The sequence below is a fragment of the Bos indicus x Bos taurus genome, chromosome 4, assembly GCF_003369695.1.
Source record: "Bos indicus x Bos taurus breed Angus x Brahman F1 hybrid chromosome 4, Bos_hybrid_MaternalHap_v2.0, whole genome shotgun sequence".
In the NCBI taxonomy this organism is placed as follows: domain Eukaryota; kingdom Metazoa; phylum Chordata; class Mammalia; order Artiodactyla; family Bovidae; genus Bos; species Bos indicus x Bos taurus.
In genome coordinates this window covers 40,430,249-40,574,427 of record NC_040079.1, presented here as the reverse complement: position 1 = coordinate 40,574,427, position 144,179 = coordinate 40,430,249, and the positions used below count along the sequence as shown (strand labels likewise).

The following is a 144,179-nucleotide window of genomic DNA, read 5'->3' as shown; positions in this document are numbered from 1 at the left end:
TCTCACACACTAGTAAAGTAATGCTCAAAATTCTCCAAGCCAGGCTTCAGCAATACATGAACCATGAACTTCCAGATATTCAAGCTAGTTTTAGAAAAGGCAGAGGAGCCAGGGATCAAATTGCCAACATTCGCTGGATCATGGAAAAAGCAAAAGAGTTCCAGAAAAACATCTACTTCTGCTTTATTGACCATGCCAAAGCCTTTGACTGTGTGGATCACAATAAACTGTGGAAAATTCTGAAAGAGATGGGAATACCAGACCACCTGACCTGCCTCTTGAGAAATCTGTATGCAGGTCAGGAAGCAACAGTTAGAACTGGACATGGACCAACAGACTGTTTCCAAATAGGAAAAGGAGTACGTCAAGGCTGTATATTGTCACCCTGCTTATTTAACTTCTATGCAGAGTACATAATGAGAAACGCTGGGCTGGAAGAAGCACACACTGGAATCAAGATTGCCGGGAGAAATATCAATAACCTCAGATATGCAAATGATACCACCCTTATGGCAGAAAGTGAAGAACTAAAGAGCCTCTTGATGAAAGTGAAAGAGGAGAGTGAGAAAGTTGGCTTAAAGCTCAACATTCAGAAAACTAAGATCATGGCATCTGGTCCCATCACTTCATGGCAAATAGATGAGGTAACAGTGAAAATAGTGGCAGACTTGATTTTCGGGGACTCTAGAATTACTGCAGATGGTGACTGCAGTCATAAAATTAAAAGATACTTACTCTTTGGAAGGAAAGTTATGACTAACTTAGACAGCATATTCAAAAGCAGAGACGTTACTTTGTCAACAAAGGTCAGTCTAGTCAAGGCTATGGTTTTTCCAGTAGTCATGTATGGATTTGAGAGTTGGACTACAAAGAAAGCTGAGTGTCAATGAATTGATGCTTTTGAACTGTGGTGTTGGAGAAGACTCTTGAGAGTCCCTTGGACTGCAAGGAGATCCCAGCAGTCCATCCTAAAGGAGATCAATCCTGGTTTTTCATCGGAAGGACTGATGTTCAAGCTGAAACTCCAATACTTTGGCCACCTGATGCGAAGAGCTGACTTATTTGAAAAGACCCTGATGCTGGGAAAGATTTAGGGCAGGTGGAGAAGGGAACAACAGAGGGTGAGATGGTTGGGTGGCATCACCAACTCAGTGGACATGGGTTTGGGTAAACTCCGGGAGTTGGTGATGGACAGGGAGGCCTGGTGTGCTGTGGTTCATGGGTTTGCAAAGAGTTGGACACGACTGAGTGACTGAACTGAAAAAAAAAAAGAATCCCTACACCAAAAACAACCAGGAATATATCCCTTTGATGTGAATACAGGTTTACACAAAAGACCACGATGAATTTATAGTCATAATACTAACAAACTTGAAACCCAGACACTTAAAGAGGAAGAGTTTATGAAATAATGGTGGTAAAATTAAAACTTGATTTCTATATAGAATTTTTGTGCTATTTGTGATTTCTATAGACTTATCTATGTCAGAGAGTAAATATCAGACATGATTTGTTGCTTTCAAAAAAACTGTAGATGTTTTGGTGAAAAAGAGAAAATGTTTAGGTTCGTTCTCAGGACCTGCCAGAGCACTGATGTTATAACCCTGGTTTGGATGGTTGCTCTATCTACTCACAGCAAATGGAGTGGCAGCAATTATCTTACTAATTAGTCAGTATCTTCTTCATTCTTTTCTTCTCACCAACCTAGATAACTGAACTAGATGAGCAGAAGTAATAAGTTGAAACTATATTCAACCTAATTCGCTAGAAGAGGATATACCCAAATAAAGTGTTAAAACAGACCCTATGAAACTTGTGCTGTACAATTTACAAACATGTGACTGGTAGTATTGTGTACTATTTATTATTTGATTTCTTTTTTTTTTTCATTGTCTTAATTTTATTTTATTTTTAAACTTTACAATATTGTATTAGTTTTGCCAAACATCGAAATGAATCCACCACAGGTATACATGTGTTCCAAATCCTGAACCCTCTTCCCTCCTCCCTCCCCATACCATCCCTTTGGGTCGTCCCAGTGCACCAGCCCCAAGCATCCAGTATCATGCATCAAACCTGGACTGGTAACTCATTTCATACATGGTATTATACATGTTTCAATGCCATTCTCCCAAATCTTCCCACCCTCTCCCTCTCCAACAGAGTCCATAAAATTGTTCTATTTCAGATTTAGGAGAATTGAATTAAAAAAAAAGATGAATTGCTCCAATTTTCCCCTATATCCTTCCTCTACTGTAATAGGAATTTAGAAGTTAAATTGCTAAGTATTTACCATTTCAGGGAAAAAAATGTATAAATGTTAATTATATTTGTCATTAAGGTAAAAACAGACCAGGACCTTATCTTCTGAATTTCTGAAAAGTGAAATCTTTTTCTTTGTAAGATATATTATAAACATCATATTGAAGACTATATTTTAATAAAATGAAATGCAACTCACAAATTAAAAACAAGAAAAGCATGCAAGTAAAATTAAATGGGATGTAAGATCACATTGTTTTCTAGACTAGTGCTTCTTAGACTTTAGTGCACACACATATCACCTGAGGATCTTATTAAAATGAAGATTCTGATTCAGGGGGTAGTTGCTGATATTCTGCATTTCAACAAGGTGCCAGGTCAGGTCAATGCTGTCCCCTCCAAGAACCACGCTTTGAGTAGCCTGAAACTAAGAGATGTTTGGCCTTTCCTTTAGCTCAAACAGTAACAAATCTGCCTGCAATGCAGGAGACCTGGGTTCAATCCCTGGGTTGGGAAGATCCCCTGGAGGAGGAAATGGCAATCCACTCCAGTATTCTTGCCTGGAGAATCCCATGGACAGAGGAGTCTGGTGGGCTACAGTCCACCGGGTCACAAAGAGTCAGACATGACTGAGCGACTAGCACTACCACTAAGTGATGTTTAAATTTTCTTCCTCTCTTTTGTCAACCATTAGGACCCTTGAGATGAAGAGATGAGACACAAAAGTAATGGCAGCTCACCTCTAGTTATTAACCATTCTGGTAAAGACTTAGAGAGTATCAGTCTGATTTGGCTTCTATAACAACATACCACAGATTAGGTACTTTATAAAAAACAGACACTTATTGTTCACAGCTCTGGAGCCTGGAAATACCAAGATCAAGGCCCCAGATGGATCTTTCTGGTGAAGATCCTTTTCCTGTTCACGGCTGGCACCTTACTGCAATGTCCTCACATAGTCGAAGGGCAAAGTATCTTGCTGGAGCCTCTTTTGTAAAGGCACAGATCCGGTTCAGGAAGGCTCCACCCTCATGATCTAAGCACCATCAAAGGCCCAATTCATAATACTCTTATATTTGGGGGGATTAGGATTTCAACATATTAATTTTAAGGGGACATAAACCCTCAGACTCTCAGACTGTAGCATATTGGGAAGAAGCTACTAGAACAGTGCTTCTCAAATATTAGAGTGCACAGGATTTACCTGGGGATGTTGCTAAAATACAAACTTCTTTTAGTTTGCCTTTTGAAATTTTCTGGAGAAAATTGAGGAAAAGGCATGAGGCAGGAGTCTTCAGTTTATTTAAGTGGACTACTTGCTAAGATTCTGGAGAAGGGAATCAGAGAAGGAGGAGGTGGGATGCAGAAAGTCACTGTCAGGAGGTAGCAAGCTGGGTTCTCTTTGATTTAAGCTCCTTCCCACATGGGTTCTTGTGCCAGTTATTTCATGACATTTGTGACTGTCCTGTGGCCCCAAAGCCCAGAGGTGTCCAGACTGGTCTCAGTCTGCTACATACCTCAGACTACTTAGAAGGCTGAAGACAAATAATTTTAGCCCAGGGAATTCCCTTTATGACCGGAACTGCCTCTTCTTCCTCCCACTTGAAATAAATAGAAGTCAGCAGGACTTTCGTCACCTCTCACTTCTGTCCAGTTCAAGTTTCTGTCTGTACATGTGTGCACACGTCATTTGGAGGCAAACAGAAAGGCTAGAGTAGATCAGTTATCCCACCAGAGTGTCTCTTCATTTCCTCGACTGGCAGTGGCAACCAAGTACAGTTTTCCATTTGGACCGAAGCTTTATTCCCTTCAAATTCATCTGCATTCATCCTTATCCCACACCTTGTCCCTGTGCAGCTACTGTCTTCAGTCTGGGGTCTAATTTGGATGTGGGAGGAAGACAAACACTATAGAAACAGCCCAGGGTCATGTTCATGAGAGTTCTGACAATGGTTCCTCCATTTGCTTACTTGCTTATTACACACCCATCTACTTCCAGATGATCTTTTGTTTCTGTGAACACAGATGCACACTCGTGCGCACACACACACACACATCAGCTTTCTCTGTTTATTTCTTCCAAAATCATATTGCACAAGCATGAAAGCTGAAAAACCTCCCACTTCCTTGCTGGCCTGTTGAAACTTTCCTGATGACAGTCCCAAGTAAACCACAATAGGCCATGAGTTAACGTTTCAGATTGGAAGGATCTCCCCACCCGCCTCTCCTGTCAGTGAGGCATAACGTTCCCAGCTGATTTCCGCATTTGACCCTACCATTGCTGGAAACCTGTTTCCGAAGAAGTCAGTGGGAAGACGTGAAAGAGGGGTTTGCCTGAGTACGGGAGATGGAGACTGGGGTCTGATATGGTTGAGTGGCTCTCTTCTGGGCCCAGGAACGGAAGTCTGCTGGCTGTTTTTGAACTTTGCCACTAGTTTAACATAAGGACACCAGCCCCGAGTTCTCACAACAACAACAACAAATTATAAACAAAATAAATAGAGAAGAGTTACAGTTCCTCTTTTGGAATATTTTGAGCATGAACATTTCAAGAATTGGCCTCATACATAAAGATCCCAACTGACTTGAGATAAAAATATAAGCCATGATTTCAATAGGAAGAGCATTTCTAAACATATTCATGTGCTATGCTGTGCCTAGTTGCTCAGTCGTGTCTGACTCTTTTCGACCCCGTGGACTGTCGCCCACCAGGCTCCTGTCAAGGGGATTCTCCAGGCAAGAATACTGGAGTGTGTTGCCATGCCCTCCTCCAGGGGATCTTCCCAACCCAGGGATTGAACCCAGGTCTCCTGCATTGCAGGCAGATTCTTTACCAGCTGAGCCACCAGGGAAGCCCTAAACATACTCATATACATACACAATAAAGCAAACAGCCAGAGTAAGACCTAATCTCTTAAGTGTTGAAGGGCAGACATCTCTCCCTGCTCCCTACTCTTTCTCAGCATTGATTCAAGAGAGTAGGCTGCATGTCAGGAGTTAGATACTGATTTAGTTTTTCCAAACTGGGTGAGAAAATTCTGAGAATGATAATTTCTTGTGAGTCAGGTTGTTATGTTACCATGCCACATGTAATAGTATTGTGCAAAGCCATCTGCCTCCATAAGCGGCAGGCAGTTAAGATTGTAATGGTGATGTGGTATGGAGGTAGAAAATGGTCAAGGCTTCCCTCATGGTCTTTTAAGGTGCAGAAACTATTCACTACGGCACAGAAGCTCGGGAATTCAAGGGAATGGAGATGCTCAGATCGCATACCACGAACACAAACCTTGAACCAGGATGGACGCCCTCTTTGAACTATTACACTGAGCACATCGCATTGCTTAAGCAACGTCCATTACAAAAGGATAATTATTTCCCTTACTTTGTAGCATTGTTAACCACAGAAATTCAGCCCCACTCCCTTGGGCTCAAGAGGAAATACTGTTGTTATGGTTGTTTCAAGTCAGGCTGAGAGGGATCATCCCTTTCTGGATGGTCAGCCAGTTGCAGCGCTGGGCCATTGACATTCTGGACTTTGTGGGACACAGTGGTGGTGGCAGTTTGTGTACTCAGTACTCATCAGGTACAAAGCTAAATCATTCACATGTTCTATCTCCTTTAGTCCTCATGACTTCTCTTTGTGGTAGTTATCATTTTCCAGAGTTTACAAATGAATAAACTGAAGATGACAAGCGGGCAGGTGTGGTTAAGTAACTTAACTGAAGCCAAGTAGCTATTAAATGAAAGAGCCCAAATTCAAATCAAATCCATCAGACACCAAAGCCAATGGCTACAGTAGACAAACTCCAGGACCACCTTAAGTCCAGGAACCGTAAGGGATAGAGCTCTTATGGGCCAAGTTTTCCACCTCAAAAAATATTTAAAAATTACAAAAGAAGACTTGTGCAAAAAATATCCATGGCTATGGTTCACTTCAAAGATGGGCTCGATAAAGGACAGAAATGATATGGACCTAACAGAAGCAGAAGATATTAGGAAGAGGTGGCAAGAATACACAGAAGAACTGTACAAAAAAGATCTTCACCACCCAGAGAATCACGATGGTGTGATCGTGTGATCACTCACCTAGAGCCAGACATCCTGAAATGTGATGTCAAGTGGGCCTTAGAGAGCATCACTATGAACAAAGCTAGTAGAGGTGATGGAATTCCAGTTGAGCTATTTCAAATCCTAAAAGATGATGCTGTGAAAGTGCTGCACTCAATAGGCCAGCAAATTTGAAAAACTCAGCAGTAGCCACAGGACTGGAAAAGGTCAGTTTTCACTCCAATCCCAAAGAAAGGCAATGCCAAAGAATGCTCAAACTACTGCACAATTGCACTCATCCGACAAGCTAGTAAAGTAATGCTCCAAATTCTCCAAGCCAGGCTTCAGCAATACATGAACTGTGAACTTCCAGATGTTCAAGCTGGTTTTAGAAAAGGCAGAGGAACCAGAGATCAAATTGCCAACATCTGCTGGATCATGGAAAAAGCAAGAGAATTCCAGAAAATCATCTATTTTTGCTTTATTGACTATGCCAAAGCCTTTGCCTGTGTGGATCACAATAAACTGTGGAAAATTCTGAAAGAGATGGGAATACCAGACCACCTGACCTGCCTCTTGAGAAACCTATATGTAGGTCACAAAGCAACAGTTAGAACTGGACATGGACCAACAGACTGGTTCCAAATAGGAAAAGGAGGTCGTCAAGGCTGTATATTGTCACCCTGCTTATTTAACTTGGAGAAGGCAATGGCGATCCACTCCAGTACTCTTGCCTGGAAAATCCCATGGAAAGAGGAGCCTGGTAGGCTGCAGTCCATGAGATCGCTAAGAGTCGGATATGCAGAGTACATCATGAGAAATGCTTGGCTGGAAGAACCACAAGCTGGAATCAAGATTGCTGGGAGAAATATCAATAACCTCAGATATGCAAATGATACCACCCTTATGGCAGAAAGTGAAGAGGAACTAAAAAGCTTCTTGATGAAAGTGAAAGAGGAGAGTTGAAAAAGTTGGCTTAAAGCTCAACATTCAGAAAACTAAGATCATGGCATCTTGTCCCATCACTTCATGGGAAATAGATGGGGAAACAGTGGAAATAGTGTCAGACTTTATTTTGGGGGGGCTCCAAAATCTCTGCAGATGGTGATTGCAGCCATGAAATTAAAAGACACTTACTCCTTGGAAAGAAAGTTATGACCAACCTAGATAGCATATTCAAAAGCAGAGATATTACTTTGCCAACAAGGGTCCATCTAGTCAAGGCTATGGTTTTTCCAGTAGTCATGTATGGATGTGAGAGTTGGACTGTGAAGAAAGCTGAGTGCCAAAGATTTGATGCTTTTGAACTGTGGTGTTGGAGAAGACTCTTGAGAGTCCCTTGGACTGCAAGGAGATCCAACCAGTCCATTCTGAAGGAGATCAGCCCTGGGATTTCTTTGGAAGGAATGATGCTAAAGCTGAAACTCCAGTACTTTGGCCACCTCATGCGAAGAGTTGACTCATTGGGAAAGACCCTGATGCTGGGAGGGATTGGGGGCAGGAGGAAAAGGAGAGGACAGAGGATGAGATGGCTGGATGGCATCACCCACTTGATGGACATGAGTGTGGGTAAACTCTGGGAGATGGTGATGGACAGGGAGGCCTGGCGTGCTGCGATTCATGGGGTCACAAAGAGTTGGACACGACTGAGCGACTGAACTGAAGGACACTCTAAGAAATGCAGAGGAAGGAGTAGATTGTCAGCAAGCACTGTTTATGGCCGTGTTCTTGCTGTGTTATATCATCCACAGAATTTTCTCTTATCACCAGGCATTAGTATTCACACAGTCAGGTTAACTTCCCAATTTTTGATGAATTACCCTTTTCAAGTTTTCTTCCTAGAAAGAGATTGTATATTTGTATCTTGCCAATGAATTGATGTAATGACTTGATCTTTAAAGAATAGCACTTGATCTTCTTAGTAAAGATTAGCTGCTCACATATCAAAGAAGGTAGACAGATGGCTTATAAGCAAATGAAAAAATGCTCCACATCTCATGTCATTATAGAAATGCAAATTAAAACAATAATGAAATATCAGTGCACGCTTATTAGAATGAGACTATCATCCAGAACTGACACTATCAATGTTGTGAGACTGTGGAGCAAAAGGAACTCTCATTGCCTGCTGGTAGGGATGCAAAATGGTACAGTCATTTTGAAGGACAGTCTGGCAGTTTCTTATAAAATTAAATATATCATTACCACATGATCTAGCAATTGTGTTCCTTCATATTTACCCAAAGGCTTTGAAAACTTAGTCTTTCAGAGAAACCTGCACAATGATGTTTATAGTAGCTTTATTCATATTTGCCAAAAGCTGGAAGCAACCAAGATGCCCTTAATAAATGAATGGATAAAGTGTGCATTTTATCCAGGTCATGGAATATTATTCATCATTGAAAAGAAATGAGTTATCAAGCCACAAGAATATGGATGAAATTTAGATGCATATTACCTAGTGAAATACCTATTACTAAATGCATTTTAATACATTGTATAACATAGTGATTTGATATTTTTATAGATTATACTCCCTTTAAAGTTCTAAAATATTGGCTATATTCCCTGTGTTGTAATATATCTTTGTAGTTTTTTTTATACTTAGTAGTTTGTATCCCTTAATCTCTTACCCCATCTTGCCCCTCCCCTTTTTCCCTGTCCCCACCGTTAACTACTTCTCTGTAAGTCTATTTTTGTTTTGTTATATTCATTTACATGTTTTATTTCTTAGATTCCACATATAAGGGATAACATATACTATTTGTTGTTCTCTGTCTGACACATTTCCTTAAGCATAATCACCTCCAGGTCCATCCATGTCTTGGCTATTGTAAATAATACTGCGATGAATGTTGTGAAAGTGAAAGAAGAGAGTGAAATAGCTGATTTAAAAACCCACCATTCAGAAAGCTAAGATCATGGCATCCGGTCCATTACTTCATGGCGAATAGATGAGGAAACAATGGAAACAGTGACAGACTTTATTTTTTTGGGCTCCAAAATCACTGCAGATGGTGACTTAGCCATGAAATTAAAAGACACTTGTTCTTTGGAAGAAAAGCTATGACAATCTAGACAGTGTGTTAAAAAGTACAGACATTACTTTACCAACAATTATCTGTATAGTCAAAGCTATGGTTTTCCCAGTAGTCATGCATGGATGTGAGAGCTGGATCATAAAGCTGAGAGCTGAAGAATTGATACTTCTGAACTGTGGTTTTGGAGAAGACTCTTGAGAGTCCCTTGGACTGCAAGGAGATCAAACCAGGCAATCCTAAAGGAATCAGTCCTGAATATTCATTGGAAGGACTGATGTTGCAGCTGCAATACATTGACCACCTGATGCAAAGAACTGACTCATTGGAAAAGACCCTGATGCTGGGAAAGATGGAAGGCAGGAGGAGAAGGGGACGACAGAGGATAAGACGGTTGGATGGCATCACTGACTCAATGGACATGAGTTTGAGCAAGCTCTGGGAGTTGGTGATGGACATGGAAGCCTGGCGTGCTGCAGTCCATGGGGTTGCAAAGAGTCAGACACAACTGAGTGACTGAACTGAACTGATGAATGTTGCAGCCCATGTATCTTTTCAAGCTAGTGCTTTCATTTTCTTCAGATATATACTCAGGAGTGGAATTGCTGGATCATATAGTAATTCTCGGAGAAGGCAATGGCACCCCACTCCAGTACTCTTGCCTGGAAGATCCCATGGACAGAGGAGCCTGGTAGGCTACAGTCCATGGGGTCGCTAAGAGTCGGGCACAACTGAGCGACTTCCCTTTCACTTTTCACTTTCATGCATTGGAGAAGGAAATGGCAACCCACTCTAGTGTTCTTGCCTGGAGAATCCCAAGGACAGAGGAGCCTAGTGGGCTGCCGTCAGTGGGGTCGCACAGAGTCAGACACGACTGAAGTGACTTAGCAGCATAGTAATTCTATTTTCAGTATTTTGAGGAACCTCCATACTGCTTTTTTCTATTGGTTGAATCAATTTACATTTCCATCAATAGTGTACTAGGATTCCCTTTTTTCCATATCCTCACCAACATTTATTTGTGGTCTTTTTGATATAACCATTGTAACAGATGTGAGATGATAGCTCATTGTGGTTTGATTTGTATTTTCCTGATAATTAATGATGAGCATCTTCTCATGTACCTGTTGGTCATTTGTGTGTCTTCTTTGGAAAAATGTCTGTATATATTTAGGTCTTCTGCCATTTTTAATTGGATTGTTTGTTTTTTGATACTGAGTTGTTTGAGCTGCAGCTACATTTTGAATATTAACCTCTTATCATCATACCATTTACAAATATTTTCTCTTATTGAGTACTTTGTCTTTTCTTTTTGTTGAATTAGTATTGCTAAAATGTCTATACTACTCAAAGCGATCTAAAGTTAATCCAGTCTCTAACAAAATAACCATGACATTTTCCACAGATGACAACAAATGCTGCTAAAATTTATATGGAACCAGAAAAAACCCTAAAAAATCAAAGCAATCATGAGGAAAATAAAGTTGGAGGGATCACACTCCCTGACCCTGTGGAGGGGTCACATCAGGCTGTGCTACAAAGCCAAATAATCAGAAGAGCGTGGTACAAGCACAAACACCGACATATGGATCAATGGAACAGAATGAAGAACCCAGAAATAAATCCATGCACTTACGGTCAATTAATCTACAACAAAGGATTCAAGAATACACAATGGAGAAAACAGAGTTTCCTCAATAAATGATTCTGGGAAAACTGGACAGCTACGTGTAAAAGAATGAAATTAGAACATGTTCTTACACTATGTACAATAACAAATCTAAAATGGATTAAAGACCTAAATATAAGACTGGAAACTGTAAAATTCCTAGAAGAAAACAGGCAGAACTCTGACATAAATCCTACCAACATTTTTTGAATCTGTCTCCTTGGGCAAAGGAAACAAAAGAAAAAATAAACAAATGGAAACTAATTAAACTCGAAAGCAAAGGAAACCATTCACTTAAGTTCAAAAATTATGTGCTTGAAAAAAAAAATTGAAACAATCCACACTTTATAATACAATATGTAACTAACACTCAGGACAAGAAATGGGACAAACCCAGAGGCATAGAAACCTGTATGTTCCCAGACACAATTTCTCCTTCCCAAGGAAAAATAACCAAGATTCTGACTTCTGTGATAATCATTTTCTCTTTTTTCCATAATAGTTTTACTACCTGTACATGCATTTCTAAACAAGTTTACTTTTGAATTATGTATAAACTGAATCATATGTATGATTTCTTTTTTCTGGCTTCTTTTTTTCAAATTATGCTTATGAAACTCATTCACATCACTGCATACCCTGAATGCAGTCCTTTTCTCTGCTATATAACATTCCACTGTCTACAAAGGTCACAGTTTGGTCACTCATTCTCCTTTTGATGAACATATAGATTTTTATCCAGGTTTTAGATATTATTAGCAGTTTCTTGGTGTTCTTGGTCTTTATCTTGGTGCACATAGGCATACGTTTCCTTTGAATCCATACATGTGAGTGTATACACACTCACACACATGTACACACGTAGACAATTTTTGCTTTGCACAAAACCAAGTTAATGATAACTTGTACATATCAAGACTGTGTCCTCACTTTGCAGGGTCTGTGGTCACTGTTGCCCATGTTACCTCAGTTGCCATGAAACAATGCAAAATAAGATACAGTTTTAAAGTGCATCAGTTCAGTTCAGTTGCTCAGTCATGTCCAACTCTTTGCGACCCCATGAATCTCAGCACGCCAGGCCTCCCTGTCCATCACCAACTCCCAGAGCTCACCCAAACTCCTCTCCATCGAGTTGGTGATGCCATCCAGCCGTCTCATCCTCTGTTGTCCCCTTCTCCTCCTGCCCCCAATCCCTCCCAGCATCAGAGTCTTTTCCAATGAGTCAACTCTTCGCATGAGGTAGCCAAAGTATTGGAGTTTCAGCTTCAGCATCAGTCCTTCCAAAGAACACTGCTCTCCTTTAGAATGGACTGGTTGGATCTCCTTGCAGTCCAAGGGACTCTCAAGAGTCTTCTCCAACACCACAGTTCAAAAGCATCAATTCTTCAGCACTCAGCTTTCTTCACAGTCCAACTCTCACATCCATACATGACCACTGGAAAAACCATAGCCTTGACTAGACGGACGAGTAAATGTCCGTAATGTCGGCAAAGTAATGTCTCTGCTTTTTAATATGCTATCTAGGTTGGTCATAACTTTCCTCCCAAGGAGTAAAGTATTACTTAATACAGCATTATGCAAATTATAAATACACATATGTCCCTGGGAATGGAATTCTTGGATCATAGACATTCACATCTTCAATTTCATTAAATGGTACCAGCTGTTATCGAAAGTGGTTGTTCTAATTTACTGTTAGCATAACAGTACCCCTTTTTCCATATCCTTACACAATCTTGAGGTTTTCTCTGGTGGCTCAGACAGTAAAGAAGCTACCTATAATTCAGGAGACTCTGGTTCAATCCCTGGGTTAGGAAGATCCTCTGGAGAAGGGAATGGCTACCCACTCCAGTATTCTTGTCTGGATAATTCCACGGCCAGAGAAGCCTGGCAGGCTACAGTCCATGTGCTTGTAAACAGTTGGACATGACTGAGCAACTAATATTTTTCACATAGTCTTGACATTTCTCTGATTAGCTATAAAGGTGAGCACCTTGTTAGGTATTTTTTTTCCTGTCTGCATTTCTCTTACATGCAATGCTAGTTTGACTATTTTTATATCTTTCTGTTAGCTTGTTTTTCTTTCCCTTACTTACTTAGAGAATATCTTTCATATTCTGATATTTTCTTTACTAATGTGTTATAAATATCTTTTTCAAGTTTATAGTAGTATTTGATGAACAGAATCTCTCAAGTTTAAATGTAGTTATATTTAATAGCATCTTATTTTTTAGTTATGCTTTTGTGATTGCTTAAGAAAAGCTATCTTACCCTAAAGTCTAGAAGGTTTTTACCTTAATATCTTCCAAATAATTTTAAGACTTTACTTATGAGATTTAGGCACTTAATTCATGTGGAGTTGATTTTTGTTTGTAGCTGAGGTATAAATCGTGCAGACAACTTTTCCATATTCATTTGTAAAAAGTCCTTCTTTTCCTAGTAATCTACCATGCCACACTCTGTCATATATCTAGAGTCCTTAAACATCAAGTGCATCTGTTTTTGGATTTTTTATTCTCTTCCACTGGTTAATTTATTTTTTTTCTGGACAAACAATTGTCCAGGAATTAATTTATTTTTTTCCTGGACAAACAATTGTTTCCTGGACAAACAATTAAACAATTGTTAATTGCTATAACCTTATAATGAGTTGTTCATAATTATTCTCTTCAGAAGTGTTTTTGTCATTTTTTGTTCTTTGTTCTTTCATTGACACTTTCAAATCAAGGCATTGAGTTTCATGAGATTTTAAGCAAGGTGGTAAGAAATCTACAGTTCAATTAGGGTCAAATTGACCTTCCTGAGTACTAAATCTTCCTGACCATGAACACAGAATTCCTATCAATTTATTTGGATTTTCTTTAATATCCTTGAATAATGATTATTTTGTGTACAAGTCTTATGCATATTTTGCTACATTTTTTACCAGAAACCTAACAGGTTTTTCTACTGTAATTTTTATTCTAGGTTCAATCTTTTAAAATTTTTAAATACTTTAAAAATTTTGAAGTGTTTATTGCGGAACTGTTGGTAGGGAACCGCCTTTAAAATTAGCTAGTAGGTTAGGCTCCTCCTTATCACTTACATATAGTCAACATTATATTGGAGATCTTAGTTTGCACAATAATACAAGAAAAGATATTAAAGGCATTGTGTTTGGAGAAGACGGTCATGATTTAGAAGTAATATCACACATACTTTATGTATACATAAAACACAAATGTATCTCTAGGAGATATAGAGAAACATATATCCTAGTACAATAACGTTCTATGAAAACGCATTCTGTTCTATAGGTTTGGTTTACCATTTTAACCAATTCACTGTACAGAAGCCAGAATCCTTACGTTGTCATTTGAGATTCAAACAAGTTAGTCAATAACAGTATATAAAGGAGATTATTTAACACAGAACTTTATAAAGACAACAAAAAACTAATTGACTATGACAGAATCCACACTACGGAATGAGATTATACACAAATTACTCAATTATATTAAGAATAGTCTTTATATTAATATAGTATACTACAAGTAGCACATAGAGAAGGACACGGCAACCCACCCCAGTATTCTTGCCTGGAGAATCCCATGGGCAAAGGAGCCTGGGACAGCCACAAGTATCATAAGGTTTTGTTTTGACTATGATTTCTAATTCCTTCTAGTAGAATTGGTGAGACATGTAGGGATGTAGAGTTACAGGATCTTTGTCTAAATTCCATTTGCTTTGTTGTCATTGTCCTGATTCTGAATTTTCTGCTGATCCATTGCTGAGTGTCTGGTGTAATTTACAGTAGAATAGTTACCTGTCAACAACTCTTTAATATCAAGCTAGATATTGGGAGTTTTTTGTTTTGTTTTTAATTGTTTTTGAAATTGCTTAGTGCTATTTTAATAAAGAGAATATATCATGCTCTATCCCAGACCCATGCACCTGTGGACTTTAAAAAGAATTTCTCTCCTTCATTTCTTCCTGGAAAGTGTCAACAGCTACTGCTTATTATAAAGCAAATAGTCTATCTATTTTATAGGACCTCATCTTTTTGTTCTAGCTCATTGTTTTCTTCTCTTCCTCCTTCAGGTGGGATAAAGGCAATTTCCAAATTCCTAATAGTTCTGATTCTACATTGAAAACTGCCAGATTCATAATGACCAGGGGAGTCCACAGCATCTCTGTATCCCATTTGCAAACCTCTCTGTATAGTAGGCCCTCTGTATCCATGGGTTCAAAATTTGTGAAATTTTGTACAAGGGACTTGAACATCCAAGGATTTTGGAGTCTCTGGGTATCCTGGAACCTATGCCTGAAGGATGCCAAGGGATGACTGTAATGGCTTTATCTCACTGTTTCACAGTTCAACCTTTCCATGCCTACTTTTGGGTGGGTTGCAACCGCCTCTATACTTCTATTTTAAAAGTTACTGAGCTCTGTTTAAATTACTTTGATTAATGTTATCTCACATTTAAAAAATACAGCAGAGGAAAAAAGATGCAGTGGCAATGAAAAAGATAAAATACCTAGGAATGAAATCCAAATTGTGCAGAATCTATGTGAAGAAAATTTTAAATCACTGAAAGACAGGGATGGCATATCCTCTTCTTGGGTAGGAAGATTCAATATCCTATCGAGGTCAATTCTCCCTCGATCAACGTATAAATTTCTTGTGGGCCCAACAGAAATACTACTGGGATATTTTTAGAATTAGATAAACTGATTTGCAGATTCATAGGTTAAGTACTGTGAAAGGATAGATCAGAAAAATCTGAAGAGAAACATTAATTGGAGGGTATTAGGTATATATATAATGTAGTGTGTTAGTCGTTCAGTTGTGTCTAACTCTTTGGAATTCCATGGACTGTAGTCCACCAGGCTCCTCTATCCATGGAATTCTCCATACAAGAATACTGAAGTGGGTTGCTATTTCCTTCTCCAGGGGATCTTCCCAGCCCAGGGATTGGACCTGGGTCTCCCGCATTGCAGGGAAGAATCAGACTGCAGATTCTTTATCATCTGAGTCACAAGGAAAGCCCTACATATAATGTAAATCTATAATAGTAATCAAAATATCATGGAATCAGAGTATAAATAAGCAAGCAGATCAATATAATTGCACTGAGACCCTCAAAACTTATCCAAAGACATGTAGGGACTTAGCATGTGAAAAAGACATCACTGAATATTAGTGAGAAAATATGGGCCATTAAATTATTGATGTTGAACATTTGACTATTTAGTAGGGAAAAACATCATATTGAATTCTTATCTCTCTCCATCTATTAAAATAAATACAAAGCAGATTCAAGAGTAATCTAACTCTGGGCCTCAGAGTTTGTGCCTTTAGTCATTTTTTGGAGAACTGGCAGTTTAACGTGATCAACCAGCTTATGTTATTGTTTACGCACTCGTATGAACATTGTCTTAAATTCTGGACTTGGTAATAATTTTATGAGTTGCTAAAGAAATTTTTTCTATTTACTGCTTATTGTGATGACAACAATAACGTATATGTTTAGAGTGACAAACTTAATCTAATCTATTATTGAATTCATCTCTCCATCTATTTTTGTGGTGATAAGAATAGATGAGGAAAAGAAAATGGTTATTCCCATTCATGTTGGGATTCTAGGTATTTTTTTTAGCATCATACGTAAGTTGGTTTGAGTTTCATTTTCACTATGAGTTGGTTGCTATTTGATGAAAGTATTTATTTTCACTATGAGTTGGTTGCTATTTGATGAAAGTATTTATTAAAGTTACTTAGTGAAATATCCTTAAACTTACATAACCATATGTGCCTGAGTTTTCTTCTTTATTGTTCGTTTTTTGGTTGTTAATACATATCCGACTAACTTTGCGAAGACCATTCAAAGGCCTTTCCTAGTTCCTTGAAATCAATTTGCCTTCTCAGCATCTCCTCCCTCTTGGAGCCCTAAATTACCCTAATAAATAGTTCAAAGGTCACTTTGGTACTGGGTAGAATTTTTCGAGTAGAATGCTAGCCTGGTGATGTGTCCTGGTTTCCATACAGAAAAAATCCACACAATCATAAAACTCAACCTGTAATAACAATCACTAATATTTAGTAAATTGCCAACTGGTTTGAAAACCTGTTCAAATATTTGGTAGTATCCACAAAAACAGTTGTAATAAACTGTTTGGTTATAAAAATCACATAACACATAATTATTGGCATTATCATATTCATTTGTTTTCTTATTCTCTTTTTGGAAACAAAATTCTTGGTTTGAAAAACAATTTTCAGTGGCGTTTCCTATTCTGAGTTGTGATATGAATTTTAAGTAAGAAATAAATTGGGGAGAGTGACAAAAATGAAATTGGACCTATTTTAAAAATCAGAGATCACACACTATAATTTTAAATGAGTCACTGCTGATTGACATAATAATAATTTCATAGGGAATTTATTTCAATGTGTACCAAAAGCCACTATGGAAACTCATAAAAGTGTTGTGGTTTATCAAAGTTTTAATTTTTTGTAAGAGAAATGACTTGGAAACTATTAGCATGGGCTTGAGTTTAGCAAGGGGAATTTTGGATTATAAAAGAAGTAGCCAAGGTCCTGACTTATTTATACTGGCCAGGACTTTAGTTTCTAATGTTCTAAGAAATATTGGGTTTCTGCGCCTCGAATAATGTTGGAAATGGATATTCCAGCACCTGCCAGAACTCTTGCCATCGTGTCTGTCCATATAATGGACATTAAATTCGAAGCCTTGAATTTAATATGGAATCTTCTCTGGCCCACATGCCAGGGTCAAAAATTTTGTCAGTCCAGCCAAGTATTAGAAATATGTAGGAAAAATAACCTCCCAATTTTAAAGCAGCTTTACCCAAAGTTCGTTGGTTATGGGAATTCTGGTGTATAATAGGAGGCTTTGCCCTTGTGATAGCCCCTGGCCACAGGGAGCCGACCACCAGTGACAAGTGACTGCCAAGATCCTAATGGAACTTGGCATTCAGAGCACCTCTGCTCAATATCTCAACATCTGGGAATGATAGGTAAATTCTTTTGTGGACTAGAATCTCAGGCTGTTTCCGGATAGGATGAAGGTTAGGATTATGTCAGTGATAACAGAGTGCTCCTGATGAAGTGGGAAATCTTCATGAAGGCAAGGCAAGACATTGCCTTGCAATGTCTATGTAAAACTCATCAATCAAGGACCAGGAGGAGATTTCACTAATGGGACCCCACACCTACCAGGTGCAGGGAAAAGTGTGAAAAACAGCTAGCACTTCTTAAAAGGCCTTCAAATTAATTTCAGCTGTTGAAGCCTCTGAGCCCACAGTTTGTATTTTCTCCTGCTGGGGCTGCAACCTTCATATATCTTAATTATGTACAAGGAAGTTAAACCACAAAGGCAACCCCAGACATGATCAGAGAGACAGTTTTCCTCATTGCAACTGGGAAACAGCCTTAGAATAAAGCTGATTTTGTTGAGACAACTAGAGAGGAGAAAGGCAAACACTTAGATCTCTTTGATGATGACCAAGAACTAATAAATCAACCCACGTAGAAGTCTTCTGGTCTTCCTATAATATGAGTTAAAGTGTTTTCTTATTGTATAAATCAGTTTGAGTTGTGTTTCTATACTTGTAATAGAAACCCTAATCAATATATCCTAATATTTATTCATTTTCTTCACATCACACTTTTTTTTTTTTTTTTTGGATTCTAGGTGCTGGCCAGTCACCTTCCTTGCACACCCTAATCTCTTGTCTGCCCTTCTCTGTAGCCTGGAAGTTGACCACTTAGGGCCGACTCCCTGGGTTCTGATGCTCTCTGGTTTCCAGTTGGGTTCAGTGAGTGGGAGACACCAGCAGGATATGAGAGGACAGAAGAAGACATTGGGTTGTGTCTTCAACATTCCGACCAGCTTAAAAGCTGCCTTTCTGTTGTCAGCTGTGCCCTCCATGACCGTAGGTCCCAGCGGGGGACCCTCCTCCTCGGCCCCTTTCCTGCCTTTTTTCTTCAGCCCCTGGGGGAAAACTTTCCCTCTGTTGCCTGCTTCTGGCTGCCAGAGCATCTCTTGCCCATTCCTTTCAATTTGTCCATTGCTCTACAAGTGACCTTTCTTGAAGTTTCTCAATTTGAACTGTTTGTAGGAATTCCATTTTCTTCCAGGACTTTGACTAATGTAGTATGCCTTCTGCTTGACTTTTTGGTTTTCATTCATTAAGAGTTATAAAGCCCTGCAATGTAGAACTATAAACTGCCGTTATTTAGGGAAGAGAGTGGGGTTTGGTGGGGAATTTGAAGACTTTCTCCTTCTGCTTACTGATTGGCTTTGGATGAGAAAAGGAGTGGCATTTTTTTATGCAATTATTTGAGGTTTGTGGGTCATGCAGTTCCTGTTGTAACTACAAACTCTGCCAATCTTTAAATGAATGTAGATGTGTTTCAATAAAACTTTATTTACACAGATAGGTGATGGGTTAGATTTGGTCCCTGGGTTACAATTTGCCAATCTCTGAGTTAATTTGTTTATGACCCTGAAGTATGAGAATGAGATGCTAGTCTCTTTGACAGTTTTTTTAAAAAAAGGTTTTGGGAGGCACATTTTTTATTAAAAAGTGACATTTATATGATATCATTCTAGTGAGATAAGGCTATGTCAAATACAGTAGAGAAGAAAACTTTCCTTTCTCTGTCAGCCAAGAGCCACTTCATGGATGCCATGTTGTCATCATCATGGGAGCTCTTATCATTGGCTGGTCCTTCCCAACATCCCTCTGGAGCCTGAGCTAAGTTGTGAGGTCGAGGGAAAGGCAGGGATTTTGGAAGCCACTTTCTACTGCTTATGATCTTATGTCAAGCAAGGACAAGGATGAGGTATGCTCCCGATGGTTGCTCCTGAGGCCAGAAGAAAGTTTAGATTGGTTAAGTTCCTGAAATTTCAGGTCTTCCTAGAAGCCTTCTTGGACTTTTCAAGGTCAAGACTGCCTCTCCCTCTTTGGTGCTTTCTCCCTCTACACAGTTTGGTGTGCGGTAAGTAAGCAGTCAGAGAAGGCAATGGCACCCCACTCCAGTACTCTTGCCTGGAAAATCCCATGGACGGAGGAGCCTGGTGGGCTGCAGTTCATGGGATCGTGAAGAGTCGGACATGACTGAGCGACTTCACTTTCACTTTTCACTCTCATGCATTGGAGAAGGAAATGGCAACCCACTCCAGTGTTCTCACCTGGAGAATCCCAGGGATAGGGGAGCCTGGTGGGCTGCCATCTATGGGGTCGCATAGAGTCGGACACGACTGAAGCGACTTAGCAGCAGCAGCAGCAGCAAGTAAGCAGTACACATATCAGTTCTCATCTCCTAGGTGGTACAGGTATTGAGGACAGAGCTACACTCACTTCATCTTTCTGTGTGCCATATATATATATATGCACACATATATATATGACTATATATAAAATAGAAAACAAATAAGAACCTCCTGTATAGCACAAGGAACTCTACTCAGTACACTGAAATGGCCTACATAGGAAAAGAATCTAAAAAAAAAGAGTGGATATATGGATATGTACAACTGATTCACTTTGGTGTACAGCAGAAACTAATACAACATTGCAAATCAACTACACTCCAATGAAAAATTTTTTTTAATTTTCAGGCTATGTCAATGGCCTGGCTTGTCATTCTACCCCTGGCCCCACAGACGGCTTGTTGGGAATCACTTGTATTATATAGGGACAATGCTCTTTCCCCGGCCAACCCTGCGGTCCTCAGCCTGAAAAACTGCACAGACCTCCTAGGCCAGAGAAGGGGGGATCTGGGCCCAAACTCAAGATTTCTGGGTTGTCCTGGGGGGGACATAAGATGAGTGCTTCCCTACCTTCCTAGGGAGTCAGGATAGGCTGGGTCATTTACCTTAGGCCGCACTTGCCTGACTCAGAACTTACAGGTTGTTCCAAGGGGCTTCTAGAACCACACAATCTAAGAATAGGTTAGCAGAAGAAGAGATAGCTGGGGAATTAGTCTGCTAGACATCTACTTTGGGTGATGGAGGGCAGCCAACTCAAACAAAAGCACATTCTCTCTCTGCTCTCCTGGGGCAGTGGCTGTGATCATAACCCACCCTCCCCAACCCTACACTCTCCCTTCTTCCTCCCTCCCTCTCTTTCTCTGTTTTTTTTTCTCTGTCTCTCTCTCACACACAGGCATTTTCAACCCCTCTTCCTCTGGCCTTGGGGCTCATTTCAACTCACACTTTTTTCTCCCATAATCCAGATTTGTTCAAATAGGGACTGAACTTTCTAAAATCTCTAGGCACAGAAAAGGAAAATGAAGCAGTTTTTGTTGTAGACATTGTGATCTTTGGGGCATACCGAGCAGGGACCATCTTTACCAGGCCCAAGGGCAGCCCCAGAACCCAGGAAGTACCCTTGGAGAATATCACACGCATCTTCCCAGTGAATCCACTCACTCAACAAATCATTCTCATTAAAGCTTTGTGCTCTGGTAGGTGTACACCAGGGGTAAGATCCACCTGCAGGGCTTGCTAAAGTCCAGTCTGCTGGAGCCCACCTTCAGAGTTTCTCATCCAGTAGGTGCATCTTGGGTGAAACCTCTAAATTCACATGTCTGAAAAGTTCCCATGGGATGCTGCTTGTATGGGGCCCACACTTTGAGAACCATTGGTGTATATAACTGTATAGTCAGTCGAGACCTCAAAATAGCCATGATGCTCATCATTCCACAGACAGGCAATGGGCATGCTAGCTGGCACCAGCCCTAAGATATTGTTAGAAACTTGATCTTTAGTAGCTGGGAAAAGAAGGAAAGCATTTAAAGCTGCAAGCAATTTCCAGTCTCTAAGGGGAGGGACATGCCTTTACCTCAGAGGCAAACTGTTGCTTTTGGTCTGGGAAAACCACTTGAGTGTACCGTTTTATTTACAAAAATGTAAATCAAATAGTCACCCATCATTCTAGAGGGAAATGTGAAGTCAGGATTAACCCAAACACAGCTGCTTGAGACTGAGAAGTTAAGTGTTCTATTTGATAACATAAATTTGTGGGGGAGATTGAGCCAAACTCCTGTCTGGGAGACAGGATGGCTGTCTGGATCGGGGCGGGGTGGATGGGGAAGGGGTGAATGCTCCAGCATTTCTAGGACTGCCTTAGTCTAAGGGCATTTGGCTTCCTGTTGTGTATTCTTGCAGTTTTGTGTGTGTGGTGGTTATTTTCCAGAACTTGAGCTGAGATCCAAGGACTGAGGAAAGAGGCTCTACCAGTCATATGATGTGTTTCACTCAGGGTTATTTCTGTCTGAATAACCCACTGTGGAATGAACCTTGACTATGATTTTCTCTTGGAATTTTTTTTTTTTTTTTTGCTGGGGGTTTTCCTCTGGAAGAAATGAATTTTTCTTTCTTCTTCTTCTTCTTCTTTTTTTTTTTTTTAGTATTTATTTATTTGGCTGAGCCAGGTCTTAGTTGCAGCACGTGGGATTTTTAGTCGACGCATGCAAACTCTTAGTTGGGGAATGTGAGATCTAGTTCCCTGACTAGGGATCAAACCTGGACCCTCTGCACTGGGAGTGCAGAGTCTTAGTCATTGGACCACCAGGGAAGTCCCTGAATGAATGTTTCTAATGTCAGTCTGCCTGGGAATAGGTGGTTGAGCCTGGGAAAATAAAATTAAGAAGGAAGGAGATGTATGTCCTCTGAGTGAGGGAATGGATGCTTCTCTCAGGGTCTAAGGGCACCCAGGCCTAGATTCTGAGGCCAGCTAGTCCCCTAGGTGATGGTGGAAGAGGGAGGTGGGTAGACTGCTTTTAAGAGTTTCTGAAGACAATTCCAGTCCAGGGGTGCACTTTCCTTTTCTAATACCTGAATTTTTGGTGAGGTACTGTTCAAAGTTGGAGTTTAATTTTTTGGGGGATAGAAGGTGTTTACCCTGGAGCTGACTGTCTGAGAGGGCAGGGTTCTTGCCATTGACTACTTCTTAATAGGAGGGGCCCTCCCTGCAGTATGAGGGAATCTCCCAGAGATTGCCGCAGAGTGGAACAGCCAAAATATGGAGCTCAGAAAGGCACAAGATATCAAGATGAGAGGAGGCAAAGATCTTTCAGGTTCCAGCCATAACTTTGACGTTGTGGCATGATACAACTGAATATTTGAGTGATGAGTGTAATATAGTTGGTGGGTTTGGTTAATAATTAGAAATAATTTAGAAACATGCATTGTATGGGAACACCTATCCTAAAGATCAGAGACAAGGAGAAAGTGTTCCCTTTTTTTAATAGGATAAGGTAACTCAAGTCCTCCTGACAAGTGACCGTATCCAAGTAGCTGGCTCAGCAAGAAATGGAACTCTTTATTTGGAGATCTTAGATAGGAAATTAAGTTTCATTTGATAAGCTTCAAAAACTCCCTCTAATTAGGCAGTATGATTTCCATCAATTCTATTAATTTTTCATGGCACATAGACAAAAACCCTAAACATAGAAGGAAATAAAACCATATTAGAGCAACAGAAGGGGTTGACTAGGTGCAGAAGGTCATTAGAGAAAATCAGTTTTCCTGTAATTTACTTGAGAGCTCCAAAAATAACAAACAAATATCAATTTGGAACCAGATTCTTTCCTGCTTCATCATGGCTTCCAGGGACCAGAAGACCGGACAAGGCCATCCAGAAGGTGGGATGTCTTAAATGTAGCCAAAGTAAGCATACTTATACAGAAAGCCAAAACAATTTGTGAAGAAGAAGCCAACATGTAACACATGCTAATTAGTGAAAAAATGAATTTATATATAGTACATCAAAGAGTTGGATCAAGTACAGCACAGCCTGGGTGCAGGAGCCTCAGAGATGATCACCAATAACTCAGGCTGGGAAACAAGTATTTATGCAGAAGGCACTCATCTATTGCTCAAGAAGAGGGAGTCAATATTGAAGGAGTTTTACATGTCCATTGGTTTCTTGATCTTAAAAAGCACAAAAGAAATTTGTGTATTACATAACTGTTTTTAAGAAAGATGGAAGCTAGTCTTTCTTAAAAACTACTCTTACCTGCTGTGCACCCGGACTTCCCAGGTGGCACTAGTGGTAAAGAATCCACCTGCCAATGCAAGAGACATAGGAAACTCGGGCTCCATCCCTGGGTTGGGAAGATCCCCTGGAGGAGGGCATGGCAACCAACTCCAGTAATCTTGCCTGCAGAATTCCATGGACAGTGGAGCCTTGCAGGTTACAATCCATGGGGTTGAAAGAGCTGGACACAACTGAAGTGACTTAGCATGCATGCTGTACACCTGGCACTAATACAACAGTGTAAATCACTATACTCCAATAAAATTAAATAAAAAAATAAGTTCTACGAAAAGAGGAAAAATCATACTTTAAGCTAATAATCAGATAGTCTCTTTACATGGTAGATAAAGGGGGAAACCAGGATGACCATCAGTGATTGAGCAGGAAGTATGATTATGTCAGGGGAAGGGGTCATTGATACCTGTCCATGACCTACCATGATCTCCTCCTGCACCCCTGACTGCTGACAGTGTTTGTAATGTAACAGGTGACCATGCAATTAAGAGTAACAAATCCAGATCTATTTAAGTGAAAAAAATAATTACTCTTTCCTCTAAGAATTACAGAAACATCACGTGGGAAGTTTCATACCACTAAGTCCAGGCCTCATGTTACATAACAAGGTACAATCTTCATTGAGTTGCCTTTTAACCTATACTTTAGTGTCTCCATTCACAAACAATTTATATTGTGTTGAGACTAGGGACATTTTTAAATAATTTCTTTACCCCATTAGTGTGAAACTTAGAGGGGCATTGTTTTCCACGTAGACTATGTTATAGACCCCCAGACATTAGAAGGTGTTTCTTGCCTTTGCTGTTTTCTGCTGCTAACTCCATTTCCTTGGGAGAGTCTACTTGTGTGTTATTATCATTCTGTTTTTCTGCTAGAGATTTCAGGGCATCTTTCCAGTATTTTCCTATCTGTCTCCAGGGCCTCCATCTGAAGCAGTGAGGATTCCTCTTCTTTGAACAACAGAGACAGTGCAGGACACATGAGTGAAACTTTCCCAGGGTCATGTGGTGAGTCGATGTGGAATCAGACTCTGACTCTTGGGCTCCAGACTCTCAGCCTGGGCTCCTTGCCTCAGTGAGCAAGACTGTCCCACTTCTGATGGCCATTTGGGCCGTTGGTGGAGTTGACCATGTGTTACTATTTGTTATGGGAAAGATACTGTTTCTATAGCATCAAACAGTGGCTTATAATAGAAGCATTACAGGAATGCTCAAGAACTGAGGAGGCTGGAGGACATTGCACTTTGCTGGAATTTCTTGAACTAAGTTTTTGTCACACCCTATGCATACTGCAAATGTTTTTCTTAGTTTTAAGACCCTCATCTTTCAGAGGCTATCAGACACTTCTGATTAACCAATCCTTCACTCATCAGAATAGTTGTTTTGCAAGATCCATTTTGCTGCCAAAGTATTTGGGGTGACATTTAAAAGCGCATTTTGAAAGAATGCTCCTTTGAAGTTCTGAAATTGTCTTTCTGGCAAATATGGATGGAATTTACATTCTACATAGATAATTCATTAATTTATGTGGACTGTCATCTTGGAAACCTTATCATCCCTTTGGGAATATGATCTTTAATAATATTAACCAAAATATAAGCTGTCTAATCTACTGTCTGAAAAGAAAACAGTAAAAAAGTGTGCCCAGAACTCCCGAACCATGTGGGTCAGTATAATATGTTTGTACGTGAGCCTCTGAGTGCCAGCTTTTCAAGGCACCCTACCCCTTGTTTGGAAGAAGAGAAGGCATGATCTTCATTTCAAGCAGTTTAACTTTGAATGAAGAGAAAGACACTCACTAAAAGTTAATACAAGCTGTACTGAGAACAAAGTACCACAAAAGTAGAGAAGAGGAGAGATCATTTCATGGGAGACAAGAAACGCTTCGTGGCTAAGACAGACTTTGAACTACCAGTGATTGGGGAAGTCAAACCCGGGAAGAGGGCCAGGGCTCTCACTGCAAGGCTACCAAAGGAAATGCAGGATAATTCAGAAAACAGTTTGGTGAGACTGAAGCACAGCTTTTCAATCTCCATTGCACTGTCCAAAAATGCTCATAAAGCATTAAGGACAGTGAATCAGTCACAGAGTACGTAAAAACTATAGAGATCTGTGTGGTCTTTTTATAAGCCCCCATTTTACAGCTAATGAATTGAAGAACCTGCCACATGTTATGTGCAAAGGACAAAGTGGATGGTGTAATTTAAGACATGGTGACCTGATGGGCCCTGGGGATGGCGGTTGGCATGTAGGTTAGCAGCAGATGGGGGCACGGCCTTGATCTCCACACTATGCTCCTGAATCCAAGCCTCCATTATTTTCAATTCTAGAAATTTGCCTTTGCCTCCATATTTGGGAATAATTTGCTCTTTTATAAAGAGAGACCTAATTCTCATTTTGCCCAGGATTTGTAATCCACAATCAGCATGTTCTCTGCTGTTGTGGAATTATTAACTGACTATAGGGAAGCTATTATTATGGTGAATGTGATACTTAACATTTGTTATTAAAAGGATGCGCCTCCTGATAAGTATGCAAGAATACAACTGAGGGCTTGAAAGACAGGCCTGGAAATACGTTTCCATTTTTATGTGAAAATAATACATAAATAAACTTTGCTAACATAATGTTCACCTCTGGTTGTGCCCACCAAATCCTCATGTCACTCTCTCCAAGTGTGGATGCAAGGCTGTAGGGAGAGCAGGCAGGATCTCATTTTTTGCTCTCATTGAGCCTTGCATTTATAATCTATTATACTGAATTTACTTTATTATATTATCAAGTTTAAATAGCAAGTACTTTTTAAAAATTCTGCAAAATCATGAATGGAAGATATTTCTAATTTTAGTGCAAACCTGAGTGAAAATCCTAGAAATGCACAGGGCCATGACTTTTCCTCCAAGCCCTTCTGCCACATCAGTTCAGTTCAGTCGCTCAGTCGTGTCCAACTCTTTGCAACCCCATGAATCGCAGCACGACAGGCCTCCTTGTCCATCACCAACTCCCTGAGTTCACTAAAACTCACGTCTATCGAGTCGGTGATGCCATCCAGCCATCTCATCCTCTGTCCTCCCCTTCTCCTCCTGCCCCCAATCCCTCCCAGCATCAGAGTCTTTTCCAATGAGTCAACTCTTCGCGTGAGGGGGCCAAAGTACTGGAGTTTCAGCTTTAGCATTAGTCCTTCCAAAGAACACCCAGGGCTGATCTCCTTTAGAATGGACTGGTTGGATCTCCTTGCAGTCCCAGGGACTCTCAAGAGTCTTCTCCAACACCACAGTTGAAAAGCATCAATTCTTCGGCGCTCAGCCTTCTTCACAGTCCAACTCTCACATCCATACATGACCACAGGAAAAAACCATAGCCTTGGCTAGACGAACCTTTGTTGGCAATATAGTGAAGTTAAAAACATGACAGCATATTCTAATCTGATAAATTGAACAGAATAGTCACAATTACCAAGAAAACATTTTAGATGAAAATTTACAAGACTTGTTGGTGAGGATAATCTGAGTGTAAGAATATAGTGTCCCTGGAGATATTATTAACAGTAGTAAGTAAATGTGATTCATAAATATACACATATTAACAAAATGTTATAGATACTAAGAGCATTTTCTTGCCTGTGTTAGTTACTAAATATTAAAAGTATTCCACAGCGAGGACCTACTATTTAGCCCAGGGCACTATTGTCAATATTTTGTAATAACTTATAATGGAAAAGAATCCGAAAATAATGTGTATTATATATGAGTATATAATATACATGATAAATTTATATAATATAAATATGTAAAACACTTTATATAAATATATAAGAATATATGTTTATATTTTATGTATGTATTATATATTTATATCTAACTCACTTTACTGTATACCTGAAACATTATAAATCAACTATGCTTCAGTTAAAAAAAGATTAAAAGCTTCCCCATTAGCCCTGTTCATTGAGTGATCCCTGCTTTTTCTTCCCATTATGTTTTGATTTTGTTGAGCTTTAAGTGAGAGAAATCTCTGTCACATTATATGTCACGTGCAAAGGGCATCTTCACTTATGTTATACAAAAATACACCTTCGATCAGGATATTTTTTAATTTAATTTTTATTTCCTGTTAGAGTATAGTTGATTTACAATGTTCTATTACTTTTTGGTGTACAGCAAAGTGATTCAGTTATACATATACATCAGTTCAGTTCAATCGAGCAGTCGTGTCTGACTCTTTGAAACTCCGTGGTCTGCTGCATACCAGGCTTCCCTGTCCATCCCCATCTCTCAGAACTTACTCAAACTCATATCCATCGAGTCAGTGACGCCATCTAGCCATCTCATCCTCTGTCAACCTCTTCTCCTTCTACCTTCGATCTTTCCTAGCATCAGGGTCTTTTCTAATAAGATAGTTCTTCTTAGAACTGATATATAAAGTTAAATATATAAGTGATATCACATGTTATTTGTCTTTGATTTACTTCATCATTGTGATAATCTCTATGTCCATCCATGTTGCTGCCAATGGCATTATTTCATTTTTTCATGGCTGGTTTTAGAAAAGGCAGAGGAACCAGAGATCAAAATTGCAACATCCGCTGGATCATCAAAAAAGGAAGAGAGTTCCAGAAAAACATCTATTTCTGCTTTATTGACTATGCCAAAGCCTTTAACTGTTTGGATCACAGTAAACTGTGGAAAATTCTGAAAGAGATGGGCATACCAGACCACCTGACCTGCCTATTGAGAAACCTATATGCAGGTCAGGAAGCAACAGTTAGAACTGGACATGGAACAATAGACTGGTTCCAAATAGGAAAAGGAGTACGTCAAGGCTGTATATTGTCACCCTGCTTATTTAACTTCTATGCAGAGTACATCATGAGAAACGCTAGGCTGCATGAAGCACAAGCTGGAATCAAGATTGCTGGGAGAAATATCAATAACCTCAGATATGCAGATGACACCACCCCTATGGCAGAAAGTGAAGAGGATCTAAAAAGCCTCTTAATGAAAGTGAAAGAGGAGAGTGAAAAAGTTGGCTTAAAGGTCAGCATTCAGAAAACTAAGATCATGGCATCTGGTCCCATCACTTCATGGCAAATAGATGGGGAAACAGTGGAAATAGTGTCAGACTTTATTTTTTTGGGCTCCAAAGTCACTGCAGATGGTGATTGCAGCTATGAAATTAAAAGATGCTTACTCCTTGGAAGAAAAGTTATGACCAACCTAGATAGCATATTGAAAAGCAGAGACATTACTTTGCCAACAAAGGTCCATCTAGTCAAGGCTATGGTTTTTCCTGTGGTCATGTATGGATGTGAGAGTTGGACTGTGAAGAAGGCTGAGCACCGAAGAATTGATGCTTTTGAACTGTGGTGGTGGAGAAGATTCTTGAGAGTCCCTGGGACTGCAAGGAGATCCAACCAGTCCATTCTAAAGGAGATCAGTCCTGGGTGTTCTTTGGAAGGAATGATGCTAAAGCTGAAACTCCAATACTTTGGCCACCTCATGCGAAGAGTTGACTCATTGGAAAAGACTCTGATGCTGGGAGGGATTGGGGGCAGGAGGAGAAGGGGAGGACAGAGGATGAGATGGCTGGATGGCATCACCGACTCGCTGGACATGAGTTTGAGTGAACTTCGGGAGTTGGTGGTGGATAGGGAGGCCTGGCGTGCTGCAATTCATGGGGTTGCAAAGAGTCGGACACGATTGAGCAACTGAACTGAACTGAACTGAACACTGTTCTGCATAATGTTGTTATTGTTGTTCAGTCACTAAGTTGTATATGGCTCTTTGTGACTTCATGGACTGCATCATGCCAGGCTTCCCTGTCTACTGTCTCCCAGAGTTTGCCCAAACTCATGTCCATTGAGTTAGTGATGCCAGAGGCTGTCTCATCCTATGTTGCCCATTTCTCCTCCTGTCCTTAGTCTTTCCAGCATCAGGGTCTTTTGCAATGAGTTAGCTCTTCGCATCAGGTGGCCAAAGCACTGAAGCTTCAGCTTCAACATTAGTCCTTCCAATAATAATTCAAGGTTGATTTCCTTTAAGATTGACTGGTTTTATCTTGCAGTCCAACGGACTCTCAAGAGTCTTCTTCAGCACCACAGTTCAAAAGCATCAGTTCTTCAGCACTCAGCTTTTTTTCTGGTCCAACTCTCAAATCCATACATGACTACTGGAAAAACAATAGCTTTGACTATATGGACGTTTGTTGGCAAAGTGATGTCTCTGCTTTTTAATACACTGTTTGTGCCGTGCTGTGCTTAGTCAATCAGTCATGTCCGACCCTTTGCGGCCCCATGGACTGCAGCCTCCCAGGCTCCTCTGTCCATGGAATTCTCCAGGCAAGAATACTAGAGTGGGTTGCCACTACACTGTTTAGGCTTGTCATAACTTTTTTTCCAAGGAGCAAATGTCTTTTAATTTCATGGCTGCAGTCACTATCTGCAGTGATTTTGGAGCTCAAGAAAATAGAATCTGTCACTGTTTCCACTTTTTCTCCATCTATTTGCCCTGAAGTGATGGGACCAGATGCCATGGTCTTAGCTTTTTGAATGTTGTTTTCAGCCAGCTTTTTCACTCTCATCTTTCACGCTCATCAAGAGACTCTTTAACTCCTCTTTGCTTTCTGCCATTAGAGTGAAACCTGATGTTGTTGATATTTCTGAACATGTCTTGATATTTTTCTTGGCAATCTTGATTCCAACTTGTAACTCATCCAGCCCAGCATTTCCCATGATACACTCTGAATATAGGTTAAATAATCAGAGTGACAATATACAGCCTTGAAGTATTCCTTTCCCAATTTTGAACCAGTCCATTGTTCCATGTCTGGTTCTAGCTGTTGTTTCTTGATCTGCATACAGGTTTTGCAGCAGACGGGTAAGGTGGTCTGGTATTCCCATCTCTTTAAGAATTTTCCAGTTTGTTGTGATCCACATAGTCAAAGACTTTAGCATAATCAGTGAAGCAGATGTTTTTCCAGAATTCCCTTGCTTGGACTCTTTGTGACTCCTTGCACCGTAGACCTCCAGGCTCCTCTATCCATGGAGATTCTCCAGACAAGAACACTGGAGTGGGTTACTATGCCCCCCTTCAGGGGATCTTCACAACCCAGGGATCGAACCCAGGTCTCCCACATTTCAGGTGGATTCTCTACCATCTGAGCCACCAGGAAAGCTCTTATGCTTTGACAGATATTGGCAATTTGATCTCTGGTTTCTCTGCCTTTTCTAGCATGTATACCTGGAAGTTCTCAGCTATTGCTGAAGACTAGCTTGAAGGATTTCAATCGTTACCTTTCTAGCATGTGAAATAAGTGCAATTGTATAGTAATTTGAACATTCTTTGGCATTGTCCTTTTTTGGGATTGGAATGAAAACTGACCTCCATAATTTGTTGTTTGAATTTACATTCCCACCAACACTGTAGGAGGGTTCCTTTTTCTCCATACCCTCTTCAGAATTTATTGTTTGTCAGCTTTTTAATGATGGTCATTCTGACTTGTGTGAGGTGATACCTCGTAGTTTCAATTTGCATTTCTCTAATAAATAGTGAAGCTGCTCATTTTATCATGTACTTTTTGGCCATCTGTTGTCTTCCTTGGAGAAATATCTATTTAGATCTTCTGCCAATTTTTCATTGGGTTATTTTGTTTTTGATACTGAGGTACAAGAGCTTGATATTGACTAAATTAAAATGGAAAAACAGATTGCTTTCAAAATTTGACCTTCCTACGTACTATGGGATTCCACTCGTAAGAACCAGTGACATTAACATGAAACATAAACCCATGTAGTTTTACTATGAGATGACATATCTGTAAAGTAAGTAAAGACCTAGATGTGCTTTTGTTTTCCTAAATGGAGGTGTTGGAGAGGGTGGTTACAATTAAGCAACTTGTCTTAACTGAAACCAGCACTAGCTCCTAAGTTAGACTTTTGCAAAGACTTTTTCCCTCTAGAATCTTTGGAGTAGGTAAAAAATGCTTAGCACTGTAGACCCAAATATGTATTTTAGTTACTATAAATAGTTACAATCTTCTAATTTGTTTTTAATTTCTTCTCCCTTTTTAACCAAGGGCCCTTGGGACCAATATAACATTTCACCAACTCTTGGGGTTTAATAAAGTCTCCTGATAGTTTTTAGTGTTTGAAATATATTAGCTTTGTCATGGCTCCCTGCCTCACCAAGGGCAGTGACCATAAAATAATAAAATAGAGTATAAGAAGCAGCACACTGTTCCCAAGGTAGATGTAAAAGTCATAGTACAACATAACACTATCAAATAAGATGGCATTAGATATAGCATACTGGAAATGTGTCCCCATCCTGAGCTTTTCATCTTTGATTTGGAGCAGTGATTAAGCAAAATAAAAGAAAAGAAAGTATGGAAAGGGAATACTAGACCATTTCATAATGGTGAACCTGAGCGCTTCAGTCTGTGATGACAGAAGTTTTTCATCAGTTACTTTCCTTCAGTTGGTTACCCAGTACATCAATGCAAAGTGGACTTAATTCTTTCTTTCCCAGAGATTGCAAACACCTTATCTTGGTAAACCTTAGTTTACCAAACACCCTGCTTTATAGGGAGCAAGTAAGCCCCAGAGAAGGTGGCTCCCTGTCCCTCTGCCATTGTTGTCACCCTACACGAATTGTAACCTTCTTCCATTCCTTGGTTGTCTCTTTTATGGAACATTGCCTTTCCCTTTCCTCTGCCTTTGCCATTCAAGGTTGGCTAGGGGGATCTGTCTCTGTGCATCCTACTGAGGATTTTAATCTAACTCTTGGCTTCTCTGCAGGATGTAGCAGTCCCAATTGAAGCTGTGTTGTATTAGTTGCTCAGTGGTGCCCAAATCTTTGTAACCCCGTGGACTGCAGCCCACCAGGCTCCTCTGTCCATGGGATTTTCCAGGCAAGGATACTGGAGTGGGTTGCCTTTTCCTTCTCCAATTGAAGCTGAAGTGAAGTGGCTCAGTTGTGTCCGACTCTTTGCAACCCCATGGACTGTAGCCTGTCAGACTCCTCCGTCCATGGGATTTTCCAGGCAAGAATACTGGAGTGAGTTGCCATTTCCTTCTCCAGAGCAACTCAGAAATCAATTTAGAGGCCAGGGCCCTTACCTTACTTCTGGTAAGTCTGAAATGCCTAAGCCTCTTAGCATGATAAAGATAGCTCTTTATCATTCCTTAAGCATCAGAGGACAAGGTCCCTGCTGGCTCACCTGTTAGCTCTTCCTCACAGGGTGCTGGGATCAGGAAAGTGTCTCACAGTACGTGGGAGGACATTAATGCACATGGAAAAGTGGTAGAAAGAAGGTTGAACACAAAGACTAGACATTTTGGTGAGATTGAGGAATTGGCTTTTGAGGAGGTGGACTTTAATGGAATTAGGATTGGTTGCTACATTACTGCCATCCACAAGATCAGTGATGAAAGAATGAATGTAATAGCATAAAACTTAAAAGAATGACCCAGCATGTACCATTCCAAATAGAGATGCTGGCAGTTGAAGTCAAAGTCAGCACTAAGAAGCAGTTATTAATGGCCTCCAGCTGCTTTAAACTGTCTTAAAACATTTAAGAAAATTTCCCTTTTCTCTTTTCATAAGAGAATAGGGGATAGGAGTGTTGTGGGGTGTGTGTGTGTGTGTGTGTGTATGCATGTGCAAGTGTTCATGTTCTCATGAGTACACTCTTGTCTTGGCCCATGTGTGTTCGTCATAAAACTTGAAAGAAGTACAACTTTTAGCTAGAAGGAAAGCTTTTTATAGCAGAGTTATAAATCATTTCAAGGAGTGATTTTCAGTTAAGAGCTGACAGCTCCCTCATACAGTGACCATGCCAGGCCTGCCATTCAAAGAAGTTTGGAGACCAGTCTCATTTGTCATCTGAAATGAGAGTGATGTGTTCTTGGGGATGCCACGTGTGAAATGGCAAGATAGAATGTTCCTGCCATTTGCACTATCTTTGGATGAGACAAGAAGGAGGTGTTAGCATGATGTAATATATAATATTGAGCAGGAAGTGATGGAGCAGCTGTATACTGAGCTACTGTTTGGGGCCGGGCAGAAACATAAGTGCTGTGTATTGTTACACAAAGGATGATACTATGTTTCTGTTCAATAAAGAATCCCTTTGCAGCTGGGACTCCAAGCAGTAAATTGCTGCACCTCAGTGGTACACTATCTTTTCCCATCATATAGTGAAAACTCCAAACCTAGAGAGAGAAATATAGCCTTAGATCTCTCAAGCTAGGGGTGAAAATTCAGAGCAGAGAACTTGTTAAACTTGAAAAAGGACATGTAAGTCAACAAAGATAGTCATAGAAATCCATTGAGAAAGACTCATCTTTAAGCAAGAGATTAAGTCATCTGGACTTTGAAGCAGGAAGTGGACATCCCAAATACCAGGCCCCAAAATTATGAATAATGGAGGACACACAATGTCTAGACTAGATAAGAGCTCATCCTTAATCCCCCTTTCTGTAAAGAACTGGTGATATATCATAAACCACTGTAACCGCCTCTAGAGTTTATCAGATATAATTGTGGAAACTTGATTGCAGTGAAAACTAGAATGAAACTGAAAAGTGATTTAAAAAAAGCTTCCTTAAAAAACTGGAAATAGAACTGCCTTATGATCCAGCAATCCCACTGCTGGGCATACACACTGAGGAAACCAGAAGAGAAAGACACGTGTACCCCAGTGTTCATCGCAGCACTGTTTATAATAGCCAGGACATGGAAGCAACCTAGATGTCCATCAGCAGATGAATGGATAAGAAAGCTGTGGTACATATACACAATGGAGTATTACTCAGCCATTAAAAAGAATACATTTGAATCAGTTCTAATGAGATGGATGAAACTGGAACCTATTATACAGAGTGAAGTAAGCCAGAAAGAAAAACACCAATATAGTATACTAATGCATATATATGGAATTTAGAAAGATGGTAACAATAACCCTGTGTACGAGACAGCAAAAGAGACACTGATGCATAGATCAGTCTTATGGACTCTGTGGGAGAGGGAGAGGGTGGGGAGATTTGGGAGAATGGCATTGAAACATGTATAATATCATGTATGAAATGAGTCGCCAGTCCAGGTACGATGCATGATACTGGATGCTTGGGGCTGGTGCACTGGGACGATCCAGAGGGATGGTATGGGGAGGGAGGAGGGAGGAGGGTTCAGGATGGGGAACACAGGTATACCTGTGGCGGATTCATTTCGATATTTGGCAAAACTAATACAATATTGTAATGTTTAAAAATAAAATAAAATAAAAGCATTAAAATAATTTTAAAAATAAAAAATAAATGCTGATTGCCAAAAGATGTCTTTTTTCTTGCCACATTTGCTATTTTGCGGAGAGTCAAATATTAAAAAGAACTTATTAATAGAATAAACAAGTCATAAACAGTGTGGGTTAGAGGCAGAGTCACTTCTAGGAAAAAGGATTTGGATGCTGCTGTCCACCCATTATTAGAAATCCTTGCTGAAGAAACCTCTGTTACCTTCAGGGCTAGCAAAGATTTGCCTTTGATGTCACTCACATCACAGTCACATACTGCTGTTCCTGTGCCGTCTCTAAGCCAAGGCCAAGGTTGGGCATGTGTTCACCCTTTTCATTGTAGCTGAGAACCTTCATCCTAACTGGAACTGTGATGCTCTCCTTTTCATCTGCAATCCTCCCAACAATATCAACTGCCTCCTTGCTTGATTTCACTGTGAGATCTAAAAACAAAAACAGTGGGAAAATATATGCATTCAGAGAAAAAATATCAGAAACTACTGCATTTGATTTTTTTTTGAAAAATACTAATTGTTTCCTCACTTTATTCCTCTATACAGATGAATTTTAGTATATAATTTATATACGCCTAAGTTACACATGTGAGACACATATAGCTTTTATGGGTCTGTATAAATCTTGAGTAGATTGAGAAATTCTTATGACAGAGTGCAGGGTCTATTTTCTAAGTTTGGTCATCTATCTACACTACCTGAATCCATAGACTTGAGTTTTCCCAGCCAAGATCCTATTGTACATTGCAGATGAAGACCAAGGAACGCAGCATTGTTTGCACCCCTCTGCTTAGTGAAGCTTATTCCTGTCTGGGTATGCAGCGTGTTCAATGGCTCAACCAGACGGGATGCTGAATGCTGTCAGCACCTCTTTTACCCACATGCCTCCTTGTGGAAGAGGAAGCCATGCAGGAAACTGGGACAAAAGAGGACAGAGTCCTCTGCAAAGCAAGTGTGGCAACTTGAAGATGGGTGGATGGGGGTGCTGTGCCTCATTACACTTGGACACCTGGGGTTGTTTCCTTTATTCTGGACTAGACAGCAGCCCTGCAGACTTCCCCACTACCCCACTCCCTCGCCACCCCCTACTCTGTTAATTTCACTGACTTACTCTTTTGTAAAATGTAAAGTGAAATTAAGGCTTTTGTAATTAAAGTCTCACTCTTTACTGTTGGAGCCTGTAATGGAGATGCCCAGAACGGTCCCCACCATCTGGTGTCCTTAGTCTCCTTCCCACTCTCCCCTCTCTGACAAAAGGCATTTTAAGTCTGTTAATAAGTGAAGAGACACATTCCTTTGTCTCCAGCCTGGAGTCCTTTCTCTGTCTCCTGTCAGCATTTAGCAACATGGAGCTTAGAGTGCTTGTCGATGGCAAAGATGCACAAAAGGATGTCTCTCTTATCACTGTTATAGGTAACTTTCCACAACCTAGTGATTCTGTCTGGATACCTGGTCTCCCTTTCCTTTTTAAGATTGTGTTTACGCCCTTTTCCCACTTGATTCTCCGGGTCTGTGCTTTTTGTGGTGTCGCCATACAAACACCTAAGCGTTCTTCTTCCTTTGAGCAAAACTTCTCAGGAACTGGCCAAAACATGAGCTGGAGCTACCTGGGGGTGCCAGTCATATGTTCAACACATGCAGACACTGCAAAATGCATTTCCTTAGCACATTTCCTTTACTTGAAGGCACTTCAAAATCTAATAACATTTCATTTAGAGGGAAAATAAGTTGTTCTCTGTCAATGAGGCAGATCATTACTTTTCCATTCGCTGACATGTACATGCGTGCTGTCCTTTGTAACTCAGATGCCACAAACACACGAATCAGCACCATGTGATGTGAATTCTTTTCCTAGTAAACAGCACCCGATATTGTGCTGATCCAGGTACAGATTGTCATCCAGGCCCCTAGGGAACAATACACATTCTTGTAAAGTTCCTGGCTGGTTGAAGAATATGGTTTATAATATTTCCCCCTGTGAAGCTAAATTATTTATTTCAGTCAAACTCCCAGGCATTGTGTGTTTAGACTCTTTATGAAGGAGTGACAAAACATTGTGGTTAAGAGTTTAGGCTTTGGAGTCAGAAAGATCTAGATCAGAACCTAGGTTCTCTTATGGCCAGCTGAGTGGCATTCTGCAACTTGTATGCTCTTGGAGCCTCAGTGTTCTCTGAAAGTGAGCAATTGTCAAACTGGCCTGGTAGAGAAGCTGTTTGTCTTTTAGAATTTTGAATTAAGTAATGCAGATGATAACAGTTGTACAGTGCCTGGCATCTATAAAGATACTTTATTGATATATTCAGTTGATTTATTATTAGGGCGTGGTAGCAAGGCACCATCCCCAGAATATTCAGGAAGTAGTCACCTTCTTAATATCATCATAATCTCCGAGGAGAATATTTCATCTCTACCCTGGGCTTCTTTAGTTACCACACCCTGTGATTGCCCCCCTGTATCACTCACATCTCATTGCATATGTGAATGCACATCACTCATATCTGTCCTAGTCATTCAGTGTTATCTCTGACAACATCTCCCTCTTCCCTAAGCCAGTCCAGCAAGGAGCCTTATGGGTTTGTCCCCTGAAATTCACTCACTTCTTGCCATATCCACAACAACCAATGCCTCTCACCCAAGGTACTTTACGAGTTTCCCTACTTTTCTTCTTGTACTCACTCTCCCTTCTCAACTCCTTCTCCACAGAGCAGTGATCTATGAAAAACACGCTATTTGAATAAAATTTCCCCAGTCAAACCTTTGCTTAAATCTGTTCCTTAGCCTTGTCCTAAGATCAAGGCTGTTAAATTGATCATCCAGGCCCTGTGAGTCCAGCTCTGTCTATCTGCCTGGCTTCATCTCCAATCTCTCTCCCTCTGCATTCAGCCACATCAGCCTCCTACTCCCAACAACCGGAAGCCTTCACCAAGCAATAGTTTCTTTTCCCTTCCTACAGCTATTTTGTATTTATAATTGAGAGAGAAGAATTCTAGACCTTTCTTTTGTTTCCTAAAGGCATGGAGAGGTTTAGTGAATTTGTATTTTCCAAAGACCTTTGCAGAGTCTCAGATGAAAGGTTAAAAAGAAGTCCAATGTATTATGATTTGACCTGGGTCCAAACAACGTTGGTATTTCTAATAGGACTGAAATTATTATACCAACGGCCATTCCCTTAGCATGTGTGAACTTCAATCTCAAGGCCAAAGTCTAGCTAGAAAAGTGCTGACGTTTTGAAATGTTATATAGCAGAAAAGGGTAGTGGAATGTTTTGGTAACCTCAAAATATATTTAGTTTGGGATTCAGTCCCAGGTATCAAAGCAAGTTAGTCAGGTGTCAGTGACACATCCAAAGACGGACACTTAACTCGCCAGGAGTTTCACACCCACCTTAGAAGCAAGAATCCCAGGGTCTAGAACAGAAAGCTATCCTATAGTAATTTCTGCAGAGACCTCCTCCTCTATCCCTGCTGCCATTCAGATGCCTCCGTATTATCCTGCAGACAAGTGCCCAGAGGTAATGCCAGAGACAGCCAGGTAACTAAGCTTCAAAGGGTACTGACAACAGCAGCTGGAGGGCACCCAGTTATTCACAAAACTCCCTATACCTGAGAGCCACCTAGGATGCAAACTCCCATTTCTTCTGATGCTTACAGGTAATGTCTGGCATGTATGACTGCTATGCAGTTTCCATACACCATGCTATGGACTGCCACCCCATGAGTTGGTAGGGACATGGGGATGGTTGGCATGTGCAGTGTTAGGGGTTCACATCAATTCCTTCTCTGCTTCTGCTAAGTCACTTTAGTTGTGTCCAACTCTGTGCGACCCCAGAGATGGCAGCCCACCAGGCTCCCCCGTCCCTGGGATTCTCCAGGCAAGAACACTGGAGTGGGTTGCTGTTTCCTTCTCCAATGCATGAAAGTGAAAAATGAAAGTGAAGTCGCTCAGCGACCCCATGGACTGCAGCCTTCCAGGCTCCTCCATCCATGGGATTTTCCAGGCAAGAGTACTGGAGTGGGGTGCCATTGCCTTCTCTATCTATATCTAAATTTTACACTCAAGCATGTTGGAATTGTTACTGTCTTCAATTTGGGTCAATTTATTTCAACTATGGAAGACTTCAAGCTTTTCTAGTTTTGACCATATTCTTTGGTCATTTATTGTCAAGGGAATTTTATGACAACTTTTGAAGGGTAAAGGAAGTATTCCTGGACTTTTTGGATTAGGTTAGGGCTCTCTGTTATGCCCTGCATAATGCTTGCTATTTCTCTGTTCACCAGCATTAGCCCACCTGTGATAATTAGTTTAATATTCTTATTCCTTGCCAGACTGGATGCACCTTGTCTGCACATGAGCTTCACCCAACTTATCCTCTATTGTTTCCCCACATTGTACTAGCAGGCACTAGATCTGTGTGTGTGATAGATGATAGATAGATAGAGACCTATCTAAAATGTAAATGATGCTCACAGTATGCTAAAGTGATGTTCTACTTGTTGCTATTTAGTCGCTAAGTTATGTCTGACTCTTCTCTGACCCATGGACTGTAGCCTACCAAGTTCCTCTGTCCATGGGATTTCCCAGGCAAGAATACTGAAGTGGGTTGCCATTTCCTTCTCCAGGGGATATTCCTGGCCCAGAGATCCAACTTATGCCTTCTGCTTGGCAGGCAGATCCTTTGCCACTGAGCCACCTGGGAAGCCCAAAGCCAGATTCTATATACTATCAAATGAGATATCCTACACTATTAGTACGGGGTTAAAAATTATGAAATTCACTGTTGTTTTTTAACTATGGCATTTTAGAACCTCCTTATTTCAATGAAATATAATTTATAGCAATAAGAAGATGGCTAATGTGTAAATGATGCCCACAGTATGCTAGGGTAACATTCTAGTACTTTATCTAGATTCAACTGTATCTTTCTCATCACAGCTGTAGGAGGTAGGGATCATTATCCCCAATTTACAGATGAGGAAACTAAGGCTCAGAGAAGTTGGCGTGTTGCTGGGAAAGACTGAAGGCAAAAGGAAAAGGGGGTGATAGAGGATGAGATGGCTAGATAGCATCACCGACTCAATGGACATGAATTTGAACAAACTCCAGGAGGTAATGGAGGACAGAGGAGCCTGGTGTGCTAGAGTCCATGGGGTTGCAAAGAGTTGGACATGACTTAGTGAATGAACAAGGGGAAGAGTGGGGTTCCCATCCAGTTCTGTTTTCTCAATTCTATTGTTTTAGATAGGATAGGATTCCATCCTAATCCAGGAGTTACCAGCAGTTAAATATTAATAGTATTTGAAAAGTTAAATAAAAACACACAGCAATATCTCTGTGGAGACAGGGCACAGGTAACTTACATGAATTGTACTCATCCTAAATGCCACAGCACAGAGGAAAGGGAGCGAGAAAGCCACGGTCTGGAACAGACTGCGAAGGTTCCATGGAGAGCAGCTGACCCTGAACTTAACCTAGAAGGATGGGGGTAGAGTTTAGGAGAGCCACAAAAGATAGTGTGAGCAAATATGCCATGCTGAAAGCTTTTTTAAAAAATATGGATTTAGAATAATAAAGTACTGTCCCGAAGCCCAGATTTTTCTCCTCCTCTGAGAATCAGTAGTGATGTTTCCCCACATTTATTTTCTCCAGCTATAAAACAAAAATGTTACTTGCCACTTTCCTACCCTGTAGAGATGTGGAAAGGGTTAAAGGATTCCATAAAGCTTTGTGGGCCGCTTGAAAGTAGTTATGAAAAAAACAAGTTCTAATCATCTTTACTGTTTTCGCTGTTGATTTTTACTATTGTTGTAGTAAAATTGTCCCTGTGGAGATGTAACTTTTAGTACAGTCACAACCTGCTCGGATAATTAACTGTTTGCATTGTGACCCACCTGCTAAAAGAGGCTGGACAGAACCTAACCTTTGCAGATCCTTTCTGCAGCAATTCCTGCCACTCCATAAGGTGTCCTGGGACTAGAGACTGCTCTCCATCTCTCTTTGACCAGGACAGGCTCATCAATTATGTTTTTTTTTTTTCCCCAGGACATTAACTATTTAAAAAAATGAATTCCTTACTGATATTTAAATATCAGTACATTTCAGATATGAACCTAGAAGTCTAGCTTCCCTCTGCAGAAGAACTGGCAACAGTGGGTCCACATTTAGGACACCTGCCACAGCAAGAATCAGCTGGTCCGTTAAAGGTATATCCATGCCTTGCCAGGCTTCATGTGGTCTTTATTGTCATGAGGGCAATTGCTAGTCCGGCAGGCAGCTGGGTCTTTTGGCTACATCTGTCTGTTTTCCACTCAAAGCACTACCAGGTCTAGGGTGAGCTATCTGTGAGGCACACACTAGGTGAGGAAGGTGGCAGGGAGGGGCCCAGCTGAACAGAAGTGCCATTACTGATAGTTGATCCAAAGGACTGAGCCAAAGAGAGAAAGAAGGGTTCTGAATTCAGAGCCTGGAGCTAAGGATCAGAGTTAGGAAGTGGGGGTGCTAGGTACCACCCATGGTAGAATGGGTGCCCACAGCATCAGTTCTGGAGAACATTCCACGAGTCAGAGTGTCTGCCGGGTGTGCCCTTCTATAACACTGTTTATTTTTTATCTTTGCTATCTTTAAAGGACACATTTTATTTTTTATTTTATTTATTTATTTATTTGTAGTATAGTTGATTTACAATGTGTTAATTTCAGGTGTACAGTGAGGTATTGAATATACACTTTTTCATTTTCCAATTTAGGTTATTACAAGATATCGGATATGGTTCCCTGTGTTATACACTAGGTCCTTGTTGCTTATCTAACACCATTTCTTTTGATTAGATAGTTTATACTTTTACATTATAGACCTTTGGAAATTAAATACATTTGTGTTTTTGCCTATGTGCACACCTAATCTCACAATCAAAACCCCCCACCAGTGATTCTGACTTACTAGCTGGGGTGGGTGCAGGGTGACAGCCTTGTCTAAAAGCTCCCACTTTCAACATGCACTGAAAACCACTGCCCTAGGTGAGGTGATCTTCCTCCCAACACCCTGTTTTCATTCTGTGACCTGGATCTGACCCCAGAAGTTGAACATTCTCTAAATAACTCAGTTCCTTTTGCATAGAACTCTTCTTTTGAGGCCCCCTCACTTCCTCTTTCAGTTTCCTGAGATGGTATCTCGATGAAGGCAGCTTTCTGTGTCTCTGGGCTGGCTGGTTTCTCTCTGGCATCTCAAGGTAACATCCTTGACCTCCTGGTCCCTTGCAGCTTGAGCTGGTCCCCTGCAGAACATGACCTGGCCATGGTCTTACTGTCAGGGTCTGATAGTGGGGGAAGAAAGGAACAGGCTGAGCTGACTCCATTTTGAAAAAGAAGGAAACTCCATCTTGCACCTTCAGTGAGCTTTGGACCATGTGCCTGGTAGCCATGGGAATAACATACCTACAGCCAAACTGGTCCCCCGGACTGATAAACACCAGATTCCATACCAAGATTTCCTGTCACCAAAAAGAATGTAATAATCCCCAATGCAGTCAATCACCTTTGTAATCTTTATGGCACCCACTGGTGTAGGCTACAATGTATAACCAGCTGACCTTTCTGATTATGAATCATGGCTGTAACCTGACTGTATCTCCCTTTAACACTTTCCAGGCTAGATTTAAGGAATTTGGGGATGAGGGCTTGAGCAGTACACTTAAGGTATGTAAGGTTTTCACAAAAGTCACTCTGGGTCCTTGGCTGAGAAGAGACTCTGCCTTGGGCCTGCCGGTATAATAAACTGCACTTCGCTATTTGCATGTCCTTCTGAGTGAGTTTGTTTCCCAGAACGTGTGACTGTAACAATAGCCTCTCTGGCTGACATAGCCCCAGGCTGCCTCAAGTAAGCATGTGAACCCCTCAGAGCCAAAACCACTTATAAAGCTCAGTCCTGCCTCTGTACCCAGACACCAAATTAAATCTCAGAGTTTTGGGTAAAGCAGAAAAGAAGAGCTTTACTGATTTGCCAGGCAAAGTGGGCTGATGCTTCCAAAACTGTGTGTCCCAACCTGGAAGTGGTAGTGAGGAGTTTTATAGTAATGGTTCAAAGAGGCCATGATCAGCTCGTGGACATTCTTCTGATGGGTTGGTGGTGAGGTTTGTGGCAGACAGCATCATCAACCTTCTGGTTCCAATAGGTCTAAGGTCAATGTGCTTGTGGGCAGCATACAGTTAACTTCTCCCAGCTGGTAGAGGTTTCTGTATCCGTAAAACAGCTCAAAGATATTGTTATGTGTATCCCCTGAGAGGGGAACCAGGACTTTCCCCCAAGGCTACCCTACTGTTTTCTGATTGTTCCTCCCTTCCTCCTTAGTCTCTGCATACCCTCCCTACTTTTAGCAACTGTTTGAACCTGCCCATTGGAACTTAGGGAAGGTCCTGGAGGTTGAATAAAGCATATTTCCTGTAATCAAGAAATGCGAGAATCAGAAAGACTTTTGTGTTCAGAAGCCCCACAGGGTTTTGCTCCGTTTCACTTGCTCCATTTTCCTCTTCTGGAGCAGACAATCTGTGAAGAGGTCACTGCAGTGCTGGGCATCTCCCAGACATAGGGTCCCCTCTATAGTCCTGCTGGCCTTTGAGTGACTCTCAGAACCTCTGCCAGTCTGGGTCCTGTCTATTCCATGAAAAATGGGTTTACTTCATCAAAGTATTCACTGACTTTACTAAAGCCTTTGATTGTGTATATCACAACAAACTGGAAAATTCTTAAAGAGATGGGAATACTGGATCACCTTATCTGTTTCCTGAGAAACCTGTATATAAGCCAAGCAACAGATAAAACCAGACATAGAACAATGGACTGGTCAAATTTGGGAAAGGCGTACATCAACGCTATATATCATCACCCTGCTTATTTAACCTATATGCAGAGAACATCATGTGAAATTCTGGGCTAGATGAATCATAAGCTGGAATCAAGATTGTCAAAAGAAATATCAACAACCTCAGATATGCAGATGATACCACTCTAATGGCAGAAAATGAAGAACTAAAGAACCTCTTAATGAGGTTGAAAGAAGAGTTCAACATTCAAAAAACTAAGATCATAGCATCCTGTCCCATCACTTCAGGGCAAATAGATGGAGAAAAAGTGGAAACAGTGACAGATTTTCTTGGGCTCCAAAATCACAGAGGATGGTGACTGCAGCCATGAAATTAAAAGATGCTTACTCCTTGGAAGAAAGCTATGACCAACCTAGACAGCGTGTTAAAAAGCAGAGACATCACTTTGCTGACAAAGGTCTGTACAGTGTCAAAGCTATGATTTGCCCAGGACTCATGTATGGGCGTGACAGTTGAACCATAAAGAAGGCTAAGCTCTGAAGAATTGATGCTTTTGAATAGTGGTTCTGGAGAAGACTCTTGAGAGTCCCTTGGACAACAAGAAGATCAAACCAGTCAATCTTAAAGGAAATCAACCATGAATATTCATTGGAAGGACTGATGCTGAATCTGAAGCTCCTATACTTCGGTCACCTGATGAGAAGAGCCGACTCCTTAGAAAAAACCTTGATGCTGGGAAAGACTGAGGGCAGGAGAAGAAGAGGATGACAGAGAGTGAGATGTTGGATGGCAAACTCTGGGAGATAGTGAAAGACAGGGAAGCCTGGGATGCTGCAGTCCATAGGGTCACAAAGAACATGACTTAGCAACTGAACAATGACGTCCAAGTCTAATAAGGCATGCCATGTCACCATGTTACTTTACTTAGATGGGGCCTTGTTTGGGTGGGTGTGGAGTCAGCCTTCAAGAGAATCTCCTTCAGGTTCTAATAAAACTGAAACAAACACACCCTGTACTCAGTTCTCGCCACAATCTTCACAGCTCTCCTCTGGTTCCCCAAGTCCTGCCTCTCTTGGTTGTCAAGAGCAAATTTCCCTCTCCACTCCCTCCATGTCTGTCTGGGATCCCCATGTCACATCTTTCCTGACTCCAGCTTCACTGATACTCAGCTGGTGGGAATCTTACAGTTAAGAAGACCTAACTTAGGAAGGATTCATAGGATTGTCTTCACTACGAATTGATTTTCACTCATTCTTTTTTCAAATGTTCTTGGCTCTTTTTCACTGCTTGCCCTTTAAGATGAAGAATTTGGAAAATTTACAATCTGAGGGAACACTTCTTTTATTAGATCTTGCCCTTTGTGAGCAAGAGGTCTCTTTGGTCCCTCTATGAGACAAACTTTGCTGTAAGCAGTATTGGTGACATTTATAAGAGTTTCTTAAAGGTTGTAGCTGTTATATATAATAGAATTTTATATCTGAATTAGAAGAAAAGGGTATGGTATTCATTGGAGCTGTTCCCAGATATTCTGACCCTCCTTCTGGATGGAAGGAATCTCCCTCATCTGCTGGAAGATAGGTGTATCTATGGCATTTTCCTTGGCCAATAAGATAGGATGGCCGATTCTGGCTAACCTTTTAAGAGCCCATGTGCTTCACCATGGCCTCAATGTCTTCTGCCAATATGCTGGGCAATGTTCTAGATGTGACTGTGTTCAGAACCACTGAGGTCCTGAATTGGAACATGGTGTAGCAGAATCCTACCCAACTTTCAGTGGATATGTGAAATAAGCACTGGGACTTGAGGTCATTTATTGCCACATCAAAATGGAGCCCATACTGAGAAAAGTGAAGAAGCAGTGTGCACTTTTACATACTCAACCAGGACCGCACATACACCTCCCACTCAACTTCAAAACTTGTTTTCCTTCACTGTCTCTCCTTATCTTTTAATTATTTTATTTATATTGAATAATGAATTCATCCTGTTAGAAGATAGATTATAAGTTCAAAGTTATTTTTATCGAATGAAGAAATGGTCTAAACCAAGTTCTGGGGGGAAATGACCAAGAACAAAAGAAAAAAAGACATGGGATTGGTGGGTTGCACCAATTTGCTGTTTGTATCATTTTTCCTAGGAAGCTTGGAATAAGGATGCTCTGGGTACAGACACACACTTCCCTGAGTAGCGCTTCTTCACATCCTGCCTGCTCCCCCAACCCCCATTTCTCATCTTGCTCTTTCTCTTTGGAGTAGTGCAGATCAGAACCTGAGAGACTCTAATCCTTTTGTCTCTGGAATATGGGATTTAGAGCTAGTTGGTCCTGAGCAACCAGCCCTCTGTCACAACTCACTTGGGCTTTGCATGACTTTTCTAGTTGAGACCACAAAGGCATTTTTATACTGCTACTTTCCCATCACAAAGCCTATGATTTCTTTAACTAAAGTAGCAAAGCAAAACAGCTCATTTTCTAGTTAAAAAATCTCAAACAGAATCTTTATACTATCCAAATGCCTTTGAATATCCCAGACTACTAACCCCCTTCTTCCAGGGTCCTGTTCATTGGCATGTGTTCCTAGAAATGGGTGCCTACTACGTGGGCTCCACTTTTATTATTTTTGGTGAATTTACTTTTTGGCCACTTTATTTTATTATTCATTCCAAACTGCCTTAAAATAAGACCCAAGAAAGATAAGAAAGATATGTTCCTTTTTCAAGATAAGAAATAAAACATGTAATTGACTAAGCAAAGTAGCCCAGAGCCAGAATGAAATAATTATACCCTGAAACCTGTTCCTCTTGGTAAGGAAATCAGCCCTGAATAGTCACTGATTATTTAGGAAGCACTGATGCTGATGCTGAAGCTGAAGCTCCAATATTTTGGCCACCTGAGGCAAAGAGCTGACTCATTGGAAAAGACCCTGATGCTGGAAAAGATTAAAGGCAAAAGGAGAAGTGGGTGACAGAGGATGAGATAGTTAGACAGCATCACTGACTCAATGGACTTGAATCCAAGCAGTATCTGGGAGATAATGATGGATACAGAAGTCTGGCATGTTGTAGTCCGTGGGGTCGCAAAGAGTCAAACTTGACTTAGCGACTGAACAACAACAAAAATGTAGGCCAACGTCTGATTTTTCTAGAAAGACCTTTAAATTTCATAGTGTCCACAAGGTTAACATCATTTCAGGAAAAGAGAAACAATTTCCTATAGTGACACTAAAACCACCCCCCTAGCCCAGGACTTGCCATAGAAAGGAGACTGTATGAAATAATGACAACATCCTCTCGGTAAACAGGGGACACATTTCACAGAGTTGTCACTAACAATTTCCTTTAGTATAGTATGATGACATCACATGGGATTAGACTTGGCCAAACAATCCATAGGCGTGGGGTGAAATCGAGTGATCAAATTATGCTGTCCAGGAACTCAGCTCTCTAATCAGCTGGCTAACCCAAAGATGAGTTTTCACTACCTAGGAGGGAAAATTCAGCCCCCTGTGAATTGCTGTTTATCTGCTCAAGCTGTTCAAAGGCACGAGGCAGTGGTGAGTTTGAGACTATCTCCCTAACCAAACACGAAGTGCGGGTATTTTATGTGCCCAGTGCAGTGCAAAGCCGTATATTCTTTGTTCCCAGTGGCCTACATAATACAAACAATGAAATAAGGTCAAAGGAGAATTCAGAAAAAAGTCTAAACAGTCAAAAAATAAACGCAGGTTCTTGTAGTGTTGGTGGCCACATAAATGAGTACAATAGTGTTGGCAGGCATGTTGTTAACAAACATATGTATATCCTTTTACTCAGTAAATCTATTTCTAGATTGCTTCCTGAGAGATTGTCTAAAGAATGTGTGAAATATTAATAGAAAATGATTTGTTCTATAACTGTGTAAATTGATGTGAAAAAAAATGAAAACACTTGAAGTCTCTAACTCAAAATTAGTGCTACTGGTATGGAAAGGAATACTATTCCACTATTTAAAATGATTTCTTTGGAACAATATTTATAGACAAGATCAATGTACATTGCTGCTGCTGCTAAGTCACTTCAGTCATGTCCGACTCTGGGCGATCCCATAGACGGCAGCCCACCAGGCTCCCCCGTCCCTGGGATTCTCCAGGCAAGAACACCGGAGTGGGTTGCCATTTCCTTCTCCAATGCATGAAAGTGAAAAGTGAAAGTGAAGTCGCTCAGTCGTGTCCAACTCTTAGCGACCCCATGGACTGCAGCCTACCAGGCTCCTCCATCTATGGGATTTTCCAGGCAAGAGTATTGGAGTGGGGTGCCATTGCCTTTGCTAAATTCCATGTAGAGTATAAGATGTGATCTCATTTTTATGAAAACTAGTATCAGTGTATTATAAGCATGTGTAAGAGTTGTTTTTAATATGGGAAACTTTTTTTTCCTCCACACAATTCTTTCTACTAAGCCCTTTGATCTCCATTTCCTTTTCAGATTCTGTAAGTTTCTAGTCACTGTCAATTATTACAATTATTCTCAAATTTAAAATTTCAATCTTAAATCCAGATCCAATTTCAATACCCCGTTCTCAGGTGTCAGCTTGAAGAAAGTGGAAGATGATGGCTCTGCTCCTCTAGAGGAGCGTCTTTCTCCTTAATGATCTGGCCAAGGCCAGTCCTCTCCTTGTTGAAGGCTTTGGTACTGTGGCTAACACCAGCCAATAGCACTGCCTTCTGTGGGGTGGCCATCCAGGTACAGGCTCTTCAGAGCTCCCAGAAGAGCCTCATAAAACCTCCCAACTGGGCACTTTCCTCTGTGTGTACGTGAGCTTAGTTGCTTAGTCATGTCTGACTCTGCAACGCCATGGACTGCAGCCCACCAGGCTCCTCTGTCCATGGGATTCTCCCGGCAAGAATACTGGAGTGGGTTGCCACTTCCTCCTCCAAAGGATCTTCCTGACCCAGGGATCAAACTAGCCATTTCCTTTGTCTCCTGCATTGGCAGGCAGATTTTTTTTATCACTGTGCCATCTGGGAAGCCCCACACTTTCCTATTGTAGTCAATTAATGCATTAACTCATTGTCAGTTGCCACTAAGGAAGCAGGGCAAAATGGGCTTGGACCCGCTATCTTCTGTAGTTTCTAAAGGATCCCACAGGAGACACGTGCTTCCAGTTCAGTTCAGTTGAGTTGTTCAGTCATGTCTGATTCTGCGACCCCATGGATTGCAGTATGACAGGCTTCACAAACTCCCAGAGCTTGCTCAAATTCATGTCCATCAGGTTGGTGATGGACATCCAACCATTTCAACTGCTGTCATTCCCTTCTCCTACTGCCTTCAATCTTTCCCAGCATCAGGGCCTTTTCCAATGAGTCAGTTCTTCACATTACGTGGCCAAAGGATTGGAGCATCAGTTTCAGCATCAGTCCTTCCAATTAATATTCAGGACTGATTTCTTTTAGGGTTGACTAGTTTGATCTCCTTGCAGTCCAAAAACTCTCAAGTGTCATCTCCATCACCACAGTTCAAAAGCATCACTTCTTCGGTGCTCAGCTTTCCTTAGAGTCCAACTCTCACATCCATACATGACTACTGGAAAAACCATAGCTTGGACTATATGGACCTTTGCTGGCAAAGTAATGTCTCTGCTTTTTAATATGCTGTTTAGGTTGGTCATAGCTTTTCTTCCAAGGAGCAAGCATCTTTTAGTTTCATGGCTGCAGTCACCATCTGCAGTCATTTGGGAACCTCCAGGACATGCCAAGTTGTGCAGGTGCAAGCTGCCCCACTGACACCCTCTCTTGCCAGCCTGCCTTCTCTCTTATGTTCATTTCTTTTCTAATTAAGCAGAGTCAGTTGAGCAACTTCACCACCTAAGTAGACATCCACCTGGAGAGTTTATGCCAGTTACCTCTTGTAACAAGCACCCCCAATATGCTTCAGTAATTCCCTTGGAACTGATCTCACTTAACTTTGTAGAGGGAAGGGCATGGCCATCCTCATTAGAGAAAATTAAAAAAAAAAAAAAAGAACAAAACAAACCAACAAAATTCTTCTTATCCTAAATCTAAACACTCTACAGGGCCAATTGGAAGTCATCAAAATTAAAAGTTTTGTGCATCAAAGAACAATATCAAAAAAGTGAGAAGACAACCTAGAGAATTTAAGGACATACTTGCAAATCTGATAAGGATCCAATATCCAGAATACATAAAGAAGAATTTACAACTCAGTGACAAAAAGATAACTCTATTAAAACTGGCCAAAGGACTTGATGGGCTTCCCTGGTGGCTCAGAGGTTAAAGTGTCTGCCTGCAATGTGGGAGACCTGGGTTTGATCCCTTGGTCGGGAAGATCCCCTGGAGAAGGAAATGGCAACCCACTCCAGTATTCTTGCCTGGAGAATCCCATGGACGGAGGCCCCTGGTGGGCTACAGTCCATGGGGTCGCAAAGAGTCGGACACGACTGAGCAACTTCACTTCACTTCACTAAAGGACTTGATAGACATTTCTCCAAAGAAGATAACCAAATAGCCAACAAGCACATGAAAATATATTCAATATAATTAGTTATTAGGAAAATAAAAACAAAAATCACAATGAGATAATTTTTCATGCCCGTTAGGATGGCTATAAAAAGAGAGAGTGAAAGAAAAGAAAGAAAGAAAAAAGAAAACAAGATTGGGGAGGATGTGAAAATTTAGAACCCTTTATTTACATTGCTAGTAGGAGTATGAAATCATGTAGCCACTGCAGAAAATAGTTTTGTGATTCTTCAAAAAGATAATTATAGAATTACTATGCTGTGCTGTGCTGTGCTTAGTCGCTCAGTCATGTCCAATTTTTTGCTACCCCATGGACTGCAGGCCACCAGGTTCCTCTGTTCATGGGAATTCTCCAGGCAAGAATACAGGAATGGGTTGCCCTGTCCTCCTCCAGGGGATCTTCCCAACCCAGGGATTGAACTCAGGTCTCCCACATTGCAGGGAGATTCTTTACCAACTGAGCCACCAGGGAAGCCCAGTGAATTACTGTATTGCCCATTAATTCCACTCTTGGTATATACATGAAAGAATTGAAAGCAGATATTCAAACAAAAACTTGCACACAAATGTGCATAGTGTTATTATTTTTAATAGCCAAAAGAGGGAAACAGCTCAAATGTCCATCAACAGATGAATGAATAAATGTGGTATAGCCATACAATGGAATAGTAATCAGCCATAAAAAGGAATTAAGTACTGATATGTGTTACAAAAAGAGAGAACTTTGAAGGCATCATGTTCAGTGAAAAAGTCAGACACAAAATGCCACGTATATATGATTCCACTTGTATGGAATATCCAGAATAGACAAATCCATAAAGACAGAATACAGATTGGTGGTTACTAGTGGCTGGTCAGGAAGGAGAAGATGGGAGTGAGTGTTTAATGGATACAGCATTTCCTTTAGGGGTGAAATGAAAATATTCTGGCAATGGTGTTGGTTGCTCAACTTTGTGAAAGCACTTAATATCATTGAATTGTACATTTAAAATGGCTAAACTGATAAATTTTATGTGTATTCTACCACAAGTAAAGAAAAAATTGAAAAGACAAATGTTCTGGTAAAACAATTACACATATTTTTCATTTCTCCTCTTATCATGTGAAGGAATTTCCTGAGTTATCCTCCTAGCCTCTCATTCTTGGTTTAGTCCCTTCCTCCTCCTCTCTTTGGGATCACCCTGTCCTAAGGAGGGCTTCCCTCATGGCTCTCATGGTGAAAAATATGACTGCAACACTGGAGACCTGGGTTTGATCCTTGGGTCAGGAAGATCCCCTGGAGAAGGGAATGGCTACCCACTCTAGTATTCTTGCTTGGAGAATTCCATGGACATAGGAGCTTGGTGAGCTACAGTCCATGAGGTCACAAACAGTCAGACAAGACTGAGCGACTAACACTCTCACTTTGTCCTAAGGAAGATGCTCAGCAGGGTGGATTGCCCTGGTGGAAACCTGCTCTTGCCCAGCATGGTCAATGATTGGCCAAGTTGGCCTCATTCAGATAAGAGGTCTTAGCAAGACCATTTGTCAGTATCTAAATCATGTCATCCAGACAAATTAACAAATAATAAACTTTCCATTTGCTCTTATCTGACTTATACATCTATCTCTCCAGATTTCAAATTTTAAGTTGGGTAAAAAGAAAGACACTTCCCTCTGAACTCTTCCCACAATACCCCAAGAGACTAATGGTTGTTTAGCAGAAAGCATGGCCACAACTAACCTCTAAACCTCTTAAAGTAGGTGCAAACATCTTAACAACTGAAAAGAAAAATTAAGCCAGAAAAGTACCAAAGAACATCGGTCTTTGAGCAACAAGACTTCCTGATGTAGCTTACAAGTTAACTCATAATTTGTGCTTTATATAATCAATTTGGTTGGCCTCTTCCATATGATTTATTAATTATACACTAGTTAAAATTAGAGAGACATTTAGAGAAAGACGTTTCAATCTCTTTATCTCTGCCTGTGTTTCTTCATTCCGCTCTACTTTCTCTCTACTGTGCATCATCCTTGTTTGGGGAGTATAACTTAACAGGAGGTTAGTATAGAACCTCAGAGAAGGCAATGGCACCCCACTCCAGTACTCTTGCCTGGAAAATCCTATGGATGGAGGAGCCTGGTGGGCTGCAGGGTCGCTAAGAGTCAGACACAACTGAGCAACTTCACTTTCACTTTTCACTTTCATGCATTGGAGAAGGAAATGGCAACCCACTCCAGTGTTCTTGCCTGGAGAATCCCAGGGACGGGGGAGCCTGGTGGGCTGCCGTCTATGGGGTCGCACAGAGTCGGACACGACTGAAGTGATTTAGCGGCAGCAGCAGCAGCATTATAGGACCTGGAAGGCTAAGTATCACCTAGAATTTAAATAAATTCTCAATAAGTCAATAAATATGGCATTCCATTTTGCATTTTAAAAGCTCTTGTTATTGAAATTCCCGAAAGTATTCCAAAGCAAAAAACACGACATTTTTATAAAACTGCTCTCTGATTGAATACTTTAAGAAGTCATAGCTGCACACCAAAAGGAATGTAAGAAAACCTGGAAAGAACTTGTGCCAAGAGTGTAAAAAGAGTGAAAGAGTTTAAAACATGAAAAGATGACAAAGTTTAGAGAAGGAAAGTCTGATTGGCAATAAAATAAGTATCTTTATAGATTCCAAGGGCTTTTACTGAGGGTATAATGTGTCTTGGTTTTTGTCTCTTGGGTCATCATGACTGAATTTTCTTCTAGAAAAGGAATGGCTTCCTTTCAGTGAAAACTGTTGAAAAAAAGAATGATTTCTCAGGAGAGGTTGGAGATTTTGCACACGGACATTAGTATTAAAGGGACCTTCCTACTCTGCTGGCTTAGTGTGAGTTCATGCATGGAGGGCATGCAGGATAGGATGGCTTGTATTCTTTACTGCCCTCCAGTCCTGTTAAGAATTTTATCAGCTGCTGAAGTACAGAAAAGAAAGCTAGAAGGCAGCCTAAATGCCCCTAGCTGATTTTGGTCTGTTTTCTTACAACAACCCTGGTTGCTATGACTATAGGCCTGGGAATTTGTACGAATCTTCTCAATAATCCATGTGATCTCCAATTTTACATTCTATATGGAACGATGCCCTCTGTCTGAGATAGAGACTCTTGGAGAGGCCAAGAGCTATGGATCCAAGGAAGAAGGAATGTGACCCCATGTTGCTGTTGTAAATGCAGTGTGGGTGTGAAATGTCAGGGACAAATGGACCATACATACTGTCATCTGTCAGGTTTGCATGCTTCATGTTAAGTTTTACTAGTTCAGTCCTTAGATTTATCAAGGTAAAAGTGGAAAGACTTAAGTTCATATAATTGAGAAAGACAGATTTTCTTTCTATATAAATTAGATTCTTTATTTTAAAAGATACTGTAATATCTAGTAAAATTAGTATTAACTCTGATGCTGGGAGGGATTGGGGGCAGGAGGAGAAGGGGACGACAGAGGATGAGATGGCTGGATGGCATCACCGACTTGATGGATGTGAGTCTGAGTGAACTCCGGGAGTTGGTGATGGACAGGGAGGCCTGGCGTGCTGCAGTTCATGGGGTTGAGAAGAGTCGGACACGACTGAGCGACTGAACTGAACTGAACTGAACTGATAGCCTTCTATATAGGAATTTTTCTTGTAGGTATCTATCCTGAAGAAGAATCTACATGTTTACAAAACAGAGTTCATTGAAGCATTTTCTGTCACTGTGACTAGTTGATGGCAACCTTAACATGAAGGAATAGTTAATTTATCTGTGATGTATTCATTCCATGAAATATGACACAGTAGTTTTAAAAAGGGAGGTAGATCCATATATTTAGATACAGAAGATATTTTAGATATCTTGCCAAGTGAGAAAGCATGTTTCAAAAAGATACAAAGAGCATGAGTCCATTTATGCAAATAAAAACATATAAAACCAAACTGTGTATAGACACGTAGACATAAGAATGTTTGAAAATTTCCTATGTGCCAGTCACTGTTCTAAGGGCTTTGTATATACTACTCCACTGAAAACTCAGAATAGCTCCACAAAATGTATACGAGTATTATCCACACTACAGATGAGGAAACCGTGGCCCAGTGGTTCAGTAACATACCTATAACATACCTAACATACCTAACATAAGAAGATACGCAGGAAAAGTATAAGAAGAGTGTACAGAAAAGTGACAGCAAGGTTATCTTCTGGATAATATAGTAAGATGCATGTATGCGTATATATATACACAGGTAAAGTATTTTCTTTAAAGTAAGGAAAAATAAAAATAGAAAAAAGTAAGAAAAAAAGTGACTCTTCTTCCTAAGCTTTAATGGAAAAAGTAAGAAATTTCCCCTTGACCTAAAATCTGCCCTTTGATTCATGTTTGTGTAAGGTTACCCTGACTCTCTGCCAGAATCTCTTGGCCACGTATTTGTAACTTTTGCTTCCTCAGGTAATACCTTCTCACCTCAGTGAAGGTGAGAAATAAGGATAAGCTATGGTCTGAAACTCCAATACTTCGGCTACCTCATGCGAAGAGTTGACTCACTGGAAAAGACTCTGATACTGGGAAGGATTGGGGGCAGGAGGAGAAGGGGACGACAGAGGATGAGATGGCTGGATGGCATCACTCGATAGACATGAGTTTGAGTGAACTCTGGGAGTTGGTGATGGACAGGGAGGCCTGGTGCGCTGTGATTCATGGGGTCACAAAGAGTTGGACACGACTGAGTGACTGAACTGAACTGAACTGAGTGGTCACAGGGTAATGCAAACATCACTGATGTTGCTCAGGCCTCAGGCCCTAAAGAGGAGGGAGTTCAAAGACCAGGGATTAATTACACTGATCTGGAGTTTCCGGGCTTCACCTTGTAGGGTCACTATGACTTAGTATCATTCTTGAACACAAATGTTCCTGCCCAGTCTGATGTGACTCCTTGATACCCTTGAGATGCCACAGTTGATTCTACAGTAATCACTCAGTATATAATGGGTGTTAGGAAGGGAGAACAGGTCCTGGCTCTTGGTGATATAGTTCCTCAGAAGCAGTGCTGCTGCAGAGCAGCTTCTTAATGGGCCACAGTGGTTCCTCAAGTGAGGACCACTCTCTGCAAACCAGACACCAAAGGAAGATATCTGTCAAAGGAAAAGGGAGGTTCTGTCTCCCTAAGAGAAGAAGTTTTGGAGCCTGTTCCTAAGCAGATCTTCTGGAAGTAGGTCAGTGTTTGGGGAGGTGGCTGTTTGTGTGAATCTAAAATGCAGCAAATTGGATATGCAGGACTGTTCTCTCTCAACATCTCTAATAACTAGGATAACAGTCTTCTGGCTGAACCATTTTATTGATAATTCCATCTAGAAATTTGCAACTTATCAATTTCAGTCTTCAGTCTTTTCCCTGCTCAGTTCAAGTTGGTTTTCCCCATGAGAATAAAGAGCTTAGATAAATTTCATGTTCATATCTCAGTTAAGTGCTTTCATCCAAAAGAAGGATTTCAATACATGCTCTACCAGGACTGTAGTCAATACAAGGAATTCCTGATTTCACTTAAAATTTTTATTAATATTGCTCTCATTGTTTTAAATATATTTTAAAGAAGCAAATCTTAGGTTGATAATTGCCCATTCACATAATTACTTATATTTCTTTTATTTATGTCTCTTCTAACATCATAATTTAACTTGTTTCCCTTTTCTGGTGCCTTTTCCCCCTCCTGCTTCTTATTCCCCTAATTCTCATTGCCAGGGTTTCATTTTCCCACCAATGCCTTCCAATGAAAGGAGATCTTTTTAGTTTATTCCAAGTAACCACTCTGTCCATAGTCCCCTGGAGATTTTCTCCATGCTCTTTAGAGTTGACCTTTTCTTTACTTCAGCAATGCTATAATCCCTCAAAGAACTTTTGGGAGAGCCTCTTTTGGGGGGTTATTATCTGCTAATTGATGTCCATATTCTCCACTATGTAAAGGATAAGTTTTATGGACACAATTTTAACTTCCTGATCATTTTGGCAATAAGAAATCTACAGCTTCTCATTATCCTCTAAGCTGCAGATTTCCTCTTACAAAAAGAATTGTGTATGGGAAGTTAGATGGATGGATGTTTTGATTTTCTGACTTGACTGTATTATCGTTCCATTGTTTATTGGAAAACACTTAATTGCATGCTGACTATGTGTCAGACACTGTGATGGATAAAAATATGTAGATGATACTATCCCTGGCTGCCAGTGCCCCTAATATAGTGGATACAATAAATACATAAACAAATGTAATAGTGTGAGACTTACTGATAGCTTTAGAAGGAAGTCCTCTGAGAACACCAAAGTTGGTTCTCTTGGGAGACTGGAGATGAAGAAGGACCACAGAAAGGAAGAGGGAGTCATGCATTTATCCCAGAAAATGTTTGAACAAAGTTTTGGGGAAAGAATAGGGGTTCTCCAGGCAGGGCCTAGAGAGAGGGAAAGGCTACAAGGAAGAAAGCCTACAAGGAAGAAAAGCCTACAGGGAAGAAAAAGTGCAGCAAGTGGGAAGGTAAGGAGACTTGGAGAACCATTATATTTTGAGAAAAAGCCTCAGTTGGCTGTAATCAAGAGGGCAAAAGAGGGGGATGAGGATGAAAATGTCTATGGTGCCCAGAAAGCAAAACTCCTTCTATGTGATGTTACTGTATTTTCATTTATTTTGCAGGTGAAAATAAGATAGTGAAGACTTTAAGTCTCAACATGTGTATCAACCTGCTTCATAATACAATGTAGAGTGTATTTCTCTGTTGAGGTTTATCTTGTGAAGAGTGTGCCCTTGAAATCCCCAGCTTGTGGGGATTTCTACCCACAATACTACCCAAAGTATTCGATTTGGCAAGGGTGCATCACTCTTCTCTTCTCAGAGAACTGTGTGTCTTGCCCTAAGCCATTGCTGCTAATGAGCTTATAGAGAGGAAACAGCCCCTCCTTTCGAAGGAGGACTTGATGCCTTATTCATCTACAGGCTTCCACGGAGAGGAGCCTTGCAAGGAAGCAGCAGAGACCCTACCCCTCAGCAAGCCTGGGGAGAGCCCAGGGGAGAACTGGACACAAAGCCCTGCTGCCCTGCAGGCTACCCAAGTTTGAATGGAAGCTTTGATCCTCACCTTACGTGATATCTTGGCAAACTTGGCCACTGGTGAATTTCTTCTTTAAAACACAAGATGGTTCCTGAGGCCAAAACATACTCTCATGATTTCTCCCTTTCCTCTCTAGCAGGTTCTCTTCTTTGTTAAGGTTCGTCTTACCTGTTTGTTCCAACTCTATCTGGGCAATGTCGGGAATTTACTTATTAAACATTTTAAATCCTGGGACCCAAGGCAGGAAACTTCCTTGGCTTATGTACTTGATGGGTACCTGAAAACCTGAGCCTGCAGCTGTTGTGTGCATGTGATATCGTGTCATTCTTAGGTGTCCATTACATTTTCAAAGATTTTCCCCCGTGGGTGGCTGCAGAGCGTGCCAAATACTTTCAAGAATACAGATCCATAATTACTTTCACACTCTTTTGGGGTTAGGGGCATCTCTGGAAACTTATTATTTGGGGTAAATTATTTGAACGGATTTGAGACTACTTAGTAGCGTTTATTGCTCTTGGCATGCGTCTTTATATGTTTGGTTCTCTGTATAAGAGTTAATATGCTTGAACGCCCCACCCAGGCCCCAGTGGGGGCGTTACACAATATACAGTGTGGTGCTCACACTGTTTTTCTGAAGATACAACAAATACTGAAGCCTGGCCTCTAGGGTTTCGATCCAATATTAATGCTCACTTTGGGAAGCAATACTACCTTGCACTATTCCATGTATAGTCAATTATCACTGATTCACACACAAACTCTGGAAGTGAAATTAGATGGATATATAAGCCATCCCTTTCTTTTATATTCAAATAAATGCCCCCCAAATGGTGATATACTTTCCAGGTATTTCTATTTCTTTGGGAATATTTGGTGACTATGTGGAATTTTAATATTTAAATCTTAAATCTTTAGCAATCAATTCCTCATGAATTCATTACAGTTTGTGGAGTTAGTAATCCTACATATAAATATTATAGTAAAGAGGTTAAAGAAATCACTACTTTAAAATATGACATTACTACCATCAATGAACATTACTAACCTCATGGGAAACAAACAAGCAAAGAAAATACAACCTTCAGACACATTTAATTTATAGGTAGAATTATTCGGGGATCAATTAAAGTATTTTATTTTCTATGGGAAGCTATGTATAATGTGACTGATGGGCATTTAGTTTAGTAGTTAGTGAGTGAATACTAATTAGTTATAAATTGGGCAAAAATGTAAATTTCTACTAAGGGAGGATGATTTGAGTTGTTATTTCTATTTTACCAGAAAAGCAAACTGAGGCACAAGAATAAAAACTGTCTTTGACCTTTAAGTTTACTCTTGGTTCAGAGAATAACTCATTAATTCCAGTACCACATTCTTCCCCTCTCTTTCTCCTTCTCTTCTTCTTTCTCCTCATTTGACAATTCAATGCCATAAATCTGCTGTTTATTCTTTTTTAAATAATAATTTCTAGCATCTTCACTGACACTGTTTTTCAGTGTCACGTGTGATACAGCAAGTGTGGATCATCCACAATGCTGAATTACAGAAGAAAAACTATCTGAGGCCTAGGATGGGTTTTATTGGCCAGTGTAAGAAACCTATGACTTGACAGAGAAAGTCCGGTTTGATAGGATTAACTCTGAGAAAGATCTATAGCCATCAGTTTAAAAACATTGCCAAAAATGAGACAAATTTAAAAAACAATGTTGCAGTTATGTTTGGGTCGATTTCAATTTATGGGAGAGTAAATGTTCACAAAGCATCAGGGTGGGTCTGAGTGGGGGTGGGTGGCAAATGCCTGGCACCCTGGAGGATGATACAAATTTAGACTTCAACTTCCCAGAGGACTTCACAATAAAATTTGGTGTTCTTTATAATTTGGTAAGGTGAGTTAGAGTTGAATATCGTCTTCCAGGAGCCATATGCCTGGAGACATTTATAGAATACCTACTACAGCAATGAAGTCAGTGATGGAGCCAGAATTAAAGCTCAGGGCATCTGAGGATCCCGGATCTGCTCTCAGCCACTTTGCCATAATGGGGATGAATTGAGTCACCAGTGCAAACTCTGGGGGAGGGGACTTAAAATAATTTCTTCTGACTACGCTGCATCTTATCTTGCCACATTGTGGGTGACAGAGCCTGTCCTCATTATCTTATGCCCAAGCATGAGCCCTTGTGTAGGAGAAGTGAGAAAAGTGAAGTCTGGGGTGTGATTTTGATTGTCATGTGGGAAGAGGATGGAAGCAAATTCCCCCTCCCCATGGACCATGGATGAATCCGGGCACTGCATTCTCCTCCCTGCCTGGGAGCTGAAGGTGCAACTCCTACTTCTTTGGCCACAAACACAGATTTTTAGTGACATCAGTTGAGCAGCAGATGATCGGACCTGACTTGTAATTGCATTTTGCTTCCCAGAAACTCTTACCTCCTCACTGTTAAAGAAAATGTCACCACCTTTGGGATCACAGGTATCTTTCTTTGAGGCGATATCCAAATTTTACATCCAAATTCTTAGATATGACCAGCTTCCCAGTTTGGGGTGCAAAATAATGTTTCATTCCTCCTCATATCTAAATCGTATTGACTCCCTATCTCTGTTCCACTGAAGCTCTATCTCTCTTGAGGTACCAAACCAATACTTTCTCATTGGAGGGGATCAGTAGCAATGAAAAACCTGTACAGAAATGGAAAAGGGAAAGTTTGGCCATTTCCCCCGAGGAAGACCCCTTCTCTAGTGTGGTTGTCACTGTATGGTGTTGCCACCAAGACGGGAAACCAAGCTTTCCACTACTCACAAAGCTCTAAGGCACTGAAGTGGACCCTGGCTCCACCTCTGGATCCAGGGTGTGAAAGAAACTACTTCCTCACAGGAAGGATTCTTCTCATCCATGGTTGCTTCACTTCAAGCCAAACCAAAAGATAGGATATAAACCTATCACTTCACACTCTCGCACAGATGGTTTCTCCAGGGCATACTATGATACCCAGACACTGGTCCATAGGGGTCAGAGAAGTTGTGCAGCATGATGAAGCACTCCCCATCAACATGGGCCCTGATGTTGAGTTTAAATTTAGCTCTCCTGGGTTCCCCTTTTCCCATCTGCTGATCTATTTCGGGGCACCCCAGATGTTCAGCAATGTGTGCGTGCTAAGTCGCTTCACTTGAGTCTGACTCTTTGAAGCCCCATGGACTGGAGCTTTCCAGGCTCCTCTGTCCATGGGACTCTCCAGGCAAGAATACTGGAGTGGGCTGCCATGCCCTCCTCCAGGGAATCTTTCCAACCCAAGGATCAAACCCACATCTCTTACATCTCCTGCATTGGCAGGTGGGTTCTTTACCACTATTGCTACTTGGGAAGTCCCAGACCTTCAGAATCCTCTGAAAACTTGGAACCTCAAAACTTCAATTCTTCTCCTTGAAGAAGGCTATTTGGCCTCACTATCAATCTACTGATGATAAGGAGAGGGGCAAGTCTAGCTTTAACCATCTGTAGATCTGATGCCTGACAACTTGCCTTGCCAACAACAAAACCATAATGTGCTTGTCTCACGTGATACTATTTAAAATGACTGTCTATTTTTTATCCGAAAAAAAAAAATCAGGGGACTGTTATGCTGCTAAAATGAGAAATGACTAGTGTAATGTGCTATTTAATGTCAGTTTTCTAAAAAAACAAATAAAACACATTAAACAATCAGGAAAATCAAAAGATTCGCCCCCCTGAACAGTACTGCTGTGAGCAATGTAGTCACCTCGATAGAAGCACTGTTATTGAGGAAGAAGGTGCATGATTTCTGAGAAAACTGAGAATGTAACCGCCAACATAGATGTTCTGAGTACGTTAGAGATCAAGAGAAAGCGTGTTGACTGAATAGTATTGGAGAAGGAAATGGCAATCCACTCCAGTGTTCTTGCCTGGAGAATCCCAGGGATGGGGGAACCTGGTGGGCTACCGTCTATGGGGTCACATAGAGTCGGACACGACTGAAGCAACTTAGTAGTAGTAGTAGTGTGTGTATGTGTGTGTTGTGTGTGTGTGTGTGTACATTCATATATCCCTAACATAAGTATATATATAGTTGCTTCAGTCATGTCTGACTCTTTGTGTCCCCATGGACCATAGCCTGCCAGGCTCCTCTGTTCATGGGATTTTTTAGGCCAGAATACTGGAGTGAGTTGCCATTTTCTTCTCTAGGGGATCTTCCCCATTCAGGGATCTAACTCACATCTCCTGCATGGCAGGCGGATTCTTTACTGCTAAGCCACTTGGAAAGCCCCTATATGTGTCTGTGTGTGTGTCTGTGTGTGTTTGTATATCTATATTACAGCTTTCTTTATTCATTCATCTGTTGATATACCTTAAGGTTGCTTCCATGCCTTGGCTGTGGTGAATAGCATGGCTATGAACACTGGGCTGCATGTATCTTTTTGAATCAAAGTTTTCTCTGGGTATATGCCCAGGAGAAGAACTGTTGAAACTTCTGGAAACTCTATTTTTAATTTTTTGAGGAACCTCCATACTGTTTTCCATAGTTGATGCACCACTTTACATTCTCATCAGCAATGTTGGAGGGTTCCTTTTCTCCACACCCTACTTAGTATTTTTTAATATTATTTGTAGGCTTTTTAATGATGGCCATTCTGAATGCTGTAATAAAAAAGAATGAAATAATGCCATTTACAGCAACATGGATGAACTTACAGATTATCATACTAAGTGAAGTAAGCCAGAAGGAGAATGACAAATATCATATGATATTACTTACATGTGGAATCTTAAAAAATTATACAAATGAACTTATTTGCAAAACAGAAATAAACTGACAGACTCAGGAAACAAACTGATAATTACCAAAGGGGAGAGAGGGGTTATGGTGGGGTAGAGACAAATTCAGAGTATGGGATTAACATAAACATACTAAACAGTTCTCTTCAGTCACTTAGTCATGTCCAACTCTTTGCAACCCCATGGACTGCAGCATGCCAGGCTTCCCTGTCCATCACCAAATCCCAGAGCTTGCTCAAACTCATGTCCATCGAGTTGGTGATACCATCCAACCATCACATCCTCTGTCGTCCCCTTCTCCTTCTGCCTTCAATCTTTCCCAGTATCAGGTTCTTTTCTAAAGAGTCAGTCGTATCAGGTGGCCAAAGTATTGGAGCTTCAGCTTCAGCATCAGTCCTTCCAATGAATATTCAGGACCGATCTCCTTTAAGATGGACTGGTTGGATCTCCTTGCAGTCCAAGGGACTCTCAAGAGTCTTTTCCAACACCACAGTTAAAAACCATCAATTCTTCATCACTCAGCTTTCTTTATAGTCCAACTCTCACATACATACACGATTACTGGAAAAACCATAGCTTTGACCATAGGGACCTTTGTTGTCAGAGTAATGTCTGCTTTTTAATATGCTGTCTAGGTTGGTCATAGCTTTTCTTTCAGGGAGCTAGTGTCTTTTAATTTCATGGCTGCAGTCACCATCTGCAGTGATTTTGGAGCCCAAGAAAATCAAAGCTGTCACTGTTTCCACTGTTTCCCCATCTATTTGCCATGAAGTGATGCAACCAGGTGCCACGATCTTAATTTTCTGAATGTTGAGTTTCAGTCCAGCTTTTTCACTCTCTGCTTTCACTTTCATCAAGAGGCTCTTTAGTTCCTCTTCACTTTCTGACACTTGGGTGGTGTCATCTGCATATCTGAGTTTATTGATATTTCTCCTGGCAATCTTGAACATACTAACATAAATATGTGTGTGTGTGTGTGTGTGTGTGTGTAGGTAAGCAACAAAGTCCCATTGTATAGCACAGGTAACTACATTCAATATCTTATAATAAACCATATTGGAAAAGAATATGAAAAAGGATATGTAGATAAACTTAACTGGGCTTCCCTGGTTACTCAACTTGTGAAGAATCTGCCTACAATGTGGGATGCCTGGGTTTGATCCCTGGGTTGGGAAGATCCCCTGGAGGAGGGCATGGCAACCCACTCCAGTATTCTTGCCTGGAGAATCCCCATGGACAAAGAGGCCTGAGGAGGGGGCTATAGCCCATGGGGGTCTCAAAGAGTCAGACACAACTAAGCACAGCACATAACTGAATCATTTTGCTGTACATCAGAAACTAACATGAAGTTGTAAATTAACTGTACTTCAAAAAAAATCAATAAAAAAGAAAATGTTGACTCTAACATAGCCAGGAAACCTGAGTGCTGGATGAAGAAAACTCCACTTTGGTCTTGCAGAGGATGACTAACAGCCAGACAATGTACAGAGGGACATGAGGCTGGCCTGCCAGGACTAAAGCTAGAAACATTCCACACACACATTTTGTTGACAGACTTAACCTGAACAGTCTGCACCCCACGTGGTTTCAGGTAGGGTGAGATCACACCAAAGGGTTAATATTATATACATTGATGTTTCGCTGTTCACCCAAAGGTTGATAAAGTGTTGCTTTGTGAGTATAATCTGAAGAACATCAGATTCATAATCACTTCTCCTATTCTTGGGCATATGTATTGAGTAAAGTGCAGGTGGAATCACCCATAACACTCTCATGTATTTTCTTTCCTTCCACTTCAAGGAATTTAAATCACATGGGTTAAACTTGCATATGATGTGACTACCCTGTAAGTGGGAAGGGAGGGCATATACATGTGAAGTCTTGCGAAAGTAACATCACACAAGGAAAGGCAATTACTGTCCAGTAAGTGCCAGGAAAAAAATCTACTTCTAAAATAATATTGGTATGGAAACAGGAAATTTATTTTCTGGGTGTTCTCAGTAAGCTGTTAGTCTGAGATGAAGTCAAGGCTACCAAAGAAGAGATGAACACAGTTTTTGAAATATGCTTGAAAGTGTTTCTAACTCTGGCTTTGAGAGTACCACCCCAGTTTTCCTATTGGACTGGTTCTTCCTTCTCAGTCTCCTTTGTATCTTTCTCTTCATCTTCCCAGCATCGAATGTTGGGATCCCACAAGGCTTAGTTTTTGGATCTCTTCTCTCCTAAATATATGCTTGCTGTTTGCTTGGTGATTTCTTCCATTCTCATGACTTTCTACACTATATACATACATATCTGATGGTTATGCCTTTATATGTACAGACCAGAGCTCCTCTGGCAACTGCAGACCAATTACCCACCTAACATCTCCACTTTGACACAAAGTCATCTCAAGCAAACATATCTAAAGTTGAATTTTTGATTTCTTATTTGCATCATATTTGCTCTTCCTCTACCATATCATCTGTCAATGACATCTCTATTCATCAATTGTTCGGGTCAAATATATGAAATTATCCTTCATTGTCTTTTTCTCTCCCACACCATGTCTAATCCATCAGCAAATCTTATTGTCTGAATATTCAAAATGTATGTACAATCTCAATATCACTTTGGACATTACCCTGATTCAGGTCACAGGCATATCTTGTCTGGTTCATTGCTTTCCTTCCTTAATTGTTCTTTTTCTATTCTTGCCTCCCTTGGACTAGTCTCACAGTGGTCAGAGATACCTTTTAAAGATATAAATCAGATCACATATTTCCTTTGTCCAAAAGTTTCTGATGGTTTCCCATTGAGGCTAGAATAAAATCTCAAGTCTCTCTATGGCTTTCATAATATTCTAGGGTCTGGCCTCTGCTTAGCTAGTTCTTCAACCACATCTCATGCCTTTGGACTTTTCTGTAACTAACTGTAAGTCACTTTGTCCTTTAAGGGTTCCTAGAAGACACTAAGGAGAAGGCAATGGCACCCCACTCCAGTACTCTTGCCTGGAAAATCCCATGGATGGAGGAGCCTGGTAGGCTGCAGTCCATGGGGTCGCTAAGAGTCAGACATGAGTAAGCGACTTCCCTTTCACTTTTCATTTTCATGCATTGGAGAAGGAAACGGCAACCCACTCCAGTGTTCTTGCTTGGAGAATCCCAGGGACGGGGGAGCCTGGTGGGCTGCAGCTATGGGGTTGCAGAGTCAGACACGATTGAAGCGACTTAGCAGCAGCAGAGGAAGACACTAAACCCTTTACTTTCTGAGAACATTTTCATTTATTTTATTTTATTGTTTATTTTATTTGCTAGTCCCTTAAACCTGGGACCACCACCCTCTGTAGTTTTAGCATAGCTGTCTTCAAGCCCATAAATCTCTCTACAGAGGGGAGACTGTAATTTAAAAAGACAGCGGATTCATTTTGATATTTGGCAAAACTAATACAATTATGTAAAGTTTAAAAATAAAATAAAATTAGAAAAAAAAATAAAAAGACAACCAGGTCTTCATTTACATTTCAGATTCTTAATGTTATGGATCAAACTTATGTTAGGAAGAAGATATAAGGTGCTTAAATCAATTTTATGATTGAATCTTTAATCTAGATATATTTTAGTAATGAAAATATTAGAGAACCTGCCCAAGATGTTAAGAGATATAGATGGAAAATTTACCATAGTGTGGTTGAAGGCAAAGTTTAAGGGGAAATTAAGAAAAAAAAAAACAAATAAAACACATTTCATATTTATAGTGCTTTAAGTTGACACGTCCCAACGAACTAGTTCCTGTGGTTTAGGAAAGACCACTGATACACATACCAAAACAAAACATGTTGCAAAACTTCCGTGTTGGTTCTAATAATAACACAGCTGATTTGTTTAAGTTTTCTAAGTAACATATCTGGGGCACATTCCAAGAATATCATACCCCAACTGAGTAGTATTATGTATGAAGCAATGCAAAGTTCTCAAAATATGCTCAGAAAATGGAACTCTGCATGCCTTTACTAACGAGGTAGAACAAAATAAATGTAAAGATATACTTTAAATGATGAAGATGGAGATTTTAAATAACAGCAACTATTTAAGAATGGAAAAGTCTTACATGAAAGGATTCATAGTAAACATTAAAATCAATAAAGCCTATAGAGTGATTACACTGTGTAATTTATCCATGTAAATTTAGAAACATAATGCAGAAGTCAAAAAAATATAATGGTATGTCATGAAATTCATCATGTAATAATACAATGGATCTATTATCCCAGGTCAATTAATAGCAATTAAGAAGTAAAAAGTGGCTGAAATAGCTCAGTTGGGAGAGCATTAGACTGAAGACGTAAAACAAGGGAAGAGTAGATGAAGTAAAATACACCAAATTCCTTACTATGAATAGTATCAGTCCAAAATTACTGAGAATTTTAGAGATGTGTAATTTTAAATATGTAGCTTGATACTCTATTATGACCAAAGTGGAATTAAAAAAAAATCACAACTTGAAATTTCCTACAGAATAGAAAGAACTTAATGTTGATGTAACTAAGTCCTTGTGATCTGAAAAAAAATCATTTTCGTATTGCAAAAAAAAAAAATGTTTTGCAAAAATAGGAAAACATGTAGAAAAATGTAAGAGTGCTGCAGTCATTAATATGGTCAAATAAAATTAACTAAAAAATAAACTTTGGCATGTGAACTCAGATATAATATTCACAAGGATAAATTAGCATGTATCTATTTACTTTTAACTTAGAAAATAAAAATATGTTCTCTTTTTATATGTTCATAAAACATTTAGAAAACATGAAGCAGAGATTAAGAGACAAAACTTCAACAATTTCCAAATATAAAGATTGTGCAAGATATCAGATCAAAATTCCAGTAAGTTAATTATAAAGAAAATAAGTACATTTCCATGTATTTTTGAGCCCCATTCTCCTTAGTGTCTTTGTGCCTTTGGTTAGCATGTAGTACATAGATTTTAAAATGCCCAGTCATTAGTTTTTTTCCTTCTTCCTTAGTCACAGAACCTCCAATTTTAGTTGGATATTTGGCCAACCAAAATATTCCCTTGCAGCCAGGTCTACATGAGTGACTGCATTCAGGTGAATGACGTGAAGTTACACTAGTGTGCTCACACTAGTGGGCACAACTTCTGGTACATGTCCTCCAAGGAAGGGCTGCTTCTTTCTGTCACATTCCATTTTACCACTGGCTGCTCAGTGGATTGGAGAGCATGAGAGCCTCAACTCTTGGCTGAGACCATGGTAGATAATTCTGAGAGAGAGCAGTTTCTGACCCATGATAGAAAAATAAAACCAAAGTGAATTGTGTGAAGGCATGAGTAGTCAATGGAAAGTAGAAGCGAGGAGTACAGGCTACTCTTTCAAAAAGCTTTGCAGTGAAGCCAGGGAAATATGAGGCTGCCATATGTGGAAGAGTCAAAATTGGGAAAGGGTCATGCCTTTTGGGTGGGATGAAGCAGAACAGTGGAGTATCTGGAATGTTTATATTCTGAGTCTAGGAAAGAACTGCCTTGGAAAGAGAGAAAAATTGAACAGATCATTGCAATAGTTAAAAAATAAAGTTTAAAAGGGGGTGGAATTCAAAGTAAATGGAGAAAATGTTCATCTCCCATGGCAGAAAGGAGAGATACAGACAAATCGAGAAGTGCAGGCTACAGGAATTTAAGGTCCAGCCTCCGATTCTTCCTGAAACTTAGGAATCAAATTGAGTGTGAAGAATGAGGGAAGACATCAAGGTGAGAATAATCCTTACAGGATTAGAAAAATAAGCAAATTATAAATAAGAAAGAACATGGTTGAACATTCCTGAGCTCTCACCTGAGATTAGCCCAAAGAATTCATCATCAGTCAATGACCAAAGCAATATGATTTTCTCTAGCAGTGCATCAAGCCTTAGAAATTGGAGCCAGAATGAATCATTAGGCTTTTGTAGAATAGATTATTTGCAAGACTTACATAGCAGATGATCAAAGAGTTGGTGGAAATGAGTGGGCTGATGACAGTGTGGTTGAAATAATAAACCATGAAGTCCAGACAAGTAAGGAAATAAACTGAAATGGGCGTGGGGGGAGTGGAGAGTCTGATTAAACAAAGACAGGGCGGGGGTGGGGGTTGTCTACGCTTGGTCGTGTTGACAGTGGAGCGTGAGCATGATGATGTCTGTTGGGTGGCGATAAAAAGAGCGAACTTGGTGGTCCACAGAGGGCATTAAGGAGGACAGAGTGGAACAGAGAGGTCAAGGGGTGACAACGGGTGAAGGAAAGCAGAGAGAGGGAGAAAGTGGGCAGGCTTATGAGGCTGACTTAGGAAATGTGGCATCCAAATGAAGTTGAAATCATGCAGTTTGGAAGGAAAAGGTTTAAAGAAGAAAATTGGTCCAGGGGCAAACTCTGTTTCAGAGGTCATGGTGGTAGACCAAAAATGAATGGCATAGAGACATTAAGTCACTGGGAACAAGACAGAAGGCCCACCAGCTAACAAAGTCAGTTCAGTTCAGTTCAGTTCAGTCACTCAGTCATATCCAACTCTTTGTGACCCCATGGACCACAGCACACCAGGCCTCCCTATCCATCACCAATTCCCAGAGTTTACTCAAACTCATGCCCATTGAGTTGGTGATGCCATCCAACCATTTCATCCTCTGTTGTCCCCTTCTCCTCCCACCTTCAATCTTTCCCAGCATCAGGGTCTTTTCAAATGAGTCAGTTCTTCACATCAGATGGCCAAAGATTTGGAGTTTCAGCTTTAATGTAGGTGCTTCCAATGAACACTCAGGACTGATTTTCTTTAGGATGGACTGGTTGGATCTCCTTGCAGTCCAAGGGACTCTCAAGAGTCTTCTCCAACACCACAGTTCAAAACCATCAATTCTTCAGTGCTCAGCTTTCTTTATAGTCCAACTCTAACATCCATACATGAATACTGGAAAAACCATAGCCTTGACTAGATGGACCTTTGTTGACAAAGTAATGTCTCTACTTTGTAAAATGCTGTCTAGGTTGGTCATAACTTTCCTTCCAAAGAGTGTGTCTTTTAATTTTATGGCTGCAGTCACTATTGGCAGTGATTTTGGAGGCCAAAAAATAAAGTTTGTCACTGTTTTCACTGTTTCCCCATCTATTTGCCATGAAGTGATGGGACCAGATGCCATGATCTTAGTTTTCTGAAAGCTGAGCTTTAAGCCAATGTTTTCACTCTCCTCTTTCACTTTCATCAAGAGGATCTTTAGCTCTTCTTCGCTTCCCGCCATAAGGGTGGTGTCATCTGCATATCTGAGGTTATTGATATTTCTCCAGGCAGTCTTGATTCCAATCTGTGCTTCATCCAGCCCAATGTTTCTCATGATGTACTCTGCATATAAGATAAATAAGCAGGGTGACAATATACAGCCTTTCCCTGTTTGGAACCAGTCTGTTGTTCCATGTCCAGTTCTAACTGTTGCTTCCTGACCTGCACACAGATTTCTCAAGAGGTCAGGTGGTCTGGTATTCCAAACTCTTGAAGAATTTTCCACAGTTTGTTATGGTCCACACAGTCAAAGGCTTTGGCGTAGTCCATAAAGCAGAAGTAGATCATTTTCTGGAACTCTCTCACTTTTTTGATGATCCAATGGATGTTGACAATTTGATCTCTGGTTCCTCCGCCTTTTCTAAAACCAGTTTGAACATCTGGAAGTTCACAGTTCACATAACTGTTGAAGCCTGGCTTGGAGAATTTTGAGCATTACTTTACTTGTGTGTGAGATGAGTGTAATTGTGTGGTAGTTTGAGCATTCTTTGGCATTGCCTTTCTTAGGGATTGGAATGAAAACTGACCTTTTCCAGTCCTGTGCCCACTGCTGAGTTTTCCACATTTGCTGGCATATTGAGCACAGCACTTTCAGAGCATCATCTTATAGGATTTGAAATAGCTCAACTGGAATTCCTTCACCTCCACTGGCTTTGTTCATAGTGATGGTTCCTAAGGTCCACTAGACTTCATATTCCAGGATGTCTGGATCTAGGTGAGTGATTGCACCATTATGATTATCTGGGTCTTGAAGATCTTTTTTGTACAGTTCTTCTGTGTATTCTTGCCACTTCTTCTTAATATCTTCCGCTTCTGTTAGGTCCATACCATTTCTGTCCTTTATTGAGCCCATCTTTGCATGAAATGTTCCCTTGGTATCTCTAATTTTCTTGAAGAGATCTCTAGTCTTTCCCATTCTATTGTTTTCGTCAATGTCTTTGCATTGATCACTGAGGAAGGCTTTCTTATCTCTCTCCTTGCTATTCTTTGGAGCTCTGCATTCAAATGGGTGTATCTTTGCTTTTCTCCTTTGCTTTTTGCTTCTCTTCTTTTCTCAGCTATTTGTAAGGCCTTCTCAGACAGCCATTTTGCTTTTTTGCATTTCTTTTTCTTGGGGTGGCCTTGATCCCTGTCTCCTGTACAATATCACGAACCTCCGTCCATAGTTCTTTAGGCACTCTGTCTATCAGATCTAATCCCTTAAATCTATTTCTCACTTCCACTGTATAATCATAAGCGATTTGATTTAGGTCATACCTGAATGGTCTAGTGCTTTTCTCTACTTTCTTCAATTTAAGCCTGAATTTGGCAATAAGGAGTTCATGATCTGAGCCACAGTCAGCTCCAGGTCTTGTTTTTGCTGACTGTATAGAGAGTCTCCATCTTTGGCTGCAAAGAATATAATCAGCCTGACTTCAGTGTTGACCATCTGGTGATGTCCATGTGTAGAGTCTTCTCTTGTGTTGTTGGAAGAGGGTGTTTGCTATGACCAGTGCGTTCTCTTGGCAAAACTCTATTAGCCTTTGCCCTGCTTGATTCTGTACTCCAAGGCCAAATTTGCCTGTTACTCTGGGCAAATTTGTTTCTTGACTTCCTACTTTTGCATTCCAGTCCTGTATAATGAAAAGAACATCTTTTTTGGGTGTTAGTTCTAGAAGGTTTTGTAGGTCTTCATAGAACCATTCAACTTCAGCTTCTTTAGCATTACTGGTCAGGGCATAGACTTGGATTACCTTGATATTGACTGGTTTGCCTTGGAAATGAACAGAGATCATTCTGTCATTTTTGACATTGCATCCAAGTACTGCATTTTGGACTCTTCCATTGACAATGATGGCTACTCCATTTCTTCTAAGGGATTCTTGCCCACAGTAGTTGATATAATCGTCATCTGAGTTAAATTCACCCATTCCAGTCCATTTTAGTTCACTGATTCCTAAAATGTTGACGTTCACAAGCTAACAAAGTGCTTCTTGTCAATATCTTTCAGAATTCCTTTTGTAAATGTAAAACCCGCAACATGTGCACCATGAGCTCCATTAAATAAACCATTTTTAGAAAAATTTCAGATGATGATCAGATCACTGTGAATGAGATAGGTTGAGTTCTCCCAGTTATTCTTACTTTTCCCAGTAATAATTCCATTTTAGTTGTTAAAACAAAGCCCTACCAAGACCTCTGTGCTTTTTTTACTTTCTCTTGTTCCAGTAGAGGGCACTCAAAGCTCAAAGAAATGCATACCATCATTTTCACAGCAATGGTTGTTTTATCTAATTAAAGCTCATATTTAAATGAAAAAAAGAAATTCTGATTTAATAAGACAAATACCAGTCATGCTTGCATACGTCACTAAAATGAGATGAGATCTTAGAAGTGACTAAATGAGGACGTGCCTCCCCAGACAGGCTTCTTTCATTTCCACTCAGCACATACTGAAAGTAGAAAGGAAATCCTCTTGTCTAAGAAACAGGATGAGCTTTCAAAATTCATGTCTGCCTTGGACCCCTGATTCTCAGTTCCATTTTCATTCTCATGTGACTTTGAGAGAGGTTTTAAAGATGTCTGGAAATCATCTGGTGGACTACGGGAGAAATATCCTTCCATGGAATAATCTGAGAAAGAGCTGATTAGAGAGAAGTGACTTTAAAACCCGAGAAACCTCCTATTGGCAATTCTGTATGACCAATCAGTGAGGTCTCTAAGACTGAGGTTGCAGCCTACTGTGCACGGCCCACGGAGCTTCTTAGGGAAGTTTCCAGAAGACCTTGTGCTCTAGAGAGTTATGAAAATGCAAGTATTGTGAATACTTGAGGGGGGACTATTTTCCAAGCAGAAGACTAACTTTGTGTGGCTCTGGTTGCCAATTTGGCAGAATGCACAGTGGAAGATGTGAACAGTGGTAACGTAGCTGTCAGCATTTCATCAAAGATTCTCCTGGAGGAGTTAGACCCTGGGGTCAAATGATTCTCCAGCTCTCTTCTTTGCCACAGAAGCCTGCCATGATCCAAACATAGCAGCTTTTCCAAACACAGAGGACCTTTTGGTTTGGCTTTACACATCCTATGTCGGAATGAGGGTTATTTGCAGGAAGTGAATGGAACCACTCCCAGCCTCCTGAAACGGTGGTGATCCATCAATACAAATTAGCTTCTTAGGTAGAGTTCAGGCTGCTAACAGGAAGTGAGAATTCACTCCAAAAAAGTCTTTTTGGCAGAGACAGTGGATCTGGCATTATAAAGAATATGTTATGAGTTTATGACTTATTTATAACAGATTTTGTAAAGCACTTGTTGCTAGACTCTGCAGCTTTACTGTTTAAACAACTCCCCTTTATCTGCCCCCACCCTCACCAGGCACACAGCCCTCACAGCACTCATAAACTCAGTCTTGTCTCCTCTGGAGTACCTTCACTCTGGGGCTCTTCAGTTGTGTTTTAAATGTGTTAATTCCCTTATGCTTGGGATGCAAATGCCAGTGGGGCAAAAGTCTCGTGAAGCTATGCAAAATGGAGATATTTTTAAAAGTACTTTCCCTTTCTCCTAATACAGTGGCAGTACAAGATAACGGATTTAGAATTTAAGACCTGGAGGGTGTGCACTCATCAATAATGAAAATCAAACAACTTTAAGACCATGGGGTTAAATATATAATGTGTTTTTATGGCTTGGTTCTAACTGTTGGGCATGTCTAGCCTTGTCAGATATTGCTGACAGGTCAGGAGGTAGCTGTCTCATTTTTCATTCTTTTTTCTCAGTTTTCTGACATTTGCTTGATTTATAGTGGTAGGCAATAAATTATACTAGTTTGAATCTAGTTTCTAACCCTCTGGCTAAGGATTTCCCATTCCCTGGTTAGGCAAGCTAAATATTTTATTTAAAATAACATCAAAATCATAATAAGAAAATCATTCAAATGAAATTAAATTCCAGTGAATTTAAATAAGCAAGCAATTCCCTATATGACAGCATAGTAGAGTGGAAAACACATAGTCCTGTGAGCAATCTTGTTTCTATAACAAAGGCAAGCCTCATCTGAGTGCTGAAGAATTGAGGCTTTCAAACTATGGTGTTGGAGACTCTCCAGAGTCCTTTGGACAGCAAGGAAAACAAACCAGTCAGCCCTAAAGCAAATCAACCCTGAATATTCACTGGAAGGACTGATACTGAAGCTGAAGCTCCAATACTTTGGCCACCTGCTGTGAAGAGCTGACTCACCAGAAAAGACCCTGATGCTGGGTAAGATTGAAGGCAGGAGGAGAAGGGGACGAAAGAGGATGAGATGGTTGATGAGATGGCATTACCAACTCAATAGCCGTGAGTTTGAGAAAACTCTGGGAGACAGTGAAGGACAGGGAAGCCTGGCGTGCTTCAGTCCATGGGATTGCAGAGAGTTAGACACGATTTAGCAACTGGACAACAACAAGCCACATCTTCTCTGAGAGTCTGAGTTACTCTTTCTCCAACCCAAACAAATAATATCAAGATTCTGTGCCTCTGGGAATGACTTTTGTGTCACTTAGGACACATTCAGCTGCAAATAACAAAAGACAGAACTGAAAGTGACTTAAAGATGTGTATGATCTTATTTCACAGGATGTCTGGGTACTGGCTAATCCCAGGAAAGTTGATTCAGTAGATCAATGATGTCAGCTGTCCGGCAACAGTCTTGGCTTTTTCTTCCTCAAGGTCACAAGGTGACTGTACCCAGTATCACATCTGAGTGACACTTAGAGACAAGAAAATATGTATTTTTGATATTTCCATTTTCTTAGGGGAAAGGAAAACTTTTCCAGAAGTTCCAGACTTTACTTACTGGCCAGAATTGTGCATTGGGTCCATCTTTTTGGCAAATCAGCAGTCCAGGAAAGAATGACCATGTTTGGCTGGATCAGTCAGCACTGACCCCTGTGGCAGGAGGAAATCCCAGCTTGCCCTGGAATATAAGGCGAACATGAAGGAAAATCAGAGTTCAAGGTTCAGTATCCCACTGAGGTGATAGCAGCAGGTCTTAAGTAGGTGCTGGGCAGTGTCTGTGGATTCCTCTCAAGCTCTGTTTGCATGTAACTGTGTATACAGACTCACTAGCTTGTAGGTTTCAGAGTAACTTGAAAGCACAGTAAAATTTCAAACAACAGATTTTTCTGTCCAACTAAATATACTTCCATTAGCTACTACACAGTTTGAAAACCCTCCTCTTTGAATACATTTGCTGTTTGTTCAAAGCACTTAGGAGCACGTATTACATTCTCAAGCAGGATCTCCTACACCTACGGAATTTAATTGAATCCTTGTAACTAGCGACTGAAAATGCGTGGCACTCCCTAATATAGATTATGGGGGAAAACTGCTCCCTTGCTATTCCTCTAGCCTTACTAAGTGGTGATGGTGAGAGAGGGAAGAAAAGTGCAGTGTTGCTTCTAGAACTCTTCATGGTCAAATTGTAAAGTTCACACAATTACGTTAAAAAACTAATGGAGTATAGCTGTTTTAGTATGTTGTGTCATTTTCTGCTGTACAGCAGAAGTGAATAAGCCGTAGCTATACATATATCCCCTCTTTTTTGGATTTTCTTCCCATTTAGGTCACCACAGAGCATTCAGTAGAGTTCAGTGCGCTATAGAGTAGGCTCTCATTAGTTGTCTATTTTATACATAGCAGTGTGTATATTTCAATCCCGATCTCTCAATTCATCCCACTTCCCCTTCCCTCCTTGGTGTTCATTTGTTTGTTCTCTTGTCTATATCTCTTTCTGCTTCACAAACAGGTTCATCTCTGCCATTTTTATAATTCCACATACATGCATTAATACATGTACGATATTTGTTTTTCTCTTTCTGACTTACTTCACTTTGTATGACAGTCTTTAACTCTATGTCTTTACAAATGGCACAGTTTTATTCCTTTTAATTTGCTGAGTAATATTCCGCTGTATGTATGTGCCACATCTTCTTTATACATTCTTCTGTTTATGGAGATTTAAGTTGCTTTCATGTCCTGGCTATTGTTGCCCTTGGCATTGGATAATTTCCTTCCAGGAAGATGTAGAAGATACCCTTTATGAGGTATTTTCTGTCCTTTATGTTTCAGGGAGCCTCTTAGTTCAAGATGGTTTTGTCCATGACTAACGTGATGGTCTTTCTTCCCTTCTCTTCATGTGGATGGTAACTGTTAGGGAAATTAAAATGGAGGAACTCTTGTTCAGGCTTCAGGAGCAGGAAAGCAGGCCTCTGACCTTTCTTCTGGCCTGCCTGGACACTGCCCAGATTCAACGCCTGACTGTAAACACAGCTAGTCAGGTAGCACTTTAGATAAGAAAGGTAGTGGGCCCTGGAATTCTTGAGCCCCTGGAGGTCTGGTCAACCACACCTGGGAGTTTAATGAAATCCTATGACTCACAACATAAAACAAACAGCATTGTAAAAATGTTAAAGTAAAACCAGACCTTCAGTTTTGTGTTCAAACTGATGGTGATACAGTTTGTGGCCTGGAATTATAACAGGGAGCCCCCAGAATTGCAATTTGCAAACTCACTCATAAAATAGATACACTGCATGGGACTCTTTCCCAATTGGAACTCCAGATTGCTGTTATTCAGGACTTCCCAGCACTGTTTTTAAGTGTGGATATTGGTTGGCCTAATTTAATGAGGTATATGTGGTTACTTATTTCTGTTGTTTCTATTTCTCTCTTCTTTTAATGACTGTATATTGAAATTAAGTCAATTAATCCTCTGTTAAGGGCCTTCCTGTAGCTCATATGGTAAGGAATTTGCCTGCAATGCAGAAGACCCATGTTCGATCACTGGGTGAGGAAGATCCTCTGGAGAAGGGAATGGCAACCCACTCCAGTATTCTTGCCTGGAGAATCCCACAGACAGGGGAGCCTGGTAGGCTGCAGTTGGTAGGGTCACAGAGTCAGACATGACTGAGCAACTAGCACCACCACCCATTCTCTATTAAGTATTAAAATTGTTTATTGTGTGTAATGAATGGTTTTCTTTCTTTCTTTCTTTCTTTTTTAATTAATCCTTTGAACCTGAAAGGAAAGTAAAACTTTAGGCAAAACAATAGTACCAATGAAACCAGGGATCATTTCTGAGCAGCATAAATGTCAGGGGACTGCCACCCTTTATTTTCATCACTGCTGCTGCTGCTGCTGCTAAGTCGCTTCAGTCGTGTCCGACTCTGTGCAACCCCATAGACAGCAGCCCACCAGGCTCCGCCAGCCCTGGAATTCTTCAGGCAAGAACACTGGAGTGGGTTGCCATTTCCTTCTCTAATGCATGAAAGTGAAAAGTGAAAGGGAAGTCGCTCAGTCGTGTCTGACTTTTCAGGACCCCATGGACTGCAGCCTACCAGGCTCCTCTGTCCATGGGATTTTCCAGGCAAGAGTACTGGAGTGGGTTGCCACTACCATTCTCCAAATCCCAATAAATTGATGGAGTAAATTACTTGGAAGACCATTTTTACCTCTGGCTTTACTATATCGTCTGAAATATTTCTGTTCCTGGGCATGAAGCAAAAATGAGGCTTTTCTGCTGGCATGAGGCTGGAGTTCCTTCTCAACCAAGTCCAACTGAGATGGAACTGCAATGTGAAGTTCTAGGAGATGGTCATGCTGCAAGAGCAACTACGCTCATAAATGATTAGAGGGATGTCCGAAATACCAAAAGGAGAATCAGGCTGTTCTCAACATTCAGAGGAGTAGGGCAGAGGTGGCTGCCTGTTTGGAATGGATCCAAAAATTCATAGCCAATATAATGTGAGCAAGAGAAAGCCCACTAGGATCAAGGGCACAGGCAGAGAGAAGAGGACCCAGCAACTGTTGCTCATCAGGTCCTTGAGCCTGGTTTCACCAGGAACATTGTAGATTGAGTCTTCCAGATCATTCATAACATCAATTTATTGGGGTTTTAAGAAGGGCAGTGATGAAAATAAGACTACATTTTAATTTTTTAAAAATTTAGAGTGTTTCATTTGTATCATTTTTTTTAGATTCCACATATAAGTGATATCATATGGTATTTGTTTTTCTCTATCTGACTTACTTCACTCAGTGTGACAATCTCTAGATCCATCCAGATTGCTGCAAATGGCACTATTTCATTCTTTTTAATGGCTGAGTAATATTCCACCACATATATATATATATATATGTACCACATCATCTTTATCCATTTCAAAGGAGTAAGTCAAACCTGTATATTTTCACCCTGTTTATTTAACTTATGTACAGAGTACATCATTGGAAATGCCAGGCTGGATGAATTGCAAGCTGGAATTAAGATATTGCTGGGAGAAATATCAATAACCTCAGATATGCAGATGATACCACAGTAATGGCAGAAAATGAAGAGGAACTAAAGAGCCTCTTGATGAAGGTGAAATAGGAAAGTGAAGAAGCTGGCTTAAAATTTAACGTAAAAAAAACTAAGACCATGGCATCCGGTTCCATCACTTCATGGCAAATAGATGGGGAAAAATGGAAACAATGACAGATTTTATTTTCTTGGGCTCCAAAGTCACTGCAGATGATGACTGCAGCCATGAAATTAACAGACACTTTCTCCTTGGAAGAAAAGCTATGAGAAATCTAGACAGTGTATTAAAAAGTAGACACATTTCTTTGGTGACAAAGGTCCCTATAGTCAAAGCTATGATTTTTCCAGTAGTGATGTACGGATGTGAGAGTTGTACCACAAAGAAAGCTGAGTGCCAAAGAATTGATACTTTCGCAGTGTGGTGCTGGAGAGGACTCTTGAGGTTCACTTTGACTACAAGGAAATCAAGCCAGTCAATCCTAAAGGAAATCAACCCTGAATATTCATTGGAATGACCAATGCTGAAGCTGAAGCTCCAATCCTTTGGTCACCTGATGCAAAGATCCAACTCACTGGAAAAGACCCTGATGCTGGGAAAGATTGAGGGCATGAGGAGAAAGCAGCAGCAGAGGATGAGATGGTTGGATGCCATTATTGACTCAATGGACATCAGTTTCAACAAACTCTGGGAAACAGGGAAGGACAGGGTGCTGCATCCATGAGGTCACAAAGAGTCGGACATGACTGAGTAACTGAACAACAATAACCGTCAGTGGGCATTTAGGTTGCTTGTTTACTACTTCCTGATATTTTACTTAAGAGCTGTATTACCAGAAGTAATTCACTGAAGCCTCCCAAAGCCTAGTTTACTCATTCATGAAATGAGGACAACAGTAGGACCCACTCACTTCCTCAGAGTGGTGGTGACAGGGGAAGGATTGGTGTAAAACTCACACTAGGTCCTCCATGTTGCCCATGATTTGGAAAAATTCTAAGCCTTAACCACATTCAATGCACCATTTTTTATTTATTACTGCAATCTCAAGATTTTCAAGGATGTATCATGCAGCACAAGGAACATAGCCAGTGTTTTAGAATAACTGTAAATGGACCATAACTTTTAAAATCATGAATTACTAGATTGTAGACCTATGATTTATATCATATTACTGTAGATAGACTATACATCAATAAAAAATAAAATAAAAATTGACAAATTTTATTAGATAACTTTCTCATTTTATTGAATTTTCTCTTTCTTTGATTATGAGTTGGATTAAATAGTCTTTCATAAATGAAAAAAAAAGATTTTATTACAGGGAAAATTTTACTTATGTGTTAGTTTTCAGGCTTCAGCTAACTTTTTAAAGAAAGTTCTGGTCTCTCTGTCTAGAAAAGCACTGTTTCCGTGAACACACAGTAACCTGTTCAGGGCACTCATCTCAACCATAAGCAGAGGAGCTTACCTGCTTTCTTTGAGTCTCTGTTCCCACATCCACCTCACTAGTTAATGGATGTGTGTGCATGCTAAGTCACTTCAGTAACTTCACTCTTTGCAACCCTATGGACTGTAGCTTGCCAGGCTCTTCTGTCTATGGGATTCTCCAAGCAAGAAAACTGGAGTGGATTACTGTGCTCTCCTCCATGGGATCTTCCCTACCCAGGGATTGAACTGGAGTCTCTTACATCTACTGTATTGGCAGGTGGGTCCTTTACCACTGAGCCAGCTGGGAAGCCCAGTTAATGGATATCAGTAGGAATTTAATTAATTTTAATATCAAGGATGTTTTCCTGTTGAGGAGTTACTTAAAAAATTCCTAAAATGTAAGAGTGAATTTCTTTTAGCCTATATTACCTGCCACTAGGAGAGTTACCTTGGAAAGGGAAGGCTTTCCAGGTCATGTCCAAGGTAAATCATTTTGGAATTCAGACATCCCACAAGGCTGATCCTATTATGCTGTAAGAGGAAGAACTCATGCTGGCAAAGAAAGCATAGAAACTGCTGGATAATAGATCCTAATTGATTGACTTTAATGTCCACCTAAAACGTGCTTTGCTTATATGTTGCATTAAAGCATCTGCCTACAATGCAGGAGACCTGGGTTCAATCCCTGGGTTGGGAAGATCCCCTGGAGAAGGAAATGACAACCCACTCCAGTATTTCATGCCTGGAAAATCCCATGGACCAAGGAGACTGGTGGGCTACAGTCCATGGGGTCACAAAGAGTGGGACACAACTGACCGACTTCACTACTAAAACGTGCTTTGCTTATATGTTGCATTTACTCACACCTAAGTGCACACACACTCAAATCCCTCTACATGGGCTCATGTGCACGAACATGTGCCACTATACTGGGCATCTTTGAAGAGCCTTCTCTCGGCAGAAGGGTGACTTTGGAAAGCCAGCTCATTCTCTTGTGGACTTCTTTGTTACTAGCAGCAAACTCAGCCACTGTGCAACCACAGAGTCGGAAAGTCTCTGGATCCAACCCTCTGGATTCGCAGTCTTACGTCTTAGCATAATTCCCAAAATTTAGGAAAAAAAATAGTAAGTGGAAAACAATTTTTTTTTTCCATAATGAATGGATGCAAACCAAACTCAACTTATACCTAGGATCCAGGAACATGTTCTTGGACTTGGTTACCTGGAAACAAGTCATTTGAAGCAGGGTCCTCCCAGCATGACTGCTTAACCACCATCACGGTGCGGGTACATGTACAAGACAAGAGACTCACAAAGAAAATGGAAACATTCAAGGATACGGTTGGAAAAATTTCCTTTGACTGTGCAGCCAGTCAAGCCATGGAATAAATTACTTGGGGAAACATCTGTGGCTTCCTAAATAGAGGCGTTCAGGAGAAAAGGGAGATGGAACACACACCCCCATTGTCATTATTAAGCAGCATTTATTGAGTGTGGACAGGGTACGCGGTAGCTTTCCAAATGCTGAGGCACCCCCAGTTCCTGTGAAAATGTCTGGAGAAGAGTTGCATTTTGGGCAGCCTTGGCTGCAGTGGAACTCATGACTCATGAAGACCCTGCTGGCTGAATCTGAGGCTCCATGGCAAGCTGACAAACTCTGAGATGCCTCCTGCTCAGAAAACCATGTCTCAGGCTGGCTATGAACACAGAAACATCAGTTACTATTGTGATCATTAATGGCAATGCTAATAATTAGGATACTTAGAATTGTACGTGTCATTTAACTTGTTGCCATGTTTTAAAACATTACTAATCTGACAAATATTTCCTCTCAGGTATTTGATAGAGAAAATTGTGATTGGGACTAGCCACTGAGTTGTGACAATCTCCTGAGTCATTGTGAACAGAAACAGGCCAGTTAACAGAAAATGGCATGAATACAGGGAATCCGCTTTACTTTAGAACCTCTTCACGGATGGAAAATAAAAACACAGTTGAATTGATTCATTGTTTCACAGGAAAAAACATGCTCCTGGTTCACTTTTTGGTTACCTTCGATACTGAAAGACAACCAAACCAAGAATCTGGGGGAGAGTTTCATTAACTCTGATTTCGCTGAGGCTTGATTGGCCAACCTGTGCACTGACCCATGAAATAAAGCAATATACAGAAAAAAGGAAAACATTTATTCCTCTCCAATGTTTGGCTCCTGGCTAGTCAACTGAGCACCCTCATTTTCATTTTCCAGTGGGGCTAGAATATTGCTTTCTTCCCTTCGTTCCTCTCCTTTTCTGTCCCTTTCACCTGTCTGCATCAATCTTGGGACTGTCACTTCTAGAAAACAAGGGGACAGATATTGACACAGTGAATCCTGAAAACAGTGACTCCCTTGGTAAAGTTCAGCCTCTCCTCTTCATTTTTTCTGAAGTTTTTTTCTCCACTCTTCTCCAGTAGCATATTGGGCACCTACCGACCTGGGGAGTTCATCTTTCAGTGACATATCTTTTTGCCTTTTCTTACTGATCATGGGGTTCTCAAGGCACGGATACTGAAGTGGTTTTCCATTCCCTTCTCCAGTGGACCATGTTTTGTCAGAACTCTCCACCATGACCCATCCATCTTGGGTGGCCCTACATGGCGTGGCTCATAGTTTCATCGAGTTAGACAAGGCTGTGTGATCCATGTGATCAGTTTAGTTAGTTTCTGTAATTATGGTTTTCATTCTGTCTGCCCTCTGATGGATAAGGATAAGAGGCTTTCAGAAGCTTCCTGATGGGAAGGACTGGCTGAGTCTTGTTCTGATGGGCAGAGCCATGCTCACTAAATCTTCAATCTAATTTTCTGTTGATGGGTGGGGCTGTGTTCGGTCCCTGTGGTTTTCCCTGAGGCCAAATCATGGTAGGGGTAATGGCAGTTATGGTCAGATCAGATCAGATCAGTCGCTCAGTCGTGTCTGACTCTTTGCGACCCCATGAATCGCAGCATGCCAGGCCTCCCTGTCCATCACCAACTCCCAGAGTTCACTGAGACTCGTGTCCATTGAGTCAGTGATGCCATCCAGCCATCTCATCCTCTGTCGTCCCCTTCTCCTCCTGCCCCCAATCCCTCGCAGCATCAGAGTCTTTTCCAAGGAGTCAACTCTTCGCATGAGGTGGCCAAAGTACTGGAGTTTCAGCTTTAGCATCAGTCCTTCCAAAGAAATCCCAGGGCTGATCTCCTTTAGAATGGACTGGTTGGATCTCCTTGCAGTCCAAGGGACTCTCAAGAGTCTTCTCCAACACCACAGTTCAAAAGCATCAATTCTTCGGCGCTCAGCCTTCTTCACAGTCCAACTCTCACATCCATACATGACCACAGGAAAAACCATAGCCTTGACTAGACGGACCTTTGTTGGCAAAGTAATGTCTCTGCTTTTGAATATGCTATCTAGGTTGGTCATAACTTTCCTTCCAAGGAGTAAGCGTCTTTTAATTTCATGGCTGCAGTCACCATCTGCAGTGATTTTGGAGCCCCCCAAAATAAAGTCTGACACTGTTTCCACTGTTTCCCCATCTATTTGCCATGAAGTGATGGGACCAGATGCCATGATCTTTGTTCTCTGAATGTTGAGCTTTAAGCCAATTTTTTCACTCTCCACTTTCACTTTCATCAGGAGGCTTTTGAGTTCCTCTTCACTTTCTGCCATAAGGGTGGTGTCATCTGCATATCTGAGGTTATTGATATTTCTCCCGGCAATCTTGATTCCAGTTTGTGTTTCTTCCAGTCAAGCGTTTCTCATGATGTACTCTGCATAGAAGTTAAATAAACAGGGTGACAATATACAGCCTTGACGAACTCCTTTTCCTATTTGGAACCAGTCTGTTGTTCCATGTCCAGTTCTAACTGTTGCTTTCTGACCTGCATACAAATTTCTCAAGAGGCAGATTAGGTGGTCTGGTATTCCCATCTCTTTCAGAGTTTTCCACAGTTTATTGTGATCCACACAGTCAAAGGCTTTGGCATAGTCAATAAAGCAGAAATAGATGCTTTTCTGGAACTCTCTTGCTTTTTCCATGATCCATTGGATGTTGGCAATTTGATATCTGGTTCCTCTGCCTTTTCTAAAACCAGCTTGAACATATGGAAGTTCAGGGTTCACGTATTGCTGAAGCCTGGCTTGGAGAATTTTGAGCATCACTTTACTAGTGTGTGAGATGAGTGCAATTGTGCGGTAGTTTGAGCATTCTTTGGCATTGCCTTTCTTTGGGATTGGAATGAAAACTGACTTTTTCCAGTCCTGTGGCCACTGCTGAATTTTCCAAATTTGCTGGCATATTGAGTGCAGCACTTTCACAGCATCATCTTTCAGGATTTGGAATGGCTCAACTGGAATTCCATCACCTCCACTAGCTTTGTTCATAGTGATGCTTTCTAAGGCCCACTTGACTTTACATTCCAGGATGTCTGGTTCTAGGTCAGTGATCACACCATCATGATTATCTGGATCATGAAGATCTTTTTTGTACAGTTTTTCTGTGTATTCTTGCCACCTCTTCTTAATATCTTCTGCTTCTGTTAGGTCCATACCATTTCTGTCCTTTATCGAGCCCATCTTTGTCTGAAATGTTCCCTTGGTATCTCTAATTTTCTTGAAGAGATCTCTTGTCTTTCCCATTCTGTTGTTTTCCTCTATTTCTTTGCATTGATCACTGAAGAAGGCTTTCTTATCTCTTCTTGCTATTCTTTGGAACTCTGCATTCAGATGTTTATATCTTTCCTTTTCTCCTTTGCTTTTTGCTTCTCTTCTTTTCACAGCTATTTGTAAGGCCTCCTCAGACAGCCATTGTGCTTTTTTGCATTTCTTTTCCATGGGGATGGTCTTGATCCCTGTCTCCTGTACAATGTCACGAACCTCATTCCATAGTTCATTAGGCACTCTATCTATCAGATCTAGGCCCTTAAATCTATTTCTCACTTGCACTGTATAATCATAAGGGATTTGATTTAGGTCATACCTGAATGGTCTAGTGGTTTTCTCTACTTTCTTCAATTTAAGTCTGAACTTGGCAATAAGGAGTTCATGGTCTCAGCCACAGTCAGCTCCAGGTCTTGTTTTTGCTGACTGTATAGAGCTTCTCCATCTTTGGCTGCAAAGAATATAATCAATCTGATTTTGGTGTTGACCATCTGGTGATGTCCATGTGTAGAGTCTTCTCTTGTGTTGTTGGAAGAGGGTGTTTGCTATGACCAGTGCATTTTCTTGGCAAAACTCTCTTAGTCTTTGCCCTGCTTCATTCCATATTCCAAGGCCAAATTTGCCTGTTACTCCAGGTGTTTCTTGACTTCCTACTTTTGCATTCCAGTCCCCTATAATGAAAAGGACATCTTTTTCGGGTGTTAGTTCTAAAAGGTCTTGTAGGTCTTCATAGAACCATTCAACTTCAGCTTCTTCAGTATTACTGGTTGGGGCATAAACTTGGATTACTGTGATATTGCATGGTTTGCCTTGGAAACGAACAGAGATCATTCTGTCATTTTTGAAATTGCATCAAAGTACTGCCTTTTGGACTCTTTTGTTGACCATGATGGCCACTCTATTTCTTCTGAGGGATTCCTGCCCGCAGTAGTAGATATAATGGTCATCTGAATTAAATTCACACATTCCAGTTATGGTGACCTCCTTCAAAAGGACTTTTACCAGGCAACTCCCAGGACTATTGTATTCAGTGCCCCTGACCCCACAGCAGGCTACTGTCGACCCACACCTCCACCAGGGACTCCTGGACACTTACAAGCAAGTCTGGTTCAGTCTCTTATGGAGTCATTGTTCTTTTCTCCTGGGTCCTGGTGCTCACAAGGTTTTATTTGTGCCCTCCAAGAGTTTGTTTCCCCAGTCTGGAAATTCTATAACCAAATCCCATTGGTCTTCAAAGTCAAATTCCCTGGGCGTTCTCAGTCCCTTTGCTGAATTCCCAGGTTGGGAAATCTGATGTGGGCCCTAGAACTTTTGTAACAGTGCAAGAAATTCTTTGGTATAATTGTTCTCCAGTTTGTGGGTCATCTGCTTGGTGGCTCTATGGTGGGGCTAATTGCGACCTCTTCCAAAGAGGAGGCTAATGGACCATGCCACATAGCAAGCCACTGCTGATCCATGCCTCTGCAGGAGACACTCACACACTCAAAAGCAGATGTGGATCAGTCTCTTATGGGGTACCTGGGTCTTGGTGCACACAAGGTTTTGTTTGAGCTCTCCTAGCATCTCTGGGGTTTGATTCTAAACATGATTTTGCCTCTCCTACCACTCTTACTGGGGCTTCTTCTTTGCCCTTGACATGGGGTACTTTTGGGGTGAGAACTAACCTTCTCCTGTCGATGGCTGTTCAATGGTTAGTTGCAATTTTGGAGTTCTCTCAGGAGAAGATGAGTGCACATTTTTCTACTCCATGATCTTGAAGAGCAAGGAGCTCAGGAGGTCACATTTTTAAAATCTGTTGCTTAGATTACTGATCTGTGTCATCATACCTGAAGACTCTACACTGTGGGAGCAGGAGTGGCATTATTCTTTCAAGTGTATCTTAAAGAAATCCCTAAAGGAAATCAGTCCTGAATATTCATTGGAAGGAATGATAGCAAAGCTCCAATATTTTGGCCACCTGATGCAAAGAACTGACTCATTAGAAAAGACCCAGATACTGGGAAAGATTGAAGGTGGGAGGAGAAGGGGATGACAGAAGATGAGATAGTTGGATGGCATCACTGACTCAATGGATATGAGTTTGAGCAAGCTCTGGGAGATACTGAAGGACAGGGAAGCCTGGAGTGCTGCAGTCCATGGGGTTGCAAAGAGTCAGACGTGACTGAGTGACTGAACTGAACTGGTAAATCTCTCCTGGTTAGAAGTGGAAGTACCTCTATAAAGGCGTCTTGGGAATTGTAGGTTTTCACATATCCTATTGGTACAGAATATCATAGAATCAGTTCTAAGAAGAGTCATACTGAGTCAGTCAGACAGAAAAGGAGAAATATCGTATATACCTTATATGTGGAATCTAAAAATAAATGATACAAATGAACTTATATAAAACTGAAAGAGACTCACAAACTTAGAGAATAAACTTACAGTTGCTGGGGGGAAGGATAGGGGAAAGGGATGGTTAGGGAGTTTGGGATGGTTGTGTACACACTGTTATATTTAAAATGAATAACCAACAAGGACCTACATTAAAGCACATGGAACTCTGCTCAGTGTTATGTGGTAGCCTGGATGGGAGGGGAGTTTGGGGGAGAGTGGATACATGCATATGTATGGCTGAGTCCCTCTGCTGTTCACCTGAAACTATCATAGCATTGATAATTGGTTATATCCCAATACAAAATAAATTTTTTTAAAGAATAAGAATTCATGCCAGATTCTAGGAATCACTATTAACTCTCCTTCCAGGGTACTTAACCACATCACAGAAGTCAGAGAATAGAGCTGAAGAATTCACATATCCTGTCCAATTGCAAACATAAAATGTGATAGTTTTCTTTGCAATGCAAGAGGAAAAGGAAAAAGAAAACACCAAAGTAAGAACTATACAGTTGAAAAAGAAAAGTGTCCATGAATAACATTCAAGGAAAAAGTATTCTTCCTAAAACTATTTACTAATTGGAGAACATATTTGAAATGTGGCATTATAAAGCAGCCTAAGAAAAAGTAGCCTGAAAAGAGAGTGCTATGTGATAAAAGACAATAGAATAACTTAGAAAGAAAGGATGAAAAAATAACTAAGAGAGATAAAAAAGTCTTGTAAAGAAATGAAAATTGCAATAACAGAATTAAAGTATGTGCTAGAGACTATACAAAATAAGATTAATAGTGAATAAACTTTAACACTTATGAGTGTGATACCCTGCAGTATCTCTTCCAGAGAGAAAAAAAAAAACAAAACACCATGATATGAACACTGAGAGAAGAAAGATATGTGGTTCATAAAGTGAAAATCCTAGCTAAGAATTAAAGTTGTCCCTGGAGAGGAAACCAGACTAATTATAAGAAAACTTTCTAAGCTAAAAGAAATATCAGTGTGTAGGGTGAAAAGCACAAAACAGACTTCAGGAAATGTTAATTAAAAAAAAATCTGTCATATCATTATAATGAGGTTTTGAATTATGAAGATAAATAAAAACAAAATAAAACAGAGTTAGTGAGCATCCATAATAATAAAAAGATAGGACAAGCTAACTTTGAGAGCAACAAAATAAATCAAACAAGTATCAGATCTCTCTAGTAGCAAATAGAAGGCTATTTGCTAGAAGAAAGAACATCAATCAAGTGTTAAGAATAAGAAATAAATGCCAGAGAATTTGATTCAATCAAGTTTTTATCCACATATGACAATCCAGAAAGTCATCCTCTGATATGTGCTATGGTATCATCAGGAGTTATAAGTACAATTATGGTGAAATTATGAATAAAGGCTGGTGATGAGTATTTGTAAAACATATTGTTTCTAAAGTGATTAAAATAGCTCTTAAAATATTTACTTAAATTCCCCAAAAGCCTTGGGAAACAAGCATTTGATAAGATTTATGGCCTCTCTATTTAGAGAAACTAAGATTTAGTGTGATTGTCATGACAATCAGAATCTCACTAATACAAATGGAGTCAGGGTTCTTATTTTCTGAATGCAGAGTGCACTAATTATCAGATTATTCTTTCTATTTTTGATTTAATTTTCAGAAGTTGCTATCATAAAAACAAGCAAAAAAAAAAAATCAGCTTGAAAGGTTAGGTTAGTGCCTATGTTTCATTAGAAGCTTTCTTTAGATTCCATAAACAATCTTGTCAACTACAACAGAGAAATTCCTTCAACGATGATGGTTTTTTAGTTTTTAGGTCCTAAGTATGTTCCAGGCACTGTTCTAGGCACTAGGGCTTAAGAAACAGAACTAAAGTCAACAAAACCATGTGTTTGTGTCTCCAACCATCAAGAATTAGGGGGAGGAGGATTTCCCTCGTGGTCTAGTGGTTAAGACTCTGTGCTTCCCTGGTCAGGGAACTAAGATTCCATACCTCGTGGGGCATGGTAAATAAATAAAGTGCAGGCATCAAAAAAGCAGGATCAAATTTCTAAAAAAAAGAAAAGAAAAAAAAGGAATTGCAAGAGAAAGCTTTTAGAGAAACAGACCTATCTAGACGCTAGCTAAGAAAATCATTCCTTGGCTATAATTATGATAAATCATGATAATCAAAAAATGTAATCAAAATCATGATAATCAAAAAATCATGATAATTAACATGCCAGCTATGGCAATTAACATAGTTCATCTTGAGTGTGAGGGTGCAACTGTTATAGCATGAGGAAAACCAAAGGTATGAAAGGTGAGCAAATAGAAAAATTGTTGATGGAGAAAACAAATTATTTAGGGCACAGAACAAAAAGTGTCCTTTCTAAGGGCGCTTTAAAGACTATCCTTAGGACTATTTTAGAAGTTTAACCCAAAGACGTAAAAGAAAAATTGGTGTTCAGTCACTAAGTCGTCTCCAACTATTTGTAACCCCAGGGACTGCAGCACTCCAGGCTTCCCTGTCCTTCACTATCTCCCAGAGTTTGCTCAAGCTCAAGTCCACTGAGTCAGTGATGCCATCCAATCACTCATCCTCTTTCACCCCCTTCTTCTCTTACCCTCAGTCTTTCTCAGGATTGGGGTCTTTCCCAACGAGTGGGGTCTTTTCCAATGAATAGGCTCTTCATATCAGGTGGTCAGAGTATTGGAGCTTCAGCATCAATCCTTCCAAAGAATATTCAGGATTGATTCCTTAGGATTGACTGGCTTGATCTCCTAGCTGTCCAAGAAACTCTCAAGAATCTTCTCTAGCATCAATTCTCTGGTGCTCAGATGTGGCTTGCTTTAGTTATAGAAGCCATATTTGTTCACAGGACTCTCAAGAGTCTTCTCTTAGAGCTCTTTTTTCTTTTGTATGACAAAATATATTCCAAATATTCTGGGTTAAAGTGTAAAATGAAAAAATAGCTTAGAGAAAAATATAAATACATATCTATTTGATTTCCTGATGGAGAAGAAGGTTTACCATAAAGTAAAAGATTCCTAGATTAGTCTATGTTAAAATGCAAATTCTTTTTTGGTCCAAAACACTATAAAAAATCAAGCAATAAAGAACAAACATAAAAATTAAAATAAATTGTAGCAGACAACAGGTTAGGATTCTTAATATTAAGAATTCTCAACAATAAAATATATTTTAAATTATGTGCATATAAATTTAATGCAATTATTTTGTATTTAAAATATAAAACTATACGAATTCTTATAAATAAAAAGTATAAACAATGGGCAAAGGACATGAAGAGCTACTCAAAAGAAAATTGTGTGAATGGATAATAAAATGTTTCATTTTAATTAATAATTTTAATTATTAATTATATTCAGATTTAAACAAGCCATACACCATATCTGGGCTGGGGGAAATACTATGATAACTTCCAGGCTAGATCATGAGCCAAGAGTCATGCCCTTACACTACTGGTTGTAAATAGGTAAAGCCCTTCAGGGGAGCAATTTGGCAATGTATATGAAGATCTGAAATACTTCCATACTTTTATTTATTCATTTTTACAACTTCAATATTTAATAGAGGATTAACTGACTTAATTTCAATATATAATCATTAAAAGAAGAGAGAAATGGAAACCATAGAGAAAAGTAATAGCACATACATTTTCAAATCAGGCTGACGGATCTCCAGACTTCAAAATAGCACTGTGAAGTCCTGAGTAACAGCAATCTGGAGTCCCACTTGGGAGAGTTCAGGGCAGTGTATCCACTCCTTGGGTGAGACTTCAAATTGTAGTTTCAGGGGCTCCCACTTATACTTCCAGACTGCAAACAGATATCATCATCAGTCTGCACACAAAAATGCAGCTCTGGTTTTAACATTTTTGCACAGAATCAAGCAGTGTCCAGGCGGCTTAGAAGCAAGATCAGAGGCCTGCTCTCCAGCTTCTGAAACTTGAACAAGACTTCCTCCATTTTAATTTCCCTAACTTGGCCTCAGAAATGTTTAGGCTGAAGAGCATAGGAATGAGGCAAAATAACAAAAGCAGTCTTCTTAAATCTATGTTGAATAACAATTCCAGATAGTCAATAGAAATAATTGATCCAAGAAACAAGTAATGGGTTAAACAATGTAGAAAACAATTTTTGAACAATAAGGGATTTAGTAAAGAAAAATCTCACCATGAAAGAGAAGTATGTTTTTGTACATCAACTCCTACATCTATTAACTTATTTGCAGCAACAGTAGTAACAACAGAATATTCTATTAAGGTACAGTTAGGCTTGGGTATGAAATTTGGTAACTCTTGGCTTCTTGCAGTTTTAAATAAGCATTCTAAAGGGAGGCTAATACTGGGAATAGAAAGAGTTGGGAAATAACATTTGAGTCCACAATACCTGAGTTTTCCTGGGTGGTCTCCTTCCAATATAAATGATCAAATGTGTTGTGAGTGTGTGCTAAGTCGCTTCAGTCATGTCTGACCCTTTGTAACCCCATGGACGATAGTCCACCAGGCTCCTCTGTCTGTGGAATTCTCCAGGCAAGAATACTAGAGTGGGTTGTCATTTCCTTTTCCCAGGGGATCTTCTTGACCCAGGGATTGAGCAGGTGGGTTCTTTACTGCTAGCACCACCTGGGAAGCCCAAACACATGTTAGGCATCTGGAAAAAGGGGTTCCTAACTGATAGGTCTGAGAAGGCGATGGCACACCACTCCAGTACTCTTGCCTGGAAAATCCCATGGATGGAGGAGCCTGGTAGGCTGCAATCCATGGGGTCGCGAAGAGTCAGACACGACTGAGCAACTTCACTTTCACTTTTCACTTCCATGCATTGGAGAAGGAAATGGCAACCCACTCCAGTGTTCTTGCCTGGAGAATCCCAGGGACGGGGGAGCCTGGTGGGCTGCCGTCTATGGGGTCGCACAGAGTCGGACACGACTGAAGCGACTTAGCAGCAGCAGCAACTGATAGGTGGAGATAGTTTCTAAATCATTGGTTAAAATACATACAAATTGAGGAGCTATTTTAAAAAATACTATAGGATTTAGGGAAGATAGTCCATTCACAATAGTTGGTGGAGTTCTCCAATAAGTGAGGTTCCCAAATGCAAGAAGCTGGTCCAGATAGCAGTCCCCCTATCGCTTTGCCATAGTCTGTCGGTAAATCAGTATAATTATTAACACATGAAATTAAAAGTTATTAAAAGTAACACATGAAATTGGCACATAATACTAGTGTTCAAGGCTTTAGCTATATTTTTAACCAGTCCTGTGTAATCTATCAGACAGATAAAGTTTGTCCATAGAAAGGCAAAGTTCAGAAAACAGGCCTTATTTGCTGGGCAGGTGAAGTTAATCTGAATTTGGGTCTGGCTCATGTTTCACCAGCTGAAAATTCCCTAATAACTTTCTTTGTATTTTTCTTTTAATTGTAGCATATTCTTGAGTATTGAGCCATGGATGAAAATCCACATTACACTCAGGCTTCCAAGAATAATCTCTATCCTGAGCACCCCTGTGTGTTTCTTTTTCTCCCAGATGGCCACATTTTGGGTGTGCCCACTAAGTCAAACCTTTTAAGTCACTGGAGTCTGGATCAACTTTTACTGCTTGGATTCAGATTTGCTCATATCACCAAATTGGGCCGACCAACATCCAGACTAAAAACAGCACTGGCAAGTCCCAAGTAACAGCAATCCAGAGTCCCATTTGGGAAAGAGACCCGGGCAGTGTGTCCATTCCACGGGTGAGACTTCAGATTGCAGTTTTAGGGGCTCCCGCTTATCATTCTAGGCTGCAAACTCACAATACTTTTAGAGGCAATAACTCAACTTCTAGGAATTTATCTGAAGGAAATAATCAGAGATGCATTAAAAAATGTAAAGATATCTGTAACAATAATTGCAAAATTCTGTGAAAAACTTCAATGTACAATAATAGTAGACTGGTTTAAAAATAAAGGCACATCTCTATGCTAGATTACCTCCCAGGCATTAATATTTTTTAAGAACTAATTGGACCAATGAAAATAGTAAATGGAAAGGATCATCATACAAAATTATACTCACAATATATGTTTACAAGCTGATTGAAATTTTATTTTACACATACTCATATGAATGCATGCGTGCTCAGTTGCTCAGTCGTGTTTGACTGTTTGTGAACCCTTGGACTGTAACCACCAGGCTCCTCTGTCCATGGGATTTTCCAGGCAAGAATATTGGAGTGGGTTGCCATTCCCTTTTCCAGGAGACTTTCCCCACCCAGGGACAGAACTCAAGTCTCCTGTGTCTCCTGCATTGGTAGGCAGATTCTTTATCACTTTTGTATATATTCTTTTGTATATATGTATATATATTATATAGGTATAATATATAGATATATGTGTAATATAGCAGCATTTTAATAATGATTATTACTGGGAGGGATGATTATCCATGGTTTACATCTTTTATATTCATCTATTTTTTTCCACATTTTATACAAAGAATCTCTGTTACTTTCAGAACCAGAACCGATGCTATTTGGTTTACTGCTACCTTCATAAACTTTCTTTCTGTCCTGATGCACCAGAAGAGGGCGCCTCAGCCTCTTCCCACTCACATAACAGCTGGATTACCAGGTAGGTCAGGGACGCTGCCCAGGTCAGTAAGGATTCTAACTTGAGGTGTCTCCCTTTCCTTGGTAGCCACATTCCTTTTCTGGGTCTCCTAGAAATTTGTATAAAAGAGGTTTATTTGAATGCCCCCATGAAAGTTTCTTCTGATTTGTTTCCAATAGAACCCAGTGTTTTTGACTTGTGCTTGTCATCCTTTTGCTCTGGTTCCACCTTGGCAGCTGCTAGATATCAGGAGTCTTTTCTCAGTAAGAGAACATTAGGGCAAAGCATGACTCTCAGCCATGACTTTGCCTTCCCAACCACAAGCAGATTTGTGGACATGACCAAATTCACACCTACAGCATAACTTCATTACCTGAACCTTCCTTTGCTTCTTAAGAAGTACCTGCTATTATTCATGGTATCAGTTAGGGGGCAGCAGATATCCTGGCATGCTTTGCACTCTAAGGGAGAATTCCAGTTTGAAGATCCTGAAGTTGCTATGTATTGGATGACTATTTTACATGAGGAGTATGGTCTGGCAGCTCTTTCCTGCATCAGCTGATACTTTTGGGGAGCCAAACCTCTCACCAAGTAGAGTGCTTGTAATTTAAAGCTGAGCAAAGGTGAACCCAAGTAATAAACTGCCCTGTGTAATTACTGCACTTTGCTTCACGGAGTCAGTTTCATCACTATCTAAATATTACAGAGCCGCAGACTTTTCTTTTGGTCTATCATTCTGTCTCTCACACATGCCTAAGTAAACTTTATTTTGACTCCTTAAAACACTGTCAGGATGGGACTTCAAGTAAAGACAGGAGTGGAAATACCTATAAAGTTGCTTCTGCAAGGGCCCAAGTTTAAGAGAATGAAGTATAACTTGGCCTTGATAAAAACTTTTTTTTTCTGATGTATACATATTACAGACATGCTCCTTTTTCAAATATGCAGAGGTAGAGGGCACCCACTGCCCAGCCTGACAATTTGTTCAAAATGTTTTAAAGAAACAACAGTGTTTCAAGTCTGAACTCTTGAGCATCTTCAAACCAGTTTCCTTTTGACTTAAGTTATATGTTATTTTTTAGCTGTCAGAGGTTCCTCATCTGATAAATAGGAGATAGGGAAACTGGGCCACAGAGAGGCAGACTGACTAGTAATGGTCAAGCCAGTAACGGGGTCAAAATGTGCAGTCAGGGCTGGCCGGACCAGTTTGCCTTAATGCCTTTTCATAGCGCATTTCTCATCTTTTCAGAGCCCTACACAGCAGTTTCCAGAGAGGTCAGTTCAGCCAGCAAAGCCTTTTAGAGAAAGAAGTAATACTAGTGAGTAACATTAACTCTGTGCCAGGCATTTTTCTTTATGCCTTGCAGGTATTAACTCATTGATTCCTCGCAACAATCCTATGAAGGAGAGGCTAGTATTATTAGCACTCAATGAGAGCTAAGTTAGCAATATGGAATCTGCCCAGCATCCTGCAGCTTGAAGGCAACCCAGTCCGTCTAGCTGCAGGGCCTACAACTTAACTACCTACCGCCTTTGAGCACATCAATCCAATGGTGCTTTTCATAATTCAGATCCCTGGGGTGCAGAGATTGTGTCCTTGGTGATCATGAGACCCTGGGGAGCCGCATCTACCCACATCCTTCTGGTCCTCTTTAAGATGAGCTGTCCTGTCCAGTCAGAGGCCAGAGTAAACCAAGAGTTAACTGGGATGTGATGGTTCTAGAGACCAACTCCATCTTCATCTTAAGACCAGGAAAAGCTGTTTTGAGTAGGACCTTCCTCTTTAGGACAAGGAACCTTGGTGAGGTTTGGCTCCTATATGCCTCCACCTGAGAGCTAAGCTTTTCTCTGGGAGTTTGAATTTGAAGGTTAGGGATGGTGGCTCAGAGGGGGAAAGTGTGAATTGGTAATCGCTTTCATATGACTCTTGAGAGATGTTATAATAAAGCTGAGTAAATTGGAGCATGAGTTAGCCGGCCCTTTGCCTAATGATGTCACCCACTTTCTGCTTCCTCCAGCCTATGATTAATAAAAGGGGATTATTACAGTAACTCACTCCTAGTGGGCAGTAGTGACTTCAGCACCAGCTGAGCAAACTGACTACATTTAGTCGTGCGTGTGCATGTGGGCATTTTTTTTTCCCTGTGACTAACATGAAACTAACAGCATCTAGTAAAACAAAAGCTCCTTGAAATTTGGGGAACTTATTGGGTGAACTTTTTTCTTCAGGGATCACAGTTTTAATTACTCTCATTTCATACTTAAATGAGGCAAAAGGACAGGATTGGCTTCATGTCCCCATTAAGTGATCACAAATTCACCCTTGGCTTGTTGGAAAAGAAGTGTTCTGAAGTTTTTTTTTCCTTCTAATACATTGTCTCTTTCTTCCTCCATCATTTGATCCTATCTTTAAAGAGGAACTTGGTGAGTATCCAGAAAAGGGGGACAGGGGCTGTAAGTTAATTTTTGAAAGTCTAAGGCTAGTTGTAGACTCCAGAGATTTCAGTGAAACTCTCCAAATATTGTGTTTAATTATAGTGTGCTTTCCCAAGTTGATAAAGACTAACAGAAGTCCTGCCTGCCAAGGCACCATTGCAAACTTGACCTTCCTAAAATTAGGGTGGGGCACCTGTAAATATTTACTAACCAAGCCACAGTGTCAGTGTCTGTGAAAGTACACTGTGCCCAGAACAAGGGCACTCCTGTCATGCAGGCCTGGATGGGCCTTGGGGGTGCTCCAAGAGAGGGGTAGAACCTTTGGACTCTCTATCAGCACAGGAGGGAGGCAGCGATTCACTGATTAAAAAAAAAATACACACAGGACTTTCCCCATTCTTTTCTGTGTCTTTCCTCCAAAGCTACAACTTGGGAGCAGGTTGTGGATGGGCAACATTGGATTAGGATCAAGATTCCTTCTTTTATGAGTCTAATGGCATCTGTAGGCTAAGCTTCTGAGTCCTTCAGGCAGCAACATGGAACTTTCAACCCAAGGGGATCCAGGTGAGAACCACAATTACGACTATTTGTTATTCATTCCTTTGCAAGCATTGTTCATCATCTTCTGGGGCAATAGGAAGAGCAACCAGATGTTCCCTGATTGGATTAGAACTGACTTTTGATAAACACTTTTGAAATATTATGTTGGTTAGTAAGGCCTTTTAGTGTTAGTGTTGCTTTTATTTCTTTTTCAATATCAATTTTTTCTCTAGAGGTTATAACTGTGTATTTCTCTCTCTAGATTGAGTTTTTCACCAGGACTAAATGATTACTTCTTGGGAAGAAATCCAGGCTTTTCTGAATCATTTGGAAGTGGATGGAAGTCTTTGGTTCTAAAATAACCATCTATTGCATAGACTAGATTCAGGTGTTGGCGTTGATGAGATGGCGTCTGAGTGTATAAGACGTTCCCCTCTTGCTATGTTCATCTCAGAACATTCTCTGACTGACCCTCTCCTCTCTGGATAACCCAGGTCACTTAGGAACTAAGTGATAAGCCTGGAGAGCTGGCCTTATTGTGCAGAGATCAGCATTTCACATGTCAGCTAGATGGATCCAGCCAAATTCCCTTTTGTGGGTTTCACTAGCCTTTGTTGATGATGCTGATTATTTTCTGTGATATGGGCTCCTTCACAATATTTCCCCCAGTCCTCACAGGACAGCAGCACCTGAAGGGGCATGGCCTTCCTTGAACATTCATCCCACTTCCTTTACAAAGGAAGTTTGGCGAATATAACGTTGCTTGGAACATGCATTAGGATTTAGCAAAGCACTGTTTTCTCTCTGTGGATATTGACTGTGTGTCATTCCCCCAAGGTATTAAACAAACAAAATCAGCCACATCATATTTGCTTGCTCTGGGAGCAAGGCATGGTAATCTCACTTTTGCAAATTTCACTTCAGGGAATTTTCTAGTGAGTGGATTTCTCAGATACTGACTTGCTCAAATGAATAACTCATTCCTCATTCACTTTTTGTTTTCCATTACCTGTTGCCTCCTAACAGCTTGGGTGGGGGCCAATTCATCTCGCTTTGCTGCCGGTCACCAAGATTCTGCTTTTGGTTAGAACACAAAGCCAGAAGCAAATACTTGGAGGCCTCCCTGGAAAATTGGTGGGGATGCTTGAGAAGTACCCTTGCTGTGTCAATATCTGCTCTGCTGTGCAGGTTTCCGGTAATCAGGAAGCCCAAGACAGACAAGGAGGCAGAATTACTTGAATGATTCCTTTCTTGCATAGATGCCGAGGCCCTTTGGAGCATGTATGGGAAGGAAATTAGGTGAAACTTTGGAACAATAACTCAAAGTCAGGGTTTCTCCACTGCAGAGGAGTTACCATTTGGGGTTGGATGATTTCTCTGCTGAGACGGCTGTTAGGTGCATCATTAGAATGTTTAGTGGCATCCCTGGCTTCTACCCACTAGAGGCCAGTAGCACCTTCCTTCCCAGTTACACCAAGCAAAAATGTCTTCAGACATGGCCATATGTCTCCTGGGGATCAAAATCATCACAGTTGAGAGCCACTGCTGTAGATGGAGTGATAACAGTTTATTTACTGAGGTTTTTCTTTCTGTTTTTTTCCTTAATCATGTTAATTCCAGCATCTGGGTTCCCTTGGTCCAGGTAAGGCACTTCCAACTACTCTTAAAATAGAGTAGTTGCACATAGCACAAGGCCTTGTGGGATATTCTGGTGGTTCGAAAGAAACAGGATGCTTAGGAATAAGAGTTTTAGTTTAACTATTTCTGATCCTGTTGTATTCTAGTGAATTTTGGAGGACTTTTTATTATAAATTTATTTGATTGAAGTATAGTTGATGGGCAATGTGTTAATTTCTACTGTACAGCACAATGAATCATTTATACACACATATGCCTTCTTTTTCATATTCTTTTCCATTATGGTTTATCACAGGATATTGAATATAGTTCCCTATATGGTAGGAAGTTGTTGTTTATTCATTCTGTAGAACAAGAGTTTGCATCTATTTATCCCCAACTCCTAATCCATCCCTTGGAGGAATTTTCATGTTTCACTCTTCCTCTCTATTGAGTTGTATTTATTCATTGATTTGACAAGCAAACAGCTTCCTAGTTCAGTTTAGAATGTGAAATGCTCATTCTTCCTTGTCCCAAATCTCTCTTCCTAACCCAGCGCCCAGGAGATGGGCAAGCTCTGGCTGTCCAGGAAACAGGCAGGGATTGCCAGTTCCCTATTCAACCCAAACCATTCGATGAGACTCCGGAAATCTCCCGGCAGCAAATACCACTCTGGATCCCGCCCACGTTTTCTGGATCCGGAGAGGCTCTGCCTCTCGAGGGAGTCACCACTCCCCACGGAGGCAAGGTTTTCCTGCCTGGAGCCCAGAATAACACGTCAAGCTGCTGAGAACACCTCGAATCTTATTGATTTCTCCCTCTAGTCACGTTTTCTGTTCGGTTTCCCAGACGGGGGGATGAACCAGAAATCATGCTTTTGGGGAACAGATTTTTCATAGGAAGGAACTAAAACACCCTGAATCGTCAGCAGCCTAGTTAGTGCTGTGAACCCCCAGCCTCGTGCCATTTCGACTGAATCAGATGACAAGGTCCCAGTCACCTGCTTGGGGCGTTCACGCCTCCTAGTGGGTATTTTTTTTTTTTTTTTTAACAGAATAACAGGAGAGCCAAAGCGTGAGCAGCAGCTAAAACAACAGAGCCATGAAAAAAAAAAAACAGTCCCCTTTTCTAGGCCTGTCTCCTTGTTCCAGGAGTAGTGAGCAAAGAGACCAATTAATAGCATGGATGGAAGCCGAAGGACAGACGGTTTGCTTGAGAAGGAAAATGAACATTCTCGCTCCTTGATCTATGCCAATTTTGCACGGGGACAGCTGCTGCCACGGGTAAACTCCACTATAGGTTAGCCGTGCCCCAAGGTGTGTGTCACCGCGGTCCCAGGATGGCACAGGGACTCTGGTCTCTCCCTCGCTCGCACCGTTGAGCTCTTATCCTTAAACGAACTTGGTTTTTTGACCAGCTCACTAATTGTGATTGAAAACACCAGCTTTCCCAGCAAGGCACAAGCCCTGGAGTTTAGCAGCAGCAAGACAGGCCCTAATTGCTCCATTTACATAAAAGTAGAAACATACAACTTCTAAATATAGATCTCTGGCACATCGCGCCTTTTGCAATTACAGTAAAATAAGGTACCACAGTTTCCCTCCCGGCTCCTCGAAGCAAGCTGCTCCACCGGGTTCTCCAGGGGCCGCTCCTCCAGGCGAGAACAGAGCCCTGCAAAAGGCTCCAGCGAAGAGACGAGGAGCTTTGTGAAGGAGTCAGTAAATCAGGCCTCCTGCACTAGGTGAAAAGCGCGGTGGCAGCCGGCCACCGTGCTAGCGCAGTGGCGGGGAGGACCGGGCTCTGCGATCCGAAAGGGGACAGAGCTGGCGGGGCGGGAGCGCTCCCCGCGCGTCTCTGTCCGCCTGGGAGCCAGCCCGCAAGTCCCCTTCCTGGTCCCTGACATTGGCCGTGGCTTTCAGTCTTGGCACTGATAACTGGGTTCAGAGATTCCCAGCTGCACTTACTGATCAGTGATTTCCCTCCCCCCTCCCTCTCTGAATTCTCTAGCTGCCAAAAGGGGGGAAAAATCAAGAGCTGCTCTTAAAAGAAGTTGCCCTTGCTGGTGCTCCGGGTAAAAATAGAGGCGGCCGCTGCGCAAGGCTTGGCCCAGACTCCAGCCCCGCGAGCCGAGCTCGAGCAGCGGCCGCGATCCGGCGTGATCCCCGGGAGCTGCCAGCAGGTGTTGCTCAAGGTACAGTAGCAGGCCGAGCAGCGGGACCGCAGGGCCGGGGTGGGGGAACTGGGGCGCGGGGGGAGGGGGCAGGAAGTGAAAGAGAAACCAAGTCGAGGAAGGAACTGGAGATGCTGATCAGGAGCTGAGCGGACCAGCTCCTCCACTCCCCGGAGCCCTGGAGTCCGGCAGGGAAAAGATCATTCCCCCATCCACAAGAGTCGACAGAAGTTATTTTAACCTGCCTGCTTCCTCTACCACCTCCACCTCATTTCCACTGAGTGAGGAGGCATTTCCCGCGTGGCTCAGCTCTGAGGTTGGGGATTCAGGTGGAGAATGATATCACAGCTGGTGGGCTGACCTAGGCAGGTGGGCACCTTGGTGGCATCCGTGGCCAACGCGATCTGAATCACCCGAGAGAGAGGGTGGCTTCTGTGGTCGGGGTGCTGCATATTCTTGTGACACATATGTTCAGAGAGAGGCACCAGGAAATCTTTATCACCCAATATTTTCTGAGCACGTGCTTGATCCTGCAGTGGAGTAGGTGGATCCCACTTTATAGATGAGTACACTGAGGGCTGAGGTTATCTGGTTGGTAAGCATTAAAACTGGGGTCTCATCCAGGTTGATTTGTGCCCCGAAACTCATAAACATGGTGCTATTTCCAGGACACCAGGGTTCATGTGGGGAGGAGGGGTGAATTTAGATGCCCCACCACCACCCCCCAGGTCTCATCCAAAAAGGATCGGGAAGTTCCTTTCTTATAGAGAGGTTGGATCCATCCAGTTCAAACCTGATGGGCAGCTTTGGAGTTAACCAACACTGATCCTGTTTCTATCTTTCCTTCTCAGATTCCTTCTGTTTCTGTACAACCTAACATTTTATTTCCTACTTCATTTCTGAATATGCAATTCTCAGACTACTCTGCCCCACCCCAATATACAGTTCAGCACCTACACGTGCTCTGTGTTTAGCCAAGACAGACCCCTTGAGACAAACTTCTGGTGTCCTAAAGGAACCTGCTTAAACTGCACATCAGGAGACCAGAGTCTCTATATTTTGCTTGTGGGCACAGTGAAAAGTTTATTTTATGCATGTTAAATCCTGCATACAAAACAACATATCTGGTCATATGGCTTTCATTAGCTCCCAATTTTGCACGTTTTATTCAACTTGTCATGAATACCCGACTTAGGCTTTAGCTATGCTTCTTCTAACAACCCTTCCCCAGCATTCTTGTCTGAGAATTCCTTCCTCCTATGTTATCCCTGACTAGCTAACTCTGCCTCCTCCCTCCCCCAAAACACCCTGACCAACTTAACTCCAGTTTCAAGAAATGTTCACTTTTTTTCATTAATCTCACGTTGTATTTGTAACAATTTAGAAATCATAGGACTTGAAGTTCTGATAAAGAAGAATCATGTAGGAGATTTTTTTTCTTTTCTTTTTCTTCTAGTTAGATTGGGATTCTAAAGGCTTGGGAAGCATACTTATAAAGTTCACTAGCAGAGAGTGACTATCTCCAAAGTTCTCAGTGATAAATGATTTATAAAGCAGGTATTCAATTTCAAGATGTAAAATAATAGTGTAAGTCAAGAGAGGGAAGAACATCATCCCATAGGGATACATATTTCCCTTGGCTTTTTCTCAATAAAACATCTTATTTTAAAAAATTAAGTTTTTCAAGATGTTAAATAATGCTGTAAATCAGGGGAGAGGCGATCATCCCATACAGGTACACCTATTTTCTTATTTTTTTCCTCCCTGGAATATCTTATTTAAAAAAGTAAAATCAGAATCTCTAGGAAGAGCACTGTGAACTTTCTTCCCTGTAAGAAACAATAAAATACTTTGTAAATAGAGGCAACTTCATGAAGTAACAGATGCTTATGTGAAGATATAAAACTGAGCCTGAATATAAGAAGAAGTGTGTGCTCGATTGGTCAAAGAAAAGTTGAAAGTTGGACCCTCAGTGAGACAGAGTTTTTGGATTCCAGGATTGTTCCAAAGGGGAGTCCAGTCAGTCAGACATTTCACTGGCTCACTGATCGCCCAGTAGTGTTACTGAAGCCAAGAAAGGCTTTCCATTAGATAATGAGTTATGAAATATGTCTCACACTGGAAAAACCAGTCATCTGCTGATGTCATGCTGATTCTAACCAATCCCAAACAAAGCCCCAGCCCTCCTCTGCTTGACTGGTACCCATGTGTGACTGTACAAATAAGTAGTACAGTATAAAACTCCTCAGTGCCAATACCATGAAGAGGAACCCGGACAGCTCTTACCACATGAGACAAGAGTCTGCTGGTGAAAGAGAGGACCGGAAAGGTAATGCTTTTTAACTTAACTTCTGAGCTCTTTCCACATTCCTAGGCAGGATGGTGAGCAGGACTTTTACAACTTCTTGGCACATCCATGCAGATTGTGATCTGTACCTTTTTATGTGTTTAAGCAAGTGAATAGTGTTTTTAACAGTAGAGCATGCAGATAGATTATGTGTTTCTACAACCCAATTCAGCATCTCTAGGCAAGGACTTGTGTCAAAGAGAAAGCTAATTTTTAAGTTACATTCACAAATAGTAAATTCAGGGAATACACACAAACTCACATACAGAGAGGGTCCTGATGATGAGTTACATTTATCTAAATGCAGGTATTGGGACTCTCAAGTTGTTTGGAGTCATTAAACTTTGAGTTCTATTTCAACCTCTCTTGTAAAACTTAATTGGACTGCAAAATGCTTTGGGTACTGCATATGGGACGCCAAATAGGTAGATTATGTTATAAACCTTCAGTTTCAAAGATATTTTATTAAGCAATTATTAACACAAATGCCACCCTTTCCCCATTCTCTTTCACCATCCCCCACTAGAAGAAAATTAGACTCTTCAAGGAATGTTGACAAAATCTGAACAGTAATACCAGGGTAACTGATGTTCCTAGAGGTAAAAATTCTAAAGGTGGCTGGTCACAGAGAAAGTCTCACAGGCAGATGCTTTAGAAAAGGGGGATGGGGTATCCAATTCAGAAAAGCTTTGTTACCTGTGCAAACTGTAATTTTAACTTAGTATCACACTGGTCTCACCCTCTTCCCCTCGCTCTCAGTTCTTATGCTTCTAGTAATGTTATTTATTAACTTTTCCCAACCAAAGTGCATTGCTTGACTATAATGCTCTGAACACACTAGGTGTCAGATATAAGCTGACTGTATCTACAGAAACTGAGAGGGCTTGCTTATGTGTGGGAAAGAAACTGAGAGGGAAGGAAAGCTTTAACAGATGGACCTCTTAAAGATACTTCTGCAAGATAAAAGCAATAAGACAGAAAAATGAAAAAAAGGAGGGGGGCGGGGGGAGGAGAATAAAAAAAAAACTCAGAGAGGCATTGTTTAAAAATTCACATTTTTCTTTTTCTGTGAACACTGAAATCCATGATGATTTCATCTGTGCTGTTCCTTTGAGAGAAAAAGAAGCCAGTCTGTTGACTGGTCCAGGATGCGGGTAAGGGGCAGGCTGAACAAACTACCCCATGACAGAGAAAATTATTTACCAGTATATTTTAGAGATTCTTCCCCCCGCTAGGACCAGTTATTCAAGTCATAGGAGCTCACTGTTTGTATAAAATAATGTGGGAAAAGCCAGCGGAATTCTGCATTTTACCTGTGAAGTCAGAGCTAGTGGTGGTGAGCTGTCATCTGTGAGTGTGTGTGCTGGGCAGGAGGGGTGGCCACTAAAGACAGGGCACAGAGCCTCACTTCACATGACACAAGCGTGTAACCCGCTGCCTGCCTGTGGATCTTTCAATGCCCCGCTGCCTTTTGCAGTTGGAAAAAGTAGAGTGTATTATATGACCCCAAACAAAAGTTCTGTTTGCACTCCCCTCTGATCGCCTGCCAGTGTTGATGGCCCTGAACATTGAGATATGAATGAATGGGGGAAAGGACAGTCTGCAGGATTCCCTTCAGCCGGAACAGTCAGCTGGCCCCAGTGCCACAGTGGCCCCTCTTCTTGACCTTCACCACCTGCCTGCCCACCTCTGGGCACCCTGAGCCCCACCTTCCAGGCAGTGGCCAGGCAGGGTGGAGGGGCACTGGGGCAGGCTGTTTCAGTCTGGTCCTCCCTGTTGATGGAGACAGGGCGTTGCTTGGGGCTTTGCTTGTCCCTCTAAAAGAGGAAGAAGGTGAAGCAAGGGGACTGGGCAGAGAAAGAAACAGGGTCGGGGGGAAATGAAGAAGAAGTAGTAGAACCGAGTCAGGAGAATTTCCTTCAGAAGGGAAAGTAGAACTCCAGAGAATGGTGATATTTGAAGAGAGGTGTGTGTGTAAGGGAGCAGAAGGCAGGCAGCCTGTCAGAAAGAGCTGTCCCTCCCCTTCCTAATCACAGCCTTTACTCACAGACAAACTCCCTCCCTCTCCCATTCACTCACTCACTTAGGGCCAATCGCTCCGTCTCTCCGTCTCCCTCTCTCTCTCCCCCTCTCTCTCTTTCTCTCTCCCTCTCTCCCTCCCTCCCTCCCTCTCCCCCTTCTCTCCCTCTCTCTTCTGTCTCCCTGTCTCTCTTTCCCTCCCGTCCTCTCTCTGTCTCTGTCTCCCCCCCCCACCCTGTCTCTCCCTCCCTTCCTTCTTCCCTCCCTCCCTCCCTCTCTCTTACTCGGAGACAGTCAGAACTCTCCTCCCTGACAGCCACAAACCTACAGCACTGACTGCATTCAGAGAGGGAACCTGCAAACAAAACTTCACAGAAAACTTTTTGTTCTTGTTCCAGAGAATTGACTGAAGAGGAGAAAGGAAAAAAAAAAAAGAAAGAAAGAAAGAAGGAAAAAAAAAAAAAAAAACAAAAAGAAAAAAAAAAAAAAACCAAACCCTGTGCGTGAGGGGGGAGGAAAAGCAGAGCCTTTTAAAAGGGCAACACAACAACTTTTGCTGCCAGGATGCCCTTGCTCTGGCTGAGAGGATTTTTGTTGGCGAGTTGCTGGATTATAGTGAGGAGTTCCCCCACCCCGGGATCCGAGGGGCACAGCGCGGCCCCAGACTGCCCGTCCTGTGCGTTGGCCACCCTCCCAAAGGATGTACCCAACTCTCAGCCGGAGATGGTGGAGGCCGTTAAGAAGCACATTTTAAACATGCTGCACTTGAAGAAGAGACCCGATGTCACCCAGCCGGTACCCAAGGCGGCGCTTCTGAACGCGATCAGAAAGCTTCATGTGGGAAAAGTGGGGGAGAACGGGTACGTGGAGATAGAGGACGACATCGGACGGAGGGCAGAAATGAATGAACTTATGGAGCAGACCTCGGAGATCATCACGTTCGCGGAATCAGGTGGGTGCCTGCCCGGGGATGGGGGTGGGGGGCACACTGCTCTGACAGCCCTCGGCGGCGACGGAACTTCTTGCCCTCCAGCTGCACCCTGCCTGGGAAGGTCATGAGTTATTAGGGGACGGTAGCGGATGGACCGCGGTGGGGGTAGGGGGGTGGGGAGCGGGGTAGAGACCTCCCAGAGCTGGGGCGCTGGGGTCCTGGGCAGGAGATGGCTAGCTTACACTTGCTCAACTCAGCCGGTCGTCCCGGAGGAAGCTCTCGGCCCAATGTGGAGCAGGAAGGCAGTCTGAGAGAGGCTCCCTCGCCCTGCCTGCCCGGGGAACTAGATCAGAGGAGCCGGAGGAAAGTCGGGGCATTTTCTGGTGCTGGAGGGAAGCCCGGAGGCTTCCGGACCCCATCTGAAGTTTTTACTGTGGGTGGGTGGGGTGGGTGGGGGGATGGCGGCAAGCGCAGGACCGGGATGGCATGGCCCAGATGAAGTCATTGTCTTAAAAACATCCCCTTTTCTTTAAAAGTCCAATCAGGGGCCACATCGAGAAGCAGGGCATATTAGTGACAGTCATTTTTACCTTTAGAAACTCTGTCTTTAAAGACACAAGCATCACAATCTAGGCAGTGAAGAACGACTTTGGGGGATGGGGTGGGCTAGGGAACAGATGACATTGAACCATCAGTCACTTTTGGAACACTGACTTTTGCTCTCTGAACTAAAAAAAAAAAAGAGTTTTGTTCTCTCTAAAGTTACTAAGAGCTCTCTGCCAAGGAATGCAACCTTGACAAAGTGCTCTCAGATACTACACTGAACTCCCACTCAATCCTTAAGAGGAAGAACTTTAATAAATAGATTCTAATCGTTGGCTCAGGACCACGCTAACCTGTTGCTGAAGAAAACAATACCTGTCAAAAGGGCCTGCTGGAGACCAGGGGTCAGGTTATTTTTACAGTTATGTGACCCAGATCCTTTTGCTTGTCTACAAGCCCCTGTGTGCTGTGCCTGGGCACACACAGATGTGTTAATTTCATGTTACTTTCATGGTAATGCCAGGCTAAAGAATTGCATCTCTTGCCAAATCCATTTGAAAGGAATGCCATTGTTTTGTTTGGTAGAGCATATGGCCAGTAAAGTATGTGCCGGGACTCCCAGCATTGCTGTTTAAAAGTTTGCCGCAGCAGTATAAACAATTAAGGCAACACTCAGAATTTCCAATCCTGAAAACCTGTTGACTCAGATGTTATATTTTCAAGAAAACCACGTGAGACCAGGGCATCCTTCTGGGGGATGTCACCCAGACATTCTGGGGTGGGGGGTGGGAGTGGAGCAGATAGCCTGCTGACTTGCCGGCTCCCCCTCCTAGGAAAAGCTCTGGTGTCCCGCAGGCCATTTAGCTCTCACCAGAAGCGTCTTTCCTTTCAAAAAGGTCTGACTTTCTTCCCTTAAAGCTCTTTTTCGATGCAGTCCCAAAGGACTTTTGACTTTATCTTGTGAAGCTTACTGAGGGAAAGAGGCAGGTTGGAGTCTTTCTGAGCTGCTACCCAATTTTTCTTAACATTTTCTGAGGTCCTGAGCGGGGAAATGGATTCCAGTGGTCTAGGCGCTGCTCCTTCTGCCACAATAGGGACCCTGTATATGTTTTTATATACTAATTGCCACACAGAATGGCCTTAATTGCAGCTCTTCCTCAATTGGCTTTACCCACATCATATGACTAAGCAGGCCTATGCCTTTGGCCACTTTTAACTGTACACCTGATGCTCGCAGTGCACCCGCTTCCTGACTTCTCCAACTTGTAAAGCAAATCACTCCTTTGGCATTAAGAGATTTTGCAGGGAAAGAATTTGAGTTTTTGCCTTCTTTCTTACTTATGGCCTTCATCTCAGTGCCAATCTTTTTGTCAATTATTTGAAATCTTGTCATTTTTCAAAAAACCTTTTCTGGTACCTGTTTGGTTTGAAAGAAATTGAGCTACTTTTTGAAAAGGTGGATTCATTTAACTTACGTGTTGACTACAGTTTAAGGTCTATGATGGAAAACTCCTCCGGGTTGAGTTTACAGCTTGACTTGGGGCAAGTTGCTGGCTTCTTAGAAAAGGTTTTTGACCCTTGCTCATTTTTCTCATTTGAGAAGTCTCACGCATCAACTTTAAGGCGATTTAGTATGATTTCACAAAAATGATTGCTATATGGACAATCTACTCTCCAAGTAGAGTAAGTACTCTATGAGTATTTTGCTGCTCCTTTGCTAACCCAGAAGAGAGATTTATCATCAGAACAATTGTCGTGAATATATAAAAATGTCTTGTTGCTTTTGGAATAATTCAACCTTAGTAATTCTCAAATGACATCAAACATCAAGATTTTTAAGAATAGCAAAGGACATTCAGTTTTGTTTTCTTTAGATACCATTCTGTACAGCATAGAACTCAGTGTCACCTGCATGCATGTCACAAATGCTCACCCATACACGCATTCTTCAGCCTCATGATTCCTCACTTGAGGAATCATGTTTATTGTTCCCTCTACTCATTATGACGGTTGAATAAGGCCAAGACATGGACTCACAAAACTCAGGTGCCAGGAACTTTTTGAACTGAGTCTGCCCCTTGTATTCAGGTGGAAAGCACCCACCTTGGTAAAGCTGATATGAGTTGCTGTTGACTAAGCAGTACAGCATTGCCCTCAGCTTCTCTGAAATGTATTCTCACAAACAACAATGATTTTGTTTTTATATCTGTAACCCCAGATTGCTTACCAAGGTGACTGCATTTTTTGCAAGGCTGGCAACAGAATCCTTTGTTGTTTAACACCTTAAGGAACAGGAGGAAGAGATGGGTAGAGTCAAGCCAACTATCACCATAATTATCATTGAAGCCAAATTAGTGGTCTTCTTGACTTCTCTCTCTATTTTCTCTTTTTATGATTTGTGACAAAAGCTAGTCAGTCAAAGGAGGATAATGGTATATTTGAGTCTCATGCTGATTCTGGTGATGAGGTCAGCAATTGATAGCACTTACTGAAGAAAGTATAGGGAAAGAAAGACAAATCAAGCACCAAGAAATAGAAAATATGCACACAGCCAGGTGTTGTTGAAAGCAACACATACATTTCCTTCCTTGGAACATTCTAGTTAACAGAAGATTTGAGTTAAAATGTACATACACAAATGTTCCCAGACAGATGTCTGAGGTGGCTTGCTAGGATAACTGTTTTCCTCCACCCCAGGAAAGCCATCTCAAGGTGGAAATGACTCCCACTACCCCATGCCCATCTTCTGAACTTGCTGGGAATTCACCCTCACAGAGGTTATACACTCTCTTCTCTGAATAATGAAAATAATCGGCCACAAGAGGGCGCGTTCCAAAGACTTTTGCTCCTTACCAGTTAATCTTCCAGGGAAACAATTTCACCTACTGGAAGCCCCAGCCTGCATCGCCCTAATCTTGCTGATTAACAATCCGCCCTCCCCGCCCCACCCTCCTTCCTTCCATCCTGCAGGAAAAGTTAAGATTTTATGGGTTGAGAGGAACATGACTACCTGTAACATATTACATGAGACAGAAGGTAAAGAAATAGGAATTCTAGTGATACATATGGACATTCCACAGCTCTATGGAAGACAGAGGAATGATAAATTTCAGAAGCAAACAAAGCAGAGCGGGGAGAAGTGTGACCGTGAATCATCAGCAATCCTGATTTGCTCACACATCTCTCCCTAATACGGCCGCCTGGGCTTTGACAAAACACTTCTTCCGTCTCCCCTGATGTGGTTGCCTAGTTGGCCTGTTTTATCAGCAGTTTTTACCAGCGACAAAGGACAAGTGACTTCAGACAGGGAGGAGAAAGTCTATTTATTTAATGCCTTGTGGGAACAGCACATAAGGCTTTGGAGGATGCGTTTGTTTCTGCACGGAGAGTGTAGAGAGAAATGGTGGAGAAAAGATGTGAAAAGAGATGGATTAGTGGTTTGGGCCAGAGGAGGAGGTGTATTGGAGTGCGTGTGGGGGAGGATCAGGGTAGAAATTCAGTTTTCATATTTGGAAAACCCAGAATCATACCTTCCCAGGCATTTTGCGTAAAAAATACGTGTTTCTCTTGGCCCCTCTTCTGCTAAAATGTACTCAGGCACGATGTCTTAGCTGTAGTTCAGAATGCTTTATACCCGACTGGTTCCTAGCTCCAAAACCCAAAGTGTAAAAGTTCTCAGGAACTTTGGAAGAAGTCTCTGAAAGTCCGAGGGTTAAACCTTCAGAAATTTTTTCTCCTTTTCGGCATCTAAAATCCCTTCCTCTCTAAATATTTAACCTTTTTTAAAATTGCCATTTAAATGAAAGATACAGGAATGTGGCCGAGCATTTACAATTCAATAGCAGATCCTAAGCAAAGATAGTAAGTCTTTAAAAAAAACAAGATAATTTATAACCAAAGTTCTGCTTTGGCAAGACCCTCTCCTGCAGGTTAAAGGAGGCATAACCTTCAAGGCCTCACTTGCTGCTTTTAGCAGAAATCCTTGGGAACAGTCCAGATGCAAAATTAGTGCTTCAGGGAACACACATGCTGTATTCTCCCATCAGTGACTGTACCATGTCTAGGCACAGGGAAACGCTGATGAAGAATGGAAAATGAAAGTAACAGCTGTGTTTTACAGCGAGCCCCCCCACCCCCATGTGGTGAGTTTAACTCCTCCATAAACAACAAGGCTCTTTACATTAACATTAGAGACTTAATTATTACCCACATGGAGAAGGGCAGCATACTTTAAGTAGGACCCTGGTGAGGAGAACAAAACATATCAAAAATGAAACACTGCATGTTAGTATCATTTATTTCATCGGAATTGCTCATGGACCCATGATCCTGAAATGCTGGTGGGGTTGGGTAGGGTAGGAGCAGCATTTTGTATCCTAGTGTGGGGGAGGGGGAACAACCCGGAACTTGGCTGCTTAACCCTTGGCATGCCTGCCTATATCCCTCAGTGAGTTATGAACACATTTGAAAAATTCTGAAAGCATCAAAGCAAAGGAAAATGTGCTTTCAGGTATTTTCACTTGCAGGTTTCCAAACTCATTCCTCCATTCAATGCCTCCCACTCAGAAACATTTCTGAGGTGTTCCCTACAAGGTGCAGTAATCATCTCTCCTATCCGTTTTTAGACACTTTTTTTTTTTCTCCCCTTGGTATGTGTCCACCAAACTCAAGAGAGGTTTAAGTGATGAAATATTATCACCCACATGGGTTTGCGTGGGACTTCTTAGTGAATTACTCAGGCAGAGCAGGCTGTGATACAAGCGTTGCTCACAAGCCTCGGGAGGGAAAAAATAGCACAGAGGATGAAAAGAATATTATCATAGAGTAGGTAATGAAAGGTTAGCAAAGCCAGCAGCTATATCTAGTTAGGTGGGAAATAGTGTAGGAACCCAGTACACACCTGTATAAACGAATGCTGTACCACAAAGCACTATGGGAAGATTTCCATTCCAAGATTTTATAGCAGGAGATATTTAAGTCAAGCCTGAAACTGACTAGTAATTGATCCTAAACACCGCAGCCTTAGGCAAACTCCTTCCATTTTTCGAATTGCTGTGCGTGGAGATTTGAGGATTGGAGCATCCTGAAAGCATCATTGCAGTATAGCCATCTGTCTCAGATAAAACACAGATAAAGCAAATGTAATCAAGTGACTACTTATATTTTTCATGCCTAAGAAATTTGAGGGTTGTAATATCTTTCTGAAACCTACAGCCCTGGTAAATATGAATTCCATCCAGCACCTAGCTCTCTCATTCTGTGCCCCCACCACTTCTGCAAGGAAAGCTAGATGTAAAAGAAAAAATAAATGCACTGCTTAATAAGTCAGAATATAATAGAACTTTGAAAATGTACCTGCATATAAGGTAGACATTAGGAAGCCTTGAATCTCTCTCTTCCCCCTGTTCTCCTGAGCATTATGGCAACGGCATTTTCGTGAAATTGAATCTCAGTTTTATTTTTTTTTCCCTGATAAAATATCATGCAATATACAAATAGCAGTTCCAGAAATGGACACCAGGAGAAGGAGGCGACAGGCATGTCAATTAGTAGGGGAAAATCCAAATGTCAGAAATCTGGGGGAGAGATCCAGCACGCAGGCAATGGAGGCAAATACAGGGAACCAAGTCTTTCTGCTCAGATCATTAAACTGATGCATATTTCAGCACTGCGCCTCTTCCCAGTACGCAGGCGATGCCATGCAGTTAATTATCAGCCAGGACCAGGATGAAAGTCATTTTATGATGACTCTCTGATCCTAATATAACAGCACCTGACAGATTGAGTCCCCTCTAATGAGTACTCTCTTTGTACAATCCTCTCTCAGGAACACTAAATCATTTGCTTCCAAGTACAGCTGCCTGTGGAGAAGGGGTGGGGCTATATTGTGCATCAGAAACCACCTCTTGAGAAATGAGGGGCTGCCCTGTAGGCTGTCCCTGGGAGCAAGGGGCCTCGGCTCCTTGAACCTGTGGAGGCAATTTGCATGTGCTGTCAGTGGTACAAGTCAGCCAGTTAGCGTCTCACCACCTCTTCCCAGCATCTGTAGACTTCTCTGGATTTTATTCAAGGAAAGTCCAACGTGGGTGGGTCCGCACTGCCAGCTGGACCCTCTGTTTACCCAGGACCATCTACCTTCACCCTCAGCTCCTGCCCCGCTGGTTGAGGAAGGATTGTAGCAGAGCAGAGCCTGCGGAAATGAGTTACCTGAAACCCAGAGCGCCCTCCCAGCCTGGGGCCAGTCAGACTCTCCCGTTTCACACTCTTTCCTAGAAAAGCAAATCAGAACCTTGTGCCCTCTGGCTCCTCTAACTTAGCAGCTACTCTATCTCTGTCTTTAGAGTGGCACCCTGTGTGGTTCAGGGTTTCAGAAGTTGGCCTGTGTGGAGGCAGAAGGGAGACCAGCAGGGAGCTTGTTAACATTCTCTGCGGGGCAGGGTGGCTGTGCCCACACTGGAGGGGACCACAGGCTCCTCCACGCCTGTTCACGGAGCCTAGGGCAGTTTCCAGCTGCCTTTTCCTCTCATCTCTGGAGGACCCTACAACTCAGAATCTACAGCTGATGATCATTTTAGAGTTAAGTGATGAAGCTCTGCTTTGTGGTCTCTTCTCTTTTGTTTTCTTAAAAGATAAACAGTAACAACCACCACCCCCCAAACCCCACCAATTTTTAGCAAAGGGGAGTACTGGATTCCCGTTTTGAAAAAAAAAAAAAAAAAAAAGTCCTCATGCTTCCTTAAAAATGACAGTTTTCTCCTCTAATTGTTCCCCGCTCTGGTGATCTAATCATAAACCTAACTTCATGATTCATTTCAACTCCTGCCAGAGATGCGAGGTCGGAGGCAAAGGAATGCTGCTCACCAGCACCACCACCATCAGAGCCAATGTCCTTTCAAGTTTATACAGGGATACCAGAGAACCCTTCCTATACACATGCAGCCCTGCTGGGGCCCCGGCCTCAGTGAATTTACCACTAGCACTATCACACTGTTAAATTAAGAACAGAATCTACAGCTCTCCCTACACGGAATAGCCTTTCTGCTGCAGAGAACTTGAAACCATGCCTAAAATTTATGGTCCCGTAAACATCTCAGGGCTGAGAGTGATAAGTATGGCTGGATTTCCGTTAGCTATAGAAATCCAGGCAGGGAGACCCCCTAGGGAGTTGCAAGTTCTAAGAGGAACTTTCAGATGGTTCTCAGATTTGTGCTCCTCCGGATGCATGTACTCGAACAGTCGGAACCAGGTACACAGGGGCGGCAGTTGAGAAAAAGAGAACTTGTTTCAGATACCACCAAGTGGTAGCAGGGGAAGTGAGGGACCTCACTTTAATCAATCAAAGAATTCTACTCTGGACACCCAGTTCTTACAGTAAGTGTTGTTGCAGGAATATAGGTGCTTGTAGTAAAAGAAGGAAATGAATGACTTTTTCTCATTTTAGAATTAGGCAAGAACTGAGTGGTCCCTGCGTTCAACTGCTCTGCCAATGTAGGGGTCTCCTCTCTTATTAAGAGCTGTTGCTATTTTTGGACTCTCTAAGCAGCATTCAAGGGCTTCCCTGGTGGCTCAGCAGTCAAGAATCTGCCTGCAATGCAGGAGACATAGGTTTGATCCCTGGGTTGGGAAGATGCCCTGGAGAAGGAAATAGCAATCCACTCCAGTATTTTTGCCTGGCAAATTCTATGGACAGAGGAGCCTGGTGGGCTATAGTCCATGGGATCACGAGAGTTGAACACAGCTAAGTGACTAAATCTACAAACTGCATTCTAAAGGAAAGGAGGCAAAACTGAGGGATACAGGGGTAGGAGGTGGATCTCTTCTAGTTCAGTGCTAAGGGTGCCTCCATTTGTTAATAAAGAAGCAAGTAATTGACTACTTCCTGCTAATTCCTGGGCTGTGACAGTGAATGAGATAGACAGGACCTCAGACCTGGGGTGTCCTCAGCTGGACTGGCAGGAGAGTGGGGGTGGAGGTGGAGGGAAGAGGGGTCACTTCTAGGGGAAGATGGGTCATCCCATCTAAAAGTCAAAGCTTTATTAAGGGCAGTCACTATGGATGGTGTTTAGGGAGCAGGGGTCTTTTAGGTAGAAAGAAGAGCAACTGTCAGTGCCTGGAGATGAGAGCTGGTATGAGATGTTCATTCTGTGAAGCTGGACCACAAAAATGGGGTAGTGGGAGAGAATTGAGCTGGAAGGTGGGAGAAGCTCAGGTAGACCCCAGAGTTCCATACAGTTTCTGTGTTATATTGAGGACAGTAGGAACTCAGAGCAGGACTGGACGAAACAAGTGATGGGAATGAATCCACCTTTCCTTTATCAGCTTAATGGAGAAATGATGGGAGAGGGGCCTGACTCCATGCTGGCCTGACAGCTTGCACATAAAAGAAATGGCTGTTGCAGTGACCCAGGAAAGGAATGGTGGGGCGTGAAGCAGGTTGTGGCCATGGAGGAGGCAAGCCCCACGGGTACATGCCAGGAAGTGCTGTGCGTGCTTAGCTGCTCAGTCATGTTCGACTATTTGTGACCCCAGGGACTGTAGCCCACCAGGCTTCTCTGTCCATGGGGATTCTCCAAGCAAGAATACTGAAGTGGGTTGCCAAGACCTCCTTCAGTGAATCTTCCTAACCCGGGTCCCCTGCATTGGTCCCCTGCATTGCAGGTGGATTCTTTTATCATCTTAGCCACCAGACTCTACGGGCAGTCTTACATAGCAGGGGTGTTTGCATATTTGTTTCAGGGATAATAGTGTTTCCACAGCTTGCTAGAGCTTATACTATGTCTTCATCTATCTTATCCTGTTGGGTCCTTCCAAACCTGTGAGATAATGGGCCAAATGTCACTATGTTATTCCCATTTTATAAAAGGTAAGACTCAGGTTAAGCAGTTAGTCAGCAGACCCAGGCTCCCAGACACACTCAGATCTAGTCTCTTCTTTCTAGAGTAAGAGTTGATGAAGTTTTTTCTGAAAAGGGCCAGAGAGTAAGTCTCTTAAGCTTTGTGGGCCAAATGGACTCTGTCGCGGCTACTCAAATCCAAGTTCTAGTGCAAAGCAGCCACAGACAACCTGTAAAGAAATGAGCCTAGCTGGGATCAAAAATTCATGGGTACTGCAACTTAAATTTCATATAATTTTCACATGTCACAGCATCTTATTTTTCTTCAGCCATTTAGAGATGTCCAAACTGTCCTTAAGATACATAGGCCTTCATTCGCAGAGCCTGGTTAGAGATGATTTGTAACAGAGGCTGCCATGCTTGCCAGAAATTAGGAGGTGGCCTTGAACTTGACACTAACATATCCCTGCTCTCTTTTATGCTGTGTTTCATCTTTAGGCACAGCCAGGAAGACGCTGCACTTTGAGATTTCCAAAGAAGGCAGTGACCTGTCCGTGGTGGAACGTGCAGAAATCTGGCTCTTCCTGAAAGTTCCCAAGGCCAACAGGACCCGGAGCAAAGTCACCATCCGTCTCTTTCAACAGCAGAAGCACCTGCAGGGCAGCTTGGATGCAGGGGAGGAGGCTGAGGAAGTGGGCTTGAAGGGGGAAAAGAGTGAAATGTTGATATCGGAGAAGGTGGTGGATGCTCGGAAGAGCACCTGGCACATCTTCCCTGTCTCCAGCTGCATCCAGCGCTTGCTGGACCAGGGCAAGAGCTCCCTGGACATACGGATTGCCTGTGAGCAGTGTCAGGAGACCGGCGCAAGCCTGGTGCTCCTGGGCAAGAAGAAGAAGAAAGAAGAGGAGGGGGAAGGGAAGAAGAGGGATGGAGAAGGAGGGGCGGGAGGGGACGAGGAGAAGGAGCAGTCGCACAGACCTTTCCTCATGCTGCAGGCCCGCCAGTCTGAAGACCATCCTCACCGGCGCCGGCGGCGGGGCCTGGAGTGTGACGGCAAGGTCAACATCTGCTGTAAGAAACAGTTCTTTGTTAGTTTCAAGGACATTGGCTGGAATGACTGGATCATTGCTCCCTCCGGCTACCACGCCAACTACTGTGAGGGTGAGTGCCCCAGCCACATAGCAGGCACATCGGGCTCATCCCTCTCCTTTCACTCGACGGTCATCAACCACTACCGCATGCGGGGCCACAGCCCCTTCGCCAACCTCAAGTCGTGCTGTGTGCCCACCAAGCTGAGACCCATGTCCATGTTGTACTATGACGATGGGCAGAACATCATCAAGAAGGACATCCAGAACATGATCGTGGAGGAGTGTGGTTGCTCATAGAGCGCCCAGCCTGGGGGGATGGGAGCGAGACGGTCCAGAGAAGACAGTGGTGACACGAAGACATGTTTAAGGTTTCTGACTGAAACAACCAGGAAAAAAAAAAAAAGAAAAAAAAAAAAACTGAAAGCAAAACCTGAAACAGATGAAGGAAGATGTGGAGAAATTCCTTAGCCAGGGCTCAGAGATGAAACAGTGAAGGAGATGGGAATTGCGGGGGAGAGGGAGAGTGGGGTACCTTTCGCTTCTTCCTCCAGCATCCAAGGGGTGACAGCAGTTGCTCAAACGGGAATATCGTCCTCTCCTTTTCAGTTCCCTTTCCGTATGAGCCTCGAAGTCAACCTGTCTGGTCTGCAGTAATGTGGGCTGGCACAACCCAAATAGCATCTAGAAAGCCATGAGTTTGAAAGGGCCATTTATAGGCACTTTCCCACCCAGTAACCCAGGTCGTAAGGTATGTCTGTGTGACCCTCTCTCTGTGTATATCAGCCCATGCACACACACAAAGACGCACACACCCCTCGCAGACACATACATACCCAGCACACACACCCCCCCACTACACACAGATGAACACACGTACAGACCACACACCCCACCACGTACACGTGAACACACACACAGACCTCATGCACGCAGAGACACACATCGAACACACACAAAGGCATTTCCACAGCACACACACACATACACATATTCTGGTAAAAGAACACTAGTGTGCAGGTGGTCACACCTTCTTTTTCTGCACCACTTCCGCAACAAAACAATAACCAACATGAAAAAAAAAATGAGAACAAGAATGGGAAGCATGAAAGATCAAGGAAAAAAGAATACCAAGTTACATTTCGTTAAGGTGCTTATGATCTTAGAACTATGCAACCTAATAGGTTTGAAACTGTTTACCTGAGAGAGAACAAAAAGAGAGACTTTTTTGTATTGGAAGTAACCTGATTAATTTTTATTTTCTTCAAGGAGAGATACTTGAAAGGAATATGTTTGTCCATCTGTTGGATCCAAACATTTCTATATTTTGTAAATGTTGTTTTTTTTTTATCGTTTACTATTTGCACTACAATGGTGTTCGACCTGTCTAATCCTTATTTAACAAGTATTTTCTTTGGGTGGGGGTGGGGTGGGGTTCAGAGCTGCACTTAATGTGAGCTATAAAAGAACTGCTACAGCACACAAAATAGCTATTTTTATTATTATAATTATAATTATTATTATTATTTTGTACCTTAAAAAATAGACACATACACCAAAGACATTTGTGTGAGCCTTTAAACAGTCTGTCTGTGGTTGGTATCATTCACCATCAATGAGTCAGGGGTTGGGATTCAAGGTTGAGTAAGGTGGATTGTGTTCAGGCTTGAGAGACCTGAAAAGTTTGGTTGTTGGTTTTTTTTTTTTTGACTCCTTTTACATCCATGAAACAGGACATTTCATACTGGATGTACAGTAGTTGTACACTGTTGGATATCAAGTTCAATCAGATTCATGGAACGCTCCGTGCTCGTATGTGTATATACAGTGCTCGGGCACATGCATGTCTGTGTGTATGTATACATGTGGCGCATCGTGTCCATACACATTTTAAGCACTTCAGGCTGTCATTTTTTAATGTTCTTAAGGCAATGAATGTTTGTGTGCAAAACACAGTATTTTTAAGAAGGATAGGCTATCGTTTTTGCTTTTACTCTGAACTAGGTGGGCACATTTCAAAGATTGGGATGGGAAAAGCCTGAGAATTCCAGTGAATATTCAGCAAGACCCTCTTTTAATGTAAGGGATCCAATTCCCTCCTCTTTCTTGTCCTCCAACCCCATCCTACAAGTTTCTTACTCCCTGCAGGGAAAACAAAACTGGAAACTCGTGTTCAATCTAGGCTGATTATTTGGATAACATATGTATTATCTGTTGGAATCAATCTTAAATCAGAAGCTTTTTCAGAAAAAAAAAAAATTAACCTGTAGGCCAGGATAAAAGAGGTGGGTGCATTTTTTAATTTGTTTTTTTATGATTAAGGTCTGGTTGTGAGAAATATTACCTGCGCAGCTGGACTCAATAATGTTGCTGTCACTAGTTAAACGATAAATAATTTGGGGGAAGGTGTTTCAGAGCATGGGAGTAAGAAAAAGAATGGGAAACAGGAACGAGGGCAGTAGTAAAAATCCCTGATATTTTAATTTACAGCCCAAATTCTTGATGTATAATTGGCATGCATTGATTCAGATACGAAAAGAAAAAAAACCCACTTTGTTTTATAAATATCAAAGTACATGCTTAAAGCGAAATTGTTACTGATTTATTCTATGATATTTAGCTTGCCTAGGTCATATGTAATTCATTTATGTGCTTTTTAAAATACAGAGCCTTACTTATACTGACTTGTTGAAATTTGTGAAAGTTGGGGGGAAAAAAGGTCTCATGGGGGAAATTATGTTTGTTAGAGTTCTGTAAAATATTGAAGCTTTCAGCCCTATGCCAATTTGTAGATTTTTAAAAAAAATTAATAGTAGGAAAATAAAGTATCAGTGAGCAATCATTCCCAAGGTGGTTTAGCTCTTCTTGAGAAATAGACCAAATCAGTCTGCTACCTACTAGGCTGTATGTAAGCCGATTTAATGTTGTTACCTGGCTGTACAAGCTACAGTCTAGAGGTTCATCCTATGCAGGAAACCCCACACGAGTGCATAAGAATGGATTCTAATTAAGTATGAGATGGAGTACATGCAACATTGATACTTCCTCACCCTTAACCATTGACTAGGAAATTGGGCAGCTGAGTGTCATGAAATTTTCTTGAAAAACTTTGAGGGCCTTTTGAACTCCTTATTTAGCATTGGAATGAATAGAGGAACCTATGAAAATAGTATGGGAAACCAAGTCCTAGTTCACTGTGTAATAGCAGAGATGGCCCAGGCAATAGACAAAGCGAAAAGAGGTTGAAAAAACAGCTGATCTTTCTCTGTGGCTCCCATTCATCTCAAATATGTATGCCATCTACTGAAGCCTTTAAATCCTGGATGTGTTGAGGGTACAATGGAGTTTGATAAGTGGCCACAGTAATTAATAGCAGAGCTAAATGAAATTACATATGACAATACTTTAATGGGAAATTTTCATTTATTAAATTACACATCTCCAAACTTTAAAATATTTTATTAAATGTATATGGCCTTGAAATAGAATGATAAATTACAACTATCTTTGATAATCTTGGAAGTTATGCAACTTTGTAAACAACCATGCTGTTCATGGAGCAGTGTGAGGTCAAAAGAAAAACTTTTAAATTCCACCGGACTATGTCTTCCCTATCTGTTTTCCTAAAGCAAGTTTAGCTTCATCTGATTTGTGCTCTTTCTGAAGGGCTCATCTCTAGGCTCTTAAAAGTCTACCCACATCCACTCTTCAAAGATCTGAAAAGCATGTGTTCCCAAATAATTTTTAAGAATGCTAAATATGTTGTAGATTTGATTGACTTTTTCTTTTCCTTTTTTTTTTTCCGCAAAAAGTAAGGTGAATTCCAGAACACTGAGTTGGGATTTTCTTGTCTCTGAAGACCAATCAATTCCATACTTATTTAAGATTGATTCCACACTCTGATTTTAAGGAGAGTATCTACCTTCTCCTCTTAGATAGAACAAGTGAATTTTTTTGTCACCCTTGAGAGATTGAACGTCAAGGTGACTCTAAAATCAGAAAAGGCAAATGCCTTAGTGCTATTAAGCTTAGACTCAAATTATCATGTTCACTTGAAAAAATGATTTCCTGTGGGCCTTTTGGCAACTTCTCTTTTCAATATAGAGAAAAACTTAGTCACCCTGAAAACCTACACAATAAATGGAACTTGTAGATGTGGGCAGAAGTCTTGGGGGTGGACACTGTGTATGTTTAAATTAAACCCTTTATCACTGAGAAGCTGTTGTATGGGTCAGAGAAAATGAATGCTTAGAAGCTGTTCACATCTTCAAGAGCAGAAGCAAACCACATGTCTCAGCTATATTATTATTTATTTTTTATGCATAAAGTGAATCATTTCTTCTGTATTAATTTCCAATGGGCTTTACCCTCTATTTAAATGCTTTGAGAAACAGTGCATTGACAATGGGTTGATATTTTTCTTTAAAAGAAAAATATAATTATGAAAGCCAAGATAATCTGAAGCCTGTTTTGTTTTAAAACCTTTTATGTTCTGTGGTTGGTGTTGTTTGTTTGTTTGTTTGTTTTATTTTGATTCTTTTTTTTTGGCATATTACATGCAGTTCTTTAACCAATGTCTGTTTGGCTAATGTAATTAAAGTTGTTAATTTATATGAGTGCATTTCAACTATGTCAATGATTTCTTAATATTTATTGTGTAGAAGTACTGGTAATTTTTTTATTTACGATATGTTTAAAGAGATAACAGTTTGATATGTTTTCATGTGTTTATAGCAGAAGTTATTTATTTCTATGGCATTCCAGCGGATATTTTGGTGTTTGCGAGGCATGCAGTCAATATTTTGTACAGTTAGTGGACAGTATTCAGCAACGCCTGATAGCTTCTTTGGCCTTATGTTAAATAAAAAGACCTGTTTGGGATTTATTATTTTTATTTTTATTTTTTTGTCTTATTGATTTCCCAAGATCAACCTTGCACACATATTGCCATGTCTTTTGCTGGGTGATAATTTTGTTTTTACCATAATTATCTGGAAGAGTATGAGGAAAATAGATCACATGGGAGAGACAGAACAAAAGCTGAACTCAGAGAGCTCAAATAGAAAAAGAATATATATTGCTGTGGCAGGCAGAGATTTGTAATGGATTGCAGGTACTTGTGAAGTGAAAGTGAAAGTGGGTTAGTCATATCCAACTCTTTGCAACCCCTTGAACTGCCGCCTGCCAGGCTCCTCTGTCTGTGGAATTTTCCAGGCCAGAATAGTGAAGTGGGTAACTGTTCTCTTCTCCAAGGGATCTTCCCAACCCAGGGATCGAACCCAGGTTTCCCGCATTGCAGGTGGATTCTTTACCATCTGAGCCACCAAGGCAGGTACTTGGACCAGAAATATTTAAATTAGATACATTTTGTTAATTTCCCATTTCTCAATGGCAAAATTCTTGTAAGTAACATGAAATAGACATTTCCTCTTTCTCTCCCTCGAACTTTCCTCCTTCCTTCCATCCCTCCTTCTTCTTCCTTCTCTTTTTTCTTCCTCCTTTTCTTTCTGGAGTTGCATGGGACTACCAGGTCTCAAGAACTACACACACAGGAAAGAAACAGACTGGTACCAACCGGACCCATTCAGAATCACACAAGTACAGTCCCAAACTGATCCTTTTCTTTCACTGTTTTTTTCATTGGTATTGGTGCCCATCTTAGAGATTATATGGAGAAACTAACTTCCGTGAACGCCAATACAAATAAACATGACTTCATGCTTCATGTTACTTGCAGTTCCCACCTCATTGTTTCAACCAACCAGAACACTAGACATTGATGATCCTGCTTTTAAAGATGAATCTGAGACATGGTTAAATAACATTAATTAGAACTAGTATTCCAAGCCAGATCTGTATTCAAGTCTCAGGTTAATCTTTTCTTTCTGTTTTATACTTCTAGTTTTTTTTTTGGTTAACTTCCTTATGTTCCAAGGGGAAAAAAGCTGATGGAGGAGGTGGAGGTTGAGTGTTGAACACACTTATATATATATTTTTTAATGCAAATACTTTACAACTGCCAGACAATTTACTTATCTCCAAGAAAAATGCCCAATTCATGTAGATTCATGTGTGTGTGAGTGCTCCGTCACTCAGTTGTGTCTGACTCTTTGTGACCCCATGGACTGTAGCCCTCCAGGTTCCTCTGTCCATGGAATTTTCCAGGCAAGAATAATGGAGTGGGTTGCCATTTCCCACTCCAGGGATCTTCCAGACCCAGGGATGGAACCTGCGTCTCTTGTGTCTCCTGCCTTGGCAGGCAAATTCTTTACCACTGTGCCACCTGGGAAAGTTCCAATTTTTTAAAATTGGAAAATGAGAATTGCTATAGTTTTGCTTTGCATTTATTAATTTCTCTTATTTTTTTTCTGCTTATATTTTGCTGGAGGAAACCTTTTGTCAGAAGTATTTTACTTTATAGGCCTAGCGATGTGTGTGTGTACACACACACAGGCATTAGCCTTCATTTCCCACCAAATTGAATAATGAATGCATATTAGGAACTGAGTAAAATCCCACTGAACTACAAATGGGTAGCACTATTATGAAATTTATAATGGACATTTTAAACATTATGGACATTATCATAAGTAAGAAAAAGAAACGAAGAGAAAACAAAAGTCAGTTATAGAAAATTATATAATTATGTATATATGTGTATGTATAAAAACATGTATGTATTTGTAATATATATATTACATATCTAATACACACACAGAGACATATGTTTGGGGCAGAAAGAGAGAGAATATGTCATTATTTAAAGGCACCATCTAAATCCATTTCATATAGAGGTTTGATCCTTTTTCAGAAATCAGTTGTCTGAGGAGTTGTCCAAACTGAAGGGAAGAGAGAAGTACAATAATTCTTTCCTGCATCAAAGCCATTGTCAGCTTCCTTAAAAAAAAATTTAGTGTTTTTGCATTTATCTTAAAATAATTTTGATGTTTTCCTTTCTTTGGTCCATGAAAAGGTAGGATCCATAGAAATTCTCCATTATTACCTTTTCAGGGTTTCTTTAATTATCATGTCATCAGTGCCTACAGTTAAAAAAAAGACAAATTGTTTATCTACAAGCCCAGCATCACAGTGCTGTTTCAAGAGTTCTTAGAAATAAAAAATTAATTGCCCTATTTGACCATGTCCACTTTTGAGAAAAGTCTGTCATCCTAGGAGTCCTACCATGCCTTTAATTCACTAGAGGGATAGAGAAGTACTTTTCCTGCAGGAGACTTGGCAGATAAAATCTGAAAGTGTTTTGGGAAATATTAGGTCAACTGATTGAATAAAAATGATGAAGGATCTTCTTTTTTAAAAAACTGATTTCTGCTCGGAAAACAGTCAGAGGAAGCGTTGCGGGAAGGTTTAAACACTATTAGAAAAAGAGCATCGAAAAAGCCTCCCAAGACTAGGGTTAATTTGCAGCTGTGATTCTCACTATCATGGTGGTGGTGTTGCCTGCATTATTGTCATATGGGGGACACAGTGTTCTAAGACAAACTCTATAATGTGGCAACGGAGGTCCCATGGAGTACGTCTTTCATTACTGAAGTTGTCCACACAGTTCAGGGCCATAGCCTAAGCTGTTTGAAAAGCTTGGTACTCACAGGGGAGAAAGACAATCTTTATGGGGAAACTGTTCCATTGTGAAACAGAGAAAGAAAGAAAGAAATAGCAAACAGCGCTAATCTATGCCAGAAATGGCAGGCCTGAGGCAGGGGGATGACAAAGCACTGGGCTTCAAAGTGTTTATTGTCCTAGAGCTGCCAAGCACTTTGAAGACAATCATCAAACCCTTCTAAATGGAACCAGGGAGGTTTCTCACCATTGATCTCAGCAACAAATGTTTGTGTTTCATGGTCAGTTTTTTTTTAATCCTTCAAAGACTCTAAGTAGAATTGTCATTAAATAGGCTATTTTAAAAGATAAAACTAATTTTCCATCTGAGTAATCATATCCCAAACATGATCAAATGCCAACTAGAGAAATGGCTTGAAATGGTATCCAACAATATATTCAGTAGCTATTATTATGCCAAGTTATTATAGGGTTCAGGATCCTGAAATCAACTAACCATTATGTTCTCAAAATGATGAATTTTCACCAGTCTCCATAATATCATAGGCTGGTACATGTTGCCAAGGAAGTTACTACCAATGGCTTCTTAAAAAATGGCCTCATAAAAAAATGAAATGAGCAGACACAGCCTCTTCCTTTTGGACTTGGCATAATAAGATGTGAGTTACATTGAAGACTCTAGCTAATTAGATTGATTTAATTATTTATTTTGGAGAAGGCAATGGCAACTCACTCCAGTACTCTTGCCTGGAAAATCCTATGGATGGAGCAGCCTGGTAGGCTGCAGTCCATGGGGTCGCTGAGAGTCGGACACGACTGAGAGACTTCACTTCACTTTTCACATTCATTCATTGGAGATGGAAATGGCAATCCACACCAGTGTTCTTGCCTGGAGAATCCCAGGGATGGGGGAGCCTGGTGGGCTGCCGTCTATGAGGTCACACAGAGTCGGACACAACATTTATTTGGGCTTTCCAGGTGGCCCTAGCGGTAAAGAACTTGTCTCCCAATGCAGGAAATATAAGAGACACAGGTTTGATCCCTGGGTTGGGAAGATCCCCTGAAGGAGGGCATGCAACCCACTCTAGTATTCTTGCCAGGAGAATCCCATGGGCAGAGAAGCCTGCCAGGCTACTCTCCATAAGGTTGCAAAGAATCAGACCCAACTGAAGCAACCGAGCATGTGCGCCATCGTTTATTTAGCCGGTATACCAAAGCAGTCTGGGGCAGAGGAGTCAAGAGCTTCCTCTAAGTTCAGTGTTGGCCAGGAGGTAGGATGGCCCTGTGACTCCTCAGAAACAAATGCTCCATGGCCCCGTCAATGTTCCAGGAAGGCAGGTGTCAGCATGGTATGGAGAACCAGGATCAGCATGGCTTCCTCTTTCTAAGAGAGCTTGTTCTCATCCTAGTACCTGGGGCCCCTCCAGCTCACTCTTCACAACCAGACATTGTAGGGTTAAAGTTAATAGCTTTTATTTGGGGGCTTTAACCATTTCACAAGACAGGAAATGAAATCTAAATCCATTTAATATGAAACAAGTACCCAATTGTGCTTCTGGTCTGATCCATCCATCGTTTGGAAGCCTGATGTTCCATGTAGTCAGTTCAGAATTGGGAGAACATAGGTTAACCACTGAAGGTAAATTCTATGGAAATTACTGTAAAAAAAACAAAACAAAACAAACCTTTGAGACTGTTAAAATGTGGCAGAGAAGGAGATGAAACTCAGGGGTGCTGAGAACGAGGTCAGTTGTGACTTAGCCTCACCTTGGAAGTGATTGGATCAATGTACATGCTGGCCTCTAGGAATCAGATTGCTTGAGGTTTCTTTTTCTCATTTTCTTGAAGAAAGAGTAGGTACCTAGGGGAAGGTAGAGTGGGGAAAGCTGCAACCTCCCCCTTTCAGACTTCCAGGACTTGGGTCTTGATCATTGGAGAGAAGAAGCTGCAGGCAGAAAAAGAATAAGTCTTTACACCAATAACTCAATGTAAAGGGACCATTCCTTTGGTCCCCAAGTAACAAATTGTGATAAGAGGAAGATAAGGATAAGGATAAGAGAAAGGAAAAGGAAAAGAGACCATTTCCTCCAATTATGCACTGAAAATAGCTCTATGGGTAACACATGGAAAATGGTCCAAAAGCTTTGAGAGCTGTGAAATATAGGACATTCACCAGATTTTGGCTTTGGCAAGGTGGCCTCTGGAAGAAGTGGCATTGTGATGTATTCCACTGGCAGTGTGGAAGAACCCAAGAGCCACCTTGTAAAGCTGAATGGGCAAATTATGGCACATGTGAAACAACTGAGGTTTCCCAGGGATAAGTGGAAAAAAATTTAGGGATGGGTTAGGTGGCACAATGGTAAGGAATCTGCCTGCCAATGCAGAGGACACAAGAGATGTGGGCTGTATCCCTGGGTCAGGAAGATTCCCTGAAGGAGGAATTGGCAACCCATTCCACTGTTCTTGCCTGGAAAATCCCATGGACAGAGGAGCCTGGCAGGCTACAATCCACAGGGTCTCAAAGAGTTGGACACAGCTGAGCACTGCGCAGAATGGACTTAAGTAAGTTCGTCTTCAAGAAAATGAGGTAAGAGCTCATTTTTTTTTTTAATTCAGTCTGTTTGTTTAGTTTTAAAACTCTCATTAGTATATTTTTTGTTTACTGGTGAAATAATCCATACTGTTTATGTAAATTACAAATGGTACAGAAGGATGTGAAGTGATTTAATGCCACCATTTCTATTATATTTCATGCCACCATCTCTGCTTTTACAGTTCTTCTAGGGTGGAGAAAACTGTGTTTATGCTGGTTTTATAGTGACACAGAAAAAGTGTGGTAGATCCTCAGAAGAACTATTTTTAAACCCCAATTCAAACAAATCACAATAAGTATTTGTCTTACTAATGAAAGTCTTTAAAAGCAACTCCTTATAAGAACTCTAGGAGGTGGACCTTCCTTTTCAAAGATGGACCATAGCCACATTTTGCAGGTGAGAAACCTGTGGCACAGAATCCTAACATGTGACAGCAGTAGGGTTTCCATCCAGGGAGGCTTTGAACCCTCTATTGCGCCCTCATATGCTTTATTGCTTCTCGACCAAGAGTGCAACTGCTCTTACCCCACGATTCTGCCGACACCACACAAGTGCCTTATTCTACTTCTGCGTGTAAGTTGTGTATTAACAGTTGTTATCACCAACTACTTCTTCAGCCAGTAGGTAACCTGCAGAGTGGAGGCATTTTGGTGAGGAGGAAAATGTGCCAGAGCATGAGTCAGGAAATCCAAGCTTCAGCCTGCTTCTGTCACTGAGTAACTCTGTCTTGTTCAGTCCCATTTACATCTTTGGCTTTCATTGTCCGTATCTATAAAAAGACCAGAGTTAGAATCTCCCTAAGTGCATCTCAGCCTCAAGATTCTAACATTCAAACTGCCTGGATCAGGGTTAGACACACATCTTTTGACCAAAGGACCTACATCTCCCATTTAGCCAAAGAACCTGTAATAGATACTACCCTAAGGACGTAGCTAATCAAAAGATACATTTTTAAAATGAATGTCATTCTGTTTTTGATGTCCCATTCACTGCTTTTGTTGTAACGGCAACAACAGTAAAACATTTGGTTTAATTACTTCTTGTGGAAAAAACAATTGTCAAAAACGCTCAACCAAATTGGCTAGCTGTTGCTTCAGAATTACTCATGTTGCTTTGAAAGAAGAGGTCAAAGCAAAGAGATAATGTTTGGCTACATGACAGATATATTTATGTACAACTTAATGTTTTTAGCCCATCTAGCTATTTTTTTAATGCATTTATATATTTCTGGACTATGTTTTACTCTACACATCATTGGATTTCTACCTTTTTTTCACTATAAGGAGTGTGTATTTTTGTGTTTTTATTTTCTATCATTCCTCATTTCTTCTGGCTTTTTCTAAAAGTCAGAGATAAGGTCATTAAGAATAAAACATTTAGGCAAAGAAAGTTTCAAATGGGGCTTCATGGCCAAGGTCAGAAATTCTCTTAGTGTACACAATCACCCGGAAACCTTGTTTAAAATATGTATTTCTGTGATCCATTCACGGAGATTTTTGAGACAATGGGTGAGGAATAGGATCCAGGAATCCATATTTTGTAAAATATGGACATTTGTAGGCAAAGTAATGTCTCTACTGTTTAATTCATTGTCTAAGTTTGCCATAGGTTTCCTTCCAAGGAGCAAGTGTCTTTTAATTTCCTGGCTGCAGTCACCATCTACAATGATTTTGGAGCCCAAGAAAATAGTCTGTTGCTATTTCCAAGTGAATGGAGGTTTACAAATTAGAAACGTTGGGACCTACCACACTGTATTGGTGGCCCTGAACTCATCTTTGAGAATAAGTAGATGGTGCCTTAGCACAAAGTGGCTAAAAATCATACCTATCCAGCCTGGATTCTTTCTCTGTTCTAATAATCTTTTCCAGAAATGTGGGTAGGAAGGTGAGCCCAGGGTGAAGAAGAAGACACTTTCTTCGAAAGATTATTAGTAGCTGTTATCTAATTAGAGATGGATATGGCTTTAAGCTGTATATATGAAAGTGAAAGTGAAGTCGCTCAGTCCTGTCCGACTCTTTGCGACCCCATGGACGGTAACCTACCAGGCTCCGCGGTCCATAGGATTTTCCAGGCAAGAATACTGGAGTGGGCTGCCATTTCCTTCTCCAGGGGATCTTCCCAACCCAGGGATCGAACCCGGGTCTCCTGCATTGCAGACAGACGCTTTACCATCTGAGCCACTAGCTGCTGCTGCTAAGCTGTATATATAGGGCTTAGTTATCTTTTCCTAGCTCTTTGTTTTCTCTTTAGATTTAACATGAAGGTAATTTTAATAATCATATAAATTCATATATGATAAATTCAACCTGGTTTCACACTGCATTCACCTTACTGGAAATTGACAATGCACGGAAAAACAGAAGATGAGTGGATAGTGAAGGGAGCACCAAATGTATTCAGTCCAGGCTGCTTTTTCTGTACTTCATAATGTGACCTTGAACTAGATGCTCTGATTCCAAATTTATTCTTCTGTATGGTGGGGCCAGTGATGCCTATTCTGCTCATATCCCTGAGGTCCTATGAGAAGGAGGTACATCAAAGTGTTTTAGTGATGGAAGAATCAAAATAGTGATGAGACTTCTCTTTCCATTTTCTTTAATCAACAAACACAATCTCCTAAACCGTTCATTTGTTTATAACAAATGGCTTGGGAGATTCAATAATTCAACATTAAATTATTGAGTTAAATAATTCAATACACAAAACACTCAGCACCCTGCTTTGAGATGAGTGGATGAAAAAGCCCAGTCAGTTTAAATATAGCTTTTAAAGAAGGATCGTGACCAAGTTTCATTAAGCTGGATTTTTAATAGCACTTTATTTTATAAATTTGAAAAGATATCCCTCCATAAAGTAGAATCAATCACAAAATCTCTTTGGATTGATGTACTATATATTTGGGCTTCCCCTGGAATGTGAAGTCAAGTGGGCCTTAGAAAGCATCACTACGAACAAAGCTAGTGGAGGTGATGGAATTCCAGTTGAGCTATTTCAAATACTGAAAGATGATGCTGTGAAAGTGCTGCACTCAATATGCCAGCAAATTTGGAAAATTCAGCAGTGGTCACAGGACTGGAAAAGGTCAGTTTTCATTCCAATCCCAAAGAAAGGAAATGCCAAAAAATGCTCAAACTACCTCACAATTGCACTCATCTCACACGCTTGTAAAGTAATGCTCAAAATTCTCCAAGCCAGGCTTCAGCAATATATGAACCCTGAACTTCCTAATGTTCAAGCTGGTTTTAGAAAAGGCAGAGGAACCAGAGATCAAATTGCCAACATCTGCTGGATCATGGAAAAAGCAAGAGAGTTCCAGAAAAACATCTATTTCTGCTTTGTTGACCATGCCAAAGCCTTTGCCTGTGTGGATCACAATAAACTGTGGAAAATTCTTCAAGAGATGGGAATACCAGACCACCTGACCTGCCTCTTGAGAAATCTGTGTGCAGGTCAGGAAGCAACAGTTAGAACTGGACATGGAACAACAGACTGGTTCCAAATAGGAAAAGGCGTATGTCAAGGCTGTATATTGTCACCTTGCTTCTTTAACTTCTATGCAGAGTACATCATGTGAAATGCTGGGCTGGAAGAAGCACAAGCTGGAATCAAGATTGCTGGGAGAAATACCAATAACCTCAGATATGCAGATGACACCACCCTTATGGCAGAAAGTGAAGAGGAACTAAAAAGCCTCTTGATGAAAGTGAAAGAAGAGAGTGAAAAAGTTGGCTTAAAGCTCAACATTCAGAAAACGAAGATCATGGCATCCGGTCCCATCACTTCATGGCAAATAGATGGGGAAACAGTGGAAACAGTGTCAGACTTTATTTTTTTGGGCTCAAAAATCACTGCAGATGGTGATTGCAGCCATGAAATTAAAAGACTCTTACTCCTTGGAAGGAAAGTTATGACCAACCTAGATAGCATATTCAAAAGCAGAGACATTACTTTGCCAACAAAGGTCCATCTAGTCAAGGCTATGGTTTTTCCTGTGGTCATGTATGGATGTGAGAGTTGGACTGTGAAGAAGGCTGAGCACCGAAGAATTGATGCTTTTGAACGTGTTGTTGGAGAAGACTCTTGAGAGTCCCTTGGACTGCAAGGAGATCCAACCAGTCCATTCTGAAGGAGATCAGCCCTGGGTGTTCTTTGGAAGGAATGATGCTAAAGCTGAAACTCCAGTACTTCGGCCACCTCATGCGAAGAGTTGACTGACTCATTGGAAAAGACTCTGATGCTGGGAGGGATTGGGGGTTAAGGAAAAGGGGACAACAGAGGATGAGATGGCTGGATGGCATCACTGACTCAATGGACGTGAGTCTGGGTGAACTCCAGGAGTTGGTGATGAACAGGGAGGCCTGGCGTGCTGCGATTCATGGGGTCACAAAGAGTCGGACACGACTGAGCGACTGAACTGAACTGAACTGAACTGTAGACTCTAGAAAAATGGCACAGATGATCCTATTCACAAAGCAGAAATAGAGACACAGATGTAGAGAACAAATGTATGGTCATCAAGGAGGAAGATGGAGATTGGGAGATTGGGATCAACACATATACACTATCAATGCTTTGCATAAAATAGATAACTAGTGGAAATGCCTTTATTGTACCACTTTCCAGATACTCACAGCAGAAAACTATTCTATTTGAAAAAGCAGAGAGAGGCCCATTGAGAGGGTACATGGTATTAGAACAAAGGAAGCTGAGTTAGCTGTCAGTAGAGAAAAGTGTTGGAAGATATTTCCAATCACTATAGTTATGCATGCCCTGTAATACTTGGCTTCCAAGGTTCATTGCTGTTTTTTCTTCTCTTTTTAGCCTGTGAGTTAAAGAAATTAATTCAATTAAATATATATCATAGTGGTGAACAGAATAACTTCTGTGTTAGATAACAGAAATTTTAGCACAGCTATTTAGTGGCAGTATGACAGTGGGGCAAGTTATTTAAATTCAACAACCATGTTTCTTTCTCTTCTTTACATTTAGGATAAAAATAGTATTAGGTAGATATTTTTCAAGTGGGAAGACATCTAAATAGAGCTCAGTGTCTGATGTGGACCCCTGCTAAAAATATCTTATAATATTTTTATGCCTGCATCCTCCAAGAGTGATCAGAAACACCTCTTTCAATCAGACCCTTAGCCCATACATTCTAGAACTTGAGTTCTGGCAGTGGCCCCACTGAGCATTTTGAGAGTTGATGTTGCTTGCTAGGACACCAGTTGTAGAGGGTTATTATTGTTTTTAACCCAAAGAGCTTTCTTTAATAACCCTGTTATAACTAACATTTTCAGCTTAGTCTACCTCTTGAGGTAAAAATTCTATTAGTTTAACATACACATTAAAGTGGTACATAGTTTTCTTGAATTCATAGAGACTGAAGTGTCCCATAGAGATTTTTTTTCATAATTGAAGAATAATCTTTTAAATATTGAAAAAGAAATCAATGTTAGTTTGGACATAAGAAGTAAGCTTTTGATAAGCAGGTTTAAATAATAAGGACATTTGTTGCTCAAGGAACTTGGAACCAAGTTTTCTTGCATAGTATGATCACAGCTCCATTTCTTTATAATTCTCTAATCACTTCCCACATCAGTATTTTGACTTTTTCATCCAGCTCTTGGTCTCAACACAGCCTTTGGCAAAAACCTGGGCATTATTCATTTTCATTTGCATTCAGCATAGAATGCTTCCCATAACTTTATTTAAAAAACAATGAAGAAATTTCACAGAAGTTACTGAGTGAGTAAATCTTTCCTGGTGACTTTTTGGCTCAAATGGACACAGGCCAATCACAAAGACGAGAGACTATGATTGACTAAGACACATCAGACTCAACTTTCTGAGAATGGACAGTTCCCAAAATTGCATTGCTGCTGGGTATGTGGGGTTATTAAGGTGAATGGTAAAGATTCAAAAAGCAAAAGCACCAAACTTTTATTCCCATATTCTTGGCAGAAATCTTTATATGTGTCCCTACTTTCCACATCCTAAAATACACTGCACTGATCACAATTTAGCCTTGTCTTTTTTCGGAAGATAATATATAAAGATGATCATTCAGTGCTAACCTTATCAACTACTATTTAGGTGAGTAGAGATGATTTGCTCTTAAACTAACTAATTTCCGGTTCTTTTTGAATTTTATGGCTGTTCTTCTGAATATTTCATATCCTGAGTTGCTGTGATGCTAACAACTTAAGCTTTTGTGGCAGAAATCCATCCTTTCCCAACTTTACTTTGCCAGGAGAAGAAGTAACACAGAAAATCTCTTAATGGATCTCACTTAACTGACTCTGGGATTGATGAATGATCTCGATGTTCTGTATGAAATACATTGTCTGATACTCTCAGAATATTAAATATATGTGGCCAGTAGGTCACTCTACGGTACGTGTGCTATTTTGCCCTCACTGTATGCTTGCAAAGTTGTATGCTTATGAGCTCTATCCTTATGAAGGCTTAATTGTGTTTGTTCCCAAATCTGTTTATGCCAGTTGTAGTTGTGATTGTATGACATAAAAACTTGAAATCTGAGAAAAGTGAAAACCAACCAGCCAAACAAAAAAGACTGGCTAACAATCAAATTAATTGTTTCTGTACAGTTAAAGGAAAATTACTAAAAACATATTGCTAAATTAGCCAGGAGAGAGACAGCCATAGAAGAGTGAAGAAAAATGATAAAATATGAAAAGATTCTACAGTCATGAATTTGTGCAGGGACCTTTAAGTTCTTGTTCTTCTTTAAAGAATCCGCAACTGGAAAATAGTAGAAGATGCATTTTAAGTACAATTCACACAAGAAAATGGTGGCAACCTCCAATCAGCAAATCCACTCGCCAAGAAAAGGCCTTGGCTGTATATCAAAAGCTTGGGAATGAATGTACAATGACATACTTTAAGTTAAAACCAAATGTTAAAAGTACATGTTCTTTTGTGTAATTACCCTCTTTAACCAACTTCTTCTGTTAATCAACCAACTCCCCGTCAGGCAAGAAGGCTTTATGGTCTATTGTGTGTGTGTGTGTGGATTTGTCCCTCAGTCATGTCCAACTCTTTGTGACCCCACGGACTGTAGCCCACCAGGCTCCTCTGTCCCTGGAATTTTCCAGGCAAGAATGCTGGAGTGGGTTGCCATTTCCTTCTCCAGAGGATTTTCCCGACCCAGGGATCAAACCTAGGTCTCCTCCATTTCAGGCAAATTCTATACTGTCTGAGCCACCAGGGAAGCCCTTACGGTCTATTGAAGGGATGAAATTGTGGAGATATGTACATATGCATGGTTAGGGGCGGGAATGGGGCAGCCACTGGGTTACAGGAATAAGAATGCTATGTCCTCAACTAAAGTAGCAAGACAATTTCTAGAGTTAATCACAAATCATAAAATGCATGTTGTTGATTACCTTAAAAAAACTATTCAAGAACTTCCCTGGCAGTCCAGTGGTTAAGACTCTGTGCTTCCAAAGCAAGGGGTGGGTTCATTTCTGGTTGAAGAACTAAGAGGGCAAATGAGGGTTGAAGAACAATGAGGGCAAAAATTTTAGAAAAGAAAAAAAAGAATAGCTATTCCAACAAAAAGAGCTAATGATGTTGAAAAGCATTTATATCTGGACAATAGGACTGTAATAGTTGGTGGAGAGGGGATTACCTATGGAGAACTAATGCTTGCATTATCTTATTCTGATTTGTTCCGTTCTGTTCAGTCGCTCATTCGTGTCCGACTCTTTGCAACCCCATGAATCGCAGCACGCCAGGCCTCCCTGTCCATCACAAACTCCCAGAGTTCACTCAGACTCAAGTCCATCGAGTCAGTGATGCCATCCAGCCATCGCATCGCTGGCGTCCCCTTCTTCTCCTGCCCTCAATCCCTCCCAGCATCAGAGTCTTTTCCAATGAGTCAGCTTTTCGCATGAGGGGGCCAAAGTACTGGAGTTTCAGCTTTAGCATCATTCCCTCCAAAGAAATCCCGGGGCTGATCTCCTTCAGAATGGACTGGTTGGATCTCCTTGCAGTCCAGGAGACTCGCAAGAGTATTATACAACACCACAGTTCAAAAGCATCAATTCTTCGGTGCTCAGCCTTCTTCACAGTCTAACTCTCACATCCATATAAGACCACAGGAAAAACCATAGCCTTGACCAGACGGACCTTTGTTGGCAAAGTAATGTCTCTGCTTTTGAATATGCTGTCTAGGTTGGTCATAACTTTCCTTCCAAGGAGTAAGCGTCTTTTAATTTCATGGCTGCAATCACCATCTGCAGTGATTTTGGAGCCCCCCAAAATAAAGTCTGACACTGTTTCCACTGTTTCCCCATCTATTTCCCATGAAGTGGTGGGACGGGATGCCATGATCTTCGTTTTCTGAATGTTGAGCTTTAAGCCAACTTTTTCACTCTCTTCTTTCACTTTCATCAAGAGGCTTTTTAGTTCCTCTTTACTTTCTGCCATAAGGCTGGTGTCATCTGCATATCTGAGGTTATTGATATTTCTCCCAGCAATCTTGATTCCAGCTTGTGTTTCTTCCAGTCCAGCGTTTCTCATGATGTACTCTGCATATGAGTTAAATAACCAGGGTGACAATACACAGCCTTGACGTACTCCTTTTCCTATTTGGAACCAGTCTGTTGTTCCATGTCCAGTTCTAACTGTTGCTTCCTGACCTGCACACAGATTTCTCAAGAGGCAGGTCAGGTGGTCTGGTATTCCCATCTCTTGAAGAATTTTCCACAGTTTATTGTGATCCACACAGGCAAAGGCTTTGGCATGGTCAACAAAGCAGAAATAGATGTTTTTCTGGAACTCTCTTGCTTTTTCCATGATCCAGCAGATGTTGGCAGTTTGATCTCTGGTTCCTCTGCCTTTTCTAAAACCAGCTTGAACATCAGGAAGTTCACGGTTCACATATTGCTGAAGCCTGGCTTGGAGAATTTTGAGCATTACTTTACTAGCATGTGAGATGAGTGCAATTGTGAGGTAGTTTGAGCATTCTTTGGCATTGCCTTTCTTTGGGATTGGAATGAAAACTGACCTTTTCCAGTCCTGTGGCCACTGCTGAGTATTCCAAATTTGCTGGCATACTGAGTGCACTTTCACAGCATCATCTTTCAGGATTTGGAATAGTTCAACTGGAATTCCATCACCTCCACTAGCTTTGTTTGTAGTGATGCTTTCTAAGGCCCACTTGACTTCACATTCCAGGATGTCTGGGTCTAGGTCAGTGATCAAACCATTGTGATTATCTGGGTCATGAAGATCTTTTTTGTACAGTTCTTGTGTGTATTCTTGCCACCTCTTCTTAATATCTTCTGCTTCTGTTAGGTCCATACCATTCCTGTCCTTTATCGAGCCCATCTTTGCATGAAATGTTCCCTTGGTATCTCTAATTTTCTTGAAGAGATCTCTTGTCTTTCCCATTCTGTTGTTTTCCTCTATTTCTTTGCATTGATTGCTGAGGAAGGCTTTCCTATATCTTCTTGCCATTCTTTGGAACTCTGCATTCAGATTCTTATATTTTTCCTCTTCTCCTTTGCTTTTCGCTTCTTTTCTTTTCACAGCTATTTGTAAGGCCTCCCCAGACAGCCATTTTGCTTTTTTGCATTTCTTTTCCATGAGGATGGTCTTGATCCCTGTCTCCTGTACAATGTCACGAACCTCATTCCATAGTTCATCAGGCACTCTATCTATCAGATCTAGGCCCTTAAATCTATTTCTCACTTCCACTGTATAATCATAAGGGATTTGATTTAGGTCATACCTGAATGGTCTAGTGATTTTCCCTACTTTCTTCAATTTAAGTCTGAATTTGGTAATAAGGAGTTCATGATCTGAGCCACAGTCAGCTCCCAGTCTTGTTTTTGTTGACTGTATAGAGCTTCTCCATCTTTGGCTGCAAAGAACATAATCAATCTGATTTCAGTGTTGACCATCTGGTGATGTCCATGTGTAGATTCTTCTCTTGTGTTGTTGAAAGAGGGTGTTTGCTATGACCAGTGCATTTTCTTGGCAAAACTCTATTAGTCTTTGCCCTGCTTCATTCCATATTCCAAGGCCAAATTTGCCTGTTACTCCAGGTGTTTCTTGACTTCCTACTTTTGCATACCAGTCACCTATAATGCAAACGACATCTTTCTTGGGTGTTAGTTCTAAAAGGTCTTGTAGGTCTTCATAGAACCATTCAACTTCAGCTTCTTCAGCATTACTGGTTGGGGCATAGACTTGGATTACTGTGATATTGCATGGTTTGCCTTGGAAACGAACAGAGATCATTCTGTCGTTTTTGAGATTGCATCCAAGTACTGCATTTCAGACTCTTTTGTTGACCATGATGGCTACTGATTTGTTAATAGTGTGCAAATTTATTCTTATGAATACAAAAATATTAACCAGGAACACTTACCAGTCCTGTCTTTATTGATGTGGCAGCCAACTTCCAACATAGCCCCCAATGAACCTTGCTCCTTGGTGATCGTGCTCTTGTGTAATTCACTCCCACCCCATGTGTCACGTTGTACCATGGTTGATCTGTGTGATCAGTAGGATACTGCAAAAGTACTGGTATATAACTTTGGAGATAAGTTATAAAAGAGCCCTTAGCTTCTGTCTCTCTATCTCTGTCTCCCTCTTCCTTTCCTTCTTGCTAAGATCACACTTTGGGAAAGCCAGCTGCCATGTTAGGAGAAGCCCTTCAGAGAGGCACACATGGTGAGAGCCTCCTGCTAACCTCTTTAAGTCTCATTCCTTTTAAAATAAGTTTAGATAATTATACCTTCCCCTTGAGTTTAGATATAAAATATATAAAGTTCAAAATAAGAAATAGACCCTCAATCACAGCTTATCATTAATATTACTGATATACTTATTAAAGTTACCCAAATAATTCAGCTAGTATGTGGCAGCGATAGATTTTCAGAACAGGTGTATCTACATGGTCAATCCATTGCCTGTCTGCTGTACACTGGTGTCAACTGATGCCCATATGAAATTTGGGTACATTTTTCTCTTCTTTGTTATACATCTGCATGGATTACAGCTATCCCTGTAACTGTCCTCCAGTGACACCTGCAAAGAATGGACCTCCTGTTGGGTCAAGGGGGTGCGTGGGAGCACAGAGACAGAAAATGAAAGAACAGGGCAATCTCTACAGAATTACATACTCATAGGAAGAGAGGAAAGAAATATGGCACATATTAACTCAAAGTGAAGGGAATGGAAGAAATGCCATCTCGAAAGTTTTTGAATAAAGAAAGAGGGGATGGGTAGAACGATTTGGGGTAGGTCACTGGTTGCAAGGAGAGAGAGAAGCCAGATGTGCTTGCCTAGGGGAGTGATTCTGATTAGCAGTATGGATAAAGATCATTTTAAAAAATTTTATTGGAGCATAGCTGATTTACAGTGCGTGTGTTAGTTTCAGGTATATAGCAAAGTGATTCAGTTATACATATATTCATTCTTTTTCAGATTCTTTTCTCATAAAGGTTACCACAGAATATTGAGTAGAGTTTTTTGTGTTACATAGTGAGTCTTTGTTGATTATCTATCTTATATATAGCAGTATGTATGTTAACCCCAAGCTCCTGATTTATCCTCCCCCCCTGCACGTTTCCCCTTTGGTAACCACAAGTTTGTTTTCAATATCTGTAAGTCTGTTTCTCCTTTGCAAATAAGTTCGTTTGTATCATTTTTAAAAATTAGATTCCACATAAGAGTGATATCATACGATATTTGTCTTTCCCTGCCTGACTTGTATGATCATCTCCAGATCCACCTGTGTTGCTGGAAATGGCATTATTTCATTCTTTTTGAAGACTGAGGATATTCCACTGTATATATGTACTACACCTTCTTTATTCATTCCTCTGTTAATGGACAAGATCTTGATGTACATCACTAGGAGAAAAATCAACCAGGGACTTTCTGTGGATTTGAACCCAGAGTGTGGGAAATGGCCAGGTTTGTAGTGATGGAGTTAGGGCTAGGAAAACTGTTGAAATTGAGCCCAACTGATGGGAAATTGTAAGAGTTCATCTTAGTTGGGAGATGGAAATGAGGTGAGTGGAGCAAAATGAGCGGTGCTCCCAACAGAGAGAGGTCAGAGGAAAGATGGAAAGAAGCAGAGGAGTGGGATGATATGAAGAGCCCAAGAGGATCTGCTGAATGATTATATTTGGTCTTGTGATCAGTCTCAGGAGATTGGTTGTTTTCTTTTGGCTTTAAGGAACATAAACCCAAATATGGTTTAAAAAATTAGCTGTGTACTTAAAACTATTAAATGAATTGAATAGGGTAAGATATCCTCAAGACTTGGGGTAGAGGCATCTGATGTCAGTGGTACAGAATTTGGGAGAGGATCATTTTTCCTCCCCTGTACCTGGTCACCAGCCACTGTTCACTCTGCAAGTAAGTTGACAGCCCACAGTGGAGGACAGCTGTACCTGGTGGGGATGGTACTCTCTGGGAGGCCCTAGCAGGATAGGTAATAGGGAGACACCTTGGTGAGATGACAAAGAATAAGAAGGAGAAGAAAGATTTTCAGAAACCCAAATAAGAAGCAGAAATGACATGCAATAAATGCTGTATTCACTCCATAGTGTGACTTCCTGAGAACAGGAGCTCTGTTCACCTGGCTCTAACGCTGAAGAGTGTCTGACACAAAAAGCCCAATAAATACTTGAATGAATAGCACACTTTATTAATCTGTCCAACATGGAGTTGAATATCTTATATCTGTGTCTGACCACAAAAGAAAGAGATCTTGTCCCAGTATAGACTTGGGAGTAACTAAATCAAAGATTTAAACAAAATTCCAGGGACAGACTGAAGACAGCAACCTAAAGGGCATCAACATTCAAGGAGTGACCAAAAAAGGAGAAGACACGGAAGGTCCAAAGGTGTGGATGCAGAAGCAGAAAGAGTGCTAGGAAAGAATAGTCAAGAAACCGCATACTGAAGAAGCAGGTGCTCAAAAGGGGCACAGTTCCCAACAATTAAAAAAAAAAAACTAAGGAAGATATTGACTGAAAAAATATCTTTTGAATTTAGCAACAAGGGGGTCATTTGTAACTTTTGAGAGAGTCATTTTGTTAGAGTAGTGAGGCAGAAATTAGATTATTCTGCTTGAAGAAAGCAATGGAAAATGAAGAGATGGTTACAGTGAAAATATTGTTTTAATGAGCTTAACTGTAGGAAAACCACCAGACAGCCTTAAGAGAGGAGCAGAAAATGAGAGAGAGTTTTTTAAATGAAAGATTTCAGCATGTTTGAAGTTTTCACCCGAATATCAAATTGGACTTCCCTGACTCTTGAGATGAAAACAAGATAGACTTGAAGACCATCCTCTAGGGATTGTCGTAGTTACTGTTGGGAGAGGAGATTATTGATTGTTTATATTCTTATGATGTCCTCTGAATCCGACCTCATATCTTTCTTAGCTTCCTCCATTATCACTGAATTGACCAAACTGGAAACTTAGCCCTTCTTTAAGTTCGTTAAAATCTATACATGTTGGCATTTAAGGGGTATTGCTGAATGTAAGCTATTACCCATTTTGTATGTCTCAAGTAAGCTTAAGTTCCTAAGCTTAGGTTCTACTTTCTAAGATTATCTTTCTTTGGCTCTACACGTTAACAAGAAGTCCTTGCTCAGTCCTCTTTGGGTTTGATTATACATGACGTTATTATTATGATAAATATCAATATGATTTCATATGATCCTCTTCTTCCAGTAACCCCTTGAATATTGGTGCTTCTCAGTTGGTCACGTTTGCCTTCTCTTTCATACTCCTTACCTGACTGAGACTTGTAAACCATCACTCTGCAGATCATATCTGGGGAAAACAAGATTTTTCTTGACCTGCACACTATTTTTTAAATCAAAGTTGTAAATTTGAGATATTTATAGATTCACATGCTGTTGTACAAAATCATATAGAATTCTCATGTACCCTTTCCCAGATTCTGCCAAGGGTATGCATAGCTAAGGGCAAAAACACATCAGGATATATGAACACAGCAGCAGTCAAGACAGAACAATTCTTTCACAAAACAATCTTTCCTGTGGTTCTTTTATATGCCAAACACTTAGCTTGCATGTCTACCTTTTCTTAACCTCTGGCAACCATTAGCTTGTTTCCCACTTTGGGAGTTTTGTCATTTCAAGAACGCTATATGGATGGAATCATACAGGATATAACCTTTTGAGAGTGGCTTTTTTTTTTTTTCCACTCGGCATTATTCTCTGAAGTTTCATTCAAGCTTTTCTTTGTATCAGTAGTTCAGTTTTTTTTTTTTTTTTTTTGCTGAGGACTATTTCATTCCCTGAATGCACCACAATTAAACATTCACCCACTGAAGCATATCTGAATTGTTGCTGGAATTTGGCTTTTATGCATAAAGGTGCAATTAATGTTCATTTTGTAGGACAATGAATCGTCCATTTCCCTGAAGTAAATACCCAAGAGAGCAGTTGCTGGGTCGTGTGTTAGTTACATGTTTAGCTCTATGAGGAACTGCCAAACTGTACCATTTTACATTCTTACTAGAAATATGAGTCATCCAGGTTCCTTGTCTCCCTGGTAGCATTTGGTGTTGTCGTTTTTTCCTTTTTTTGCCATTCTGATAGATTTGTAGTGGTATTTCATTGTAGTTTTAATTTGGTTTTTCTTGATGGCTAGTGATGTTTAGTATCTTTCAATATATTTATTTGCCATATATATAACCTGCTTTGATGAAATAGCTCTTTCTGTCTTTTCCCATGTTCTAATTTTATTGTTAGTTTTTTCGTTTTTGAATTTTGAAGGTCCTTTGCCAGATACATTATTTGAAAACATTTTCTCCCATTCTGTAGCTTGTTCTTTTATTCTCTTAAGAAGATAAGGTACCTCAGAGCTCTTGTGAGGAGGTCTTTCACAGAACAAAGATTTTAATTTTGATAAAGCCCAAGATATCAAATTTTCCTCTTATGGATCATGGTTTTAGTATCAAGTCTAATAATCCTTTATCCATAGTTCTTGAAAATTTTCTCATACTTTTTATATATTTAAAAAATTCTAATTTTACATGATATATTTGTTTACTGTCTATAGATATTTGGAATGCATTGTTGCATAAGGCATGATACTTAGGTTGAGCAGTGCCTATGTTTGCGTGCTAGCACCATTTGTTGAAAAGGCTATCCATCCTCTGTTGAATTACTTTTACATCTTGTTCAAAACTCAGTTGGGCATATAATTGTGGGTCTATTTCTGGGATCTCTGTAATGTTCCATTGATCTATGTGCCTTTCCTTTTCCAAATACCTCTCAGTCTTGTTTACTGTAGCTATATAGTAAGTCTTAAAATTGAGTTGACTGAGTCCTCCCACTTTATCCTTTTTTTAAAGCTGTTTTAGCAATTCCAGTTCCTTTGCTTCTCAGATAAGTTTCAGAATAATCCTATTTATATCTTAAAAAAATCTTGCTTGGATTTTTTAAGTATAGCATTTAGCTTGTATATCAATTTGTGGACAATTGGCATCTTTACTATGTTGAGTCTTCCGATCCATGAACACAATATGGCTCTCCATTTATTTAGATCTTCTTTGATTACTTCCAGCATACAAGTCCTTTGCAGGTTTTCTTAGATTTCTTCCAAGTATTTTATTTTTTGACTGACTGTAAATGGTTTTATATTTTTAATTTCATTGTCCACATATTCTTTGCTACTGCATAGAAACACAATTGATTTTAGAATATTTATCTTGTATCCTGTGATCTTGATGAGCATATATTTTAGTTCTAAAAATATTTTGGTAGATTCCTTGGGATTTTCTACATATACAGACAAGTAATCTTCAAATAGGAGCAGCTTTTCCTCCTTCCTTTATGATATGTATACCTTTATTTTCTTTTCTTACCTTATTGCACTGGCTAGAACTTCCAGCTGTATGTTGACTGAGTCAAATAAAAGCAAATATTTTTGTCTTGTTACTGATCTTAGGGAAAAGTATTCACTCACCATTAAAATTATAATTTTAACTATAGGGTTTTTTTAGATATGCTTCATTAAATTAAGGGCATTCCCCTCTATTCCTATTTATTCAGAGAGTTTTTATTCAGATGCTTATCTGACATAGCTTCTTTAAAATTTTTGTCAGATAATTCTAATGTCTCTGTCATCTTGATGTTGGCATTTATTGATTGTCTTTTTTCATTTAGTTTGAAATTTTTCTGGCTCTTGGCTTCCTAAGTGCTTTTCATTTGAACTGAGGACAATTTTATATTATCTTATAAGACTCTGGATATTAAATCATCTGGTTTTGCTGGCTTCCACTGACACTCATTCTGAAGGAGAGGAAAGGAAAGTACCTTGCTACTGCCAGGTGGGTGTGTAAGTCCAGGTTCTTGACTCAGCCTAATACCTAGGGTGGAAATTCCTTGTTATTCCAACTTAGGATAACAGCTCCATGTCTACATGTAGTCTTCACTGAGACTCAATTGCATGGTGGGCTTGTTACTGCTGGGTGATGGTAACAGTCCTCACTTTCCAGTAGGCTTCCTATGACACAAGCCTGAAGCAGAGAGGGAGAGGGATACCTCATTACTGCCCAGTGGGATCGGATGTCCAGGATTTCCCATATGGTGTCTACCAATAAAACAGAGATGGATGGAGCTAATTGTTGGTTGAACGTGGATGAAAGTCCTAGTTCCTTATTTGGTCTTCTGTGATCCCACCCTGTCAAAGGTATTGAAGCATCTTATTATTCCTTCATGAAAGTAAAAGTCTAGGCTCCTCACTTGGCTTTAGCTAGCATGAGTTGGGGAGGGGCTACAGTTTTTTTCTATGGTGTAGATGGAGTAGATCAGTCATTGTCTAAACGTTTTTTGACCTGATAGGCTTCCCCTTTCCTGGTTCTTTGATTGGAAAAAGCAGGGTTTGTTGGGCTTTGTTGCCTATGTCATTGTTGTTTCCTGGTTACCAACTGCTTCAGCTCCAAGTCTGAGACATATAAGAACAAAGAAAATTCTGGAAACTTTCCACCATGTTTGTCCACTCATCCTAAGGTCCTGATGGGTCTGCCTTCTTTCCACCTCTGAGAATGTACAGGGTTTTTAGCTCTATTTAGTGGCAGCAATAATAAAAGGTATGTCTACTTCATCTTCCCAAAGTGAAACTCTGCTCTCCTGTGGAACAGTGTTTTTAAATTCTTGTTGCTACCCCCAAATCTAGATTGCTCACCTACTGAGTTCCAAGCAGGTGAGTTCACCTTTCTGAATGTTTTCACCTGGATATCCCACAAGAAATTTAAATTCAATATGAATACGTGGGCTCCCTCCCCCATTGTTCAACCCCTGTCCTTAATAACTCTACCCTGATTATTATCACCACATGGCCATGTAAATCAACAACCAGAAATCATTCCTCTGTACCTTTTTTCCCCTCACTTGCTATGTTTTAGTCATCCAAATATTTAACTCATGTCTGCCTTTATCACCTATTCCTTCTGTTCAGTTCAGTTCTGTCGCTCAGTCATGTCCAACTCTTTGCGACCCCATTAACTGCAGCACACCAGGCCTCCCTGTCCATCACCAACTCCTGGAGTTCACCCAGACTCACATCCATCGAGTCAGTGATGCCATCCAGCCATCTCATCCTCTGTCGTCCCCTTCTCCTCCTGCCCACAATCCCTCCCAGCATCAGAGTCTTTTCCAATGAGTCAACTCTTCTCATGAGGTGGCCAAAGTACTGGAGTTTCAGCTTTAACATCATTCCTTCCAAAGAACACCAGGGCTGATCTCCTTCAGAATGGACAGGTTGGATCTCCTTGCAGTCTAAGGGACTCTCAAGAGTCTTATCCAACACCACAGTTCAAAAGCATCAATTCTTTGGTGCTCAGCTTTCTTCATAGTCCAACTTTCACATCCATACATGACCACTGGAAATACCATAGCCTTGACTAGACGGACCTTTGTTGGCAAAGTAATGTCTCTGCTTTTGAATATGCTATCTAGGTTGGTCATAACTTTCCTTCCAAGGAGTAAGCGTCTTTTAATTTCATGGCTGCAGTCACCATCTGCAGTGATTTTGGAGCCCAGAAAAATAAAGTCTGACACTGTTTCCACTGTTTTCCCATCTATTTCCCATGAAGTGATGGGACCAGATGCCATGATCTTCGTTTTCTGAAGGTTGAGCTTTAAGCCAACACTCTCCTCTTTCGCTTCCATCAAGA

General features: G+C 40.9%; 1 protein-coding gene and 1 long non-coding RNA gene across 3 annotated transcripts; one reads left to right on the top strand and one right to left on the bottom strand.

Annotated features, from left to right (window-relative positions):
- Positions 1-35,406: 35,406 nt before the first annotated feature.
- Positions 35,407-111,322, bottom strand: LOC113891311. Its single transcript, XR_003510721.1, has 4 exons — positions 111,239-111,322; positions 74,705-74,824; positions 40,744-40,854; positions 35,407-35,815 (listed from the first exon to the last, which is right to left on the bottom strand). It is a non-coding gene; the product is annotated as an uncharacterized LOC113891311 (long non-coding RNA).
- On the top strand, positions 101,793-120,692 carry INHBA (inhibin subunit beta A). Of its 2 annotated transcripts, XM_027539180.1 has the most exons (3): positions 101,793-102,372; positions 104,808-105,361; positions 115,215-120,692. In XM_027539180.1, exons 2-3 carry the CDS (start codon positions 104,974-104,976, stop codon positions 116,102-116,104), a joined length of 1,278 nt encoding a protein of 425 aa, XP_027394981.1. In that variant the 5' UTR covers positions 101,793-102,372; positions 104,808-104,973; the 3' UTR covers positions 116,105-120,692. The 2 variants fall into 2 exon arrangements, with proteins under 2 accessions (XP_027394981.1, XP_027394980.1); XM_027539179.1 differs by lacking the exon at positions 101,793-102,372 and having other exon boundaries at positions 104,654-105,361.
- The last annotated feature ends 23,487 nt before the right edge of the window (positions 120,693-144,179 follow it).

What these genes read in the sequence shown, in the direction of transcription:
- INHBA (XM_027539180.1), top strand. Translation starts at nt 104,974, where the DNA reads ATGCCCTTGCTCTGGCTGAGAGGATTTTTGTTGGCGAGTTGCTGGATT. An exon ending in CATCACGTTCGCGGAATCAG is followed by an intron (nt 105,362 to 115,214) that starts GTGGGTGCCTGC and finishes TTTCATCTTTAG; the next exon opens with GCACAGCCAGGAAGACGCTG.